Here is a 134873-nt window from a genome sequence, read left to right on the forward strand (position 1 = left end):
TCGCCGCACCTCAAGAAGGACATGGCAGTTCTTGAGAGAGTCCAAAGGAGGGCAACGAAACTGGTAAGAGGGCTGGAAAACTGCCCATATGCTGAGAGGCTGGATAAACTGGGGCTCTTCTCTCTGGAAAAGAGGAGGCTCAGGGGGGATATGATAGAGACCTTCAAAATACTTAGGGGCATAGAGAGGGTGGACAGGGACAGGTTCTTCAGACTAAAAGGGACGACAGGTACGAGGGGGCACTCAGAGAAACTGAAGGGAGATAGGTTCAAATCAAATGCAAGGAAGTTTTTCTTCACCCAAAGGGTCGTGGACAAATGGAATGCGCTCCCGGAGGAAGTGATCCGGCAGAGTACAGTACAGGGATTCAAACAGGGATTGGACAGATTCCTGAGGGAAAAGGGGATCGTTGGGTACTGAGGGAGGTGCTGGGGTGTTGCATAAGTATATACAGCTCACCAGGTCGTGCAGGTGCAAGGCCGGAGGGTTAGGGCATTGATGGGAAGATAGGACTTCGATGAGAAACCTAGGGGGCAAGGGGGCCCCTTCTGGTGATTAAGGCAGGTCATGACCTGTTGGGCCGCCGCGGGGGCGGACTGCTGGGCGGGATGGACCTCTGGTCTGACCCGGCAGAGGCACTGCTTATGTTCTTATGTTATGTTCTTATGTATTCGCCAGGGTGTGCCTGGCTGGGCCTCCGCGTGCGCGGAACGCCGGACTAGATGGACCCCGGGTCTGATCCGGTGCAGGCATTTCTTATGTTCTTAATAGATTGCATCTTACTTAAGGTTTCTGATTCCTACATACATCTGGGGGGGGGGGAGGAAATGGGAGGAGTGAGATTAAGTGATTTTCTAGTATATTTATGTGCGAACATAAGCGCTGTGTTTTTAATGATATTGTATGTATGTATAAATGTATGTATATTGTATGTATGTATGATATTATATGCATTTATAAATGAATAAAGAATTTTTTTTTAAAAAAAGAAACCTGAAGCATACCCTATTTATGCCAGAGTTTTCTTGGACTTTCAGAAGGTGTTCAACAAGATCCTGCATGAACCATAGAATCAAGGGTGAAATACTCACATGGATTAAAAACTGGTTGGCGAATAGGAAACAGAGAGTGGGGGTAAATGGACAATACTCGGACTGAAAAAGTTTCACGAGTGGAGTGCCATAGAGTTCAGTGCTCGGACCTGTGCTCTTCAACATATTTATAAACGACCTGGAAATTGGAACGACGAGCGAGGTGATTAAATTTGCAGACGATACGAAGTTATTCAGATTAGTAAAGACACAGAAGGATTGCGAAGACCTGCAACGTGACATAAACACGCTTGAGAAATGGGCTGCGACATGGCAAATGAGGTTTAATGTGGATAAGTGTAAGGTGATGCATGTCGGGGTAACATGAATCTTATACAGGATGTCCGGTGCAGTACTCAGAGAGACCTCCCAGGAAAGAGACTTGGGAGTACTGGTCAAAAAGTCGATGAAGCCGTCCGCGCAATGTGCAGCAGCGGTGAAAAAGGCGAACAGAATGCTAGGAATGATTAAGAAGGGAATCATGAACAGATCGGAAAAGGTTATCATGCCGCTTTACCAGGCCATGGTACGCCCCCACCTGGAATACTGCATCCAGCACTTGTTGCCATACTTACAGAAGGACACGGTACTATTCGAAAGGGTCCAGAGAAGAGCGACTGGACTGGTTAAGGGACTGGAGGAGCTGCTGTACAGTGAGAGATTAGAGAAACTGGGCCTCTTCTCCCTTGAAAAGAGGAGACTGAGAGGGGACATGATTGAAACGTTCAAGATAATGAAGGGAATAGACTTAGTAGATAAAGACAGCTGGTTCACCCTCTCTAAGGTAGGGAGAGGGCACTCTCTAAAGTTAAAAGGGGATAGATTCCGTACAAACGTAAGGAAGTTCTTCTTCACCTAGAGAGTGGTGGAAAACTGGAACGCTTTTCCGGAGACTGTTATAGGGGAAAACACCATCCAGGGATTCAAGACAAAGTTCCTGCTGAACCAGAAAGTACGTAGGTAAGACTAGACTCAGACTGGGCACTGGTCTTTGACCTACGGGCCACCATAGGAGCAGACTGCTGGGCACGATGGACCACTGGTCTGGCCCAGCAGCGGCAATTCTTATGTTCTTATGTAAATGTGTGCGCCTAAGTTAGGCGCCTACTGGCACCTGTCAAAACATGCCCATAATCTGCCCCCTAACGATGCTTACTTTCCAGTAGGTGCCTTGGAGTAGACGCCTACCTTGAAGAGGTAGGCACCTACCAAGCTAGATGCCTACCATCTAATTAATTGTGTTAATTGCAATTTTCAATTAACGGCACTGATCAAGGCTTTTTAAATAAGGGCTCCTTTTACTGAACAACGGCAGAGGTTTCTACCTCGGGTTGGTGAGGTAAATGCTCCTACGCTCATGGGAATTCTATGAGTGTCAGAGCATTTACCTTGTCGTCCCGCAGTAGAAACCTCTACCGCTGTTTAGTAAAACCCAGTTTAAGTTAGGCATCTAGATCGCCTAGCCGCTTCTAGCTGATCTAACGATGTTTTATGATTGGTATGCTTTGCATTGTGCAACAGTTTAATCATGGTGTTTTGGACAGTTTGGAGTCAAGAAACTCCACTGTAAACAGTATTACAATAGTCCAAAAGGCTAGGTATGACTGCACAGATCCAAGACAAGAACAGTATCCCTATCCAGCAGAGATCCTATGGACCTGAACTGATGAAGAATGAAAAAAAAGAAGCAAGATTTCACTATTGATGAGATCTGGGGTTCAAAAAAATAAATCTACATCATTGTTAGCACCCAGAACGCATAGAGAAGATTTTAGTGATACAGCTGAGCATCAATATGAGGTCTGATTTTATAAACATTTATTAAACAATCTTACAATTTATTCTACTGGGACCCCTTCAAAGTACTCCTGTTCCCTATGTATACACTATTCCCGACGTTGTTTCCACTTCTGGAAACAGTCTTTAAAAGCATCTTCAGGAATCCCCAAAAGTTGCTAAGTTGAATTTTGCTTTATGTCTTCAATGGTGTCGAATCGCTTTCTTTTCAGCATGGATTTAAGTTCAGGAAACAAGACGAAGTCAGCAAGGACCAAGGCAAGAGAGTGAGATGACAGGGAAGAACCGTCATTGTGGTTTTTTGCGCAAAATTCACAAATTTTGACACATTCAAAACACCTTCCACGACTCATGACATGTTCCCCATAAGCCACTTTCAACATTTCGTAAGATTCTGTAGCGGTCATACCCAATTTAAAACAGAACTTCACACTGTAGCTCTGCTCATTGAGGTCACACGTGATGAAAAATAGCCAATCACAAAAACATACTTTCACAAAAACTGCTGTAGTTCGGAGAAAAAAACAGATATCAACAAACGGAAAAAAGGAGGTTACTCGTGAGGTTTCAAGCTACTCAACACTGCCTAGCATGTCTCAAAAGAACTTCCCATTGGCACACAATTCAAACTCTCCAGGAACTTTTTGATCAGACCTCATATATAGGGCAAGTATAGGGACAAAGGCAACATTCAAAAGAATTGAACTGAACAGGAGAGGCTCCTATCTAATTAGGGGCCCTTTTACAAAGCCATGTTAGTGCTTCTTCTGTGGCAAAAGCACCAAAGACCATTCAATTCCTATGGGCTTCAGTGCATTTGCCATGGGAGAAGCACCATTACAGCTCTATAAAAAGGGCCCTAAATCATGCTGAGCACTTCAGCTTCTGAATATCCCCTGTGGCATTTGATACCATAGACCATCATTTACTCATCAAAAGACTATCTTAAGTTGGCATTTCCGACCAAGTATTAAATTGGTTTAAATCATACTTTCAAGATCGGTCAGCTAAAGTCATCTTTAATAATTCATCATCTAACAACTTCACCAATTCCCTTCGGGATTCCGCAAGGCTCAATTTTTTCCACACTTTTATTTAACATTTTTTAATCACCTCTCTTAACCCTCAGTCAGTCTATTGGATTCTCCTCGTTCGCATATGCAGATGACATCCAACTCCTGTATCCTTTAAACTCAGCAGACCCAAATGAGATAACAACTATAAACAACAAATAAGCCAATGGCTTGAGGACAATATGCTGGCCCTGAACACAACAAAATCTTCTGTAATGTTTTTCCCCTGGAAAAATGATCTTAAATTTTCATCACAGATACTCCTAAACAACATCCCTTTCCAAATAGTAACTACAACAAAAATATTGGGAGTAATATTAGATCATGAACTTTTCCCTCTCTTGGAAACCTTCTCTGATCTAACGTTGTAACCCTTCTTCCATAACTCTTTTTGTAATCCGCTTTGAACTGAAAGGTAATGGCGGAATAGAAATCTGTAATGTAATGTAACTTTCTTATCATGACCAAATTAGTTCAGTGGTTAAAAACTGCTTTTATAAGTTACGTCTCGTCGGATCATTATCAAAAGTTTTAAAACCTGATGCTCTTAACATTCTAATACACTCATTAATCATTTCTAGGCTAGATTATTGCAACACTTTATACCATGGCATAACCCAAAAAGAAGTAAGGCTAAAAATAATACAAAATACAGCAATAAAAATTATTACTAATTCAAAAAAAATATGATGTTACACCACTTCTGCAGGCTGCACATTGGTTGCCTATCACACATAGAATAACTTTTAAAATTATACTGTTAACTTTTAAAATTCAACAATCACATGCTCCGACATTTCTGGATCGCCTCTTGATACCATAATCTCCATTTAGGGCACTTAGATTAACACATCAACATTTATTAACTATACCTTCTTTAAAAATAATAGGGACCAGGAGATCTACCATTTTCTCAGTTATAGCACCCCAGCTTTAGAATAATTTACCATTATACTTATGTAATGAACCTTCCTTAAAAAATTCAAGCATTCCTTACAAAGTTTTCTTTTAAGGACACATTTGAAACATAGACAGTATAATTTACCAATCACTAAATCTTTTAGACCTTAATCAATCCTACGAGTAGGTCGCAAAATTATACTTTTTATTTCTTTTCTTTTTCTTATGTGTCCCCACCAAATGTGTTCTTCCCTAAATGTTTTTTTTTTCTTTCTCTAAAAATTGTTCATCCCCCTTGCCTTCTGTACCAGTTATGTATTAGAGCGTATATAACTTGTATTAGAACGTATTTAATTTGTATTCAATGTTTTGTTTTGTCCTCCCCTTTTTAAAAAATGTTATACGCATTGAAATATGATATTGTGTAGATAACAAATCTCAATAAAACTTGAAACTTGATCACTGTAGCACTGTACAGGCAGAGTCAGAGAGGTCCTGGAAGTTATGCAGATACCAGCAATATGTAGATAGGCAAATCAAACCCCCTTAACATTGCACTATTAGTTATGCGGGTACAGAACTGAACACCAGCCGTACCTGCATTACTTCCAGGTTTCGCCACTGATCTGGATATTCAGTGGCTAGTGCCGCGACATGGCCAGGGATCGAATACTGGGCTCTCACTTAGCAGGCAGCACTGCAAGGGGACACCAGGAAATTCTTTTTCATTGAAAGGGTGGTTGATCGCTGGAATAGTCTTCCACTTCAGGTTATTGAGGCCAGCAGCGTGCCTGATTTTAAGGCCAAATGGGATAGACAGGTGGGATCTATTCACAGAGAAAGGTAGGGGAGGGTCATTGGGGTGGGCAGACTAGATGGGCCGTGGCCCTTATCTGCCGTCTATTTCTATGTTTCTAAGCATTTACTAAATAAACAAACTAAAAAACAATCACCACCACTAGCTGAATATTGACTCATAATTCTTTGGGCCCTTTTTATCAAACTGCACTAGAGGATTTTAGAGCAAGTCGGTGCAGTAACTGCCCCGACACTCATAGAATTCCTACGAGCACTGGAGCTAAACAAAAGTTTTAATGGAGAGTGAGCAAAATTTGTGCATCAGCAAAAACAAAGATAGTCCAAGGTTAATAACGAGTAGTGAGAAAAATGATGGACAAGAACTGGTGCCAGAACTGAGGCTTTCCATTAATAGGTGGCTGTCTGGATGTCAAAGCTGAACTGACAAGGACTCAGGAGGTTTGGTGTGCTTGGACAGACTGGATATCGTCTCTTTTCTTGGCTGTTGTGTTATATGTTGCTGTGTTCTCTTTACTTGGTACATGCAGTCTCCGGGTTAAGAACGAGTTACGTTTTTAAAGCTGTTCTTAAGTCAGATTAGTATGTAACTCAGAACTTGTAGATTTTAAGATTCTTGCTACTTACTTCTGCTCCCAGCTGACAGTGTTCCCTCTAAGGCAGTGTTTTTCAACCTTTTTACACCTATGGACCGGCAGAAATAAAAAAATTATTCTGTGGACCGGCATCAGTCCTTGGACCGGTGGTTGAAAAACACTGGGCTAAGTCGTGGGCCAGACCACGCCCATCTCTACCCAATGTCCATCCCAGACCCCGCCCCCATAATAGTACTAATTGCACCTTGCACATCCCTTGCCTCATCTGGAAGCCTTCCCTCTGACGTTGCAACGTCAGAGAGAAGGCTTCCGGTTCAGGTGCAGGATGCCCGTAGGAGCCACTACCCGTGGCTTTGTGCACTGAATCAGTTAGGAAGAGGGAGCTGGCTCGAAAATAACGCCGCATCGATCGCACCGTGGACTGGCGGTTGAAGAACACTGTTTTGGGCCTGATGCACGTGCTGGCCCTGTGGACCGGCAGGAAATTTCTGTGGACCAGCATGCACAACCACACATTGTTATTAATGTGGCCGTGCATCATTCCTGAATCTGCTGCAGCAGCGTAGGAGTCTATGCTACTGGAAATACTGCTCACTGAAATCAAATGAGGTCGCATCATTGTTAAGTACGAGTTGTACTTGAATCTGTACCTCGGGGACTGCCTGTATTGCACATTAGCCTTGTATTCCACAAAGCAGTCCTGTTTGCAGGATTCAGGAAGGCGGTTTCACATGAATCTTAAATAAATATATAATTTCTAGGTGGTCTAGCAATCTGAACATCTGCCTTTCCTAATGGATCTTTAAATCCTTGTTGTTTTGTAACGAGATACCTATAACTGTAGTGCTCTTGTCTCATCACTAGAGGGGACTTATGAGGTTTTATAAACATTCCTGCAAAGCTTCAAGTGCTGCATTTGGCATTTCCTTGAAATAGAAATATATCTTATAGTTCAGCTATCCAAGTGGTTTACAATATAAACTATAGATAGAAAAAGAAAGGAACACCAATAAAATAGGAAAGTAACTGTTCTACAGGGTAGGGTTACCAGATTTACCCAGACGGCTTTTCAAAACCTGGCCCTTTGTCTAGGTTTTGAAATGCTTCTACTTTGGGACGTCAGGAGGGCACCTGCGCATGCACAGATGCAACACGGTGATGACACGTACATGCGAGCAAGCATGTGATATCATTGCATAGCATCCATGTGTGTGCAGATGCCCTCCTGACACAGTCCCGAGGATGAGAATAGGTTGAGGGGGTGGGGCAAGGCTGGGGTGGATTTAACCAGACATACCCTCTTTTTAGAGGACTGTCCAGGCGTCTGGATGGCTTTTCAAAACCTGGCACTTTGTTCGGGTTTCGAAGTGTTGAGATCAGGGCTGCATCTGGAGGCATAGGCAGCGGAACATTTTTTTGTTTGGGGAGGGCCAAAAAGCTCTGCCCCAGACCCGCCCCTGACTCCACCCCCATAATAATAATAATTGCAATGCAATTTATTCTATCCATTTTTCATATACACATAATCTTATTAATACTTAATGGTAACCACAAAATTTTAAAAACACACACAAAGCACACTGTAAGCAGGAGAGGGAACATGTTAATCATCATTTATATTCGGGGGGGTTTTCAAAGATGTCAAGGCAGATGACTTTAAAATATGCAATATCACCTCAGTAACAACTATAGAAAAATAGACAAATATAGCGCAAAATATAGATAGCAGATATAAATTCTCAAAACTGACACATTTTGATCACTAAATTGAAAATAAAATCATTTTTCCTACCTTTGTTTTCTGGTGATTTCATGAGTCTCTTGTTGCACTTCCTTCTGACTGTGCATTCAATATTTCTTTCTTATCCAACATTTCTTTTACAATGCATCCCCATCCCCTTTGGGTACAGGTCTCTCTCTTTTCCCTCTGCTTACCCCAGATCAAGTGTCAGTTCTCCTTTCTATCTACCACCTTTGTTCCAAGTCTTCCTGCTTACAACACCCCCCCCCCCTTGGCCTTTCTCCGCCTCTCTCTCTCCTTCCTTCTTATGTCCCCCCTCACTGCCTTCCAGCCTTTGTCCTACCCCCTCCCCTGAAGCCAGCCTACCTGCCTCCCTCCCGCTTCAAAGCCTGGCCTACCCGCCACCGATTCTTCCTCCCCCCTCAAAATCTGCCATCGCTCACCGCTGCAGCAAATCCAAGAAGGGAAGAGCCAGGCATGTGCAGCAACGCCGGCCCGCAAACCTTCACCCAATGTCAATTCTGACATCATAGGGAGGCTTGTGTGCCGGCAGCAAGCAATTGCTGCATGCACCTGGCCCGTCCCTTCCTGCAGTTATGGTGGTGCGCAGCGGCGGCAGCCAGCCCACATACCCCCTGACCTACAGAATGGGCAATTTTGGCCCCCGACGCCTATGTCTGTGCATGTACAGATGTGATGGTGACATCACACACATGCACTCCAGATTTGCTCTGAAGAGACGAGGTTTGTGTGGGGCTTGGGTGCAGAATGAGGTGGGGCTGGGGGTGTGGAATGGGACGGGGCCACACATCCTCTTTTTCCCCAATCTAAAATCTGGTATCCATACTTCAGGGGTCAATATTCAAAGCAATTTAACTACCCAGAAATGGCTCCTGGCTGGTTAAATTGCTTGTTCAGGGCTAACTGATCATTTTTAGTGGCATTTAACTGGTTAATATCGCTGAAAACTGGTTAGTGCCTAATGCAAAGATGTCTATTTTGGGGGCATTCCAGGGTTGGAGTCAGCACTTAGCTGGGTATTCAGCACTTAACGGGTCAAGGTCACTGCATAAAAGTCAGTCCTATCATTATGCAATGCCCTATAGCCAGTTATATATGCAAAATGCTGAGTGCTGCCAGCTGAATATCAACCTCAATAATACTAATAAGAAAGATGGAGAGTTAGGCATTACTTCTAAGACTCATAAATGAATGACAGTAACATGGTTACAATCCAAACAGTAATCATTAAGGCTTGTCCTAAATCCCCACTGAAAAGCATTGAATTGCTTATGGATTTCCGAGGACAGATTGCAAACATGGTCACTGCTTCATCAAACAGTCAAAAGCTCTTCTCACAATGTAATGAGTTGGCCCACTTAAGTGAAGGAAGGCCGTCGTAAAATGGCAGAGCTCCAAAAAGCTTCTTCAAGCTCAACAGCAACGCTGGGAATGTCCATAGCACGGTTTAAAGTTCTTTACACATTATTTTGCAACCTAAGGCAGAGCAAGCAAAGATGATGACGTTGCAAAATTATGCAAGATTTGAGGGGAGGGATATTTTTCAGGTGTGCTGCCTATGTGAAGAATGCATGTTGTCTTATATGCTACATGAAAAAACTAAAAATGACCCTCCCCCTCTAAGTGCACTGGTGTCTAATTTTAATGCATTCATAAACTATTTAGTTATCTTGGGGTTAATGAATGTATGCTGTTCATATTCTATGAGCATCGCAGCTATTACCAGCGGCAACAAGGGGGCATCCGTGGAAAATCAGGGGCGGGAAACTGCACGGGGATACCAGGAAATTCTTTTTTACTGAAAGGGTGGTTGATCGCTGGAATAGTCTTCCACTTCAGGTTATTGAGGCCAGCCGCGTGCCTGATTTTAAGGCCAAATGGGATAGACATGTGGGATCTATTCAAAGAGATAGGTAGGGGAGAGTCATTGGGGTGGGCAGACTAGATGGGCCGTGGCCCTTATCTGCCTCCATTTCTATGTTTCTATGTTACCATGCTAAAAATCGCACTGCGGTTTGGAAAAAAAAAAAAGGGGGGGGGGAGGGAATAGTTTGTGATTATATATTCCATACTGGGCGGTGTTTTCTATGTGTACAAAAGACATGGTTCTGTTAGCATTGACTGTGCAAGATTAATCTCTACTACTCTGGCTTGTTTAGTTTTACAATGGTTGTATTGATGTTCTACTACTCACTGCAGTACGTAAGATGCTGCCCTTTCTTAGGTACACTCTTGTGTGATGTGTGGAGTTACTAAAAATCATGTTTTTCATATAGATGAGGGGGGTGTCAAAAAATGATGGGTCCTGGCTGTCACATATGTTAGGTACGCCACTGGCTGCAAGGGGAGGCAGGCCTAGTAGCTTATGATACCAACCTTCAATCCCACTTTCCCTTGCAGACTATTAGTTGGCTAAGGAGTATCTGACCAACGGTATCTAAGGTACTGGTCCTGCCTCCTTTGCAGCTTATTGGCTGCCTGAGGAAAATCTGACCAATAGGCTGCAAGGGGAGGTAGAAGCAATAGCCTCAGAGACAGTCTTCCTGTTTTCCCTTGCAGCTCTATATCAGAAAGAGGCTGAAAAGAATATCAGGGGTGCTCTAGCACCCACAGAGCTAGTGCTTATGTTACTATACACCAGGGATCTCAAAGTCCCTCCTTGAGGGCCGCAATCCAGTCAGGTTTCTGGATTTTCCCAATGAATATGCATTGAAAGCAGTGCATGCACATAGATCTCATGCATATTCATTGGGGAAATCCTGAAAACCCGACTGGATTGCGGCCCTCAAGGAGGGACTTTGAGACCCCTGCTATACACCATATAGACACACAACATCTCTAAATCACACACAGAAAGGTACCATATTGCCTATCACATGCCCATTATACCAATACATACTGTATATACCTGCACATGCTAGGAAAATACATAGAGCTCTAGAACTAGGGCAGTGTCCTGCAAACTTTTTGAATCCGCAGCACATTAAACTCAGTGCCGCGGCTGGAGGGCTTGTGGAAGTGCGCGGATGTCGACATGATGCTGTCAAGTGCATGTATGACATCATCACGTTGACATCTGCCCATGTGCGGAGGCCCTCCAGCTACGGCCCTGAGCCTATTTCTTCACCGGTAGGGGTTACTGTTGGAGGAGAGGTGCGGGAAGAGGAGACACGCCGGCACCGGCTGACAGGACGTGCCTCTCAGTCCAAGAGGCACATCCTGTAAGAAGTCAGCCAGCACCTCTCCTCCCCACCAGCATCTCGCAACACACCTGGAATCTGCCGCGGCACACAGTTTGCGATACACTGAACTAGGGTTACTAAGGGCTCCTTTTACTAAGGCGCGCTAGTGGTTTTAGCGCGCGCTTAGCACACGCTACAATATTGCACGCGCTAAATGCTAATGTCTCCATAGTGCTTGCGTTAGTATTTTTCAGTTAGCGCACGCTAATCTTTAGCGCACGCTAAAAACGCTAGCGCACCTTAGTAAAAGGAGCCCTATATGTTCAGGTTTATCCGAACATGCCCTCTTTTTTAGAGGACTGTCCAACGTCTGGGCAATTTTGGAAAACCCAGCAATTTGTCTGGGTTTAGGCGTTTAGGGCCGCATCTGGAGGGCGTCCACACATACGGGCAAGTGTGAATTCATCATGTTGCATCTGAACATGCTTGGAGGCCTTCCAGATGCAGCCCTAAGATCGCTGAAGGAGAGGAGGCAGGGCTGGTTCAGAATGGGGGCAGGGCCACATGTCCTCTTTTCTTTTTTGCGTGAACAACTATAATAACCCTATCTAGAACTGACATGAACCAACCTGTACTGGAGTAGAATCATATAACCAAGTGCAAAAGAAATATATAGCAAAGAAGCAGTAAGAATAATTTAACAAGCGTGGGTTGTCAGAATTTTTATTTCAGAAGTAATAAAAACAGATTCCATAATTTATTCAACACTAATCTATACTTCATAAAGCATCCTTAAACCTCTACCCTCACATCCATCTGAAATCACACATGCCTCAGCAGACACAAAAAGGTGAGGTTATAGAGCAGACCAACAGTGCACTGTAAACTGGGCTCACACAAAGAGCAGCAGATACTGTCTAGACCTCTAGCAAAAGAACTGACAGTAAAAAAAAGGTACCTTCTTTCTCCAAGGGTACAAAGATGACATTAGCAGACAAAGTAAAGGGAACAGACTGGGTATTTTATGTGATTGTTATATTACACGTTGACAGCATGGAACTTAGATGGAAATAAATCCCTTAATCAAAACCAGCATCATGGGATTTTGGCTGTTGCACTGAAGTGTTCCTAAAAGTTAAAAGATGCTTTTGTTCTGGGTGCTCTAGTATACAGTAGTCTTGAAAACTGTGTGTATACTATTACAAATTTGTTTTATCACTGAAAAAGTATTAAAAATAACTTTTTTGATGCAAACATTAAATAATAGAACAGAGCCAAAAAGTTTATGATTTTTGAAAGATTTTTTTTTTTTTGGCATGATCTACTATATGGAGTTTTTTTTCTGGCCCATGATGCTGGTTTTGATTAAGGGGTTGGTTTCTTTTACAATTCCATTGAGGTCTTTTTCTCCATATTATGGAGAGCTCTTACCTGGGTAAAATTTTTACACTCTTATCAGAAGATACAAGGACCTAAGGAGCTGCCCAGGATGTCCTTTATAAGTCAAGAACAAGGAGGTAGATTTAACAATGGAATACCCAGAATCCCTTCAGCATTCTCTTCACCCTCTCCCCATAATATATGGTATTTAAAAAACAACAACAAAAAAATACATCTGTAGGGATGAACTCATGGGGAAGGGAAAAACACGTAGTCAGCCCTCACTATTTTCAACAGCTGCCACATCATCACATCATGAGATGTGGGGCACAGCTTATGCTCATAGTGTGATGCTTTGGCTATGAAAGTAAATTTGTTTCAGATGCCTTGTTGGCCACAAGTAATGCAAAATGTTCCATGCAGGACTCATCAACATTGCAGATCAGATGCCATTTTCCACAAAAATATTCACAGCATTTACAAAATGAGAAATGATATAATGGTCTCCGGTTGGTATCAAATCATTTCATATTTTCCGACAGAGTGGTGGACAAACAGCCTATAGCATAAATATGCAAAGGCCAACACATCATGTGGAGAGGCATAATCAAAGCATACTTCTAAATCCAATTTGGGCATAGGGCGCTAGTTGCACAAAGTCAGCAGCGGCAAAATGTCCATTCTTGAAAAGTACATCTAAAATATATTTTTTTCGAAAATCGTCTCTGTACGTCCAGGAATTTGATCGTCCAGACCGACACTATATCTAACTTTATACCACATTCTCAACCAAAAATTCATCCCCCAAACGCTTAGAACAAAACTTTTTGGATGTGGGAAGGGCCAGCATTGTAATGGACTGGCCACCCAGACATGGCAACAGAGTAGTGGGGCACCTTACAGGGCACTGCAGTGAACTTCACAAAAAGGGTGCCACAAACATCTCACTAGAACTCGCTTAATGGTGAATCCCCCCCCCCCCAAAAAAAAAGCCAAAAACCTCAAAACCCACCATACCCACCTGTCTACAACCCCAATACTCCTTATGGGCACAGGTAGCACCTATATGGCAGTACAAAGAAATTAGTTTCTTACCTACTAATTTTCTTTCTTTTAGTCTCTTCAGACCGGCACAGAAACTGATGGGTAATAGCTCACCATGACCAGTAGGTGGAGACTGAGACAAACTTTTAGCTGTAGTACAAGTGGGCTGTGCAGTCCTAAATACAATCAGTCTGACGAATAGCCAAGCAGAACTAATAAAACCAATCAACAACACTCCCAGGAGAATAGCAACTAGCCTAGAGAAATACTGTTGGATATTGAATACAATAAGAACCTTAAAAAAACATCGCCACAGCTCGCCAGCTGAACCAAATGTCTCTGTTCTCTCTCTCTTTTTTTTCATGTTCATGTATCATCAATCTCCCCAAACTTCCAAACAAAAAAGACACCGCAGGAAAAAACTGCACTCTTTGTGTAAAAATCCAAACAAGAGCACAACAGGGAGGGGGGGGGGGTCTGTGCCGGTCTGGAGAGACTAAAAGAAAGAAAATTAGCAGGTAAGAACCTAATTTCTCCTTCTTTATCATCTCCCCAGACCAGCACAGTACCCATCATGGATGGGACCCTCGAAAGGCCGCCACAAGAATATGCTCTCCAAACACCACATCCCGATACACCTGAACATCCACACAGTAGTGTCGCACAAATAAATGGAGAGAAGACCAAACCACCGCTCTACAGATTTCCACCGGAGGTACAAGAGAAGACTCCACCCAAGAAGCTGCCTGACTCCAAGTGAAATAAGCTTTGAGAAATTCCGAAAGAGGCTTCTTCTGGAGAAAGATACGCAGAAGCGAAAGCTTCCTTGATTCATCACATGATGGTAGCCTTAGGCGCGCCGTCCCCCTTACAAGGACCTGCTAAAAGGCCATTAGATTATCTGATTTACGGAACTCCTGGATCCACTGAACATAAGAGCGAAGGACCCAACAGACATCCAACTTGCGTAAATGTTTCTGCTCCAACGAGCCCTTCCGACTACCCATGAATGGAAGAACCTCGGACTGGATGACATGAAAAGGTGAAACCACCTTCGGCAGAAAGTTAGGAACTGGCCGCAGCACAGCCCACTTCCCTAGAGAACTCCAGGAAGGGAGGCCTACAAGAGAAAGCCTGCAGCTCGGAAACGCGTCTCGCAGAAGAAATGGCCATCAGGAAGACCGCCTTAAAAGAAAGATCCTTCAACATGCAGGAGCCCAGAGACTCAAAAGGAAGGTGCAACAGAACAAAGTACCAGGTTGAGATCCTAGGTGGAACCAAAGGCTAAAGCAATTTAGCCACCCTCAAAAAAAACAAATCATATCCAGAGAAAAAACCAAATGCCCACCATTAAACAAACCGCAAATGGTAGACAAAGCCGCCAGCTGAACCCAGAGGGAAGACTAGGCAAGGTTCCTGTCCAGGCCATCCTGCAAGAACTCCAAGATGTGAGGCAAAGAGGAACACGGCATGCGCGGAACACCACTCCTCAAATATACGCCAAACTCGCATATAAGCCCAAGAGGTGGAAAGTCTACAGAAACCCAAGAAGGTGGGGATCACCTTATCTGAATAAGCTTTCTTATCTAGGCATTCTCTTTTAAGAGCCAAGCCATAAGATAAAAGGCCTGGATCGAACATTGGAATGTGACCCTGCGTTAGAAGGTTGGGCGAGAGGGGCAGTGAAAGAGGATCTGCCATGAGAAGCTGATCCAGATCTGCATACCACGGGCACCTGGACATGTCCAGAGCCACCAGGATCACGTGGCTGAGGTGACATGTGATGTGAATAAGGACTCTGCCCAACAATGGCCACAGGGGAAAAATGTACAGGAGACCGTTCATTAGCCAAGGCTGCATCAAAGCATCCAGCCGCTTGGCCTAAAAATCTCTGCACCGACTAAAGAACTGGGGCGTTTTGGTGTTGACACTCGTGGCTAACTGGTCCATGACCGGCTGGCCCCCAAGCCTCCACAATCAACTTGAAGGCTGCGGAACCAACATATCACTCTCTGGGATCTTGTACATGACAACTGAGAAAGTCTGCCTGAACATTCTCCACTCCTGCAATGTGGGAAGCTGAGATGTCCAGAAGATGAGTCTCTGCCCAGGCCATGAGCAGAGAAGCCTCCTGCACCACCAGACAATTCTTGTTTCCCCTTGATAATTGACGTGGCATTGTCTGAGAAAACCCAAACTGACTTGCCCGACAGCAACATCTGGAATGCTAGCAATGACAACCAGATGGCTCTGGTCTCCAGAACATTGATAGACCAGGACACCTCCTCAAAGGCCAGCTACCCAGAGCTGAGCGACCGAGACACTGAGCTCCCCAACTGAGGAGACTGGTGTCTGTGATAAGCACTGTCCACTGAGGCTGATCCAGACTAACTCCCTGCACCAGAGTGGCAGACTGTTGCCACTAGCGGAGGCTGCGACAAACTAACCCCCTCAAAGGAACAGGAGAGTCCAGATCACGTATCTGTGGTGACCACTGTCAGAGCAAAACTCTCGAGGAGGCACTGGAACCACTGCTTTGAGGTTGATCAACCTTTGTAATGTCTGACTAAACACCTGCTTCTTCCAAGCTGCCTGACAAGGAGAAGAGAGGAAACGATCTGGAAAGGGCTGGGAAAACTCCAGAGCATATCAGTCCTGAATCACCTCCAGGACCCACTGATCCTTTGTGATCTTGGACCACCCCTGGTAAAATTCCCATAACTGGGCACCCAACGGTACTTGGGGAAGAGCCCACAAGGAGTCACTGGCTGGGCGGGAAGCAGAGGGGCCGCTGGAGGAATCACGCCCCCTCTCCCCAGCGTGCCCTACGAAAAGGCTGCATGAACTGAAAGAAACGGCACCTGAAAGAAACAGTGGAAGGAAAGGAAGCTGCCCCCTTGACCAGGGCGGTAACAGCAAAAATCATGCACACGCTGCCAAGCAACACCCCCCTCAATGGTGGGCGAGCTTGGTCCTCAGGAAGGCGGAGCACCTTAGAGTCAAAGTCTGAACCAACTTATCCAGATTCTCAATAAACAAGAAAGAAATCCGAAAGAGAAATTTTATAAGCTTAGCCTTAGACGCTGCATCCACCGACCAACCCATCACACAAATTCTAATATCAATCATGCATTTTAGTTTTAAAATAGCTGTACTGGCAAAAATAATTTAAAATATTTCAGGCAACAGTTTTAACAAGCAAAAATCAACAAGATCCCCTATTGTGTCCTGATGTACTGTATGTCCCTATGAGTTGGTAGTATTTATAGTTTTTGAGAGCTCTTTCTACTTCTGAATGCAAGTAATCAGAGTCCCATGCAGCTGTCATGCTAAGACTAATGGGCAAGCTTATACTCTATTATTGAAGCATTATGCTGTTCATTAAAATTATTCAAGAAACTCCTCATTAACCTTGGATATTAATATACAAATTGAGTAACACAAAGTTCACTACTCATTTACTGGATCAGATCAATTTATATAGTGTAGGGGATTTTATTTATGAGATCTTAGTCAATATGATCCCGTCGGATCCAATGTGGAGTAACTTGTCAATCTTCCACAATAGCAAAATGAAATAAAATAAAAATCTGCATTGCAGTGCCTGTCTGGTATCTTGAGTTTATAGTTATGGGGAAGCAAAAGAGAATGTAGTAATCCTGACCAAACTCCGAAATGGGGAGGAGAGGGGGAAAACATGAGACCTTGGCCTAATGCAGCATTAAGTGGATAAGTGGAGCGGGCAGAAGACATTGGGCAAGGAATAGGGACATGGGTGCAAAGAAGACAGAAGAATGGAAAAGAGAGTGGAGATTCCTAATGTTAAAAACAAAAAAACAGTTCTCTGAAAGAAAAATAAAAAAATCCAGCAGATTACAAAGCAATCATTTTTACTGGATCCTAAACATCTGACTAGTGCCTATTCTAAATATTTTCCCTCTACAATCCTTCAAATAAGATTGCTACATGAAGTAGATGAAAAAAAAAAGCTGCAAGAGCACAAATGAATACGTGCGTGTTGAGCCATTGTACAATTGCTCAAAGTTTGGAAATAAATCTGCACACTTGTATGTTTGAACGTTGACTGGTAAATTGTCAAACCAGGCACAGGTTTTTTGGACAAGGCTTGTGGACAGTAGGCTGCCTTGGTTTTATCACAAACTGTTGTATAAGTTGTTTCTGAAATTGTGACCTTCATAATATTGGTATCATCTGAAGATAAACATTGCCTGGAGATACTGGGGCTCAGGATCGAGCTATAGTTGCACCCTGTACAACTGTCCCAATAGTACCCTACTCCCACTCTCAGAAACTATGGGCTGAGAGCAGTTTTTGCACCCTTACATATCCGCATGCTATGTAGCCGCATAGCTCACATAGTCTTAGGCATGGTGCTGCTGAACTGGTTGTCACTAAGGTGCATTTAGTTATCTCCTGGATGCAGAGCTCTGGTTGACATAATTATAACTGTCCTTTACCTTTTTCCTGAACTGACTATTCCCTAGGCATGGAGTATGTGCAAGACATTCATGGAAGTCTTCTTCTGTTCTTCTTGTACTTACGGCTACTGAACTACAGCAGCTTTAAAGGAAGCAGAGCTGTAGATATCATATGTAAAGTAAATGAGGCAATATCAACACTTCTGTTAATTCATAAGAGAATTCAAAGTCAAGTGATGCTCTTGGATTGCACCTTGGTTCTTTATTGGATCTACTGCAGAAGTGAATGCTGATAATACATTTGCAGTTGATGCCATGACTGTAAATTCTGCATGGGAAGCATGGTACACCTTCCTGCTCACTCTGTCCAGGGTTTTAGAGCTCTTCTTTGGTGGGGCACAAATGATTTTGGTTTTTACTTTTTTCAGATTAGCCTCAAACTACCAATTGATGGTGCACACAGCCCAGTGCTGTTTGTACTCTATTCTTAAGCAAATAGCAAAGAAAACCGATCTAAAAAAAAAAAAAAAGGTGTGGAGTCCAGAGTTCAGTCATGCTTCTCCAGGTGCTATTGTACATTCTCATGACTGGTTTTACCTTTATTTGCCATTATAAATAAATAGAAATGACTATTTTACTATTGGACTCCATGCCTTTTTTGAGACCTCACTTTTTCTTTCCTGCTTGTACTTTATTCTTCAAATCTAAATTATTTTTTTTTTAATTATTGCCTCAGCTGACAGGGTGTTTGCCATATTTGAAGCTGTAGATCTTGAAACATTCAGTGGACTGAAAAGGCAGTTTTTCTTAAGCATATTTATGGATTACATTATGGAATTAAAGTACTATATATTTCTTGTCGTCTCAGGGGAAAATGGCCGAGATCTCGCCAACTTCTGAAAAAGTTTTGGATAGGATATCTCCTCGCTCTAAAGCTGTATCCCTAAACTTTGTCATAACCGCTATCTCATAAGACAGCGGTTCATATGCTTCATAGTATATTTCTCCTGGTTCTCAGGGACCGACATTATTCCTGACCCTCAGAGTTGTAAAGGTCTCTCCAGGTAGGGTCCAAGTTATTTTCATCCATTATGAGGGGATAGGTGAGACTAGAACCTATTAAGATGGTACAAATGATTAAACCATTCTGCTGGCCACCAACTGAAAGGGTTGGGGAACTGATGAGGAGGTAGGCTTAAGAACCACAAAGGTCAAATGTAAAAAATACCAAAAAAAACCTTTGCATAAATTGGAAATGTACAGTAGTATTTCTTTCCTTTGTGTGGTGCCAACATTGTTCTTTCTGAAGGCTTCGCATTTTAGAGGTAGGGTGGAGCCGAAACTGTCAATGTTTGCGCTTCTGAGTGCCTGAAGAGGTAGTCAGGTCTGCTCTTTTGGAAATGCTTCATTTTTGGGTTTACTTGTTTTGAGCTTTATTCATGCTCTGGCCCTTTAACGTCAACCACCGAAAGGGCTGCCAAAGTGAAGTTGTCGCCACAAGATTAGAAGCTCATCTCAGCTTGCTGACATAATTTTCTTCAGCAAACGTCACCAGTTTGGGAGTTGTAGACTATTTCAGAACCTGGTGTTAAGATACTCTTGGCAGCAATCAAAGCTAACTCTGGTCTGTGAAGAGAAACTGAACTTTATCGCCATTTTATTACCTAATCTAACCGTTAGTGGACATAACATTTGAGTATATGGCTCAGTCATAGTAAATTTAAAAGTAAATTTGTTACTGTGTTGATTTTTTTTTTTTTTTGGGTGGGGAGAACTCTAAACAGACATTTGGCAGGTCACACAGATGCTAAAAACTAGAGGGAAAGGAGCTGTCAGTAGCACAGGAGCTGCTGCACATGGTCCACAGGGCTGTGCAACTCTTCTAAGCTTTGGAAGGGGAGCAGAAAGTCTGGATCAAACAATGCCAATCATGTCTTTCAGACATATTGGCTCTAAACCCTGGCTTGTCTTGCTCATGAAGAATACAACACATGTTGATTTGATTTTCAAACCTACTTCCCAGTTGAAGTTTATCTGCAAAACTTTAAAATGTTAAGTGCTAAGTGGTCCACTGGTGCTTGACTTTGCTAGTTTTACAATATTCTATTCCACCTCCCCCAACCCCACGAGTTGCAACAACAGCTAAAAATAAATAGGAAAAACTGTGTAATTATGCACACCTATTTAACAAGCAATGAATCTAAATGTAAAGGCCATGGTTGCAGGTACACTGTGTACTGCTATGGACTCAGTTGGGTTCTTATGCGGTGATGAGTGACAAAAAAACATGACTATTGCCATATTCCTACAAAAGCTGGGAGTCATTTGAAATACTTTCTCTTGCAAAAGCAGCTTCAAGTCTTTTTCTTTTAAGTGCCACATACTGTAATCATGAAATAAATTACATATTAAAAATATTTTTTCCACTCCAAAATTCAATCCACAAACATCTGGTCATGCAGAGAACAGGACACAAGTTCGAATAACCTTACATACGACTGCATAGATGAGCACCCTCTTGTAGGAATAACATTTATTTCTAAATTAAATCTATTTACACAAATAATTCAATGTAGCCCTGCAGATAAATAATTTAACAGCAGAGGGATCACAGATGTAATTACTTATTAATTTAACCCACATTTGCAATCCTAGTTTAATGTCACTTTCAGCAAAATTGGATAGTTTTATATGCACAAATTTTAAAAAAAGTTTTTTCAATTTTATTTTTCAATGTTATACACCTTCAGTAGCATTTAAATGTGGTGCTGCATTGTTTTCATCTGCTCCTGAATTAAGCAGCATTGCACATCGATCAAAAATCTGATGTAACATACAGGCAGAGCTGTTGCTGCTGTACCTCAAAGTCATGGATGAGTTCTTTCATGATACAGGGCAAAAACTATTAATTCCTACCAGAAACAGAAAGAGGAATTCTTTACACTATCACTGTACTTCTCTCTGTTGCCCATTTTCTAAGAATCTGTTGCTACATCACAAATACCTTTTCTACTCATACAAATAAATACCTTGTCTCCTACTCATTTCATTTATAAGAGTGCTGTGTTCTATTATACATCATGGGCACTGGAAGTTCTTGGAAAAACAGGTAGTCTCCCACTTCACTGCCACACACATAGAGCATCAGAACATTATGAAACTATCCATAATACAGGACAATGTTCAATGCTTAGTTTGTGAGACACTCCCCAAACTTTCCTTTACAATTAGGTTTTAGTCTTGGTTGTTTTTTTTCTTTCTCTGGAGAGGTCTTATTTCTTGTTCTCATTTCTCATGCTTATCGCAATCACACCTGTCTTTTTAAACATTCCCTTGCATGGGAACCATGGTACACCTTCCTGCTCACAGCTACCCATGCTATGTTCATATTTGTCTACATGGGATATTAATAATGATCTGCACCTCTATTTTCTTGCATTTGGGAACTGTGGGGCAAATCAAGTACACTTCTCCCTCCATATCTGCGGTTTCTGTATCTGTGGATTCGCTTATTCGCAATTTTTCGGTTGCTGACTCCAACCCCCCAAATTACATCATCATTAAAGTTCTTTTTCCTTTTACTGTACCGATAAAAAAGTTTATCGGTTACCATTCACTCTGAAAATCGCTGCTTCCCTGCTTCCAAGTTTGGACTGAGAAAACCGCTGCTTCCCAGCAACCATAGAGAGAACGGCTTCCTCCCCATATGCATGGAGAAAATCACTGGGAATCGCTGCTTGCCTGCTCCAAGCTATTCACGGTTTCATTAATAAAAATGTCGGCGTTTTCTAAAAACCGCAAATAACACATAAAAAGTTATTTGCGGTTTTTCCATATTCGCGCCTGTGGTCTGCCCGCATCCCCCGCGAATACGGAGGGAGAAGTGTAGTTTTAACATTTGGCCAGGAAAAAAAGGAGGATGATAATTCAAGGGGATCTCAAAGATTGTATTTATTAAATGACAGGCTAACTTCAAAACTTGATATGGAAGTCAGATGCTAAAAATATTCAGCAGTGTGTTTTTACAAGTCAACATTACTCAGCCAGCAATTACATACAGGTGCTGTCCAAGCACTAGTAAAATTGCTGAACTTGATGCACCTCTTTGGGTTTGTTAGCAAAATGTTTGCTTAGTCTAGCAACAATTTAGATTACACTAGCGAAAAAGTTTTCCTCCTTGCTTTCTGCTAGTTCATGTCAGGGGTCTCTCGCTTTTGATCCAAAACAAGCCCAATGGCAAACAAAACTGAGAAACAAGCCATAATTTACACCAGTGTCAGAATTGACTACTTAGTGTGATAGTGGTATGTTCTTGTTTTCAGATTTTAGTGACCATTGCCAATCACTTGTGATTTTTTTTGACAAGGTACCACAATTGTTTGCCAGTGCCTTCTAGAGTGTACAGCTCTGCATAATAGCGCTATAAATGCAAAACAGCATATCTAAAGTTAATTATACTGAAATTTTAAAGTCTCAGTTAGTTTTGTGGTGGTATGTTCTATGAAACATGTCTGCTTACCAATAGCATTCAAATCTTAACCAAGAACATACAGCCACCTTTTTTTTTGTTTAGGAAGCATGAATGCTGTCCTTTAAATAAATTTGGCTCTCAGTACAGGCAGGACAACTCACTTTCTGCTCTCCTTCTGATTTCCCTGTTACTCCTCGCTGAAAGTTTTGAAAATTCCACTCACTAGTGCATGTTTTAGGTCTGTGCACCATCAGGAACCTGTAGAGAGAGCAGCCTAAAACAGTTGGAATAAGAAGCTTAAAAATTACCTTGGAAGAATGCTCCTTAAAAATCATGTGCATCGCCAACGAAAAATGCCTGATTCTTATTTTGAAAAATGACAAGCATTTAAGAAAATAAAATTTGGATAAAGAAACATGCTACTGAATAAAACCAATAGCAGGGAAGTGCAGAGTTTAGCAAATAGGTAGTATTGCTCCTTCCTGCTATTACAAGCTCCTTTGATCTGTCTCTTCTTCAAATATAAATACACAAGAAAACTACACCAAAGCAGCAGGCCTTCAAAAGGCAGTAAGCAATACTAGGCCCACAGTGTGACATACGATCATATCAGGCTGCCCTTCACACACAGTTCAATCACCACCAGCAAATATCTGCACCCCAAAGTTAGGTGTGTCTTCTGCCAAAATACCACCTATTGGAGAAGAAAGAAGCCAATCACAGAATGTAGAAACTTTTGATTTTGTGGAACTCTGAACCCCATAATGGCTTTGTACAAGTCAATGTCTTTGGCATCTCTACCATTTCACCAAAATCCTCTGCTTCCTTTACCTGCAATATTCCACAGTAGAACACATGAGAGATCTAATACACTGGAGTGAATCAAAAGGTACGAAGAAACTGAGTGGGCAGAAATGTCTCCATTCTGCAGTGTACTGGCATGTACCTACTCCATTATGACAAGAGGTCAAACCTTTCAAAACACTCCCAGTATTCCTTCCAGAGGTGGCTGCTGACTTCCAACGTTTCTTCAACTATCCAGAGAGAAAAGAAAGGGATCCAAAAGATGATTATCAGGTGACTATGGATTTTTGCTTATCCTCACCAATGTTCCTCCAAGGATCATATCACATTTTCTCTAAGCTCTCACTGCCTTCCATCCAGAGCCGTTAATAGAAAGTTCCTAAGAAACAAAAACAGGAAATGACTGCAGAAGAATGTTGCGCAATGCCATCCCAAGAAGATCTGGAATTAGGAAGCAAAATTGATTTTAATGAAAATGATTATGGAAATACATTCTGCCAGCAGGTCCGAAGCCTGGCCTTGAAAGTGACGAGAAATGTAGAAAAATGTGCAGCAAGCACCGCTGCCTCATTTTTCTGGCTGGAGTGATAAGGGAGTGGAGTGGAGGATTTGCCTTCAGCCTTTATAATAATCTTCTTGTAGCTGAGGAAAGTAGTATCAGAAGTGTCCATGAATCAGAAGCAGTCTGTTCGGTACCATGTGAGAGAGTCTAGCAAGCAATCATTTATGTTCCTCTTCCAAGAAGCCAGGTGGCTAGCAGCTGTTCCGTAATGTCAATAATTGCACTGTCCAGTGGCTACTCATATCGACCTTTAATCATTGTGTTCAACAAGGGTCCTACCTGTTGGAAGAAAATAAAAATTAGAACAAATGTAACAGTATGAATGAATTGGACAGAATAAGTATACAGATAGCTAGAGGAATTAGAATACGTCATACACTCCTTTCATTTCCAAAAACAAATAGGTTAAGGCAGTAATTTATTCAACCTAAGGGTCACAATTCTGTCATGTATTGCTTCATGCAAGGGACAGGCCACGGCGCTATTCCCATCCTTATAGTTATTTTGTGGGATTCAGAAGGAGCAGCAACATTCTGCTGCATGTGTTTCACAAATTTGAGTTACAGAGTGCCCATCTTCCTGCACTGATCACCAAGAAACGGGAAAGTACCACCACTGTGCAGTTCAAAGTGACTGATAGTCACGTGGAACTAGGATATAGCAGCAGAGGAGGCAGGGGAAGGAAAAGACAGCAAATAAGTATTTGAAAATGGAAGGGAGCAAGAGCAAATGAGTTTTGGATACAAGTAGTAAGACAAGGGGAGGAAAGTATATGGGGAAGAGTGAGGAGAGAATAAACACAGGGCCAGATTCACAAAGCAAACCAATCGTGTGCCGATCGGTTTGCGAACAGATTTCCCTCCTGCACTCTTCACTAACCTCTCCTGCGATCCACTTCGAATCCATGCATGCAAATGAGGGGAAACGAATGCAAGTAGGCAGGGACGCAATTCACCAAACAAATTTGGAACACCGATTGGGCTGGCTGATCAAGAATAGAAGCGACTGCTGGGGACCAGTCGCACACATCTCTGCCGACTCTCCTGCTCCATTGCTGCCCTGCACTCTGGCCCCAAAGGTTTTTTTCCTGCCCTGCTTTCTCCCCCATGTCCTCTCTGCTCCTCCTGGCTCTGCCGCTTTCCCTGCAGTGTGAGCCCCCGGGTTTAAAGTGGGGCTGCACGCTGTAGTGCAGCCCCGCTTTAAACCCGCGGGCTCGCACTGCAGGGAAGGTGGAAGAGAGCAGGGCATGACCAGCTGAGTGTCAGCAAAGGGAAGAGTCTGCCGCCAGCGGGCATAACAGGAGCAGGAGAGTCGGGACCCCCCACAGTAAAAACCAAAATAAAAACGGACACAAACACATGCGCAGACCATCTGCATGGAAAGCAGATGGTCTGCGCATGTGTTAGGATCGCACACTAGCGATCTGTGCGTGCAGAGGGGGGCGTTCCTCCGAGCGCCCCCATCTGCATATTATACTTTGGCTAATTCATCAGATCTGCCCGGATCAGGCAGGTTCATGAATCTAGCCCAGAGAAAGGAAGAGAAGGTGGCAGAGACAGAACATGCTGATATGTAATTAGCACTTTCATTTGTTGATCAGATTGGAAAGGGGGGAGGAGAAGAGGGGAAATCAGAACATGTAACACGTTGACACTGAAGTGATTTATGTATGGAATTGTAGAGTGTCCTGCACATAGGGTCCTGAGTTGTTTGTGATGCTCTGGAGAGACCCTGGACTCCATTGGCAGCTAAGTTTTTTGTTTCATTTTGCTCTTGAATCAATGTTAGTGACTATAGTGCCATTCTATCCATATGATCACTTTTTGAATCAGTTTTTTTGGCGTGCTAATGTTATCTGGTGGTTCTCTAAGGGCTGCTATAATGCCTTTTTTTCATCAAGATTGATATTTCAGATGTGCAAATGGTTATTCATGTGAAATGGAGTTTTTTTGCCATATGAAGTATAACAGGCTTTTTCTCCACTTCTTTTTTGTTTTCCCATTTGTGACTGAGTGAGTGCAGTGTATATGTGTGGATAAGGCCTAGCAGTGTCGCAGTCCGTTTTGTTCCATACAGGGTATTGATAGAGTTTAAAGAGTGGTTGTACGTGCCCTTTCCTTGAGTTGTGTGAATTTACATTACCCATCTTCATGTCTCATATACCAGAAAAAATCAGCACAAAAGAAATAACTTTTAGAAAGAAAATTAGTTCAGACCTATTTTGGACTCGAGCACTAAAGTAGTTACCTTGCTCTCCAAGAGAAGGCCCTGTAGATGGTAGCTTTGGTTAACTGGAGAACAATTTCCGAGAGCACATATTTAACACTTCCTCCTCTTATTACCAAATCTATTACTCATGTTAGAAATTCTCCTTGGTTTACACCATCTCCTAGAGCAGTGTTTTTCAACCGCTGTTCCACGGCACACTAGTGTGCCGCGAGATGTTGCCTGGTGTGCCGCAGGGCCGCCATCAGGGCAGTACTACCAGTCCTGCATTCAGGGGCCCGGAGCTGACAGGGGGCCCGGGCTCCCCCAGGGTCCTAGGCAGTGTTCTAAGGCAGGGGCGCCAGTAGCTCGCCAAGGCAAAGTGAGTCGATCACCCAGGACTCACTTTGTCTTGGCGATCTAATCTATCGAGCCGATAAGTCTTCTTCTCCCCGACGTCAATTTTGCAGTCGGAGAGGAAGTTCGGGCCAGCCAATCGCTGCCTGGCTGGGCGGAACTTCCTCTCCAATTGCAGAATTGACATCAGGGAGAGCATGCGTCGGCGTCAGCTTTGGGGCCTGTTATCCATTGGTGGGTCCTGTTCCCCGATGGCAGCGGCAGTGGCTTGGGGAACGGCAGGGAGAAAGAAAGAAAGGGGGCAGGCAGGGAAACAGAAGGAAAGAAGAGAAACAGAAAACAAGAAAGAAAGGTCAGGGAGAGAGGAAGAAAAAGTTGGGGGAGGGAATGAGGTGTGGAGGAGAGAAAGCATACAGGCTGATAGAAGGGAAGAAAGATTGGATGCACAGTCAGAAGAAGAAAGTGCAACCAGAAATCACCAGACAAGGTAGGAAAAATGATTTTATTTTAAATTTAGCAAAGTGGAGGCAGTATTACCACAGTTTTCAAAGGAATTTGCCCAAATAACTTAATAGTTAACTGGGTAAATTCCCAGAGATGAAAACTTTCCTTCACTTACTATGCACAGTTCTGAATTTATATCTGCTGTCTATATTTTACAATATGGTCACCTTTTACTAAACCGCAATAGTGGTTTTTAGCGCAGGGAGCCTATGAGCGTCAAGAGCAGCGCTGGGCATTCAGCGCAGCTCCCTGAGCTAAAAACTGCTATTGTGGTTTAATAAAAAGGATGGAGGGTATATTTGTCTATTTTTGTATGCTATAAAAACCAAATACAGAGAGAGACTGAGAGCTGTTGACGAAGAGCTTCGTGTGTGTCTTTCTTCGATTCCAGCCAGAATATCAGCTTTGTGTTCAGCCAAACAGGCCCAGGTTTTGCACTGAATAAAGTATTTTATAATTTTTAACTATTCTGTTTACTTAATATTTCATAATAAAGTAATTATAAAATACTTTTTGTGTTTATTTGATTCCTATTCAAGAGAATTACTTTATATATAGTCAATATAGGCACAGAGTTAAATTTTTTAACATTTTCTAATGGTGGTGTGCCTCGTGATTTTTTTCATGAAACAAGTGTGCCTTTGCCCAAAAAAGGTTGAAAAACACTGTCCTAGAGAACTCAAGCAAACATGTGGGAAACTCGAGCATAAATGGAAGAAATCTAATTTAGATTTAGATAAACTTAATTGGAGGCTCGCTATAAGAAAATACAATTTTGAGCCGGGAAAGGCAAGAAAAAACAACTATGGTGGTAAAATTGCCAATTCTAATCACCAAAGTGGTACTCTATTTAGACTCTGATGTACATTAACAAGTCATGACCATAAATCTCTTCAGGTTTTACCACCTTCTGCAGATTCTCTTGCTTCTTTTTTTGAAGATAAAATCGTTACCATTATGAATTCTTTCTCTACAGTGGACTTTGGTCTTTTTTCTCTACAGTGGACTTTGGTCTTTTTTCAAACTTCAAGGGTAGTTTAATGCTGACGCCAGCAGATAGTTTCTGGCACTCATTTGGCTTGGTATCTGAGTCCCAAGTCTCAAAACTATGCATAAAATTGATGAGATGTAAATGCACCCTTGATCCTTTTCCCTCTCATCTTTTTGCTAATATTCCACCTCAAGTAATCAATTGGCTGACTACATTACTAAATTATGCTTTAGAAACAGGGTATTTCTCATATGGCATTGGGTATAATTAGCCTTACCCCTCTCTTGAAAAAAACAGACCTTGACCCAACTGTCACTTCCCACTATAGACCGATTGCAAATATACCTCTTCTAACTAAACTTATGGAATCAATTATTGCCTGCTAACTCTCAAGTTACCTGGAGAAGTTTTCCATCCTTTTACCTTTCCAGCATGGGTTCCGCCCACATTTCAGCACAGAAACCCTTTTGGTCTCTCTCTCCTTTCTAAGATCCAGCAGTTACAAGATTGTAAGAAACATGCTATCTTACTTCAGTTCGATTTGTCTGCAGCTTTTGACGTAATCAGTCATAATATTCTGCATTACCTGCTCTCAGACACTGGCCTTTGGACTGGTCCGATAAATTTCTTCTTTTTTAAAAAAAAATCTTTATTAATTTTAAAACTTTGTCAGTGCCATACAATTCATTTACAACCTTAACTAACAAGTAGTAATCAGTTTAGCTACCACTTGAATATACCCTTATGTATTGCAAATTTTCCAGGATCCTCAGCGGCACCACTTAGAGCTCAAATAAATCTCATTGCTCTAAGCTCTGCTCATGCTTTGTTATATATACCACCTTTACTGCAATATCTAAGTGAATGTGTTATTTTGATTGATTCCGATTTTTTCACGATATCTGAGTTTTTCTATTAATTATTCTATGAATTAACCTGTCAGCTGAAGACCCAAGTCTGTTTCTTCTCTACGCAGGCAGAGCTTTCCCCCCACACTGGGGAGCTCTGGTGCACTGATAGCCACAAAAACCATGAAAAATACCGACAATAATAGACACCTTCCAGCTCGTGTGCAGAAAGAAAAACTGAAGGGGGCAGCAGAGCCCTCTGGAGGAGGAGTTGAAAACCTGGAATGAATTCCATCTGAATGCCTTGTGAGCATGGAGAGAATACCCTACTGTCCAAAATGACACACCTATTGCATTAGAAAAGGATATTAGGTTCTTACCTTGATAATTTTTTTCCAGCAGATAGGGATGGTATGCTGAACCAAGGGTCTTGCTTCAGCTACCACAAGTCTATTGCAGGAGATACCGATCACTGTTTTCAGCACCTCTTCCTCCTCCCTGCTGCTTCCAGTCAGTTAGTTTCAAGCCAGCGATAGCTCTACAGGAGAGAACAGGAGAATACCCCCCCCCCCCCCCCAGCAAGCCTTTGATCTGCTCATATAATAAACACACAGCTCACAAACATGCCATGGAGAGGAAAGAAACTAATGACAATCTTTATTAACAGAATGTCACAAGAAGCTGTAGGACCCAGGAGGAAACTCCTAAGAAACTATATACAATCAATATACAATGTCTTCTAATTTATCACAGCAATTCAGAGAAACAGCCTTCAGGCAGAAGGTCTAGGCAGGTGCACCAAAAATGATGGGCAGGGGTGTTCAGCATACCATCCCTATCTACTGGAAAAGATATTATCAAGGTAAGAACCTAATCTTTTTTTCCAGTGCAATAGGGATCTGTATGCTGAATCAAGGGACATACCTAAACAGTCCCTAAAACCCCGGGTGGGGTGAAAGTGTGAAGGGGTGACCAAGTCGCCACCCGACAAATCTCATCCAGCAGAACTGACCTGGCTTCAGCCCAAGAAGTGGTGACTCTTCTTGGTGAATACACTCAAAGAGTGAAAGGAGGCTGCTTTCTGAATCTTGAAATGGTGGCTTTGGAAGCCGGCCTCCCCTTCTTAGCCTGATTTGTCAAAATAGTCCGAAAAACGTAAAACTTTTGCAACCTCCGGTAACATAAGACAGCCCTACGGACATCCAGCACATACAAGACTTTGTCCTTCTTAGAACCAGAGGGCTGAAAAGCCGGAAGTTGAAATTCCTGGTTGATGTGAAATGCCCAAACCACCTTTGACAAGGAAACGCCTCCGTGATACAATGGTAATGTACCCCCACCCGCACATCATCACTGAGCACCCTGGGAGGGCAATAAATCAAGTGAAAAACGTTCACAAATCAAAAACACATAAATTAACTAAGTGAATAACAAGTGGAACCTGAGTGACCCCTGGATGAACCCTACCAGCCAAAACCCCAGCGCCAAATCAAAACATCAAGAGAAAATAACTTGGTGGATGTGTGTATGACGTTGGTTGCTGTCTGCTTTTTAGCGCGGGTGCGTTGCTCCTCGGCCGCCCCGCCCTCCAGCCGCCCTCACTCTTTTTCGTCGGGTTCATGGGTTCCTGGAGAAGGGTTCTTCCCCGAAACCGGCTCGGTTGAACCTGTTTTCCGGATGTATTTCATTTTGAGTCTCAGAGATGAGTTCCTGCTTCACTTTTCAGTTAAGTTATTTTCTCTTGATGTTTTGATTTGGAGCTGGGGTTTTGGCTGGTAGGGTTCATCCAGGGGTCGCTCAGGTTCCACCTGTTATTCACTTAGTTAATTTATGTGTTTTTGATTTGTGAACGTTTTTCACTTGATTTATTGCACGCCCAGGGTACTCAGTGATGGTGTGCGGGTGGGGGTACATTACCTCTAACTGAGTTATGAAGAATTGGAACCAGTCTCCCCTTACTGCTTGCTCACACTGAGAGCACCCTTAACACTTGATATTATCTTGTCAGCCTTTACGCGGCTTGCGTGTTGTGCACAGGTTTGGTTCCTGAGCGCCTCCTTTGTGAACCCTTTTTGGACTATTTCTGCCTTATTGTTGTGTTGAGTTCAGGTTGTGGCAGCAAGTTTTGGAGTGTTTTGTTTTGTTGTTTATCTTGTCTAGCTCCATGGAGTTGCTCGAGTGGCAGCGCACTCTCTGCTTCTCAGCAGACCAAGTAACGTCTTGCATATCTAAAACCTTCCTGTTTCAGGAGGACCATGATGTGAATGTGCCTGATTTTGTAGCCAATAAGAACATGTGGTGCAATTTACAAAGAGAATTAATTAAGTTGGATTTACACAGCATGTCACTGGTCGAATATATTAAAAATCATTTAATTCCACGTGGTTTGAGGGTGCATAAACCTCCCGGGATGTTTGCCACTAGGGACCCTTTCTTGCATAAGTGGGCTGCCATCCTCAACAAATGTTCTCTGGACCTCATGGTGTTGTTAGTTGATACTATTCAGGAAGTATCCAGCAAGTGTGTGTGATCTCTTTTTCCAGTCAAGCCCATCAAATCGCTGGGATCATCAAAAAGCACTGGCATGTGTTAGACCATCATGCCATGTTCAAGGAAGCCCTGTGCATAGCTTTCTCTCATCCCAGGAATTTAAAGGACCTATTGTCTACCAAAAGTTGGGCCCGTTCTGGGGGCAGTCACGGACCCTGTGGCCATTGTGAAATGTGCAGCCGGTCCCTATTTCATGCTGGCAACACCCACGTACCCAACGTGTCTACCAACTCAGGGCTCACACTCATGTGATTCAGAATGGGTGATCTACATCATCATTTGTCCTTGTGAACTAATCTACGTTGAGCGCACCACCAGAAAGATCAGAACCAGGCTTCAGGAAACAAAAGCCGGATTCATACTGTCACCCTTTCTGCTCCTCTTGTTCCTCATTGTGTGGAACACGAACATAAGTTTGCTGACCTGTCATGGTTTGTTCTTGAGCAAGTGCCTAGGAACTTTAGGGGTGACAGACAAGCCCATTTAAATCTCCGTGAACAGTATTGGATCTTTCACCTACAGTCTGTTTTGCCTAATGGACTTAATGAGCGTGTCGAATGGCACACTATTATTTAGGTTCCGTTTACCTTTACTTTCATTTTTTGTATTCTGTATTTACACCTCTGTTTTCATTATGGAATGACTGGTGGTTTTGTGTGATTGGTGGATGTGTGTATGATGTTGGTTGCTGTCTGCTTTTTAGCGCGGGTGCGTTGCTCCTCGGTCGCCCCGCCCTCCAGCCGCCCTCACTCTTTTTCGTCGGGTTCATGGGTTCCTGGAGAAGGGTTCTTCCCCGAAACCGGCTCGGTTGAACCTGTTTTCCGGACGCATTTCATTTTGAGTCTCAGAGATGAGTTCCTGCTTCACTTTTCAGTTAAGTTATTTTCTCTTGATGTTTTGATTTGGAGCTGGGGTTTTGGCTGGTAGGGTTCATCCAGGGGTCGCTCAGGTTCCACCTGTTATTCACTTAGTTAATTTATGTGTTTTTGATATGTGAACGTTTTTCACTTGATTTATTGCACGCACAGGGTGCTCAGTGATGGTGTGCGGGTGGGGGTACATTACCTCTACCTGAGATATGAAGAATTGGAGCCAGTCTCCCCTTACTGCTTGCTCACACTGAGAGCACCCTTAACACTTGATATTATCAAGTGTTTTTCTTTTATGTCTGTTGGTTGGGAATGAGAAGAGGTCTGTAATATATTTAGGGGCTAGGTATTAAACGGTCTAGCCCCTAAATATATTACAGACCTCTTCTCATTCCCAACCAACAGACATAAAAGAAAAACACACCTGAAATTTGTCTCCCCTCCAGCTAGAGGGTGTAAATATAAGAGATACCATCAACAACTGCTATCGTACCAGGCAGCCACATGGGGCAAAGACTTAGAAAAACTAATTGAACACACAAACAACTATGGCGAATTCAGGAAACACCTAAAAACCTACCTGTTCTTGAAATACCTAGGTAGCGAACCAGAACATCAGCTCCCCTCATAATACCACCACATACCCGACCCTGTAAAGTATAAACCCCAACTCTAATCACTAACCATGAACACACCATTCAATTCATGGAACATTTCTAAATTTTGTGTTAGCAGCATGGCACTTCCTGGTCTTGCAGCACACAAACTGTTGTTAATATTATTAATGTTGGAATTACCAGATGTACAATGCTATACCCGTTAATTCGCTGTATGTACAGTTTCTCTTTATTGTATTTACAGTTTCTCTCTATTGTAAACCACTTCTCTTTATTGTAAACCGCCTAGAAGTCGCAAGATTGTTGGCGGTATATAAGAATAAAGTTATTATTATTATTATTATCTTGTTAGCCTTTATGCGGCTTGCGTGTTGTGCACAGGTTTGGTTCCTGAGCGCCTCCTTTGTGAACCCTTTTTGGACTATTTCTGCCTTATTGTTGTGTTGAGTTCAGGTTGTGACAGCAAGTTTTGGAGTGTTTTGTTTTGTACTTTATCACATCCAGAAGAGTCCTCCACAAGAGCAAATTCAATCTCATGTACAATTTAGAAAATGGCCTGAAAAGTTAAATGTTTTCTTTCAATTCTTAACACAGAATGCAATCTTTAGAGAGAAGAGACATGGATTCACCCCATTTTAAAAGATTAAATAGGTTAGATCTTTTTGCCTTAACATATTTTGCATTACAGGGGTAATTCTCTAAGGAGTTGCATAGATTTAGGCAGCAAGTATGCACGTAAATTCTGGTATTCTAGTCATTTACACAAGTATGTGAACTCTGTATGTGCATAGATGGCAATAATCCTGCTACATGCTATTCTGTAAATATGTATCTATCTTTAATGGTGTGTTCTTTGCGTTACGGAGGATGTTCACATGGGCGGAGCAAGAGCAGTGGGTACACGTGTGCAAAAAAGCATTTTCCCACTCTAGGTACAAGGATTTTACACCAGCTCTACAAATGCTTGTGTGTAAAAATACACACATATAAACCCAATTACACTAGTATTTTAAAAAGAAAAGTAATGTACCTGCTTTTCTTTATAGAATAAGAGCTTTCTTGGTGCCTTTACCCTCCATATGCAGATTGTTTTATGCAAGCATATTTTTGAATAGAAAATTTTACCATAATTTAAATGTTAAAAAAACAAATCACAGATTTAAGTTGAAAAAAAATCTGACATTTAAAAGGAAAAATTTGTTTTTTTAAATTTTATCCAACCTATTCATAGTGAAAATCTAGTACTCATGACAGTTCTATCATGATGACATGCATGTAATTAATTATCTTCCAATACTTTAGTTCTTCCTGTTCTATTAGTGATTCTTCCTAAGCTAAGGCAAATCACTTTTTCCCTGCACCTCAATTTAATTCACAGTAGCTAGCTAATAATGGAAAAAAGGCACTGCATTTAGTTTTCAAATGGAAGATTTATGGTGAAAATCTTGAGATGACTGCACTTTAATTATGAAGCATATCTGAATCAAACAGCATTGTGTTAATAATGTAAATGTGTTGGCATGCAAGAACAGTTGCAGTAATTTCATGCCATTACTGTATTTCATTCAGGGATTCCATGTCATTATTGTACCTCCTGTGGGTTTCCCAAGGCTTCTCCCAACATTTTCTCTATGTTCCGCATTATTGCCACCTTCTGATGAGCCTTTAGAGGATACTCAATTCTTTTTGGTGTTGGTGCACCCTATAAAAACAAAATCAAAATCAGGCTCCTATTCTATATAAGTGACCATTCCTTATAAGGGACAAAAGAAAAAAAACAAACAAACCCCAAACACTCAACTCAAGGAGGATTACAAGCAAAAATTAAGGTCATTAAACCAACTGTATAAAGAGAAACCTGATATGGGTCATCACCAAAGGGAAGAACAGTAAAACAAAATTAGGTCTTGCCTAATAATTTTCTTCCCCTTAGTCCAACCAGTCCAGCCCAGAACCTATGGGTTATTCCTGTTGACCAGTAAATGGAGTCAGAGGAAAAATGTCCCTCATGCTTCGTCCAATAAGGGCACCGATATTTCAATTGATATTTTAACTGCTAAAACAATGGACCATTTTTTTTCCATTTTGCTTGAAACACACACACACACAAGTTAAAACACAGTGAAAAGAGCAATATTAGACGTATGCTAAAGTAGTTTTATAACTGGACATATGCAGGAAGGCCCTCTGCACTTGTGTGATGGGACTAAATGAAAGAAAATTAGTATGTAAAATCTAATTTCTCCTTCCTTATAATCCTCACCAAATCAGTACAGAACCAGTGGAATGTATTAATGCAGTTCCCAAGATGGGTGAGATTCCAAAATCTGTTTGAAGAATTTTGGTCTCAAACGCAGTACAGGTCTCCTTCCATATTTGTGGGTTTGGTATTTGTGACTTTGGTTACTTATGAGTGTTCCAGCAATAATTAAATGTGAATAATTTGTGGCCATAAGTCCTGTAAGTTAAATTTTGTAAAAGGTTAGAGTTCGCTAAAGAAATTTACAAAGCCACTCTGTCTCCAAACAAATCAGCCTCACTCATATGGTTTCATATTGCAGTGATAATTTCATCTCGCGATATTAGCAACTTTGTTCACGTTGTATTAAGTGCAGTATGGCTACAAGGCGTAAGGTTCATAGTGCTATGGAGGGAGAAAGTTATTCACAAATTTATGATATTCGTGAGGGGGCTGCACCCCTAATCCCCATGAATATGGAGGGAGACCTGTATAAAATTGTGCTCCTACCTGGAGTCAACAATGCTTTCTGACAATAGGAAGGAACGTATTACTGATGTGCAGTTGTGAAATAGAAGTATTGTTTGCAATGCCACCCATAATGTCAAAAACATCTACCTCAGTTACCAGGCAATGATAGTTTTAGAAACCTGCAAAGAAAAAAATCTATCTACCCAGCCTTGAAAATTGGTTAGTTACTGCAGTGTACTTCTATAATACACAATGGACATGGAGCAAAAGTAAAGACTTATCTGTAAAGAGACCACCACCACTGAAGAAAAAAAAAGACAAAATTGTTTAATCAACATTCCTATTTCTGTGAACTAGAGAAAGGGATCTGTGCATGTTAAAATTTGTAGCTCAAAATTCTCTAAGAAGAGACAGAAAACAAAAATGTGGAGAGGGGATTTTACCGGCCTGTAATTCCCTACTTCTTCCTTACTTTCACTTTTGTGGAGAGGGACCACATCCGCCCTTCTCCAGTCCTCCAGTACCACTCCTGACTCTAAAGATTCATTGAAAAGGTCAGTCAGCGGAGCTACCAGAACTTCCCTAAGTTCTTTCAGCACCCTTGGATGTACATCATCTGGCCCCATCGCTTTATGTACACTTCTCCCTCCGTATTCGCTGTGATAGGGGATTAACAGAACCGCGAATACAGAAATAACGCGAATAACTTTTTCATATGTATTTTTATTGAACAAATCTTTAAGAGGACCCGCCAGAACCTCCTGGAGCTCCCTCAATATCTTGGGATGGATCCCGTTCAGTCCCATAACTTTGTCCACTTTCAATTTTTCAAGTTGTTCATAAACACTTTCTTCCATGAATGGTGCAGTATCCATTCCATTCTCAGAAGCATTTGTTTAGCACATTTGCTTTTTCCTCATCACTCTCCACATAGCGGTTCGTACCTTCTTTCAGTCTCATTAATTCCATTTTTTTCTCTTCCTCCTTTCACTAATATACCTGAAAACATTTATGTCTCCCTTTCTTATATTTATAGCCATTTGCTCTTCTGCTTTCGCCAGACGTTATCTCTCTCTTGATTTCTTTCAGTTTCATCCGATATTCCTTTCTGTGCTCTTCTGCTTGAGTTTTTTTTAAAATATTTCACTAACGTCAATTCTTTTGCCTTTATTTTTTCCGCCACTAGTTTGGAGAACCATATCGGTATCCTTTTTCTCTTGTTTTAATGCATTTTCTTCACATAAAGGTCAGTAGCTCTATTTATTGCACCTTTCAACTTGGACCACTGTTTTTCCACTTCCCTAATGTCTTCCCATCTAATCAGCTCTTTCTTCAGGTACTTTCCCATGCTACTAAAGTCCACACGTTTGAAATCCAGGACTTTGAGTTTTGTGCGGCCATCCTCCTCTTTGGCTGTTATATCGAACCAAGTCGTATGATGATCACTACTTCCCAGGTGGGCCGCTCACTCGGACACTGGAGACACTTCCATCATTTGTGAGCACCAGATTCAGTATCGCTTTTTCCCTCGTGGGTTCCGTCACCATTTGACTAAGCAGAGCCCCTTGAAATGCATCCATGATCTCTCTACTTCTTTCCGATTCCACAGATGGAACTTTCCAGTCCGCATCCGGCAGGTTGAAAACACCCAGCAACAGCACCTCTCCTTTCTTTCTCAACTTTTGTATATCTATAATCAGATCTTTGTCAATTTGCTGCGATTGAGTCGGAGGTCTGTAAACAACACCCAAGTGGATAGAAGTTCCATCTTCTCTTTTCAAAACAATCCATATCACTTCTTCCTTTCCCCAGGCCCCCTGCATTTCAGTTACTTGGATATCTGTCTTTACATAGAGAGCTACTCCTCCACTTTTTCGACCATCTCTGTCCTTCCTAAAAAGATTATAGCCTGGTATGTTGGCATCCCATCCATGGGAATCAGTGAACCATGTCTCTGTGATAGCAACGATATCCAAGTCTGCCTCTAACATCAGGGCATGCAGATCCTGATTTTTGTTGCTTAGAATGTGAGCGTTTGTTGTCATTGCTTTCCAGCTACTATTCTGCAGCAATCTCATATTTTGTATAGTTTTTAATTTCAGGTTGCATCGCTAGGAAGTGAATATGCTGCCTGTTTGTCATGGGATAAATCAGTTTATGACACTAATTTTGAAAATACATTAAGCAGAGACAAATAGTTCTCACCTTGTACCAGAAATTAACTGTGATGGTTGTTCCTCCATCCATTAGTGACTCAATGTGATGCCACCTATAAGGGAAAAAACACAAAAGAAATGGTACTGTGGTATTCTTTTTAAAAAGAGCAAATAAGGACACTGCCTGATTTCCCAAACCTATTCACGAAGGGATGGAGCTGAAACAAGTATTCTCTTCTACAAAGCCTTTGTGTGTGCAATAAAATTAAATGGCTCTTGTCTTCTCACTTCAAAATTGCTAACTACTGAGCCCTTGTGCTGCCTTTCTTCCATGTCTCTGACACTCTGTATTTCCTAACAATGGACATCACAAAGTCCCTCCTGCTTTGTTAGTACATGTTGATTACTACCTACTTAGATCAGTAACCAATTTTTCTACCCTCTAATACTTCTTTCTTTGTAATTCTTACAACAAAATATATAATGAATTTCAGCAAAGCCTTTGACACAATTCCTTATAGGAGGCTCTTGAATAAATTTGACAGGCTGAAATTAGGACCCAAAGTACTACTACTAATAACCATTTCTATAGTGCTATTAGACATACTCAGCACTTTATATCAAAACACAGAAGAGTCGGGGGGCGTGGCTTGGACGCGAATGAAGACGGTTGGGTGAAAGAATAGCTCCGTACAAACAGGCTTAATTTTTAGGAAAAAACTACAAAAAAAGATTTTACACTTAAATTAAAGTTTGCCTCCTTAATCAAGTTGGGTGCCTCTCTCGATCCTGGTGCGTTTTTGAGTGAGAGTCGGGAGACAGAGGTCCCGTTTTTATTTCTGGGAAGTGAGGAGTGGAGGGCTAAGTACGTCTCAGCAGCTCTTGGATATTATCGGAGGAGACTGATTTGAGACGCCGTAGGGCAGAGGAGGCTTCCTTTCCCCTCTTTGGCACGGTTTGAGTCCTGCGGTGTGAAACGCTCGAAGAGAGGTTCCCCGAGTGGGGTTTGCGGGCGGTTGCTCGATGCGCGATCGCGGCCATCTTGGATCGTAAAAAAATTAATTATTAATGGACAAAGTCTGGGACTGCCGGTGAGCTGCTTAGTGATAAGGATAAAGGTTTTGAAACGCTTAATGCCTGTCATACTAAGGAAATAGGCTGTCTTGGATTAACTGTCCTCTGCTGGAAATAAAGCAAGGTCTGTAGTAAATCTACTGGGCAATCTCTGCTGTTGTATCTGAAAGATCAGATATAGGAGATTGTATGTTTTTCTCAGCGTTTGGTCCATGAGAAAAGGACAAATAAAAGGATTAATGTAACCTGGAAAAAAAAAGTGACATTGAGATAATTGAGAGATGCTGAAATAAAATATTGGATGGAATATTGCTCTCCTTGGTAGAGGCTGCGATTGGGCTTATAAGAGGAGAGCTAGAAAAGAAGGCTACAAATTTTTCAGCACTGAAGCCAGATGTCACAATAAGTTTGGTAAATTAATCCTATAAAAGAATAACCAGCCATATCTAAAAAGGAATTACTACTCTGAGTCTTATTGCCTTCATAGAGACTGAGATAAGGCTTGAAGGAGGAAAAAAAGATTACTGATATTTTTCTCAAAGCAATAGAATCTAAGACAAATAACTTACAGTTGCTTTAAGAATACTGAGAAAAAAAAAAAAAGGGGCGTGGCTTGGACGGATGGTTGGATAAACGAATAGCTCCTTATATGCAAATAAATTAAAAAGATCTACTATCAAATATTTTAATTTTAAAGAAACTAAAATATATATTGAAATATGACTTCAACTAAACAAAATAAAGCTGAATTGGGAGCTGGAACATCGGGAAGTAATAAGAGGTCGAAACCTGAGCCAGGTACACCCTCTAAAATCCCATTACCAACAGAAAAAAATCTAGATGTTATGGAAGAACTAAGACAAATAAAAGAAATTGTCTTAGATAGTAACAAAAAACTACAAAAAGCAATGGAAGATGCTGCAATCCTAACTAAAAGAGTAGACATTACAGAAAATAGAATTTCAACATTAGAAGATATTACAGAACAATTAAATACAGATATGAATCACAGCAAAATCATATGGAAAGAAATAACAGAGATAAAAAAAAATCTTGAAGACAGCCGGAATCGTGAAAGACGGAACAATTTAAGAATAATCGGATTACCTGAAGGAGTGGAAAAGAATGATCCGATTGCATTCCTTGAAAAATTTCTACCTAAAATACTACCACTGAAATTTAAAACGGAACTGGAAATTGAAAGAGCTCATAGGATTCCAACACAAAGAAATAACACTCAAACAGGTCCAAGAATTTTAATTTTCAAACTTTTAAGACATCAACAAGCAGTTGAAATTTGCCAAATAGCCAAGGAAATCAAAAATCTTAAATGCCAAGATTCAAAAATATACATTGTCCCGGACTTTGCAAAAGAAACAGCAACAAGAAGAAAACAATTTTTAGACATGAGACCACAACTAAGATCTCTAGGAGCTAGATTTGGGCTCCTCTACCCGGCGATTATGAAGGTTACCATTGCTAACAAAACGCAAAATTTTACAGATCCAAAAAAACTACAGGAATTTATAAATCAACTGGAGCAACCTATGACAATCTAAAAAAACAATTAATGAGTTCATACTAAAGAATATTGACGGTTAAAGATAGTTCAGAACGGAAAACAATGGAAAAGAACACACAAGGATCGAATTAAAGACTTAAACAACTCGCAACATTCTCCATGGAAAACAAGAAAACTGAAAAATACAAAAATTCTAGAATTCTACTCAGAATAAATAAGATAAACTTACTGGAAGGAACGAAATTGAATTGAAACACATCTCCGAACTCAAATGATGACGAAGAAAGTTTTTTCAACAAACTTAAAATATACTGATTGAATGAGAAATTTTGAAAGCGGAGTCATAATAAGAAAGAGAATCATCCTTCAATCACATAGAATATTATAAAAAAAAAAAAAAAATAAATAAGACGTAGTGATTGGTTTGCTATATTTCCGGTTGAAGGTGGTACTTTGGGTTTAATTTTGCGCTTCAGATACATTAAAATGCGTCTCAAATACAAAATATATGAAAAGAATGTATCTGAGGCGCAAAAATTGCCTGGAAAAAAAAAAAAAAAAAAAAAGAGAGAGAATTTAAAAAATTTTTTTTTTTTTTTTTTTTTTTTTAAATATATATATCTCAAATTTTATGTTCTTTTATTTATTAAGTGGAATTTTAGTACCCACAATTGTTCAACCTGGCAATCCTCTATGAGAGATAAAATGAGGGTTTTTGGCACAGGATTTCACTCTTATCTGTACAGGCCTCAGATACTTTAAAATCATAGATATCTAGAGAGTATACTATTGAGACAGAACTTATAAGAACATTAATGGGAGTGTTAGCTTCTTTTAATTGACACGCTCTTGTGAATTATAACAAAATAATGAGTATAGAGGATGGGAGGATTCCTGTGCTGAAGACTCTTGTTACAGTTCTGAGGAAAGAGGCTAAATTGGAAAGCTTATTAAAACAAAAATAATATTCCACCTGAAAAGAAACGAATTGTAATGAAATGTTCTTAGATATAAATGATTTAATTTAATCATTCTTATGGATTTAAAGACATACAAATACAGAAAATAATCTTTCAATACATAAGAATGAAAAACTTTTTACTTATTCTTATAATTAATAATAAAATAAGAGAAAATATACAGAAATAGGGAAAAAATGGTAGTACTTTAGATAATTATTAATAGCTTGTCGGAGTTATCTAAATCTAACCTCAACCTGCGTATCCAAGTTTTCGTAATTAATAAGGGGGGGAAGGGAGGGATAAGAGGGATGGGAGGGAATAAAAGGGAAATATATAAGGTAATCATGGGAATAAAGGAAAAAAGAGAAATGAAATACTTAAAACATTGGGAAAATATACATAATTTAATACCTGAAAATTTAAAAATAAATGGATATTAAAATTATGTCTTTAAATGTTAACGGTCTAAATCATATGATTAAAAGAAAAAAAGCACTATCATTTTTAAAAAGGCAAGATGCAGATATATGTCTTATACAAGAGACCCACCTCTCACATATAGAATCTAAAAAGCTAGAAGGAGGCTGGGTCAAACAGTGTTTTTTCTCACCAGCTACAGGGAAAAAAGCAGGTGTTGCTATTTTAATTAATAAAAAATGCTCTGCTTCATTTAAACTAAAAGCTTCGGATATTCATGGAAGATGGATAATGGTGGAAATGAATATGGGAAATACTACCATGACGTTAATCAACATATACGCCCCTAATTCGAACCAAAATGAATTCTTTAAAACTCTTCAACAACTGATCATACCACTGGCTACTTCAAATCTTATAGTAGCAGGGGACTTCAACGCTGTAATGGATCCTTTATTAGATAAAAACCCAAGTAGAGTTATGAAATCTATGGGACTAGATAATTTGATTCAATCTTGTGATTTAATAGATATATGGAGAATACTTCGTTTTGATGGTCGGGAATTTTCTTTCTGTTCTCATGTTCACAATTCTTTTTCAAGAATAGATTATATCTTTACTTCAAAACATCTTGCACATCAAGTGACACAAGCAGCCATTGATCCAATTATTCTATCTGACCATGGTGGAGTGTGGATCAAAATTAAAACTACATATCAAAATAATAACAGACCAATTTGGAAAATAGATAGTACAATGTTGGTTGACAAAAATTTTTGTGAAAATCTTCTAACAAAAATGAAAGAATTTTTTCAAATAAATGATAATGATGATATTAACAGAGAAACTTTATGGGATGCCTTTAAGGCAACAATTAGAGGACAAATAATTTCTTATTCGGCTTTTCTAAAAAAACAAATTAAAAAACAATTTTTAATCTTAGAAAAAGAGATAAAAAATTTAGAATCAAAACTTATAGAAAAATGGGAATATTCTATTCAACAAGAATTATTAAAATTAAAAGGTAAATATAATGAGATCTCATCTAAGATGATTAGGAAAGATTTATTTTCTCAACAAACATTGTACTATGGTAATTCAAACAAATCAGGAAGAATATTGGCAAACTATCTTAAAGCGAAAAAAAGAAAAACAAAATTAATAGCAATAAAAGATGAAAATGGAAATACATATACACAAATTGAACCTATATTAAAACAATTCTTAAAATTCTATAAATCTCTTTATTCTTCCGAAAATTATCCAAATAAAGAAAAAGATGGTTTTGAATTTTTAAAAATGTTAGAGGGTCCAAAAATTCCTGAACATATAAAACGAAGTTTGGAAGAACCAATATCACTAAAAGAATTAGGAACAGCTTTGGAGTCCCTTAGAGTTGGATCCGCTCCAGGTGGTGATGGATATACAGTGGAATTTTATAAAACATTTCAAAACTTTTTATTACCCTATTTATTAAATCTCTATCAATATCAACTCAATAAAGGTTGTATTAAAGGCACTATAGCAGAATCTTTGACTATTGTTTTGCCAAAGTCCAATAAAGATCCCACTTTGGTATCAAACTATAGACCAATATCTTTAATAAATGTAGATGGAAAATTATTAGCAAAAATACTTGCGTTAAGATTAGCTAAAGCTCTCCCCCATATAATAGGTATGCATCAAACAGGATTCGTTGCTCAAAGACATTCATCTCACAATACCAGATTAACATTCCATATGTTATATTTAACAAAGAAAATGAATGAACCTACTTTTGCAATTTCATTAGATGCAGAAAAGGCCTTTGATAGAGTAGAATGGCCTTTTATGTATCAAGCAATGGAATGGTTTGGTATAGGTCCTGGATTTATACAAATGATACAAACAATGTATAGCTCCCCTTCTGCTAGACTATATATTAATAATACGTTTTCAGAAAAATTTAATCTACAGAGAGGAGTTAGACAAGGATGTCCCTTATCCCCTTTGCTGTTTGATATTGTTTTAGAACCCTTAATATTAGCTATCCAACAAGCTAAGGAGATACAGGGTATACCTCATTCAGATAAAGAATATAAGATATCTGCTTACGCAGATGATTTATTACTATATCTGAAGAATCCAGAATCCACCATTCCACATCTACTTGAATTGATTGAGAAATTTGGAAATTTTTCAGGATATAAAATTAATTGGAATAAATCAGAAATTCTTCCACTAAATATACATTGTACAAAAGGTTTATTTGATACATTCCCTTTTGTTTGGAAGGAAGAATATATTAAATACCTTGGAATTTTAATAACAAAAACAGTAGACGAAACAATGAAAATTAATGAAAAATGCTTATTACAAAAAGTAACAGAAATGTGTGAGCAATGGAATCCTTTGCACTTATCTTGGTGGGGAAGAGTACAAACGGTAAAAATGATGATTTTACCGGTAGTATGTTACCAAATGGGGATGATACCAGCTTTCTTTCAAGATTCGTTTTATACAAAAATTAATAGGACTTTGACAAAATTTATATGGCTTAATAAAAAACCAAGAATTGCTCTAGCGTCATTACAAAGACCAATTAAGGAGGGAGGGGTAAATTTTCCCAATTTTTATAGGTATCATCAAGCCTATATCTTACGTCATGGTATGTATTGGATCCTCCCAGAACCCACAGATAATACTCCAGATTGGTTTTGGCTAGAATGGAGACTTATGTTTCCATTACGTCTTAATCATGTAATTAGTATCAAGATGCCAAGGTTATACAAAGATCATAAAATATTTATGGATACCTGGAAAACTCTAAAATACATAAGTAATCTTACTCAAATTCCAATTAGTAAATCAACCAACCAAACTATATGGCTAAACCCCAAGATCAAAATTGGCGGTTTTAAAGTCATCTGGAAACATTGGATGATAGCAGGCATTCGCACTTTGGATGATGTAATTAATAATGATAAATTGCTGGAGTTTTCACAATTGCAACAAAAATTTGGTCTCAATAAAACACAATATTTTAAATGGTTGCAATTGAAGCAATCTATTCAGAAAGGGTTCCCTGAATGGAAAGATCTTGCTAAATATCACAGTTTGGAATTCTTATGTTTCCAGATGGACTCAATAGGTCACAAAGCCGCACAGTGGTATAAATTAATATCCGGATATATAAATAAAAAACCAAAAAATGGTCTTAGAGACATTTGGAGCATTGAGATAAAACACCAAATTAGTGCATCTCAATGGCCACGACTTTGGTCTTGGAGGCTAAAATGTACGGTGTCAGCATCTATGAGACAAACTTGGTTTTTTCTTCTTCATAGAGCTTTTTGGACCCCTACTCGTTTACAAAAAATAGATAGTTCAAGATCTAATAGATGCTGGCACTGTCATATTGAAATTGGGACATTAGATCATCTTTTATTCTTTTGTCCATTTATCCTATCATTCTGGAAATCAATTTGGCCCCAAATTAACAGATTGTTAGAAAATCCAGTAGCCTTGACATATGATACTATATTATTTGGAACAACTATGAGAGCAAAAAGTCAAATTTCATCCAGTAATAACAAACTTTTATTTATTTTAACTGGAATTGCAATACAACAAATTACATTCAATTGGAAACAACATGATAGATTGAATTATATGTTCTGGTGGAATTCGGTATGCCACATATATAAAATGGAACACGCTATTGCAACACACAAAGGATACATGAATAAATTTAAAAAAATATGGGGACCATTAACCGATTTTTGTAAAGAAGGATAATTTTTCCCATAAATAAAACTGGAAATATTTGAAGACCGTTAACATGATTTCTCTAATGAACTTTTCCCATGATAAGATAATTGTAAAGAGGGAAATGGGGTGGGTTTTTCAATTTTGATTATTACATACTAAATTAATATTCAAAGAATGTACAATAAAATTGATTAATGTATTATTGATTGGGAAGGAGGGTGGGACAGGGGATTATTATATTAATGTTAAATTTGATATTAATATATGAGTTATTCAAGTGTGTATTTAAGTTTCTATTGAGTTTATTTGTAACACTTGTTGTAACATAAAAAATGAATAAAGATTTTTAAACAAAACACAGAAGAGTCCCTGTTCAAAAGAGCTTAAAATCTTATCAAGACAGACAAACTGGACAAGAAGCTACATCACTACACAGTGCTGAAGTGGAAGAATTACAAAGGGAATGAGAATACTGGTGCTAGAAGGTAGGTTGGAGTTTGGAATTGAAAGCATCTTCAAACAAGTAGGCTTTGAGTCTGGATTTGAATACTGCCAAAGACAGAGCTTGATATACCGAGTTAGTTTGTTCCAGGCATATGGTACAGCAAAGTAGAAGGGTCGGAGTCTGGAGTTGGCCATAGAGGAGAAGGATATAAATAAAGAGAGACTTATCCGATGAGTGGCGTGCCCGTGGGGGGGAGGAGGGAGGGAGAGATAAGAGAGGAGAGATACTGAGAAGCTGCAGAGCAAATACACTTGTAGGTCAGTAAGAAGAGTTTGAACTATATGTGGAAACAGATAGGGAGTCAATGAAATGATCTGAGGAGAGGGATAATGTGGACATCGCAACATTGGTGGAATATGAGGCATGAGCAGAGTTCTAACAGATTGAAGAAGAGAGAGATTGTCTAGTGGAAGACCAATGAGAATCAGGTTGCACTAGTCTAGGTGAGAGGTGATGAGGGTATGGATGAGGCTCTTGGAAGTGCGCTCAGAAAGGAAGGGTCAGATTTTTAGTGATATTGTAGAGAAAGAAATGACAAGTTTTGGCAATCTGTTGGATATGCAAAGAAAAGGAGAGAGATGATGAGACAAAGAGGATGAGGTTGTTGCTCACAGAAATAGAACAAGGGAAAAGAGGAGAGATGGGTTTAGGTTGAAAGATAAGGAGCTCAGTCATGGACATGTTTAATTTTAGAAAGTGGCAAGTCATCCAGGTAGCAATGTCAAACAAACACCTCTCGCCTAGACTGAATATCTGTTGAGATTACAGCTGAAGAGAGATAGATCTGTAAGTTGTCAGCATAGAGGTAATACTGAAAGCCATGGAAGCACCAAGGGAACACGTGCAGATGGAAAAAAAGAAGTGGTCACAGGACAGAACCCTGAGATACACTGACTGACGGTGGGATGGCGGTGGAGGAGGATTCACCACAGCATACAGCATACACTAAAAGTGCAATGGGAAAGACAGGAAGAAAACCATATGAAAACAGAGCCTTGAAATCCAAGCGAGGACAATGTATTAATAAGGAGGTAGTGATTTACCATGTCAAAGCTGTGGATAGATCAAAAAGGATGAGGATGAAGTAGAGGCTTTTAGATTTGGCCAGGAGCAGGTCATTGGAGACTTACTTAAGGGCAGTTTCTGTAGCTTGAGATGAAAAAGTCAAGACAACAGCAATGAACAGCATGTTCAAGTAACTTGGATAAGAAGGGAAGAAGGAAGACAGAACAATAGTTGGAAGGTCAGGTAGGGTCCCAGTGAGTTTTTTGAGGAGTGGGTAACAATTGCATGTTTGAAGGCATTGGGCACAGTTGCGGTGGAGAGTGATAGGTTAAGGATATAGCAAATAGAGGGATGACAACAAGACAGATAGTGGTAAGTAAAGAGAAGGGGATCAGAAGAATAGGTGATGAGTTTCCTCCTCAGTAATTTCAGGAAAGGACGATAAGGTGGTAAGGGATGATTTGGGGGGGGGGGGGGGAGAGCGGGTTGGGGAAGGTAGCTCGGTTGAGAATTCAAGGTGGCACAAGAGCGCTCCTCCAATGCCCATCCATTGCATTTAAGGCATGAAACAGGGATTTTAGGTTCTAAGGACTCCATCACTGTCATTTGAAGAAATTTGAGCACTTAGAAAAAAAAAAGAAGTTGGGAAATCCAAGATGGCACCACTGGAGCATTTTGCCGCCAAAACAGAGCTCTAAAACACTTCAAGGACACTCAAAAATGGTGAATTTAGTATTTTAGGGGTGGGGGACCAAAGATCTAACAGGGGAAACCAATAAAACTAGGGATTTCAGAAACCCCTCCACCCACACTTTCCCCAAAGGCTGTGACAGCCTGTACTCACAGGCCATGTGCTCAGAAAAGGTGCTGCAGCTTGCTTCAGCTCCCTTAAGGTGTAGCTGGGACTGGAAAGGATCGCTGCCTCAACTTGCTTGTCAGATTCTGCACTGAAATCTTAGGGCTGAAAGTCGGACCTCAGTTGGACCACTCGACAATCCCCAATGACCATACCATACTGACTGGAAAAGCGTCACGAGTGGAGGGCCGCAAGGTTCGGTGCTTGGACCCGTGCTCTTCAACATATTTATAAACGACCTGGAAATTGATACGATGAACAAGGTGATTAAATTTGCAGACAAAACGAAGTTATTCCGAGTAGTGAAGACGCAGAAGGATTGCAAAGACCTGTAACGTGACAAACATGCTCGAGAAATGGGCCGCAACATGGCAAATGAGGTTTAACGTGGATAAGTATAAGGTGATGCATGTCGATAACAAAAATCTTATACACGAATACAGGTTGTCCGGTGCAGTACTCAGAGAAATCCCCCAGGAAAGAGACTTGGGAATACTGGTCGACAAATCAATGAAGCCGTCCGCGCAATGTGCGGTGGCGGCAAAAAGGATGAACAGAATGCTAGGAATGATTAAGAAGGGGATCACGAACAGATCGGAGAAGATTATCTTGCCACTGTATGCCCCCACCTGGAATACTGCGTCCAGCACTGATTGCTGTACTTGAGGAAGGACACAGTACTACTTGAAAGGGTCCAGAGAAGAGCAACTAAAATGGTTAAGGGGCTGGAGTTGTCGTACAGTGAGAGATTAGAAAAACTGTGCCTCTTCTCCCTTGAAAAGAGGAGACTGAGAGGGGACATGATCCAAATATTCAAGATAATGAAGGGAATAGACTTGGTAGATAAAGAGAGGTTGTTCACCCTCTCCAAGGTAAGGAGAATGAGAGGGCACTCTCTAAAGTTAAAAGGAGATAGATTCCGTACAAATGTAAGGAAGTTCTTCTTCACCCAGAGAGTGGTGGAAAACTGGAAAGCTCTTTCGGAGGCTGTTATAGGGGAAAACACCCTCCATGGATTCAGGACAAAGTTAGACAAGTTCCTGCTGAACCAGAAAGGCTAGACTCAGTGCACTGGTCTTTGACTTAAGGACCGCCGGGGGAGCGGACTGCTGGGCACGATGGACCACTGGTCTGACCCAGCAGTGGCAATTTTTATGTTCTTATGTACTGTGTTTCATAGTGTGAAACACACCTGCATCGGGGGTACTGTGACCTGTGCTGCAGTCTGAAGTAGCTGGTTCTAGGAGAAGAAATCATGGCCTCAGACCGACTGTTTCTCCAACGCTGAATCTTCGGAATGTCAGTCTGACTGGAGTCTGAGTCTTGAACCCCTATGGTTCTGTGCACACGAATGTGGGGAGGCATCCTACGGAGCTCTGCGAACCCCCTATGGATGCCTGACAACCTGCGCTCAAGTCCCTAGCCAAGCCAGTAGGCGAGAAATGCTACACAGGTAACAGACTCTGAGCTCCAAAAAAGCAGAGCTGCACCCTCAGCGAGGGGAGCTCTAAGCATTGAGAGTTGACAAAAAACTGCAACCCCCCCAAAAAAAAAATAAAAAAAGGTACAGAAAAGACCAAAAACAAATAAATATACAAAGCAGATCAGAAAGACTCGAGCTCACATTCAGAAGGAAAAACTGAAGGAGGCAGCAGAGTCTTCTAATGAAGGAGGAGGGATTCAAAAGCTGGAGTGGATTCCTTCTGCATGGCTCAAGAACATGGGGGTATTACTTGTCTGTCCAGAATAATACACCTATTGCACTAGAAGAGGATGTTAGGGCTAGGAGCCTAGATACATAATAGTCAGAGGAGTTTTTTGCATGAATGTTGAAATCACCAAGGATGAGGGAGGGAGATGAATGTTTAAGAAAGAGAGAAAGCCAGGAGTTGAAATCAGTGTAGAATGAGAGAGGGACTTATCAGGGGATCAGTAAATTACGGCTACGCAATGGGACAGAGATGCAAAAAGACGAATAGTGTGGATTTCAGAGGAAGAGAAGCGGTGAGACTGAGGTGGAAGAAGTGGTTGAAATCTACAAGAGGTGAGTAGCCCACCACCTCCCTTACCAGCAGAGCGAGGTGCATGGGAGAACAGATAGATTCCATGACACAGGGCGGCAGCCAAAGTAGAGTCATCCGTGCAGATCCAGGTCTCATTCAGTGCGAGCACATGGAAAGATTGGGAGATGAAGAGGTTGTGAATGTAAGCAAGCTTATTAGAGACAGAGCGGGCATTCCACAGGGCACATGAGAAGGGCAGAGAAGAGGGGAGAAGAAGCGACAAAAATAAGATTGGTAGCATTGTGGTGTGATCCAGATGAATAGGGTGGGAGTTGGTTGGGGTTGATATCTCCAGCAGAAAGCAAAAGAAGGAACAAAAAAATAAAACAACAGGTGAAAGAGGGGGAAGCAACAACCTATTAGCGACGCAAACAGCGAAACTTGACCACCCCATCTCCAACATGCTGACAACAATGACCGACTTCAAATCATTTTGAAAATAAATCAAAACCCTGCAATTCAAAAAATTTATCTAGATATCAAAACACATCCCCTTGTCCATCCCCTCTCTTGTAAATTTCCCTTCAAAGTCTCTACCACTCTTGTAATTTTCCCTTCAAAGACTAAATCATGTAAAAAGCACCCTAAATTGTAATTTTCCTAGAAATGTCCAGTTATCTTCTTTTGTAATCCACCTAGAACTGCAAGGTACTGGGATAATAGAAGTCACTAATGTAATGTGAATCCGAAAGCCCCAGAACTCGAACATTTTGGAATCCGAACTTTTTTTTTCAGTAAATTTTGTCTCGGAATCCAAATGCTGCTTTGGAATCTGAACCCGCGTTGCTCAGCCCAAAGCTTCCCCTCTAACGCAGCTTCCTGTTTCCGCCTGGGAGGAATGCTTTGGGCTGTGCAATGGTTGCAGTTCCTGTATGCTCGGATCTTGCTGCCTCTGCCACATGGGACCGATCTTGCTGCCTCAGACAGGTGGGCCCGATCTTGCTGCTTTTTTCAGGGGGAGTCGATCTTGCTGTGTCAGACAGGTGGGCCCGATTTTGCAGCATCAGACAGGGGGATCTGATCTTGCTATTTCAGCCACGGGGGACCCGATCTTGCTGCCTCTGCCAGGGGGACCCGATCTTGCAGCCTCTGCCAGGGGGACCCGATCTTGCAGCCTCTGCCAAGGGGACCCGGTCTTGCAGCCTCTGCCAAGGGGACCCGGTCTTGCTGCCTCTGCCAGGGAGACCCGGTCTTGCTGCTTCTGCCAGGGGAACCCGGTCTTGCTGCCTCTGCCAGGGGAACCCGGTCTTGCTGCCTCTGCCAAGGGTACCCGGTCTTGCTGTTTCTGCCACTAAGCCAATCTTGCTGCCTCTGCCAGGGGGACCTGGTCTTGCTGCCTCTGCCAGGGGGACCCGGTATTGCAGCTTCTGCTAGGGGGACCTGGTCTTGCTGCCTCTGCCAGGGGGACCCGGTATTGCAGCCTCTGCCAGGGGGACTCAATCTTGCTGCCTCTGCCAAGAGGACCGAATCTTGCTGCCTCTGCCAAGAGAACTTGGTCTTGCTGTTTCTGCCACTGAGCCAATCTTGCTGCCTCTGCCAAGGGGACCTGGTCTTGCTGTTTCTGCCACTGAGCCAATCTTGCTGCCTCTGCCAGGGGAACCTGATTTTGCTGTTTCTGCCACGTGGGTCCAATCTTGTTCCTGCACAGTCCTCAGGCCACCTATATTAGCCATGTGTCCAGTGGAAAATAAAAGCAAGAGGAAAGCTGTTAGAGCTACAGTTGAAGAAAGAGCTTATTGCTAAGCATGAAAGCGGTACGCATGTGGTTGATCTTGCTGCTATGTTTGGGATGCCTAAATCGACTGTGTGTACAATTTTGAAAAATAAAGAAGCTATCAAAGCAGCTAATGTGGCCAAAAGGGTTACTACACTGACCTCTAGGAGATCAAAAAGCATGGAAGAGATGGAAAAACTGCTCTCGATTTGGATTAATGAAAGACAACTTGCTGGTGATGTGATTTCAGAGACAATCATTTGTGAGAAAGCCAAAGTTCTTCATGAAGTTCTAGTGAAAGGCCTGCCTGATACTACTGATGAAAAGGAGGAGTTTAAAGCCAGTAGAGGGTGGTTCGAGAACTTTAAGAAAAGGACTGGGATCTATAGCGTTGTTATGCATGGGAAGGCAGTCGGTTCTAATTTTGAAGCAGCTGAAGAGTTTGTAAAGGAGTTTAAGGAGTTTGTGATCAGTGAGGGCTATGTTTCGAACCAAGTGTTCAATTATGACGAAACTGGCCTCATTTGGAAAAAGATGCCCAGGTGAACATACATCTCAAAGGAAGAAAAGTCTGTACCCGGCCATAGCCAATAAAAGACCGCCTTACTCTTTTGGTGTGGTGTAATGCTAGTGGGGACTGCAAGATTAAACCTCTCCTTGTATACCATCAGAAAACCCACGGGTCTTTAAGAATAATAACATCATTAAGAGCAAACTTAATGTTATGTGGAGATCGAATGTGAAAGCATGGGTTACCAGGCAGTTCTTCACCGAGTGGATACACGAGGAGTTTGCTCCTCATGTAAAGGCTTATCTGCAGGACAAAAACCTCCCGATCAAGGCTCTCCTTGTCCTCGACAATGCTCCTGCACATCCACCAGGGCTGGAGGATAATTTGGTGGGCGAATATAGCTTCATCAAGATCAAATTTTTGCCCTCCAATACCACTCCTCTTATACAGCCAATGGATCAGCAGGTGATCTCAAACTTCAAAAATTGTACACCAAGGCTATGTTCCAGAGATGTTTTGAAGTTACAAATGAAACGGAACGGACTGCGAGAGTTCTGGAAGGATTATGACAATATCCTCCATTGCCTAAGAATCATTGAGAAAGCATGGAGGGAAGTGTCTTTGAGAACATTGGTCTCTGCCTGGAAAAACCTCTGGCCAGAATGTGTTGCTGAAAGGAACATTGAAGGCTTTGAAGAACCACCTGTTGTTCCTGACATCGTATCTCGGGCAAGTCCATGGGTTTGGAAGTCAGCGAAGAGGATGTCAACAAGTTAGTGGATGATCACAAGACAGTGCTGACAAGAGCTTCAGCACCTCAACCAGCAGCATCAGAAAGAAGTAGCCCAAGAAATTTCTTCAGGGGAGGAAGAGGGAGATGCAGGTACCATACCCACAGCTGCCGCCTGGCAAGGAGAAGCGAGAAAGTGATCTGGCTAGGCAAGAGAACTCCAGAGCATAACCATCCCAAATCACCTCCAGGACTCACTGATCAGTTGTGATCTTGGCCCACCCCTAGTAAAACTTCCATAACCGGGTGCCCACCAACATCAAGGAAGGCACCAGCATGGAGTCATTGGGTGGGGCGGGTGAACTGGTGGAGTGATCATGCCTCCCCCCAAGAGGACTGCATGCGCTGAAGAAAACAGCCCCAGGGAGACCCGGAGGCAGGAAAGGAAGCTGCTTCTCGACCAGTGTGGTATCTGCGGAAATCATGCAAACACCCCAGAGCCACCATACCCTGCACAGGCGGGCAGCCACAGTATTCAGGAAGACGGGGAACCTTATAATCGGTTAAGGTCTGAACCAACTTGTCCAAATCTTCACCAAACAAGAAAGACCCCCTAAAGGGAAATTTTGTCAGCTTAGCCTTAGATGCTGCATCCGCTGATCAAGCCCAGAGCCACAGGATAAGATGATCGGCCATCCCAAGAGCCATGGACTTGACCGTCGCCCACAACAGAGCATACATGGCTACGTCCTGTTTCACCAAAGACCAGTCAGCAGACTCTCGGTCAAGGACACACACGGCCCACCGAAACCCAAGCCCAAGCCACCAAACCGCCACACATCGCTGCCTGGACCGCTAGGACAGTGACATCAAAATTCTGCTTAAGAAGAGACTCTAACCTAAGCTCTGAGTCCCCAGCAACATATGCCGTTTTGTGATGGCCGAAACCACTGCGTCCACCACTGGCAACTTCAAGGTATCCCTATCCGCCAGGATGGGATATAGGCGAGCCATAGAGCACACAAAACAAAAGGGCAACTCTAGCACCTTCCACTACGCAAACACAACATCCTAATGCATAGGAAAAGAGCGGGAGGCTGAGCAGATCCCCCACACGTGGGGGCTCCTTCACATCCTCCTTGAAGCGCAACACCAAGGAAACCTAAAGAATAAGCTCCTTGAGCTCTTCCTGCTGAAAGATACGAACCACCGATGCATCCTCGCCAGCTGACGAACTGAAAAACCTCCACCAGCCTCATCTGTCCCCCCCCAAGAGGATACTGGAGGTCCACCAGGGGGTCAAGGTCCTCTTCAAGCGAAAGCTGCTCCCCGTACAAAAAATCATTGTCCCAAGAGACCCTCAGCTGCTTGGACGAAAGGGGAGGAGACGGGGACGAAACCAGCGCTGAGGAGGGCCGAGCCAGAGTGGACGCAGAGGGAAACCCCCCTCCCCGAGACTCCCGGGATGGAAGCAGGACCAGCTGCCAAGGCTAAAACAAAATCAGGGAAAAAAACCCTGGCGGCCCAATGGGACTCACTGCCAAAGCAGAGGACCCAGCGGACTGCCTCTGTCTCTCCAATAAAGGGGGTTGATCATCTAAGGCTGCAGACAAAATGGAGGCGCTTCCCACCAAAATCAGAGCAAAGCCCGCTGAGAAAAATGCCCCTAAGGCTATTGCGGCTGAGAGGCCTGAACCGCCCCAGCCGCTAAAGCAGGCAAGCCGGCAGCAGCAGTAAGGGAGTCCCTAGCAGCTTTGGTGGTAAGAGAAACCCTATTTCCCTGACCGTCGGCAGCTGAGGAAAGCCCAGGCTTCCCCACTGTCGGCATGTGAAGCACTCGTGAAGGGGATTACTGGATGCTGGCACCTGAAGCCAATGAGGATTCCCCTTTGGGGCGGCTGGCACACTGCAAGCACAGGCCGGCCGCATCAACCTCATGTCTGGAGCACTTTTTCCCTTTAAAAGTGCTCATTGCACAATACGCGACCTAAGGAAAGAGTGCCGTTTAACAATAAAAATCAATTGCAGTCAGGGTGCTCAGGGAGTTGAGTGATGTCTTGGCGGAGCCTCTGTCAGCGCTCTTCAACCTCTCCCTTAGTTCAGGAAGCGTCCCGTTGAGACTGGAAGAAGGCTAACGTCATTCCACTCCACAAGAAAGGCTCCAAGACAGAAGCGGCAAACTACAGACCAGTGAGTCTCACATCAATAGTGAGCAAACTAATGGAAACTTATCAAACACCAATTAGATACGATCCTGAATGAAGAGAACCTATGGGATCCCCGTCAACATGGATTTACTAAGGGGAGATCCTGCCAATCCAACCTGATCAGCTTCTTTGACTGGGTGACGGGGAAGCTAGATGTTGGAGAGTCCCTGGACATCGTATACCTGGACTTTAGCAAAGCATTCAATAGCGTACCTCATCGCAGGTTGCTAAGCAAGATGAGTTCCATAGGATTGGGCGACACATTGACGAAGTGGATTGGGAACTGGCTTAGAGGTAGGGTTCAAAGGGTAATGGTGAACGGCACCCCCTCTGAAATGACGGAGGTGATCAGCGGAGTGCCCCAGGGCTCTGTCTTGGGCCCGATACTATTCAATATCTTTATAAGGGACTTGGCAGAAGGGCTCCGAGGTACATAAGAACATAAGAAGTTGCCCCCGCTGAGTCAGACCAGAGGTCCATCTTGCTCAGCGGTCCGCTCCCGCGGCGGCCCATCAGGCCTGGTGCCTGAACAGTGATCCCTGATTAATTTTATAACTTACCTCTAATCCCATCCCTATAATCTACCTCTACTCTTATCTGTACCCCTCAATCCCTTTATCTTCCAAGTACCTATCCAAAGCTTCTTTGAACCCCTGTAGCGTGCTCCTGTTTATCACATCCTCCGGTAGCGCGTTCCATGTATCCACCACCCTCTGTGTGAAAAAGAACTTCCTAGCGTTTGTTCTAAACTTCTCCCCTTTCAATTTCTCTGAGTGCCCCCTTGTACTTGTTGATCCCCTTAATTTGAAAAATCTGTCCCTGTCTATTTTTTCTATGCCCTTCATGATCTTGAAGGTTTCTATCATGTCTCCTCTAAGTCTCCGCTTTTCCAGGGAGAAAAGCCCTAGCATTTTCAGTCTGTCAGTATATGAGAGGTCCTCCATACTCTTTATTAGCTTAGTTGCTCTTCTTTGAACTCTCTCAAGTACCTCCATGTCCTTCTTGAGGTACGGCGACCAGAATTGAACACAGTACTCCAGGTGCGGGCGCACCATAGCACGATACAGTGGCAGGATGACATTATTTGCCGATGACGCCAAACTAAGCAATATAGTGGGCAAAAGCACAATGGATAAAAATTCAATGCCCGACAATATGATGCATGATCTACTCTTACTAGAGAACTGGTCTAAGACATGGCAGTTCAGCTTCAATGCCAAAAAATGTAAAGTTATGCACCTGGGTACCAAAAATCCATGCAGAACTTATACCCTTAATGGCGAGATCCTAACAATAACGGTAGCAGAACGAGACTTAGGGGTGATCATCAGTGAGGACATGAAGGCTGCCAATCAAGTGGAGCAAACTTCTTCCAAGGCAAGACAAATCATAGGTTGCATACGCAGGGGTTTCGTCAGCCGTAAGCCTGAAGTCATTATGCCTTTGTATAGATCCATGGTGAGACCCCACCTGGAATACTGTGTGCAATTCTGGAGGCCGCATTACCGTAAGGATGTGCTGAGGCTGGAATCGGTCCAGAGAATGGCCACCCGGATGGTCTCAGGACTGAAGGATCTCCCGTACAAAGAACGGTTAGATAAATTACAGCTATACTCGCTCGAGGAGCATAGAGAGAGGGGAGACATGATCGAGACGTTCAAGTATCTCACGGGCTGCATCGATGCAGAGGAGGATATCTTCTTTTTCAAGGGTCCCACGGCAACAAGAGGACATCCGTGGAAAATCAGAGGCGGGAAACTGCGCGGTGACACCAGGAAATTCTTTTTCACCGAAAGGGTGGTTGATCGCTGGAATGGTCTTCCACTTCAGGTGATTGAGGTCAGCAGCGTGCCTGATTTTAAGACCAAATGGGATCGACACATGGGATCTATTCGCAGGGTAAAGGCAGGGGAGGGTCATTAGGGTTGGCAGACTGGATGGGCCATGGCCCTTTTCTGCCGTCGATTTCTATGTTTCTAAGGCTTCCCTTCAGTCCAGCACTGCCTCAGGATTTTTTTCTTTTTTCTGTTAGAGCAGACTCCACTGACTCTCTAAGCCATAAGCCTTGCCGGTATCAGTGGCAAGGCTTACAGATGAGGCACCTCTACAAAATCGGGGAGGTGGAGGAAATGGGGGGGGGAGACTCAACTCGTGACCCGTCGAGTGTGACACCCCCGAGGTCGATCGGGTCCCCCCAAACTCAGTCTGACCCCAGATGGGGACAAGAAGGCCACTAAACAACTTCCAACAGACCTACACTAAGAACATAAGAACATAAGCAGTGCCTCTGCCGGGTCAGACCAGAGGTCCATCCCGCCCAGCAGTCCGCCCCCGCGGCGGCCCAATCACCAGAAGGGGCCCCCTTGCCCCCTAACCCAGGAAGACTGGCAATAGCTTACCACATCTGCTTGGAGACTGAGAACAGACTGAATATATTAGGGGAAAGCACAGCTACTTGTACTACAGCCAAAAGGTTTTGTCTCAGTCTCCACCTTCTGCGCTATTACCCACCAGTGAACTGGGCCAGTCTGAAGAGTTGCTAAAGAATTTAATTTTTTATGCAGTAGTTATCCTAACTAGAGGTCTGCATGGGAATGGGGATCACGGAAATCCCACGGGTCCCATGGGAATCCGGTGGGGATCCCCCTAGGTCAACGGGACTACCATGTGGACCCCTCCCAGGCCCACGGGACTCCCCTCCAAGGCTGACGGGACTCCCACGGGGATGGACTCGGAGTTCCTATCACGAGGCCTACCTAATTTCCGGTCCGAGTCCGGCGCCGAGCTGAGCTCCCAATGAATCAGCAGCAACAGTCTCTGTCACGTAGGCATGGAGCTCCATGCCTACGTGACAGAGTCTGTGTGCCTACATGTTGAGCTCCATGCCTACGTGACAAAGACTGTTGATGATTTGTGGGGAGGTGTCAGGTGCAGGCTAGAGCAGGTGGACAGAGTCATCCTCCTCCCCCCGAAACAAACCTGAAATGCGCTAACTTTGCCGGGCCCGGTTTTGCTGCTCAAGCCGTGATCTGTGGCTCAGAGCTGAGCGGGGATCGTTGGACGCCAAGGGCTGCTGAGCCGAAGTTCAAAAACCCAGCGTGGAGCTGCAACCCGGGATCTTGACAGCAGCAAGCAAGGATGAAAACTGCTCTGCTGCTACCAGAATGATCCAGCTTTCTGAAGCCTCGTGAGCTTGGATGGTCTGCTCTGACTACCAAAACTTGCCATTTCTTTCCCTCACTCTGGCTCTCTTAATCCACTTCTTATTTCCTAGTCTGTCACTAATTCTATCATCTTTCTCTCCCATCATTCAGCATTTTCCCCTCTCTCTCTGCTCCCCTTATATTCAGCATTTGTCCTTTCTCTCTCTTTTCTCTCCAGCAACTTCCCTCTCCTCCATTTCCATCCAGCATCTGCCCCCTCTCTCTCTTTCCATCCAGCATATGCCCCTCCCCCTCTTTCCATCTAGCATCTTCCCCTCTCTCTCCTGCTTCTGCCCAGCATCTGGTCTCCTCTCTTCCTCCTTTCTGCCCCCTCTGTCACCCCATCCATCATCCACCCTTCTCTCTCCCCCTTCCATCCAGCATCTGCCCATCCTTCTCTCCCCCCTTTCAGCCCAGCATCTGCTTCATTTCTCTTTCTCTCCCTTCTATTCGGTGTCTGCCCCATCTTTCTCTTTTCTCCCTTCTATCCACATCCTCCCCCTCTCCTCCCTTCCATTCAATGTCTTCTTCCCCTCGCCTTTTCTTTGCATCCATCAGCTGTCTTTTTCTCTCTCCCCAGGCATTCCAGCTTGTCTGTTATCTTTCTCCTTTCATCCAGTGTGTCTGATCCCTCCCCCTTTATATTTACAGTCTGTCTCCTCTCACCTCCTACATCCAGTATCTACCCCTTCCCACCTGATACCTCAGCCGTCACCAGAATTATGCGAAGCCTTTCATAAGAACATAAGAAGTTGCCCCCGCTGAGTCAGACCAGAGGTCCATCTTGCTCAGCGGTCCGCTCCCGTAGCGGCCCATCAGGCCTAGTGCCTGAACAGTGATCCCTGATTAATTTTATAATTTTACCTCTAATACAATCCCTATAATCTACCTCTACTCTTATCTTATCTTTCCTCCGACGTCAGCTCTGACTTCAGAGGAAGACTTCTGGGTCGGATACATATGGCGTGCTGCAGGCTGCCTCCAACCCCTGCTGTTATCTGGACTTGAATGAAGGGGTGGGAGGGAGTGCATTTTTGGACACAGAAGGCATGAACTTGGAAGAGAGGATGGATGAAGGGTGGGACAGAGATTCTGAAGTGGGGGAGGAAATGCATTTTTGAACACAGAAAGCATGAACTGGGGAGAGAGGAAGGGAGGGAAAGAGATGCTGAGGTGGGGGAGGGAACAGAAAGGGAGAATTGGGCGTGGGTGTGTCAGTGAGCAGGAAAGATAGATGGTTGTGTACACACGGGGAATGGAACTAAAAGGAGAATTTTTGGTCATAGGAAGGGAGGGAGGTACATATAATAGGGAAGAGAAAGATGAGTGAGAAATGTGGTGGAAAGGGAACAGTGGGACAGATTGAAAGGGATGCAAGAGGGAGGAATGTTGGACATAAGTGGTGAAGGGAATGGAGGGAGAGTTGTGGCATGGTGCTGGAGAGGGGTGATAGAACAGAAGGAGAAATGTTGAGCATGGGACTGGTGGGCAGGCACGAAAGATGAGAAAGGGATAAATGCTGGACCATGGTAGGAGGAACCAATGGACAGCAACAGAAGAATTTACAGAAGATGTGAAGCGGAAAAAAGAAACTGGGACCAACTTGATGGAAAAATAAGTTTCCAGACAACAAAGGTAAAAAACGGAATTTATTGACTAAAATATGTTAGCTTTGGGAAATGTATATAGCAGATGTCTTTGTATTGTGTTCAAAAGAAAAGGAAATGCATTTCTGGTTTTATTTCTACAGTGTTGAAGTACTTGCTGACCCTTGCTGTGGCTGGTGGGGATTCCCAAGCATCGCCAGCAGAAGTCCTCCTCTAGAGACAGCCAGAACTTCCCTCCACCAAGCACAGCAGTCGCTGGCAACATCCATGAGCCACTGAGGTGCCAGCATCTGTAACTCAGGAATGCTACTGCTGCCTGCCAAGCTTGGCAAAAGGGACCCCCCGGCCAACTGCAGAGGAAGTCCTCAGCTGAAAGCTTGGGGGTCCTCATAGCTGAGTATTTCTATTTACATTAGAGGCTCTGGTAGAAACCCGTTTACAAAGTATGTATTCTTCCCAATTAATATTTCCAAATTAATAAAGTGTCTTTGCTTATTTGTAAATGGGTCTCTACCAGAGCCTTTAATTCAGTAGCATAATTAAATGAATTAACTGTTTCTGAAGTTTATAGGGACGGGCGAGGACGGAGGGATTCCTCGTGCTGATGGGAAAGAACGGAGGGATTCCTCGTGGGGACGGATGGATTCCTCACAGGGACGAGTGGGGACGGATGGGATTTTGGCGGAGACGGGTGGGATTTCTGTCCCTGCGCAACTCTCTAATTTCCTAACTTGAGCAACAAAGCAAGCAACTTTAACATTTGGATCTTCTTATTTTAAAAACTTGCATTTTCAGTTCTGACAAATTAAACTGAAAAAAAAAAAGAACGACTGCAGATGATAGTTGACAAGCAAACATGCATTTCATCATTCGAGCCACGTTTTGAGTTAATTTGCACTCAAAAACAAGCTCATCCATCGTATTGATTAACAATTATATTCTATCTACTTTAATTTTACTATTGTTACAATTACCCATACATTGCTTAAAGAACTTTAAATAAATAACTCAAATTTAAATTTTTGTTTTTCAATTTTATAATTTCAATTACAATGTGCCATGAAAAACATTTGCTCCGTTTAGTGTGCTAGAGCTTAAACCATTTGAGGCACTGTTTTACACTCTATGACATCATCAAAATGAATTGTACTCCTTCCTGTCTTCCTCAGACATCACATACAATTATTCTCCAGACCCTAATTATCTTCTAAACGTTTAACAGAGCTACTTATTGTGCAATAAATAGACCTGTAAAAACCAAAACATCCACAATGTCTTTAAAAACTGTAATTTCCCCTGGTCTGTTTCTGTTTAAAATGTATTTTATTTGGCACATTGTTTTGGCATTTTTGTACACCGCCTAGAAGGCTTGATTGGGCAGTATAAGAAATTTTAACTAAACTTGAAACTTGAACCAGTCAAGCAGCTTTTCATCCCCATTCAGCAATTATACTCTAAGCAGCAGTGGTGAGGCACCATCTTTAAATGCTTAGAATATTCACAGAATATTTAAGTTCTATCATCACCCCAATATCTACAGCCAAACATGGTCCTAAATAGACAAAATATAGCAACTCTTAGAATTAGCTTAGCTAGCTGCCCCCTGGAAAACATGCCCATTCATGCTGTCAGAGATTCAGTAGCTCCACTATGCTTCGGTCTTGAGCTGTCATGTTACCTAAGAAATACTTAACTTATTGGTACTCTCCTTCAGTTGACATACATTTTAACCTTGTGCTCAGCTACCAATTTCAGCCCTGTAGTTCAGTGACAAAGAGATGGCTAAATAAAGGAATCAGAGTTGAGACAGAAAAGAATGATCTTACCAGTACATAGGAATATACAGCACATCACCAGGTCCCACCACCACTTCATAGCCGACCACATTCCTGAAGTTTGGGAACTTCTCGTAGTCAGGATTCTCAAAGTCCACCTGGCAGAGGAGGAGGAGGAGGCAGGAGAACCTTAAAGGTACATAGCATAAGAAATCCCAGGTTGCTACAGAATGGGGCTTCTAAATTGTGGCTTTGGACAGGTGACATCTGCAGAGCAACATAACAGGATAAAACGTGTGTGTTAAATTACGGCAATACTAGTGTACAGGTGAAAGAGGGAACATGGAGGAAAACCAGATGCTGGACCTCTCTGTTAGTGTGCACAGATCTGCCTTAGAGTGAATGACAGTGGTGTGCCAAAGTTCCCAAGGTGTCGGCCACTCACCTGGCTCTGCCTGTCACACGGATGGTGTACAGGATAAGGGTAAAGACACTCAAACTGATCGGGCGGAAACAGGATACAGCGCTTGTAACCCTTAATCTGAGCAAAGAAGTTCTGCTGCTCATCATAGTGTGCTGGCGTCACATTCCCTGTAAATCAATGCAACAACAGTAATTGGTGATCTGTATGGCAACTTCCAATTATAGCTGGATAAACAGGCATGGGGTGGGGGGGGGGGGAAAAGCAATTTCTCAGGTAACATAAAGTGAGCAGCAGAGCTTTATTGAATTTGGGGCAAAGGTCCTATGAGGCATGACTACTTCTTCCCTTTCCCTGCTCTGCTGTATGGAAGGATACTTCCCAGCTGTAACACTCCTTATGAGTAGTAGGATACTGTCTTTTGTCAAACCCATGTGCCTAGCAATGGTCATAAATATTTTGTAAATAGCTTTTAAACTGTGACATCATAGAGGGGCACAGGAGAATAAAGATTTACAGTGGTACCTCGGTTTACGAGTGCACTGGTTTGCGAGTGCTTTGCAAGACGAGCAAAACATTCGCAAATTTGGTGCCTCGTAAACCGAGCTTGCCTCGCTGTATGAGCGCCCCCCCCCCCCCCGAGAACCGGCACCCCCCCCCCCCCCGCCGCCATTGGGCACCCCCCCCGCCGCCACCTGAGATCCCCCAACCTACCTGAACCCTCTTCTTACTTCCAGTGTAGCCTCCGCATCGGCACCAGCATGTTCTGTGCCTGAAAATCTGCTTCCTGTGCCGGGCTTTGAGCATGCGTGCATGCTCAAGGCCCGGCACAGGAAGCAGATTTTCGGGCACAGGACATGCTGATGCCGGCGATACCGATGCGGAGGCTACACTGGAAGTAAGAAGAGGGTTCGGGTGGGTTGGGGGATCTCAGGTGGCGGCGGGGGGTGCCCGATGGCGGCAGGGGGGAGTGCTGGATCGCGGGGGGGAGGGTACCCATTCGCGGGAGGGGGCCCTTCAGGGGGAGCTATGCCGGTTCTCTTGGGGGGGGAGGGGAGCAGCGCTGCTGGCCTCGGGGGGGGGGAAGGTTTGGGGTGGGAACATATCAAAGCAAGTTTCCCTTACTTCCTATGGGGAAACTTGCTTTGATATACGAGCATTTTGGATTACGAGCATGCTCCTGGAACGGATTATGCTCGTAATCCAAGGTACCACTGTATATGCAAAAAGGTAAAAATCAGTTGATGTGTGCTCATTAAGATGTGTTTCTATGGGGGGGCGTGGCTTGGACGCGCATCCCGATGGTCGGGTAAACGAATAGCTCCATGATCAAAAGCTATAATTTTTGAAATTACTAAAAAAAAAAAATCAAAATTCAAAAGAAAAATATCTAAATATTGAAAGACAATGACGTCTAGCAAACAGAACAAAAGCGATTTAGGAGCAGGAGGATCCGGTACAGGAAGTAATAAACGATCAAAACCGGAGCCAAGCATCACTCCTTCAAAAGCTCCACTGCCATCAGATGACAACCTCGATGTAATGGAAGAATTAAGACAAATTAAAGAAATTGTTCTGGACAGCAACAAAAAACTACAAAAAGCTATTGAAGATGCAGCAGCATTAACTAAAAGAGTGGAAGTGACGGAAAACAGAATAAACTTAATAGAGGATAACCTTGAACAACTTAATCTGAACGCAAGACAAAACAAAATCATATGGAAAGAGGTAGAAGAAATTAAAAAAGACCTTGAAGACAGCCGGAACCGTGAAAGAAGAAATAATTTAAGAATAATAGGAATACCGGAAGGGGTAGAAAAAAATAATCCTATTACTTTTTTGGAACACTTTCTACCTAAAGTGCTACCATTAAAATTTAAAACACCACTGGAAATCGAAAGGGCACACCGGATACCAACACAAAGGAAAACTTCACAAACTGGACCAAGGACATTAATATTCAAACTACTGAGACATCAACAAGCGCTGGAAATCTGTCAATTAGCTAAAGAAAATAAAAATCTCAAATGTCAAGATTCAAAAATACATATTGTCCCTGACTTTGCGAGGGAAACTGCATTAAAAAGGAAAAAAATTTTAGATATGAGACCACAACTGAAATCTTTAGGAGCTAGATATGGGCTCCTTTATCCAGCAATAATGAAGATCACTATTGCAAATAAAACTCAGAATTTTACAGATCCAGCAAAACTACAAGAATTTCTGGATCAATATGAACAACCCATGACATCCTAAACATCTTAATGGAAAACCTAATGAGAAAAATGAGTATGTATAGATCTGTTAATACTTTACTAAAATATTCACCATATAAGAATTGATTTTATTAATAATATGACTTACAGTTAAAATTTAGAACTTTGAAGTGGATTCAAAAAACAACGGACTGAAACTACATGTGCTGCAGCACACACATGGAACTATACAAAACCAACATTCTATGAAGGAAATAAAAGAAATAAAACAAACTTTATAAAAGTACATAAACTTATACTTTTTAAAGGAAAGTTTTATAAACATTTTGAAGAAAATGTACTTACAGAAGAAAACGTGGATTAAATGGAGATCCGAATGAAAAATTTACAGAGAAGTAAATATGGTAACTAAATATGGGAGTGGTTATATACAAACAGGAAATGTGGTTGATGGACAGGAAAAATCTCCAATCACGCTGCTGGGGAGTTACAAAATACAAAACAAAAAGAGATTGGTTGACAGAGAGAATATCCTGTAAAAGGAAGTGCTTCCGTTTTGATTCTAAAATGTTGCTAAGTTTGTTATGAAAGAGAGGAGATTCAGTCTGGAATAACACAGAATAAATCCAAAAAGACTGTGCTGTATGTAAGGTGTAACTGATTTTCTCCTTCTCAAATACTGAACTAGCTTCAAAGTTATTCAGCGCTTTTATTTCTCTGGCACTTTGACTGACGGGCTGTCCTCAATACATCTTCATTACTTGCTCTCTTGAGGGAATGATGAATGTCTTGGACTATTTAGCAGAAACAATGAGAGAGGAATACTGAATCCTACAAGGTTGAACTGAATAGGCAACACAAAAACGTTTTTGGAGACAGAAATTGGGGGAAAGAAAAGAATCTAGGAGTCTTACAACTGGGAATTTTACCTAAATCTCTTCCTCACAACACAAATTGGAGTAAAGGTTGAAAAATAGACTGATTGCAACAAACATACCTATATAAAGACATTTTAAGACACACAGACTCCACTTCATGATCCACATAGTACTATTAAAATAATATTATTAGATATCAGTATAATGAATGTAAAGTTGATTCTTGATAAATTTATGCAAGATTGTAAATCTCATTGATAAATCTTATATAGATTTATCAAAAGATAAGATAATATTTTCTTATATGGATTTAAATACATTAACTTTTTATATAAAATTTATATAAGAAAATTATTTATTTGCTAGATATATAGGAAATATATTAGATAAAGGGAGATAAATTATTAGTAGTAAATAAAGAATATTTTAATTTAGCTTGGGGGAGTTATTTTAACCTAACCTCATCTTGCGTACCCAAGTAATCGTATTTAATAAGAGGGGGAGGGGAGGGAGGGAAATAGGGATACGGGAGGGAATGGGAAAGAAAGATATATAGGAGATATAGAAATAATAAAAGGAAATTATAATTTATTAAATATATTGGGAAAATATATTAATAAAAAACATTATATATCATTATATAGAAAATATATTATAAAAATTATAATTATAAATGTCTCTTAAAATAATATCTTTGAATGTTAATGGTCTAAATCATGTTATAAAAAGGAAAAAAGCATTACTGTTCTTAAAAAGGCAAAATGCAGATTTATGTTGCTTACAAGAGACCCACCTTTCAAACATTGAATCTAATAAGTTGACAGGTGGTTGGATAAAGCATTGTTTTTATTCACCAGCCATAGGGAAAAAAGCAGGTGTTGCTATTCTAGTGAATAAAAAATGCTCAGCTTTATTTAAATTAAAAGAATCAGATGTTCATGGCAGATGGGTAAAAGTGGAAATATGCATGGGAAATACAACCATGACGTTGTTTAATATATATGCCCCTAATTCAAAACAAAATGAATTTTTTAAGACTCTTCAACAACTGATCTTACCACTGGCTACTTCAAATCTAATAGTAGCTGGGGATTTTAATGCTGTTATGGATCCTTTATTAGACAAAAACCCAAGTAGATATATGAAATCGACGGGACTAGATAATTTGGTACAAACTTGTAATTTGACAGATATTTGGCGAATACTTCATTTTAATGGACGGGAATTTTCTTTCTGTTCTCATGTTCATAATTCTTTTTCAAGAATAGATTATATATTTATATCAAAACACCTAGCACATCAAGTAACACAAGCTGCCATTGATCCAATCATATTATCTGATCATGGTGGAGTGTGGATTGAAATTAAAATCACAGATCAAAATACAAATAGACCAATATGGAAATTTGATAATACATTGCTTGCTGACCCAATATTCTGTGAGAATTTTCAAACAAAAATGAAAGATTATTTTCAAATAAATGATAAAGATGAAATCTCTAGGGAAATATTATGGGATGCTTTTAAGGTATCAATAAGAGGACAAATTATTTCTTATTCGGCTTATCTTAATAAACAAAATAGAAAACAATTTTCTAATTTGGAAACAGAAATAAAAATTTTAGAATCAAAATTAATAGAAAAATGGGAATATTCTATACAACAAGAATTATTAAAACTTAAAGTAAAATACAATGAATTCTCATCAAAGATAATAAGAAAAGATTTATTCTCCCAGCAGGCATTGTATTATGGAAACTCAAATAAATCGGGAAGAATATTGGCAAATTATCTCAAAGCGAAAAAAAAGAAATCAAAAATAATTGCTATAAAAGATGAAAAAGGTGACACATTAACACAAATTGAACCTATCTTAAAACAATTTCTAAAATTTTATAAATCTCTTTATACTTCCGAGACTTATTTAAATAAAGAAAAAGATGGTTTAGAATTTCTGAAAATGTTAGAGGGTCCAAAAGTTCCTGAACATATAAAACGAAGTTTGGAAGAGCCAATATCATTAAAAGAATTAGAAACAGCTTTGAAATCCCTTAGAGTTGGATCCGCTCCAGGTGGTGATGGATATACAGTGGAATTTTATAAAACATTTCAAAATTTATTATTACCCTATTTATTAAATCTTTTTCAATATCAACTTAATAAAGGATGTATAAATGGCACTATAGCAGAATCTTTAATTATTGTTTTACCAAAGCCAAATAAAGATTCCACATTGGTTTCAAACTATAGGCCAATATCTTTAATAAATGTAGATGGAAAAATATTAGCAAAAATACTTGCATTAAGATTGGCTAATGCTCTTCCCCATATTATAGGTATGCCTCAAACAGGATTCGTTGCTCAAAGACATTCATCTCATAATACCAGATTAGCATTCCATATGTTATACTTAACAAAGAAAATGAATGAGCCTACTTTTGCTGTTTCTTTAGATGCAGAAAAGGCTTTTGATAGAATAGAATGGACATTTATGTATCAGGCTATGGAATGGTTTGGTATAAGTCCTGGATTCATACAAATGATACAAACATTATATAGCTCCCCCTCTGCTAGATTATATATAAATAATACATTTTCAGAAAAATTTAATCTACAGAGAGGAGTTAGACAAGGATGTCCCTTGTCTCCTTTACTGTTTGATATAGTTTTAGAACCCTTAATATTAGCAATCCAACAAGTAAAGGAAATACAAGGTATACCTCATTCAGATAGAGAATACAAAATATCAGCTTATGCTGATGATTTATTATTATATTTGAGGAATCCAGAATCCACCATTCCACAATTGCTTGAACTAATTGATAAATTCGGAAAGTTTTCAGGGTATAAGATAAATTGGAATAAATCAGAAATACTTCCATTAAATGTACACTGTACAAAAGGTTTATTTAATACATTCTCTTTTGTTTGGAAGGAGGATACTATTAAATATCTTGGAATTTGGATTTCAAAAGATTTAGAAGACACAATGAAAATTAATGAAAAATGTTTATTACAAAAAGTGACAGAGATGTGTGAACAATGGAATCCTTTACATTTATCTTGGTGGGGAAGAGTACAAACAGTTAAAATGATGATCTTACCTGTAGTTTGTTACCAAATGGGAATGATACCAGTTTTCTTTCAAGAATCTTTTTATACAAAGTTAAATAAGGTATTGACAAAATTTATTTGGCTTGGGAAAAATCCCAGAATTGCTTTAGTGACATTACAAAGACCAATTGCGGAGGGAGGGGTAAATTTTCCCAACTTCTATAGGTATCATCAAGCCTATATTTTACGTCAAGGTATGTATTGGATCCTCCCAGAGCCCACTGATAATATTCCAGATTGGTTCTGGCTTGAATGGAGACTCATGTTTCCTTTACGTCTCAGTCATGTAGTTAGTATCAAAATGCCAAGGCTATACAAAGAACATAAAATATTCATGGATACATGGAAAACTTTAAGATATATAAGTAATCTAACTCCTATTCCAATTAGTAAATCAACAACTCAAACGATTTGGTTAAACCCCAAGATCAAAATAGGCGGTTTCAAAATAATCTGGAAAAACTGGATGACAGCAGGTATTCGTATTTTAGATGATATAATAAAAAATGGAAAGTTGCTGGAGTTTCCACAATTGCAACATAAATTTGATCTTAAAAAAACACAATATTTTAAATGGTTGCAATTGAAGCAATCCATTCAGGTAGGGTTCCCTGAATGGAAAAATCTTACTAATTATCACAGTTTGGAATTCCTGTGTTTCCAGATTAATTCAACAGGTCATGAAGCTGCACAGTGGTATAAATTAATATCCGGTTATATAAATAAAAAACCAAAAAATGGTCTTAGAGACATTTGGAGCATTGAGATAAAGCACCAAATTAGTGCATCTCAATGGCCACGACTTTGGTCTTGGAGGCTAAAATGTACGGTATCAGCATCTATGAGACAAACTTGGTTTTTTCTTTTACATAGAGCTTTCTGGACCCCTGTTCGATTACAAAAAATAGATAGCTCTAGGTCAAATAGATGCTGGCATTGTCATGTTGAAATTGGGACATTAGATCATCTTTTATTCTATTGTCCATTCATCTTAACATTCTGGAAATCAATCTGGCCCCAAATAAATAGGATGTTAGAAAATCCGATAGCCTTGACATATGATACCATATTATTTGGAACAACTATGAGAGCAAGAAGTCAAATATCATCAAGTAATAACAAACTTCTTTTTATTTTAACTGGAATAGCAATACAACAAATCACATTCAATTGGAAAAAACATGACAGATTAAATTATACATTCTGGTGGAATTCTGTATGTCATATATACAAAATGGAGCTCACTATAGCAACACAAAAAGGACATATAGATAAATTTCAAAAAATATGGAGACCATTAACTGAATATTGTAAAGAATGATTAATTTTCCCATGAATAGAATTTGATTAGAAGAAAAAGGGATCATATCTCTAAATATTATATAATATATTAATACTTGATTTATAATATGAAATATGGAAAGAATAGCATTTAAAAATTTTATTCATGTATTACTGAATAGAAGGGAGGGGGGAGGGGATGGGATATTATTATATTAACTAAGAATTATATAAATTTAGTTTTCTGAAATATTAGTATGAATTTATATTGTTGATGTAACATATGAAAATGAATAAAGATTTCTCATTCAGTATTGATAGGGAGGGAGGGAGGGGAAATTATTATATTCAATAATAATTATATTAATTTAAATATCTTACATAATATTATAACTTTATAAAATATTGATTTTCTAAAGAAATTTTAAATTTGATATTAATCTGTAAGTTAATCAAGTGTGATTATTCAAGTTTATAATGAATTTATTTAAAACACTTGTTGTAACATAAGAAAATGAATAAAGATTTATAAAACAAAAAGATGTGTTTCTATGGCGGCTCCTGTTCCCATTACATTTAGAACATTTAATTAGTATAACAATGCCTAGAAGATACAAAGATAACAGAATTTTATTAGATACTTGGAAAACATTAAGATATATCAGTAATCTATCACCAGAACCAATAGCTAAATCACTAAATCAATCTATTTGAGTAAACTCCAGGATCAAGATTGGCGGATTTAAGATCGTCTGGAAACAATGGATAATTGCAGGTATACGGACATTGAATGATGTCATTTCAGAAGGATCAATGCTTAGTTTTTCACAATTGCAAAATAAATTTGGTTTAAATAAAACACAATATTTTAAATGGATGCAATTGAAGCAGGCCATTCAGGCAGGGTTCCCTGATTGGAAAGATCTTAATACTCAATATAGTCTGCAGGTTTTATGTTTCCAGGCGGATTTTTTGGGTCACCAAGCCGCAAAATGGTATAAATTGTTATATGGATTTTTAAATAAAAAAAAGAAAACTGGACTTAGGGATATTTGGAGTATTGAGATTGGACAGACAATTTCTGCTTCTCAATGGCCACGATTTTGGTCCTGGAGATTAAGGTCTACAAGGTCAGCATCTATGAATCAAACATGGATGTTCTTGTTACATAGAGTGTTATGGACCCCTACGCGCCTGCAAAAGATAGATAGTACTAGATCCAATAGATGCTGGCATTGTAGAATAGAAGTAGGGACGGTAGATCATTTAATTTTTTTCTGTCCCTGTGTAAATGCCTTTTGGCATTTAATTTGGCCCCAAATTAATAAGTTATTAGAAAATCATGTAGGACTCTCATATGACACCATACTATTTGGCACTGCAATGAGAACTCAGAGTCCAATCTCAGCAAATAATAATAAGCTGCTATTAATATTGACAGGAGTCGCCATGCAACAAATAACTCAAAATTGGAAGGACTATACCAAATTAAATTATACATTCTGGTGGAACTCTGTCTGTCATATATACAAAATGGAAAAAGTAATAGCGTTACAACAAGGGAATCTTCATAATTTTAAGAAAATATGGCAACCATTGACTAATTATTCTACTGATCAGATTTCTTAGCACATTGGTAGTAGATATATAGGATTGGGGAGGGATTTGTATAATTTTTGGAAATAAGAATTGAAAAAAGGGGAGGGATTTATTATTTATGATATGATGTATTGATTGTAATTATAAATGTTATGTAATAATTAATTATATTATATGTGAATTAATTGCTGTAAGAATGGAAAATTAATAAATAAAAAAAAAAAGATGTGTTTCTATGCTGGTGCTAAAGCTAAAACCCCACATGCAGGGTGCTGGTGGAATACACCACGTCAAGGCAGGGAGGGGGAACAGATGCAGAAGAGACAAGCAAAAGCCAGCAAGAGAACATAGTATCAAAGGAGCTGAAAATTGTTAGCAAAATGCAAAGAAAAACATGAGGAGAGGGGGTAAAGACAGTGAGGGGGATAGATAAGGACGAGAAGGGATAAAGATCTGAACTGGAAAAGTATTAAAGACAAAGAAAACCAAAGATAAACACAAAAATGTTGCAAAAACATTTGAAAGGGAAAAAGATTTAAAAATGGAGAGGAAATAAAAACAAAATAAATAAATATATGTGGCTGTAGAAAAAAGTCTAGTGGGTGGTAGGGGGATTGAGTTACCAAATGTTGTAGAGATAGGAGGTCAAAAATGACTAAAATGTTAATACTATAAAGAACTCCTAGATAACCAAAAATTAGTTTTTAAATACGTATTATAAAGAGATTCTATACTTTGTCACATACACTCAGAAAAGTGTGATTCAGCTAGAAGCCAAAGCTCCTATAGCCAAACCCACCGCACAATCACTGTGTATGGAGATATTAAATAAAGTGCTAATGTGCTGATTCTGTGATAAAAATAGTCTAGCAATGGCAAAAAGGAAAAGAAAAACTCTTCCACTTATCTTTTGAAAGTTCTTAACAAGTCCCGACATGGACTATGTTTCGCAGTTCTGTAGTTCTGTTTCAAGGAACCCGATAGATAGATGGATAGATAGTCTGTGCATGCTTACAGAGCTGCTTTTTTTTTAAAAAAAAATTTTAATAGTTCACGGGTTAAAACCACGGGCTTGCACTGCAGGGGAAGGGCAGGAGAATTGGGGCGGGAAGAGGAGATTCAGGACGCAGGGCAGTGAGTCGGGGCAGAGAGCAGGGCGGTGAGAGGAGAGTCGGGGCACAAGCAGGGTGGCTAGTCGGGGTGGCAAGAAGAGATTCGGGGCAGAGAGCAGAAGTTTTTCTGAGCAGGGTGGCAGAGAGTAGAGAATCGGGTCAGCGCAGAGAGCAGGAGTTTTTATACTGAGCAGGGTGGCAGAGAGCGGAGAATCAGTCGGGGCAAAGAGCACTGAGCAGGGTGGCAGAGAATCGGGGCAGGGCGGCAGAGAGCAGGAGAGGGTAGTCAGAAAGGACGTGAGCGATTGGTCCCCAGCAGTTATTTTTTTGTTGATCGGCCAGCCCAGTCGGTGTTCCAGATTTTGTTTAGTAAATCACTGCCTGCCTACTTTACATGCCATTCCCCCTTATTTTCATGCATGGATTGGAATCGGATCGGAGGTTGATCGGCCACAGGTTAGTGAATCGGGTCGCGGTCGCAAACCGATTGGTACACGATCAGAAAGCTTAGTGAATCTAGCCCTTAATGTGTTAATAAAGATGTGCTAACAAGGTGATGGTTCTACATCACATCATTTCCATGAAATATGCCCTAATGCAGCGGTATTCAACCCAGTCCTCAGGGGCCACCTTGCCAATTGGTTTTCAGGATATCCACAATGAATATGGATGACAGAGACTTTGAAAGCCCGACTGGCCAGGTGGTCCCTGAGGACTGGGTTGAATACCATTGTCCTAATGCACAGATTAACAAGTATATTACCACAGAACATACCATAAGTAATGAATGTGCAAAACAGCATATCAGAAGAGGTGGTACAGACAGAATAGAAATAAATAATGGTAGTATCATCTGAATTCAAGAAAACACAGGACAAGAACAGATGATCTCACGGAGAGCTGAGCAGTTGTTGTGGCTAAACAGGCTGGATGGACTCTATATGATGTTTTAATTTGATTATTTTTGCCATAATATTTGATAGACTACAAGTGACATAGTGCCTGTTGCAAGTTCCAATTTGTTTCCTTCCAGTTTTAAAGTATGAGAGAGAGAATTAGATGCAAACCTCTACCCAAGACTTTCCTCTGTTCCCCTCACCTTCCATGCCAATAAGCAGCAGGTTAGAAGTTAGCTGCCCCCAGCCATGCTTCACTTGCTGCTTATTGATCCAATTCCAGTTGAAGCCCAAGAAATCTACGACGATTTTCCTCCCAACAGAGTCATTCAGTGTCTGCTGCAGATACAACCTGTATTCCAAATACAGAAAGAAAGCATTAAGAAGGTAGACGTGCAAATGTCAGTAAAAGATGTCAGTAAAAGATGACACAGAACATACAGACATATGAAAAAATTAGGACACCCCATGAAATATTCAGTTCTTTCTTAAGATATGTTCACATATCGATGTCAAATCTTTTTTTTTATTTATCTCTCGAAAAGAGTAATGTAATTGCAGGTAAACAACAAAAAGTTTCCTTGATTTACTCATGAAACAAAAGATATCCACAAAAATGTGTATTCTGAGGAATAAATTAGGACACCCCCACATATCTTCCTACTTAAAGTGGCTCAGGTGTATCATATCAGGTGCACATGATTAGAACATCGTTACTCAGCATTTTCAGACATTTAGTTTGGTGTGCTCATGACTGCTGCGGTGAGAATGAACACCATGGTGAGATCAAGAGAGCTGTCTGAGGCCTTCAAAAAGAAGATTGTAGCAGCTTATAAGTCTGATAAGGGATTTAAAAAAGACCTCAAAAGAATTTAACATTAGCCATTCCACGGTCTGGAAAATAGTGTCCAAGTGGAGGACTTTCCAAACAACTGCCAACATGCCCAGGTCTGGCCATCCAAGCAAGTTGACCTCCAGAGTAGACCGCAAGATGCTAAAAGAAGTCTCCAAAAACCCTAAAATGTCATCACGGGACCTACAACAGGCTCTTGCTACTGTTGATGTGCAAGTGCATGCGTCTACAATCAGAAAGAGGCTGCACAAATTTAACTTGCATGGGAGGTGTGCAAGGAGAAACATCAAGACCAGACTGAAGTTTGCCAAAGAAAATGTAGATAAACACCAGGACTTCTGGAATAGTGTTCTATGGACAAATGAGTCTAAAATTGAATTATTTGGACACCAGAAAAGAGGACATGTTTGGCGTACACCAAATACAGCATTCTAGGAAAATAACCTCAGACAAACTGTGAAGCATGGAGGTGGCGGTGTTATGGTTTGGGGACCTGGCCAGCTCACCATCATTGAATCCACCATAAATTTTACCATGTTTCAGAGGCCATCTGTAAGAAAATTAAAGCTGAAGTGGAACTGGACCTTGCAACACGACAATGACCCAAAACATACCAGTAAATCCACCACTAAGAAATGGAGAGTCCTGGAATGGCTGAGTCAAAAGCCTGATCTTAATCCCATTGAGATTGTGATTTGAAATGGGCTGTACATGCAAGAAACCCCTCAAACATCTCACAGCTGAAAGAATTCTACATTGAGGAGTGGAACAAACTTTCCTCAGACTGATGTCAGAGACTGGTAGATGGCTACAAGAAGCGTCTCACTGCAGTTATTTCAGCCAAAGGGTGTATGGTGCCCTAATTTAGTCCTCAGTTAGAATACACATTTTTGAGGATATCTTTGTTTCATGAGTAAATCAAGGAAAAGTTTTGTTGCTTACCTGCAAATGCATCACTTTTTTTCCAAGAGATTAAAAAAAGGATTTGACATCGATATGTGAACATTTCTTAAGAAAGAACTGAATATTTCATGGTGTGTCCTAATTTTTTCACATGACTGTAAATAAAGAATATACAATAAATTGAGTAATTTAATGTATTTCAGAACAGTGCTGGCTCTGTTGGAGAGCATCAGAATCCTGTATGTTATTAATTTAGTATGAGCTATTCTGGCAGTCTTTATTCATTTGTTGTCTGTAGGTAATGCCTTTTCTACAACCTGTCAATCCGAGTAGAAAACAGTATTCTTATCAAAATTAATGCTTTTGCATGCATTTTTACACACCTAAAAAAAAAATGTGCAGGAGCACTTAGAACAAACATTGTTGCCGAAAACCTGCACTGCTCCATTTTTATGAAACCTACCATATATACTCGAATATAAACTGAGAATTTTAAAATGGGAATTTCTGTTTATATTTGGGTTCACCTTAAATCCTGGTGGTCCAGTGGTGTGGTGAGCCAAACTGGGACAGGAGCGATCCCTCCCTCTACCAAGGTGAGGTGTCAGATCTTGTCCTGGCAGTCAGCTGGCTATAGAATCACCACATGCCCCTTACTTCCCTCCCTCTCTGCCTGCTGTAGAATCAATGCACGTCCCCTAACTCCTTCCCCTCCTGCTGTAGAATCACCAGGTGCCCCCTCCCACTCTCCCTTGGAGAAGCAGCTTATAGAACATTGTATACCCCAGAGAGCAACTGTTACAATATAAGATACAAGATACATCTCAGAAAGTTATACAAGGGCTGTTCAAAAAGTATCAGACCTTTATTCATAATCTTTTATTAATCTCCTTCAAAGTAGTCCCCTTGGGCTGCCACACACTTCTTCCAACGGTTCTGCCACTGTCGGAAGCAGCACTGGAGCGCCTCTTTTGAGATTGCTCGCAATTGGTCTGTCACATTCTGCATGATGTCTTCTCTTAACTGAAATCTTGTCCTTTTCAGGGGCATTTTCAGCTTGGGAAAAAGCCAGAAGTCACCCAGAGTCATGTTGAGAGTAGGGAGCCTGAGGAATCACAAGTGTGTTGTGTTTGGCCAGGAAACTCCATATCAAAATTAGCAAAGCCGCCGCAGCTTCTCTGCGTTTACGCTGCCGGGCAGAAGCCAGAGCAATCAATCTGCCCCTGAGGGTAGCCTTTAACCCCTCCCAAACCGCTTCCATCGATGCCCCACACTCCGCATTCACTTCCAAATATTCCTGTAGCCACCCCTCTATCTGCGCCCCCACCTCCGGGTCATCTAGAAGACTGTCACTGAAACGCCAGAATTTCTGTCCCGAAACACCCCCCTCCCCCAAGAACCGTAGCCAGAGAGGAGCATGATCCGACCACGTAAGTGATTCAATCCCCGTCGACTCCACCCGACGAAGCAATCCCCGCTCCACAAAAACATAATCAATTCTGGAGTAAGAGGAATGCATCCCCGAAAAATAGGTATAGTCTCTAACCGATGGATGCAACCACCGCCAGCAATCTACCACATTAAGGGTAGTCAGCGCCTCCTGCAACAGTTTACGATCCTTTCTCCCATAATGATCTGCCCTCCCCGAATTATCCAAATGAGAGGTCACAGTAAGATTAAAATCCCCACCCAAAACCAGGGCGCCCCCCCCCCTTAAACTGGAGAATTTGAGGCACCAACTCACGAAAGAAAGCCCCCTGACTCTCATTGGGGGCATAGATATTAACCAGGGAGTACAGAACCCCCTCAATCAGAGCCTCCAACATTATATACCTTCCCTGAGGGTCTCGCACCACCCTATGCACTTCACAACGAATCCCCTTACGAATAATAATCCCCACCCCTCCCCGCTTAGAAGTACCTACCCGGGAGGCCCAAAAGGCCTGGGGGAATCTAGAATCATGGACCAGTGATTCATGGGACTGAAGTAGATGAGTTTCCTGGACAAAACAGATATCTGCCCACAGGCGAAGCAGCTCTCTATAAAAAGCCCGTCTCTTATTGGGGGAATTGAGACCCCGGATATTATAAGAGACCAACCTAAACCCCTCCATAATCCAAATAAATCAGAAAAAATGCAGATCCAACCCCACCATATTCGTCCCCATATCCCCCTCTCCCCCCCTCCAACCCTCCCCTCCACCCCTTCTCCCCCAAAGTGAGAGTCCACAGATCTCCCACCAACATACAAGGAAGTGAACCATCCCCTTAGCCCCTTACTCAAATCCCCACAACCAAATGCCAACTATCGAATCTGCACCCTCACCAATCCCCACAAGCAAACACACCAACCCAACACCCCCTCCCCGAACAACAATCCCCACTCCCCCCCACCACCCTTCATTTTATCCCCACATAGCACAGTCGTAACCCCCCTACCCCCCCACACCCCACTCACTAGAACCAGTCCAAAGGCATCCCCCACAAGGCTCCCACCCAAACCTCAGAGCCCAGGAACACAGCCTCAAGGGGTGAGTCCAGAAACACCCCACACAGGTGCGAGGGGAAAAAAACCAGTAACAAAACAAACACAGTCTGTCAGCCCTCAAGGGGGGCCATGCGAGGAAGAGGCGGTAGTTCGAAGAGGTGGCCCTCCCCCTTGGCCTCCGCGCCCGCTCCGGGATCCACTCTCCACTCTCTGCCATCGGGAGGCGGCAGGATTCCCCACACGGTTGGACACCGCTCCCACTGCAGGAACCGCCTCCTCCGGGATCTCAATACCCGCTTGTTGCAGCAAGCCACGGGCCTCTCGAACAGTGGTAACTTTAGTATGGACTCCATTGATGGAAATGACTACCCCAAAAGGATAAGTCCAGCGATAGCGCAAATTGCTGCGCTGCAGAGCTTTAGTCACTTCTCTGAATGCCCGGCGTTTCTGGAGCGTGCCTGCAGCCAGGTTCTGATAGAACTCCAACCGATGGCCTTCCCAGGTAACCGTGCCCAACTCCCGGGCTCTACAGAAGATCTGCTCCTTAACTCACAGAGACCCAGTGTTGTAATATTACAACATCACATTTAAGGCTACAAAATAAACCCTCCCCCATTTTTTTTCTTTTTAAAACTTCATGTACATTACTAATAGAACCTATTGTTCAGTTCTGCAACACCATTGGATGGTTGAATGTGTAAATAGGTCTGTTTATCTGGCCATGAAGTCATACAACCCTGTTGCCTGCTTTGGAGTATATCATCTTGTTGTTTTGGACGGGATACATCAGGACTAAAGTAAGTAAAAAGCTTGAAATATTTTTTTATGTGATCATTAATATGTGTAGATCATGCAGATTTTATGACATCATTGAATATACTGATTTTAAGAGATTTAGAGCTGGTTATTTCTATGTTGTAATTTTACAACAGTGGGTCAAAGTGATAGCAAGGTTTTGTCTGCACTCCCCTGAGACCCAGTGTTGTAATATTACAACATCACATTTAAGGCTACAAAATAAACCCTCCCCCATTTTTTTTCTTTTTAAAACTTCATGTACATTACTAATAGAACCTATTGTTCAGTTCTGCAACACCATTGGATGGTTGAATGTGTAAATAGGTCTGTTTATCTGGCCATGAAGTCATACAACCCTGTTGCCTGCTTTGGAGTAATGATGTCCATTCCCTCTGCACACCACTGGAGTACTTTCAGAAGTTTGTGACAGAAGATATGATCAACGCTCTGGCAGATAACACAAATCAGTACAGTTTTCAGAAGAAAGGATCATCTATAAACACAAACACAAAGGAAATAGAGCAGATGATTGGCATGTATCTGAAGATGGGTCTTGTCCAAATGCCTGGAGTCCGTATGTACTGGGAAGCAGACACAAGATACAGTCCTGTCGCTGATGTAATGTCACGAAACAGATTCCAGTCTCTGTTGACATCATTACATTTTGTGAACAATCTAACCGTGTCTGAGATGGAACAAAAAAGTGACAAACTCTGGAAACTCAGACCATGGCTTGATGCTTTCAGAGAGAAATGCCTAAAAGTGGTCCCTGAAGAACATAACTCTGTTGATGAAATGATGATCCCTTTCAGGGGGAAATTCAGCAGCATCAAACAGTACATGCGTGGCAAGCCAAACCCATGGGGGTTCAAGCTGTGGGCAAGGACTGGAATCTCTGGTATACTTTGTGATTTTGATGTGTACCAAGGCAGTGTGAATGGAATACGGGCAAGATCTGAACTTGGACTATCAGGGGATGTTGTGATGAAACTTGCTTCCACACTTCCACATAGTCACAACTACAAGATCTATGCAGACAACTTTTTCACCAGCATCCCATTGATAGTTAGGCTGCTGGATTGTGGAATTCATTACACAGGAACAGCCAGACAAGTGCGCCTTCCAAACTGTAATCTTGAGGATGAGAAAAGCTTGAAGAAAAAGGGAAGAGGAAGCTTTGATGTCAGAGTGGAGTCAAATCACAACATTTGTGCTGTGAAATGGTTTGACAACAGACAGGTTACACTTGTGTCTTCCTTTGCTGGCCCACAACCAGTGGAGAAGATTCAACGCTGGGACAAAACTGCCAAAAGATTTGTTGAAGTTGAGAGGCCTTATATCGTGGCTGCCTATAACAAATTCATGGGCGGAGTGGATTTGTTAGACTCATTTGCAGCAAAATACAAGTTTCCACTGAAGTCCTACCGCTGGTACCTTTACATCTTCTGGCACACCATTAACCTAGCTGTGATCAATGCTTGGCTCCTGTACAAAAGGGACTGCAAAGCTTTGGATATCCCAAAGAAACAGATGCTAAACAGGAGAATGTTTCAGGCCCAGTTGGCATCTTCTCTTATCCTGATCGGAACGGCTGGGTCAGTGTCAAAGCGAGGGCGACCATCTGCAAGCCCAGTTTCATCAAGAGGGGGCACCTTGACTTCCCAAAAGAGGCAGTTTACAGATGATGGAGGTTCTTCAGCTGCCATGACAGCCAAAAAGTCAAATGCACACCCTCCAAAGGAAGTTTGCAAGGACATGATTGGACATTTTCCCATCAAAGCCGATAGAGGACGGTGCCGACACTGTGCAAAAGGCTATACCAACACACTTTGCAGGAAGTGCAATGTTCGCCTGTGCTTTTCAGAGCAAAATAACTGTTTTTGGAACTACCATAACTGAATAAATGAACAAATAAAACATGCACATATAGGGCTCGATTCACAAAACCGTGCTATGAAGATAGCACAAGTGCTATTTCATAGCGTGGCCGTTTTTACCCGTATTTGCGCTAACATGAAATTTTTTGTGCAAAAACACGAAATTTCTTGATTACCGCTGATAGAAGTCAATGGGCGCTTCACAGGGAAAAATTTGCGTTTTTATATGATACTCATTTTTTGTATTAAATTGATAATAAAAATTACTTTTTTCTTTATTATACTATTGTTGTTGTGTATATACATAAACTTAGGTGGGTCTTTATAAGCTGTAAAGTACAAATAAACTTTTAATTATTCCTTACATGTGTTCAGAGAGAGAGTGACACTATTGAAATTCTGCTACCTTACAGGCCCAGCGTTGCAATTTTACAACATCCTCCCCAAAAGTTACTAAAATGTCAAAATAAAAAAAAAACACACTGATTTAGGGATCACAAGCCTCCTATAACAACATGTGAACGTTCGAAAACATTTTTTTACGTTTTTTTCTATATTTGGGTCTCTGGGGGTTAAGCACGAAGCTCTGGAGGCATAGCTCAATATCTTTGGGTTGATCTGTGGTCCGGGGTCCCAGAGCTCGATGCGCACGCTCAAGACCTGGCTCCAGAGTGTCGTCCTGTAGAAGCCAGCGAATCAGCTTGATAGTGGTAGCGCGAACATCTTTGTACTCTGGCAAATCAGGTAAGCCCCGCACCCTCAAGTTATTACGCCGGGTGCGGTTCTCCAGGTCTTCGACCTTATCCATGAGGAGCTGGTAGTCAGCAGAAGCAGTCTCCAAAGATCTTTGCACTCCAGTCACATTTTCCTCACAGCTATCCAGCCGCATCTCCACCACTTCTACCCTCGTGCCCACCTCCACCAGGTCAGTGCGCAGCTCCTGCACTGCCTCCCAGACTTGTACTGCCACAGCGGATATCTCGGACTTCACCTCCGAAATCCAGCGCTGCATGTCCGCTTTCTTGAGCGGTTCCAGCGAGGCACACTCCTGCATGGGCTCTGTCACCATATCGGCGATTGCGCCGCTCAATCTCGCCGCCTCCCCGCTACTGGTCTCCGGGCCCATGCCGCCACGTGCAGCCCGGCCCAGCGCCTGCTCCATCGTGCGCTGGCCGGGTTTATCGCTGGGCAACTTTTTGCGCATTGCCATGGGGTCCGCTATCCCTTCACACACCTCACCACCGCTAGGGAAGAGAAGAATCGTGCCTTTTACACAGCGTAAAGATAGTTAGAACGCCGGGCCCGAACGGAGCTTTCAGCTCAAGCTCCCATCCGCGGTGATGACGTCACTTCCTCCCTCATGTTATGTACCTTCTTGCTTTTAAAGTTAATGCTGAGTGTGGGTCATGCAAGAAGTCATAGTTTGAAAGTAATATTGTCCCATTGGTTTTATTAATTAAAATTATAATTTAAACAGTAGCAAATATAATCATGCTTTTATGGCAATGTACTTCAATGGTGGCACCTGTAGACCTCTGGAATAGCCTCTATTGTCTTTTGTTTTTCTGCTACTCTGTTTCTCTACCTAGGCTCAAGACAAAAAGGAGAAAATGGACAAGGGAGGAGCCACATGCTTGAATGACAAAGCATTTCTCAATAGAAAAAAAAGAGAATGCATTTGGAAATGGAATGGGACAATTCATCGCAACTGTTTAAAAGCTGTTTTTGGCTGTGCCTTCAGTGAGGAATACATTGCTTCTTTGACTTTGTCATTGTTTCAAAATCTTTTTATCTAAAAAAACATTTCTCACACTTTGGACCTTTCATTCATTCTCTTATTCAGAAAAGCTTGCTCACTGCTACAGTTCCACCTCAATGGAAGACTGCCATCATCACTCCTATTCTTAAGAATCATAAAAACAGCATTAACGAACTTTCCAATTACCGGCCTACAGCCAACATACTATTTTTAGCAAAATTAACAGAAAAATTGATTTTCAACCAGTTATCTGACTTCATAGAAAACACCAATGCATTACACCCCAACCAAACAGGATTTAGAAAATTTCACAACACAGAATACTCCTTAATAGGCCTAACATCCAATATTCAATACTACCTAGATCACCATAAATCAGTCATTCTTTTTTCTTTGGATATTTCCGCAGCTTTCGACACTATAGATCACAACCTGCTCCTTACTCGGCTAGAAGAATTAGGAATAAGCGAGAATGTTCTTTCATGGTTCAACTCGTACTTACTCAACCGCACCACCTCAGTCAGGTTTAACAACGAAGAATCCACATCTTATTCATCCTCATTTGGAATCCCTCAAGGATCTATTCTGTTCCCTCTATTGTTCAATATTTTTCTCTCACCTCTACTAGGTATCTGCCAATCTATCGGTTTTATACCGTTTTCGTATGCAGACGACATTCAACTCATTCACCCGTTGGACCCAGAAAATAATACCGATATCACATCTATCAACCACAAATTGGAAAAAATCCAAAACTGGCTTAACACAAATAAACTAGCATTAAACATCAATAAAACAAAAACAATGTTATTCACTTGGAAAAAAGATATAATCTTGTCAAAACCTTTTATTCTTAACAATATTTCACTCAACTTGGTCTCTTCCGTTAAAATACTAGGCGTAACTATAGATGATAAATTAACCTACCATGAACACATCTCTCTTACTGTTAAAAGCTGTTTCTTTAAACTACGACAGATACGCTCAATCGCCAAATTTCTCAGTTCAACATCGATAAAGATACTCATTCACTCCCTAGTAATTTCAAAAATAGACTACTGCAATGCTCTTTTACTTAACATCACCCAGAAAGAAAAAAGGAGACTGCAGGTAATACAAAATACGGCCATTAAACTAATATATAACGCCAAAAAGTTCGACCACGTTTCTCCTCTTTTAAAAGACGCACATTGGCTACCAGTCAGCCACAGGATTACCTTTAAAATCTTATTACTTATTTTTAAAACACTAGCATCCAACGAACCACTTTTTATTTCTCGATTTCTAATTCCTTATAATTCTCAACGTTCTCTTCGATCATCCGGCCAAAACATGCTGTCAGTACCCTCTTTGAAAATTATAGGTACACGTAGATCTGACATGTTTACGGTCATGGGACCACAATGGTGGAACGCCCTCCCTCAATACATTCGATCTGAGAAAAACATTGTATCCTTTAAAAAACTTTTAAAATCTTACTTATTTATAGATGCTTTTAATAACTAAAACTTTTACAAGCTTCTAAGATGCTTTGAACTGTGCTTTGGATTTTAGCCCCTTACCTCTTGTTCCCTACCTTTTTTTTCTACCAAATTTAAGATTGTAAACTTTAACCCTTCCCTACCCCTTCATGTCTGTATTTTATGTAACTTTATTGTCAATCGATAGTTTCGCTGTATCACTTTCTATATGGATTTTGTACATCGCCTAGCAATTTTAATAGGCGATTCATCAAATGAATAAATAAACTTGAAACTTTATCCCTGACTTGGAAATTGAGAGGGCACACAGGGTCCCTTCGGGCCCCCCAACTCCAGCTAAACCACCAAGACCCATAGTAATGAAACTACTAAGATATCCACAAACTATTCAAATCTTGCAAGCTGCCAAATCGTCGCCCGGTCTCACTGTAGATGGTAACCGAATATTATTTGTTCCTGATGTCTCTAAAACCACAGCACAAAAAAGGAAGGCCTTCCTAGCCATGCGACCTCAGCTCAAGAATATAGGAGCGCAATATGGATTATTTTATCCAGCCAGAATGCGGGTAACATACCACAACACCACAAAAAATTTTGACGAACCAATTGCCCTGCAACAATTTTTGGACGATACTGTGGGAGCTATGACCTGAATTAGTAAGCCTAACAACTCCTCTCCCTCATCTCTCCTGGGAGCTGTATCTATCTTAATATTACAACTATTAAGGGCTCCAAGGAGGAAGAAGCTGAGATCCTCTTGACAACATGGGATCCCAACTCTGGTTCTTTGTTTGTTTTCTAGCTTGTCCACATTTTAAGCATGAATCCTTATTTTTTCTTTCTTTACCCTTCATTTTTTCATCATTGTTTAATGCTTTGGAAGCTGACTGTCACCTTCGCTTTGTCTTCTGCTTCTGTGCTCCTTTCTCAATCATCATGCTGATTTTGTATCTATATTTCCATGGTTAACATCCACCTGCTAACTCTGAATGTCAAGGGAATTAACAGCCCCATTAAGAGGAAAAAAATTTTGCACTATCTTAAACACTTCAATGCCGATATATGTCTACTCCAAGAGACTCACCTTAGCCTGGAGGAAGCCCAGAAACTATCTGGAGGTTGGGTACAGCATTGCTTTGCGGCGCCTGCCCTGCACAAGAAGAACGGGGTAGTAACTTTGATGAAAAAATCACTAAATTTTCAGCTTTCTTCAAATCATTTCGACCCGAATGGTCGATGGTCCTTGGTGGAGGGCTCGATTTCTGGAAAACCTCTGAAGCTCCTTAATATATACGCTCCTAATGCGGATGATCCTGCTTTCTTTCAACATTTCCGGACTGTCTGCACTTCTTCTCTAACATCAGATACAATAATTGCGGGGGATTTCAATTTCCCATTAGATCCCTTTATTGATAGGTCCTCCTCCTGCCGTCCAGCCAAACTTAGAGTCAGAACAGAGGTCACCACTTTAATGGACATATATGGCTGGTCAGACATCTGGAGGATTTTTCATCCTACAGACAAAGACTTCACCTTCTATTCGGCGCCTCACCATTCATTCTCCAGGATTGATTATATTCTGTGCTCAAAGGACATTGTCAATTTAGTCACTTCTTCTAAAATCCACGATATTACCATCTCAGATCATGCAGCGGTTTCATGTACCCTTAACTGGACATCCATAACCAAATCTAGACATTGGAAATTAAACAACTTCCTTCTTCAAGACGAAGCCTTCTTATCTCACATTAACAAGGAATCTCGCATCTTCTTTGACACTAATATTTCATCAGATATGGACTTTACAATGGTCTGGGAATCTTACAAAGCATGGCTTCGAGGGGAGATTATCAGCTACTCAGCATATCAACTCAAGAAGAGGAAAGCTACATTACATCAATTGGAACTGGACATTCACTCCCATGAGACTCGTTTATATGCTAGTCATGATCCTTCTCTTTATAATCAACTACAACGACTCAAATTTCAATATAATGAAATCTTCAGTTCCATGGCATCAGCTACAATTTTTCGTTGATCAGCTACTTATTATGCTTCCTCCAATAAGGCGGGTCATCTATTAGCTACCTTCCTCAAAGGTCGCCGCTCCAAACACAGAATCACCCACATCAAATCTAACATTGGTCAACTGCATACTTCCACTAAAGATATCCTGGAGGAATTTCGATCCTTCTATGCGGACCTCTACACCTCTGAAACTACATCGACAGAGGAAGATATCAACAACTTTCTTCTCTCTCTAAGATTACCATCACTCACAGAACTTCAGCAAAAGGCTCTATCACAACCAGTTTCTCCTGCAGAAATTGCCCGAGCCATCACTTCACTCCCACCTGCTAAATCCCCTGGACCAGATGGCATCACATCGGAATTCTACAAATCATTTTCCCTTTTATTGATACCTCATCTTCTTTCATATTATCAAAGTCTCCTGGCAAACTCGTCTAATCAACACCGCTTCCTTGAAGCAAACATTGTGGTTTTACCAAAGCCAAATAGAGATCCTCAACTTGTGAAAAATTATCGCCCTATTTCATTATTAAACTTAGATTACAAAATCTATGCAAAAATTTTGGTTTTCCGTATGGAACTTGTTATGTCTAAACTTATACACAGAGATCAAGTAGGTTTCCTTAAGGGCCGATACGGTGCTGATAACACCAGGCTCCTATGTCATATATTACATTCCACCCTGTCATCCACTAGTTCCTCAGCTCTGGTCTCCCTAGATGCGGAGAAGGCGTTTGACAGGGTGGAATGGTCTTATCTATTCGCTGTTCTTTCCAAATTTGGTTTCCCGAAACCTTTTATACATATGGTCTCTTTATTATATGACTCTCCCACAGCTAGACTCATAGTGAATGATGACATATCGCCTCCATTTACTCTTCATAGAGGCACTCGACAGGGATGCCCCATTTCACCGTTATTATTTAATTTGGCCCTCGAACCCCTGCTTACTGCTATTAGAAATTCTTTAGAAATTAAGGGTATAACAATTGCAAATATTGAATTTAAAATATCGGCTTATGCAGATGATGTTTTGTTGTATATGTCTGATCCAGAAACTTCCTTGCTCTCCCTAATTTGTCTAATCACTTACTTTTCTACACTTTCGGGATACAAAATCAATTGGGATAAAACCGAAATCATGCCTTTAACTGATACGTGTACTCCCTTTCATATACCATCGCAACCAATCACTTGGGTTTCTTCGGGTATTAAGTACCTGGGATTAACATTTGACAGGGATCTCAGATCCTCCACACAATTAATCACATCTAAACTCATTACTCAGATCAAAACTACCCTTTCTGCATTGTCTCCTCTTCATTTGTCTTGGTGGGGGAGGTTGGATACTATTAAAATGATGGTGGTCCCAAAAATCACATATGCCTTTAATATGTTTCCTCTTTTATTCCCTCCTATCTTCTACAAACAAGCAGAATCTGCCCTATCACACTTCTTCTGGGATGGTAAACCTCATAGAATCTCTATCCAAAAATTGAAAACCCCTCCCCACTCAGGAGGTGTAAATTTCCCCGACCTCCTCTACTATCATAAAGCATTTCTCCTCCGTCAGGGAGCTGAATGGATCTCTTCCTCTTCTCCTATAGACGCACCCAATTGGTTACGACTAGAATCTTCTCTGGTATCTCCCTTTCCTCTAACTAGATTAATGGGTACAACAAATCCTCCTTATTTAGCTAAAAACCCTATTCTGTGGGCGACTTACAAAATTCTTACTGAACTTGATCAAAGGCTTGAAATTCCGTGGAACAAATCTGCTTCCTGCCCCCTTTGGTTCAATAACTTATTTGGATTGACAAACAATCTATCTCATGGCCCTTTTGGTATAATCATGTTATTTGGGACATAGGATCCATTTGCCACCCAAATGGGACTTTCCTCACCTTCTGTGAACTAATGGACTCCTTTGCGATCACCCAATCGAACTTCTATAGATGGTTACAATTAAAATCTTCAGTTAAAAAAGCAGGTCTCACATCAACAGTGTTTTCCTCCACCCCTACCCTAGCCTCACTTGCCAAACAGTATTTAGCCCTAGGCCACACTGCCTCCCACTTTTATAAACTCTTTAAGTCCCTATCACCCTCTCCACTATCCTCCCTGCAATCCTCTTGGGAAAACGACTTGGACATTTCTTTTTTTTTTTTTTTTTTAAATCTTTATTCCTTTTTATTTCTTTCAACAAGTGTACAGTATTATTACAATTAATTTACATAACACACTTGGCATTCTTAAACAATATTATTATACATGTTTTTATTCCCTCCCCCACCTCCCACCCTTTTCCATATCAATAAAATATTCCTTACAAATTTATATATAATTATATATCCCTTTTTGATAATACAATTAATCTGACATGAAATCTGTCCCTCCCCCCATCTTTCTTCCTCAAACACTTTAAACATTTTATTATACCCAGTAATGCACAACAATAAATATCCCATCCTATTACATATATCTCCTTATTTTTCATAACAACATATTTCCAATATTTTTCCCTCCCTATCCCTCCCATCCCATCCCATTTCTATATATTATCTCCTAAGGAAAAAGAATAAACTTTACTCGTTATAATATTCAATTAATGGCCTCCACACCTCTTGAAATCTTTTAAAATACCCCCTCTGTACTGCAAGAAATCTTTCCATCTTATACATATGGCATACTGAGTTCCACCAAAAATTACAATTCAATCTAGAACAGTCTTTCCAATTAGTTGTTATCTGTTGAATTCCCACTCCCGTAAGAATCAACAATAATTTATTGTTTGCTGTAGATATTTGGCATTTGACCCTCATACACATTCCAAAAATCACTGTGTCATAGGATAAAGCCACATGACTCTCCATCAACATATTAACTTGATCCCATATTGATATCCAAAATGCCTGAATACATGGACAATAAAATAAAAGATGGTCTAGCGTTCCAACTTCAATTTTACAATGCCAGCATCTATTAGACTTAGAGCAATCTAATTTTTGTAATCTAGTAGGGGTCCAGAATGCTCTATGCAACAAAAAGAACCATGTTTGCCTAATAGATGCCGACATCGTACCTTTAATTCTCCAAGACCAAATACGTGGCCATTGAGATGCATTAATCTGATGCTTAATCTCAATGCTCCAAATATCTCTTAATCCATTTTTAGGCTTCTTATTCAAATAATTAGATATAATTTTATACCACTTTGCGGCCTGGTGTCCCAGAAAATCTGCCTGGAAACATAAGAATTCTAAGCTGTAATGATCATTTAAAGATTTCCATTCAGGGAACCCCACCTGAATAGCCTGCTTCAATTGCAACCACTTATAACTTTGTTTTTTATTCAGACCATATTTATGTTGCAATTGTGAAAAATCAAGCAGCTTACCATTATCAATTACTTCCGTTAATGATCTTATACCTGCTTTAATCCAATCCTTCCAGACAACCTTAAACCCGCCTATTTGTATCTTGGAGTTTACCCAAATAGTCTGTTGTTTCGATTTTAAAATAGAATCGGTAGTTAATTTGTCTACAAATCTTAATGTTTTCCAAGTATCCATTAATACTCTATTGTCTTTACGTATTCTAGGCACTTTTATACCAAGCAGTCCTGTAAAATCTTAATATGTGATCTTTCCTGGAAGAATTTCTCTCTCTTAGTCTCCTTCCTCCCTTATTGAGGACTATGTTTAAAAAAGTATGGTTTACTTCTTTTTTCTGTTAATATATTGATCCAATATTGAAAATGGATTTATATTGTATTACTTTTTTTTTTTTTAATAATATGACTATTAACATTGGATGTATTAATATCATATATTGCCTGTTAAGCACAATTGTTGTTTATTTGAAAAATTTAAATAAAGAATTAAAAAAAAAAAAAAAGAGTGGCATAGACTGATACGGGTAAGGGTAAATTAGATGCACATCTCCCTTGAGAAGCATACAGTGATATGGGGACTAAAACTATGCCAGGGTACACCTGGCGGGGCCTCCGCGTGTGCGGATCACAGGACTTGATGGACCCAGGGTCTGTTCCGGAGATGGCAATTCTTATATTCTTGTGTTCTCACCAATGCAGGCTTCTCCATACTGTTCTTCTATGAATTTCATGAGGTTTCACACCCTCTGACCACAAAAATCTGATGACTGCTTGCTAGAGAATGACATAGGGGAAAAATTTGTTCACGCCCCCGCAAGCTCAGTCCCCAACCCCGCGAACTTGGCCCCTGTGAGCTCGGTCGCACCCCACCCCGTAAACCATCTAATCCCATCTGCAGAAGCCTCGAATACTTATTTTATATTGAACTTATTTTATTAAAGTATAGAAACATAGAAACACGACGGCAGATAAAGGCCAAATGGCCTATCTAGTCTGCCTATCCACAGTAACCATTATCTCTTTCTCTCTCTGAGAGATCCAACACGCGCCTATCCCAGGCGCTCTTGAATTCAAACACAGTCTCTGTTTTCACCACCTCTTCTGGGAGACTGTTCCACACATCTACCAACCTTTCCGTAAAAAAGTATTTCCTCAGATTACTCCGGAGCCTATCACTTCTTAACTTCATCCTATGCCTTCTCATTGCAGTTTCTTTCCAAATGAAAGAGATTCGACTCATGCAAATTTATATTATGTAGGTATTTAAATGACCATCCTATCGCTCCTCTCCCGCCTTTGCTCCAAAGTAAACAGATTGAGATCTTTAAGTCTGTCCCCATATGCCTTATCACGAAGACCACACACCATTTTAGTAGCCTTCCTCTGGAACGACTCCATCCTTTTTATATCTTTCTAAAGGTGTGGCCTCCAGAATTATACACAATATTCTAAATGAGGTCTCACCAGAGTCTCATAAAGAGGCATTAATACCTCCTTTTTCCTACTGGCCATACCTCTCCCTAAGGAAACTAGCATCCTTCTAGCTTTCGCGGTCACCTTTTCAACCTGTTTGGCCACCTTAAGATTATCACATACAATCACACCCAAGTCCCGCTCTTCCATCGTGCACATAAGTTCTTCACCCCCAGTGGTCTCAAACTTGCGGCCCACTAGGTACTATTTTGAGGCCCTCCGTATGTTTATCATAATCACAAAAGTAAAACAAAACAGTTTCTTGATCATATGTCTCTTTAGCTATAAATTACAATATTATTATTAAGACTTAGCCAAAAGGAAAGATTTATAAACTATAAAGAGTGTTACCTCATGCAAAATTGTCATTTCTTTAATAAGACATTAACTATTTTTTCTGAGGCCCTCCAAGTACCTACAAATCCAAAATGTGGCCCTGCAAAGGGTTTGAGTTTGAGATCACTGCCCTGAACTATACCATTCCCTCAGGTTTTTGCAGCCCAAATGCATGACCTTGCATTTCTTAGCATTAAAATTTAGCTGCCAAATTTTAGACCATTCTTCAAGCTTTGCCAGGCCTTTCTTCATGTTATTCACACCATCTGGTGTGTCTATTCTATTGCAGATTTTTGTATTATCTGCAAAGAAGCAAATCTTACTCTCAGCAATAACATTTATACAAATGTTAAAAAGAACAGGCCCAAGAACAGAATCTTGAGGCACACCATTGGTAACATCCCTTTCCTCAGATCAATCTCCACTGATCACTACCTTTTGTCGTCTTCCACTCAACCAATTCCTGACGCAGCCCGTCACATTGGGACCCATCCCAAGGGAAAGCACAGTTACTTACCGTAACAGGTGTTATCCAGGGACAGCAGGCATATATTCTCACATGTGGGTGACGTCATCTACGGAGCCCCGATGCGGAAGCATTTTCAAGCAAACTTGATTGAAGATTTAAGTTTGCTCTGCTGCTCCACGCATGCGTGCCTTCCTGCTCCACTAGGGGGCGCATCCCCTCGTGGTCTCCAGTTCACTTAACTAGCAAAGAAGCCAACCTCGGGGAGGTGGGCGGGTTGTGAGAATATATGCCTGCTGTCCCTGGATAACACCTGTTACGGTAAGTAACTGTGCTTTATCCCAGGACAAGCAGGCATGATATTCTCACATGTGGGTGACCTCCAAGCTAACTGAAAAGGGGTGGAGGGAAGTTGGCAATTTAAGCAAATAGATTTCGCAATACCGATTGGCCGAACCGGCCATCGCTTCTGGACAGTGAGTCCAGACAGTAGTGGGAGGTGAAAGTATGAACCGAAGACCACGTGGCAGCCTTGCAGATTTCCTCAATAGGTGTGGACCTGAGGAACGCTACGGAGGCTGCCATCGCTCGGACCTTGTGTCCCGTTACTCGACCATGCAGCGCGAGACCAGCCTGAGCGTAGCAAAAGGTGATGCAATCGGCCAACCAGTTGGACAAGGTGCGCTTGGAAACTGGGTGGCCTAACCGGTTTGGGTCGAAGGACAAAAACAATTGTGGGACTTTCCGGTGTGGTTGAGTGCGTTGGAGGTAAAAGGCCAACGCTCTCTTGCAGTCAAGAGTGTGAAGCGCCACCTCTCCGGGGTGAGAGTGGGGCTTAGGAAAAAACACGGGCAAGACGATGGACTGATTGAGGTGAAAATCAGACACTACTTTAGGCAAGAACTTTGGATGTGTGCGGTGTACCACCTTGTCATGGTGGAAAACAGTGAAGGGTGGGTCCGCTACCAGAGCCTGTAGCTCACTAACTCGCCGGGCGGAAGTGAGTGCGAGCAGGAAAATCACCTTCCACGTGAGGAATTTAGGATGGCATTTGTCTAGGGGCTCAAATGGAGGTTTCATTAGTTGAGCCAGAACCACGTTAAGGTCCCAAACCTCCGGAGGGGGTTTGAGAGGAGGGTGGACATTCAGAAGACCCTTCATGAAGCGAGAGACTAAGAGGTGGAGCGAGAGGGCTTTTCCTTCCAGGAGCTGATGAAAGGCCGCAATCGCACTGAGATGTACTCGAATGGAGTTGGTCTTTAGGCCAGAGTGAGATAATTGAAGTAGATAGTCAAGGACCAGAGGGACGGGGACCGACACCGGGTCCTGGCTGTGAGAGGAGCACCAGGCTGAGAATCTGGTCCACTTTTGAGAATAGCAGGTTCTCGTCGAGGTCTTTCTAGAGGCCTCCAATATCTCCTTGACTGATTGAGACACGGGGAGAGAAGTCAGGGGGAAAGAAACCAAGCATTCAGATGAAGAGATTGAAGATTGGGATGTAACAGCGAACCCTGACTCTGTGATAGTAGAGAGGGAAACCGAGGCAGAGGCAGTGGATCTCTGACACTGAGTTGAAGTAGAAGGGAAAACCAAGGCTGGTGTGGCCAGCGAGGAGCAATCAGGATCAGGGTGGCTTTCACCGTTTTCAGGTGGACCAGCGTCCGCAGGATCAGAGGAAACGGCGGAAACGCGTACAGAAACCTTCCCTCCCAGTCGAGGAGGAAGGCGTCGGCCTCGAGTCGGACCGGGGAGTGTATCCGGGAGCAGAAGAGGGGCAGTTTGTGATTGTGGGGGGATGCGAACAGATCTATTTGAGGCGTCCCCCACTGTTCGAACACCTGTCGTAGGTTCTGAGAGTGCAGCGACCACTCGTGTGGCTGGAGGAGGCGGCTGAGTCTGTCCGCCAGACAGTTTTGTTCTCCTTGTATGTACACCGCTCGAAGGAAGGTGTTGTTGGAGATTGCCCATTTCCAGAGGCGTATGGCTTCCCGACAGAGGGACCAAGACCCTGTCCCCCCTTGTTTGTTTAAGTAGTACATTGCTACCTGGTTGTCGGTTCGGATGAGGACCACCCGGTCGTGAAGCAGATGTTGAAAAGCTACAGCTGCGAGATAGATGGCCCGGAGTTCTAGCACGTTGATGTGACAGCGGCGGTCTTCTGCCGACCACATCCCCTGAGTGCGGAGGCCGTCCAGGTGGGCTCCCCAAGCGTACTCCGATGAGTCCGTGGTGAGTACCTTGCTGTGAGGAGGGGCGAGGAAAAGCAAACCTTTGGAAAGATTTGAAGAGTCGGCCCACCAGCGGAGCGATCGTTGCAAGGAAGGAGTCACTGTCACGGGACGATCGATCAGGTCCCGGTCTTGACACCATTGAGAGGCCAGGGTCCATTGAGGGATTCTCAGATGGAGACGGGCGAAGGGTGTGACATGGACGGTGGAGGCCATGTGGCCCAGGAGAGTCATCATCTGTCGAGCTGATACCGAGGTCAGCAGTGAGATTCTTCGGCTCAGACTTACTAACGCCTCTAGACGCGGAGGGGGGAGGAAGGAACGGAGGCGAACCGTGTCCAGCGTTGCCCCGATGAATTGTAGGGACTGTGAGGGGCGTAGTTGGGATTTTGGGAAGTTTATCTCGAACCCCAGACTCTGTAGGTAGATAATAGTCTGTTGGGTCGCTGAGATAACCCCTTCCCTGGACGGGGCTTTGATCAGCCAGTCGTCCAGGTAGGGGAATACCTGAAGACCTTGGGAGCGTAAGGTAGCTGCGACCACCACGAGGCACTTGGTGAAGACCCGAGGTGATGATGCTAGGCCGAAGGGGAGGACTTGGTATTGCAGGTGTAGGTCTCCCACCTGAAAACGCAAGAACTTGTGGTGAGCGGGGTGCACTGGAACATGTGTGTACGCCTCCTTCAGATCGAGGGAGCAGAGCCAGTCGCCCTCGTCGATCAGGGGGTAGAGGGTCGGTAGGGAAAGTATCCGAAATTTTTCCCGTACCAGAAATTTGTTGAGGCGTCTCAAGTCTAGTATTGGGCGAAGGTCTCCCGTTTTTTTTGGTACCAGGAAGTAACGGGAGTAGAAGCCCTTCCCCCATTGGCCGGGGGGAACCTCCTCCACTGCTCTCAGGTGAAGCAGATCTCGAGTTTCGGAGAGGAGTAGGGGTAGCTGTGTCCGGTTGGGAGGGCAATTCCTTGGGGGGTTGTCTGGAGGAATGGCCCGAAAGTTGAGAGAGTATCCTGATGAGATCACGCCAAGGACCCATGCGTCCGACGTGACTTGTTCCCAGCGAGGGTAAAAGGCTTTGAGGCGACCTCCGATGGGAAGGAGGTCTGGGACTATGGCGGAGGGGGCCCGCCCCCTTCCACGTATCCCGTCAAAAGGACGGAGATGGTTTGGTAGTCGCAGGCGGTTGGGACTTGGGCAGAGCCCGATGGTGGGCTTGCGGACGCCTGGGCGGAGGCCGCGAGAAGGCAGGAGTGGATTTTTGTGGGTAGCGGCGCGGAGGGGCCCTGAACGGCCTGGACGCGGGCGGTTTAGGCTTTTGACGCACGAGGGAGGCAAACGAACGTTCGTGTTCGGAGAGGCGTTTTGTAGCCGCCTCGATAGTGTCATCGAACAGTTCTTTACCCTTGCAGGGGAGGTTAGCCAACCGGTCCTGTAAGTTGGGGTCCATGTCGACCAGGTGCAGCCAAGCTAGACGGCGCATGGCGATAGCAAAGGCTGCCTCTCTGGAGGAGAGTTCGAAGCCATCGTAGGCCGCGTGGAATAGATGGAGGCGTAGGTTGGAGAGGGACTCTGAAAGCAGGCTAAACGCTCCTTGGCGGGAGGCCGGTAAGTCAGTCTCAAAGGCTCTCAGTAGTCCAATGAGGTGTTTGAGGTAGGATGTGAAGGTGAAAGTGTAGCTTTGCACCCTAGAGGCCATCATCGCATTTTGATATAGTCTCCTGCCGAACTTGTCTAGGGTTCGGCCTTCTCGGCCTGGGGGGACCGCCACTGAGACCCTGGAGGGGTGAGCCTTTTTCAAGGAGGATTCTACTAACAGCGACTGGTGGGAGAGTTGCGGTTGTTCAAATCCCGGGAAGGGTACCCCGATCCACGCTCCGAGACCGGGGAAGCACTGTGAAAGTGTTCCGGGGTCGTGGATGTCCGACGTCTCGAGGATCCCCTCGGAGACGATGCCGGCGTTCGGGGTACCGATCGATGTCGAATCGGTGACCTCGAACCGGACTCCCTCGGTGAAAGCCTGAAACCTCGGATCGGAGCCCCGGTCCGAGGGGGAGTTTGGAGGATGCGCGGGTTGGAGAGTGATAGCTCCGTCACCCTCAGCGGTCCTGTACGAGGTGTAGGTGAACGGCCTCGTAGAGTGGGAGAACCCCGGGCCTTCTTGGAGGTACGGCGGTTCAAGGTTTCCGTCGGTTTAGCACGACGTTTTGCCCCGCGGCGGTCTGTGGAGGGAGAGCGCCTCGGGTGTCTCGGCGAGGAGTCCGAGGAGGATGGGATGCGGCGAAGCTTGCGCGTTTTTCCCCGAGGTGGCTCGACGCGAGGCTCAGGCTGGTCTGGCACATGCGGGGTCGAGGTCGGTTGTAGATGGGCCATTGCAGCGGACAGCTCCGATGAGATCATCGCTCGGAGTAGGTCCTGGAAAACGGGCACGGACAGCATCGAGGGCATGTCCACTGCCTCGGTGCGCTCCACCAGGGGCGACCTCGTATCAGAGTATTCCCGTGTGGTGGAGGCACGGCCCGAAGGCTTGGAGGGCTTCGCCGGGGCTGTAAGCATGGGACTTCCGCCATGCGTCGCCGGTGTCCCTGAGGCTGGCTTCTTCGCTTTTACGGGACCTGAAGAGGGGACTTACCCGGAGCCGAGGCTTTTTGTTGTCCCAAGGACTTCGGATTCGAGTCTCGAGGCGATGCTGAGGTATTCGGGGCCGAGGTCAAGGCCGGGGCCGACCTCGAGGCCGAGGTAGAGGGTTGGTCGGCGGCAAAGAGATCCGCCATGCGGGCTTTTCTTCGGGCGGAGGGCCCGGTTCTGGAAAGTAGCACACTGGGGGCAGGAATCGGTTGGATGAGCGGCCCCCAGGCAGAGGATGCACCGGCGATGCGGGTCTGTGATTGAAAGAAGCCGCTCGCACCGGGTGCACTTTTTAAAGCCGGTCAAAGGCCGGGACATAGAATCGAAACTGGCCGCGGCTCGAGTAGCCACGCGGCCACGGGGACCCGGAAGCCTCCGGGTCGGTCAAAAACGAAGCAGGAACAAGTTGAAACAAAAATAATTTGCGCACAGCGACTTAATCGAGAAAAAATAAGAAAAAATCGCGGTGCTAGAAGGCAGTTGGGGCAGAGCCTGAAAAAACACGACTTCTAGGCTCAGCGGAAAATTTTGAACTGGAGACCACGAGGGGATGCGCCCCCTAGTGGAGCAGGAAGGCACGCATGCGTGGAGCAGCAGAGCAAACTTAAATCTTCAATCAAGTTTGCTTGAAAATGCTTCCGCATCGGGGCTCCGTAGATGACGTCACCCACATGTGAGAATATCATGCCTGCTTGTCTTGGGATAACTCAGTTTATTTATTATACGACTGTCTGGAACAATGTCAGAGGCTTTGCTAAAATCTAAATACACCACATCTAGCGCACATCCTCTATCCAATTCTCTGGTCACCCAGTCAAAGAAATTGATCAGATATGTCTGACAAGGCCTAACTCTAGTGAATCCATGTTGCCTCCAGTCCTGTAATCCACAGGATTCCAGAAACGAGACCATTCTCTGTTTTAAAAGTGTTTCCATTAATTTGCTTACCACAGAAGTCAGATTTACTGGCCTGTAAAATTCCCTACTTCTTCCTTATTTCCACTTTTGTATCCACCCTTCTCAAGTCCTCCGGTACCGCTCCCGACTCTAGAGACTCATTCACATAGTGGCACGGGACAAGGCAGAAAGTGAAAAGCTTGCACTTGCCTTCTGCGCTGCTCTGCCGCTGCCGCTCAGGAGTCAGCCAGAGACAGTGATGGACTGCTGGAGGAATTAAGGTAAAGGAGGGTGGGGGGCTGCCTGCCTGCCTTGGGGTGGGGAACCCTGCCTGCCTGCTTGCCTCAGGGTGGGGGGCCCTGCCTACCTGTCACTAGGCCATAGGCCTGCCTGCCTACCTGCCCTGGCCTACCTTGTGCCCTGTCCCTGCCTGCCTTGTGCCCTGTCCCAGCCTACTACTAGACCACCAGAGGGGAGACAGGGTACAGAGCCTCGCAGAGAGGGGAGACAGGGTGCAGAGCCTGGCAAGGAGTGTGGGGTTGGGTGCAGAGCCTGGAAGGGTGAATTTGGTTCAGAATGTTTTTTTTCTTCTTTTCCTCCTCTAAATCTAGGGTGCATCTTAAGGTCAGGTGCGTCTTATGGAGTGAAAAATACGGTATTTTTAATATAAACGAGCAAAAGCATGGTTATTTCCACTATAATAGACATTACTAGTTTAACTATTTAAGGGCTATTATTTGGCTGATAGTCAGCACACAACAGTCAGTTTTTATAGGCCCAAATATTCAGTGCTGGCACCTCTATCCAGGAAAAAGCACTGAATATCTAGATTTAGGTGGCACCTGGAAGTTATCGGGTTACATATGGGACTGTATTATGTCATCCAACATGTCCAGTTAGCTGATTATCTGTGGTGCCCTGATAACTTCCAGGTCTGCCCCAACATTAATTGGATAGTGTTATGATAGTCATTGTTAATATTCAGCAGCTCTATCCAGTTAAGTACCACTGAATAGTAGCAGCTGGACTGGCCAGAATGATGTAACCTTGCCGGAGCCTCTTTGGCCAAAACATTTTGAATATCAGGCTCTATATTTTTATTGTGGAATCCATTGTTTATTAAAATTAAAAAGCATATGTATTAAGGGCCATCCTGTTACAAACAGGATGAATAGGAGGGGTGGGTGTGAAATTATCTTGAATTTAAAATGCTTGTATATATATTTTAAGATTACTATGTTGATTATTTCATTATGAAATTTTGATTAAGGCATTTTATCAAATGTAGTCAAATATTATTACATAAAGATAATTATGTGTTTATGTTTTTAGGCAGTTGAAGCTCCAATTCTGACTTCTGAATGGCTGCCACCAGTTCTCACAGGACTCGCAAGAACTGGCGGCAGCCATTCAGGGAGTGGGGCTGGGCGGGAGCTCGAAAAGCTCACTCCTGCATGCCGGGTGCACCCCTGGCCACGAGATCTGAGGTAGCCAAACCCCCCAAACAACGCTGGACCACCAGGGATTTGAGAAAAGATGACAAAAAGGTACGCGAGGGGGGGGGGGTAAAAATATTGTTAGAATCAGCCAGGATGGGAAAGATCCCTCCTGTCCCGGCCTACCAGGTCATACGGCAGGCTGGCAGAGGCCTGCAACAAGTCTAGGAGGGGGTCGTGTGGTCACCCAAATATAGGACAAGACCCCCATTTTTGGTCCATTTTTTTGACCCAAAAACGTTCTATATTTGAGTATGTATGTATATATATATATATATATATATATATATATATATATATATATATACACATACATACAGTATGTGTACATGTCATTTAAGCTCTGTTTCCAGTAACCTCACCTCTCTTCACTTCTCCTTTGTTCTATGTCTCTAAGCTTTTCAACAAATTCTCCAAACTTCATCTCCTCCCTCCTGGATTTGGGCTTAAAGTTCTTGAAGTTCCCCATTTTCTTCTCATCGTAGTACAGGAACTTATGGCTGTTAGCACTGTAGACAGAGAAATCTCCATTGCCAATATTTTCTTGAAGGTAGTCTAGGTCCCACTTCAGGGCTGGATATATCAGGTTTGTGTCAGTAAGCACCACAGGTTCCTGTTTTAAAAGGCAAAATGCAAAAGGGTTAAAAGACGGTTCAGGTATTCAGTCATTGCTGTTGCTGCCAAATGACATAAAAAAACATTAGCAAGCTCTTCCACTGCAAACCATTTCTTAACCAAAAACTATTCTCCTAAAATCTGTTTTGCTCCTGAAGTTTTTAGTGTGGTTCCACCTAATAAATTCTGCTCGATCTTGTATCTCGGTATGTACACAGAGGACACCCCCATTCCCTCAGTATGAATAGCAACATGTACCACGGTTCTTTGACAGAATTTTGTCATATTTTCCTTCAAGCTCTCACACATTTCACAACATTGCCAATTTTGACATTCAACAGGGAACTACGTTTCGGTGCCCATTTGATTTTTAGGCCCTCTGCTCAGACTTGCTAACCAGGATGCTACTCGGTGCTGGCTGTTAACAGTCATTTTCAGCAACATGGCTTGCCACTAGAAGCTGGACTAAAACTATCAGTTCATTTTACTTTTACTACATACAAGAAAGCCATCAAAATGGAAATGGGACACTCACGTATGTACTTGCAGACACCTCTCTCTCTCTCTCTCTCTTCCTCTATTACTGTATTTACAGTTTTCATTGCTATCGTATCCCTTACAAGTGTTCACACGCAGATGCCTAATCCTACTACATCTTACTTTTTTGGCCTCTGCCAAGCCTCCCAATCTTCCTCTATGTTAGTACTCATCTGACTTAAAAAAAAAAGAAATCTTGGTATGACGATGATTTTATCCTTCTCTTTCCACTCATCTCTCATTTTTGTTCTACTCTTCAGTGTTTACCAAATTTCCTGATGCCTTTCATCTCTAGCATGGATTACTTTAACAGCTTTCTTAAAAGTTTCAAACACTGCACTTTGCCTGACTCATCAAACTTCATTGCTTACTTACCATACTTACACTATTGCTTCCATGCAGCTCTGTCACTCCCACCCTATCCTCCATTCTACTAGTTCCTGCTAGATAATATGCAATATTAACAATGAACATGAAGTAGTGAGGCCATAAATAAGTCAAGAACATAAGATTTGCCGATGTTGGGTCAGACCAGTGGTCCATCATGTCCAGCAGACCGCTCACGCGGCAGCCCTTATGTTAAAGACCAGTGCCCTATTTGAGTCTAAGAGCCTTACTTGAGTATGGTCTGTTCCGGTAGGAACTTATCCAACCTTGTCTTGAATCCCTGAAGGGTGCTTTCCCCTATAACAGCCTCCTGAAGAGGGTTTCAGATTTCTACCACTCTCTGGGTGAAGAAGAACTTCCTTACAAACGTTTGTATGGAATCTTTTCCCTACTACAGTACCTCTTTTCCCTTGCTTTCTTTATTCCCTACTTCATATTTTCTTCTATCTCTCACAGAAAGCATGTTATTTCTTAGATTTGGGCCTTCTGGTTTCTCAGTCCTGCTCTTCAAGGTTCTCCTGAATACCCAAGATTTTCTTGTTTTCTTGGGGAAAGTTGAAAATGTATTTTATTTATTTATTTACACATTTATATCTCGCATATCCAAAATCTATGTGGGTTACATCATCATACTCATAAATTAAAATACAATCACTTGATAACACAACATAAACACACAACATAATTGTTTTAGCTAAAGCATTCATCATACAACTCATAAAATAAAACCATATGTAAACTAAATCACTCCCAAATCCTAGAAAGCATTTCTAAAAAGATGAGTCTTCAAACTCTTACAAAAGAATAAAAAATCCGGGATCAAATGAATCGCATCCGGGAGAGAATTCCATAGCTGGGGTCCAAGAACAGAAAAAATGCGTTAATGACTTGAAGATTATAGATTGGACTGAAGAAACCACTAATAATTGTTTAGACTGAGAACACAGCGAGCATGCAGATACATATGTCTCCAATATTGAGTTGCAGAATTCAAGTTATGAAGAGTCACAACCTAACTGGGTTTCAGAACACCCATAATGAGATAGAGATTTGCAAATCTCATTTTTTAAGAGAAGGATTTGAGACCTATTCTCTATAGTGTTATGAGATTTATACTTTCACATGACACTTTACGTTACACATAACCAGTTCAGGGGCTTGGTAAGTACTGTGAACAGGTCCAACTGAACATTCAATTAGCATACAATTAAACTTTCATCATTGCACAATTCATTCTATTGACATGTTACATAGCATTAACTTATTATATATATATATATATCTGGATACCCCTTTTAATGCCTCTGGCCTTATGCTGCAAGGCACCAGAGTTTGGACACCATATAAAAATTTATTCTAACATGTGACCTTTCCAGAGCAAGGATTGTGGGCAATACGGATTGAAAGTGTCCAAGAAAAAAAAGTGTCTAGCTCTGTTACTGTGATCAAGCCCCCCCTCCCACAAACACAGCACCACCACCACTAACACACTCAGCTTCTTGCAAAATACTAGTTGTATTCTCCAATATAATGAGCAATGTTTTAATTTATCATGGTAGCCTCTCCTACCTTCACTATACTACTTATAATATATCCAGAAATGTATGGCATGGTCTACTCTGCTTCCTCTTCTCCTCCTCCCAATATACACCCCCTAACATGGAGCAGGACAAATAGTAGTGTGCATTTATATGGCATGATTCATCCAAAAGGGTTCCAATATATTAAACACACACACAGCCATTTCTAGAGCAGGTTTAGCCAGCAATTTTAGAGTCTAATTCAGGGGTGCCCACACTTTTTTGGCTTGCGAGCTACTTTTAAAATGACCAAGTCAAAATGATCTACCAACAGTAAAATTTTTAAAAAACACAAAGCACACTGTACGCTGAGAAAATGTTAATTATCATTTGTATTCAGGGTTTTTTTTTCAGAGGTCAAGGCAGATGACACTAAAATATGCAATGGCACCTCAGTAACAACTATGCAAAAATAGACAAATATACCCCCCTCCCCTTTTACTAAACCGCAATAGTGGTTTTTGGCACAGGGAACTGCGCTGAATGCCCCTCACAGCTCCTGATGTACAAGGGCTCCCTGCGCTAAAAACCACTATCGCGGTTTAGCAAAAGGGGGTCATAGTGCAAAATATAGACAGCAGATACAAATTCTCAAAACAGACACATTTTGATCACTAAATTGAAAATAAAATCATTTTCCTACCTTTTTGTCTGGTGATTTCATGAGTCTCTGGTTGCACTTCCTTCTTCTGTAAATCCAATATTTATTTATTTCTGCCACCTCCCCTTTTCTTTGTCTCTCTTTCTTTCTCTCTCCCCCTGCCTGCCTGTCTTTTTTTCCCCTGCCACCCTCTTTATTTCTATCTTTTTCTCTCTCCCCCTGCCTGTCTTTCTTTCTCTCTCCCCCTACCTGCCTCTTTCTTTCTCTCTCTCCCTGCCTGCCTTTCTTTCTCCCCCTGTCCCCCTTTTTATTTCTATCTTTCTTTCTCTCTCTCCCCCTGCCTGCCTGTCTCTTTTTCTCTCTCCCCCTGCCTGCCTGTCTTTCTTTTTCTCTCCCCCTGCCTCATCTTTATTTCTATCTTTCTTTCTCTCTCCCCCTGACTGCCTGTCTTTCTTTCTCTCTCCCCCTGCCTGCCTGTCTTTTTCTCTCCCTGCCCCCTTTTTATTTATATCTTTCTTTCTCTATCCCCCTGCACCTCCCAAGCCATCATGCCAATTTCCACTTCCCTGATGCTTTTTCTCTCCCTGCACCCCCCCCTGCATCCACCACCCCGATTTCTTCCTGCTTCCCCGAACCAGGCCTGGCACATACAAGGGCCGGGCCCACAAGCCTTCACCTCCAACGTCAATTCAGACATCGGAGAGGAAGTTCCAGGCCAGCCAGGCAGCGACTAGCTGACCAAGAACTTCCTCTCCGACGTCAGAATTGACATCAAAGGTGAAGTCTTGTGTCTGATGTTTTGCATGAATATTCTAGCGCTAATTGGCTGCAATACTGTATTATAGTATGATCTCATTAAAATTAAAAGATGAATCATTTACTTATAAGAAGGCAGCAGTATGACAAAAATGCCTAAAGAAAAGTTAGGTCATCAGGCCTGCCCCTCCTCCCCCCAAAAATCCCCAAGTTCCTCTTGTTCTCCAGAGAGAAGTATAAAACAGACAGCATACTGACATAGCCATGTGGTTTAGTAGCAGCCTCGTGGTTCAGCTATGTACTGAGAACCACTAATGCCAGAAATTCAAATCCTAATGCTTCTTGTGAACTTGGCAAGCCACATAACCTTCCACACTGCCTTGGGTACAAACAAATTGTAAGCCCTCTGGGGATAAGGAATATCTACTAGACCATTACTCAAAAAAGGTGTGAGCTAAATGCAAAAGAAATAAATAGCTCAAAGATCTTTTCATAAAACAATCATCTAGGGTAGAGGTAGGCAATTCCAGTCCTCGAGAGCCGGCCTGGTCAGGTTTTCAGGATATCCACAATGAATATGTACGAGATGGATTTGCATGCACTGCCTCCTTGAGATGCAAATCTATCTCATGCATATTTATTGTGGATATTCTGAAAACCTGACCTGGTTCCGGCTCTCGAGGACCTGAATTGCCTAACCCTGATCTAGGGCAATGGTTCTTAAACCTGTCCTGGGGGAACCATCAGCCATCCGGGTTTTCAATGTTTCCCCAATGAATATGTATGAGGCAGATTTGCATGCCTGTCACCTCTATTATATGTAAATCTGCCCCATACATAATCATTAGGGATATCTTTAAAACCTGACTAGCTGGGGGGGTCCACGGACAGGTTTAAGAACCACTATCTAGGGGTCCTTTTACCAAATAGAAATAAACAATGGCTTAGTGCACCCTTACAAGGATAATTCCATAACACAAGGTTCTTTTTAACCTTTGGGATAAAATGGTTTAAATTCCTACTTTTGGTATTAATAGCCATGCACTAATTTTGCCATTAAGACAGATTAGTGTAAGAGTCCTTATGGTCCGCAAAGGAAGTGGTGGGACCGTTGGATGACCATGGAATGAAGGGAGCGCTAAAGGAGGACAAAGCAATCGCTGACAAACTGAACACATTTTTTGCATCTGTATTTATCGAAGAAGATGTACACAACATACCGGAACTCATCAGGCTATATGCTGGAAACGAAGACGGAAAGCTGACAGGATTGACGGTCAGTCTAGAGGAGGTGTGTAGGCAGATTGATAGGCTTAAGAGCGATAAATACCCAGGACCGGATGGCATCCATCCGAGGGTCATCAAGGAACTGAAAGGGACCATAGCTGAACTGCTTCAGCTAATAGCCAATCTGTCGATCAAATCGAGAAAGACAGAAGACTGGAAGGCGGCGAATGTTACACCGATCTTCAAGAAAGGTTCGAGGGGAGATCCAGGGAACTACAGTGAGTCTGACCCCGGTACCGGGAAAGATGGTAGAGTCACTGATAAAGGACAGCATCATTGATCACCTTGATGGACACGGGCTGATGAGGACCAGTCAGCACGGTTTTAGCAAAGGCAGATCGTGTTTGACAAACTTGCTGCACTTCTTTGAGGGAGTAAACAGACAGATAGACAAGGGTGATCCGGTCGACATTGTATATCTGGATTTTCAGAAGGCATTCAACAAGGTTCCGCATGAACGACTACTTCGGAAAACTGCAAGCCATGGAATTGAGGGTGAAATACTCACGTGGATTAAAAACTGGCTGGAGCATAGGAAACAGAGAGTGGGGGTAAATGGACAATACTCGGACTGGAAGAGCGTCACCAGTGGGGTGCCACAGGGCTCGGTGCTTGGACCCGTGCTCTTTAACATCTTTATAAATGATCTGGACATAGGTACGACGAGCGAGGTGATTAAATTTGTGGATGATACGAAGTTATTCAGAGTAGTAAAGACGCAGGGGGATTGCAACGTGACATAATCAACCTCGAGGAATGGGCATCAACATGGCAGATGAGATTCAACGTGGATAAGTGTAAAGTGATGCATGTCGGTAACAAAAATCTCATGCACGAATACAGGATGTCCGGGGCGGTACTTGAAGAGACCTCCCAGGAAAGGGACTTGGGAGTTCTGATTGACAAGTCGATGAAGCCGTCCACACAATGTGCGGCGGCAGCAAAAGGGGCAAACAGAATGCTAGGAATGATAAAGAAGGGGATCATGAACAGATCAGAGAAGGTTATCATGCCGCTGTACCGGGCCATGTACGCCCTCACCCAGAGTACTGCGTCCAGCACTGGTCTCTACACATGAAGAAGGACATGGTACTACCCAAAAGGGTCCAGAGAAGAGCGACTAAGATGGTTAAGGGGCTGGAGAAGCTACCGTACAGCGAAAGATTAGAGAAACTGGGCCTCTTCTCCCTCAAACAGAGGAGATTGAGAGGGGCCATGATCGAAACATTCAAGGTACTGAAGGCGATAGACTTAGTAGATAAAGACAGGTTGTTCACCCTCTCCAAGGTAGGGATAACAAGAGGGTACTCTCTAAAGTTGAAAGGGGATAGATTCCGTATAAACGTAAGGAAGTTCTTCTTAACCCAGAGAGTGGTAGAAGTTTCAAGTTTATTAGTTTTTTATATACCGCCTAACAAGGTTATCTAAGCAGTTTTACAATCAGGTACTCAAGCATTTTCCCTGGAACGCTCTTTCAGAGGCTGTTATAGGGGAAAACACCCTCCAAGGATTCAAGACAAAGTTAGACAAGTTTCTGCTGAACAGGAACGTGCGCTGGTGGGGCTAGTCTCAGTTAGGGTGCTGGTCTTGGAACAGAGGGCAGCCGCGTGAGCGGATTGCTGGTCTGACTCAGCAGTGGCAATTCTTATGTTTAGATAGGCGTTTAATCAAATAATCAAATATAAACTTGAAACTTGAAACTTCTTATGTTCTTAAAGGCTCACACGTTACATACATGCTAATTGGTTAGCAAAGTGTCTCAAACTTTTTTAGCTCTGGCATAATGGAACAAATCTGCAGTATATTATAACTGAAATTATAAAATTGCAAAACCAACAAAAAAATTAAATTTGAGAATTAATTAAAGTTCTTTGAGCTATGTACAGGCAATTATAACAGCGGTGAAACTAAAGTAGATAGAATTGCTAATCAATGCGATGGATGTGCTTGTTTTTGAGTGCAAATTAACTCAAAACGTGGCTCGATAGTCGACAAGCAAACATCCATCATTTGCAGTCGTTCTCTTTGGGCTCCTTTTACTAAGGTGCGCTAGCAGTTTTAGAGCACGCTACAATGCCGTGTGCTAGACGCTAACGCCTCCATAGAGCTTGCGTTAGTATTTCTCGTTTAGCGCGTGGTTTGCACACGCACTAAAAACGCTAGCGTACCTTAGTAAAAGGAGCCCTTTTTTCCAATTTAATTTATGTCAGAGCTGAAAATCCAAGTTTGCAAAGCCTTGTTTGCTTTGTTGCTCAAGTTAGGGTAACTAATACAAAAAAAATAAAACTAAAATTACTTGCCGTTAGTTTTCAAGGACCAATCACATCAAAGAATGATGCTTGTCTGGGCGGTTGTATCCTTACGCACACAGACTCTCATAACATTGACAGACTTTTGCGTACATGACGTACATGCCATCTATTCCAGTGTATACTTATGAAGGGACTTTTTTTTTTTTTAAATTAAGCAAAATTCTAGAATCTTTTGTGGCACACCCAGAATCTCTTTGGAGCATACCACTGTGCTGTGGCACACAGCTTGAGAAACACTGAGTTAGCAAGTATAGCATAGAATACACCCACTCTCTGCTCCCAGACATGCTCCCTGCGCTAAAAAAAATTATTTTTTAATGCACACATGGTTAAATTGCCACAGGATGCCTCTACATACCCTGCAGTATGTCATTTTTTGTTGCTGTAAGCCCAAGTTAATGATTACCGCAGCTTTGTGAAAGGGCTCCAATGATAACAGGAGAGGTGGGGCACATTTAAAAAAGCATATACAGTGTTCTCCCCAGGGCCTTTTAGCCGGGTGCTCCACCTGCCGGCTTCCCTTCTCTCTCCCCCCCCGGACGTAAGTTCCAGTTTCGGAGGGAAGAGAAGGGAAGCCGGCACGCACACCTTAGAGCCCCGAAGCATGAGTTTGCATCTCCAAGCCAGTGAGAGGTGCCGCTGCTGAACATAAAAAAATCCCCCCAAAAAAACCACCTCTCACTGGCTTGGAGATGCAAACTCATGCTTCGGGGCTCTAAGGTGTGCGTGCCGGCTTCCCTTCTCTTCCCTCCGAAACTGGAACTTACGTCCGGGGGGGGAGAGAGAAGGGAAGCTGGCACGCACACCTTAAGAGCCCCAAAGCATGCGTTCGCTATGGGCTAAGGCAGGAGACTGGTCAAGGACGGATGGAAGCTTACAACTTGCTTCGGGCCTTCCTCGCTGCCGGGTCCTGCCTACTTTCTGTTTCTGCGAAGGCAGGGCCCGGCAACGAAGAAGGCCCGAAGCAAGTTGTAAGCTTCCCTCTGTCGCTGACCTATGCGATGGAGGGAAGCTTACGATTTGCCTAGCGACTTTGCCGACGGATGTGTGAGCTGGGAGGGAAGAGGCGGCTCGGCAGGACTGTTGCTGTCGATGCTCATCTCGCCGCCCTTGTTCTCGTTGCGCGGCTGGTGGCGGAAACAGTGTAGAGCTAGAGCTGGCCGCCGTGGACCAGGAGTGGGTGTTGCTGGCTCAGTGGCGGCAGTTGCATGTGCTTTTCACACGCTACAGCGACAACAGCTCGCTGACAGTGCAAGGCTTTCAGCAGCTCCTGCACAGCATCGGTTTGAGGCAAGTCAAGTGACTACCGGGGGAAGAGGAGGAGGAAGATGCCCGGCACCAGGGCAGGCACCACGGCGACCATGGCTCTGACTGCCCGGCTCCTGTTGCCCACTGCAGCTTGGTTCTGACAGCACCCACAAGCCCCGAACCGCTAAACAGACACAACTATCCCAAGGCCATTACAGCAGGAGGTGAGATGCCGAGTGCCAATTGATTCATTATTTGCATGTGACTTTCTGGTATTTAGGATTAACTCTTTCCATTCAACCCTTGACTTTAAAACCCACAAGTCTGGAAGTCTAAGCACATTCATTTGTTTGTTTACAGGTATTTGGGGACATAAAACATAGTGAAAGCTACTTCCGACCGGTAATAGGACAAAAGTGCGCAAGACTTTGGCGCGCCCACCTAAAAAGTTACTTTTAAAGAGCTTACGGGGGGGTGTTATTTAATAGAACTTCACGGTCCTGTGGTATATAAACTGTTATTATTATTATTATTTAAAGTTGGACTTATAAATGTTTTCTTTATTATTATTATTTTTGTATTAATAGGATTTTTATAATTTTGACATTGGGGAGGAGTATTTTAATGGTTGTACAGTAGGGTTGTGTGTACATGAAAAATGAATGGAAGAAATTGCATTACAATTACCGTATTTTCACGTAGATAACGCGCACCCGTGTAAAACGCGCACACGGGTATAGCGCGGGGAAAACACAAATTTATGTACAGAAATTTTTATATACCGCGCACACCCGTATACCGCGCATGCTGCCCGACTCTCCTTTCGCCCGCCCCGACTCTCCTCTGGCCACCCCGACTCTCCTTTCGCCCGCCCCGACTCTCCTCTCCCCCTTGAAGTCCTGTCCCCACCATGAAAGCTTGATCCCCCCCCGACGTCCGATTCACCCCCCGCAGGACCGCTTGCACCCCCACCCCGAAGGACAACTCCCACGCACTCCCACCCGCACCCCCACCCTGAAGGACCGCTCGCACCCCCACAGCCTCCCGACCCCCCCCCCCATCATGTAGAAGCTCCTACCGGTGTCCTGCTGCTTTCTCTTGGCGGTCCCGGCCCTTCCGTGAGCCCTGCGCTGCTTCCTCTTCCAGCGGTTCGCCCTTTCTCTAACGTCAATCCCTCTTGCCCCGCCGACTCCCCGACACGATCGGGGCAAGAGGGAGCTCAAACCCTCCTGGCCACGGCGACCCCCTACCCCCACCCCGCACTACATTACGGGCAGGAGGGATCCCAGGCCCGCCTGCCCTCGACGCAAACCCCCCTCCCCCCAACGACCGCCCCCCCAAGAACCTCCAACCGCCCCCCCCAGCCGACCCGCGACCCCCCTGGCCGACCCCCACGACACCCCCACCCCCCTTCTCCGTACCTTTGTGTAGTTGGCCGGACAGACGGGAGCCAAACCCGCCTGTCCGGCAGGCAGCCAACGACGGATGAGGCCGGATTGGCCCATCCGTCCTAAAGCTCCGCCTACTGGTGGGGCCTAAGGCGCCTGGGCCAATCAGAATAGGCCTGGGAGCCTTAGGTCCCTCCTGGGGGCAGGGCCTGAGACACAAGGGCCCAACCCGACCATGTGCCCAAGGCCCCGCCCCCAGGAGGGACCTAAGGCTCCCGGACCTTTTCTGATTGGCCCAGGTGCCTTAGGTCCCACCAGTAGGCGGAGCTTTGGGGCGGATGGGCCAATCCGGCCTCATTCTGTCGTTGGCTGCCTGCCGGACTGGCGGGTTTGGCTCCCGTCTGTCCGGCCAACTACACAAAGGTACGGGGAAGGGGGGTGGGGGTGTCGTGGGGGTCGGCCAGGGGGGTCGCGGGTCGGCTGGGGGGGTGGTCGGAGGTTCTTAGGGGGGGCGGTCGTTGGGGGGAGGGGGGTTTGTGTCGAGGGCAGGAGGGCTTGGGATCCCTCCTGCCCGTAATGTAGTGCGGGGTGGGGGTAGGGGGTCGCCGTGGCCAGGAGGGTTTGGGCTCCCTCCTGGCCCGATATTGTCGGGGAGTTGGGGAGTCGGCGGGGCAAGAGGGCTTGGGCTCCCTTTTGCCCCGATCGTGTCGGGGGGGGCAAGAGGGCTTGAGCTCCCTCTTGCCCCGATCGTGTCGGGGGTGCCGCTGTTGGCAGGGGCAAGAGGGCTTGAGCTCCCTCTTGCCCCGATCGTGTCGGGGGTGCCGCGGTTGACTGGGGCAAGAGAGCTTGAGCTCCCTCTTGCCCCGATCGTGTTGGGGAGTCGGCGGGGCAAGAGGGCTTGACGTTAGAGAAAGGTGAACCGCCGGAAGAGGAAGCAGCAGGCACAGGGCTCACAGAAGGGCTGGGACCACCAAGAGGAAGCAGCAGGACACTGGTAGGAGCTTCTACATGATGGGGGGGGTCGGGAGGCTGTGGGGGTGTGAGCGGTCCTTCAGGGTGGGGGTGCGGGTGGGAGTGCGTGCGAGCGGTCCTTCGGGGTGGGGGTGTGGGTGCGTGCAAGCGGTCCTTCGAGGTGGGGGTGCGAGCAGTCCTGCGGAGGGGGGTGAATTGGACGTCGGGGGGGAACTACATAAAAAAAATTTTATATAGCGCGCTCACGCGTATACCGCGCAAGGTTATGCACTGTTTGTAAAAACACGTATAACGCGCGCGTTATATGCGTGAAAATACGGTAGTACTATTATAAAAGGAGTGGGGTCAGGGACGAAGCTTGGACTGAGGTACTCAGTTGGTATTTGTTAGACTTAGGGGGGGTACTTGGCTTGAAGAAGTTGAGAAACATTGGTCTCTAGGTGACTAGTATGGAGTTCACTCAGTAAGGGTCCCTTTTATAAAGCCACAGTATCAATTCTCCCATGGCAAATGCACCAAAGTCCATTCAATTTCTATGGGCTTCAGTGCATTTGCTGTAGCAGAATTGCTATCGCAGCTTTGTATAAGGAGCCCTAAGGCAGGAACTACTGTCTCTGTGCTGTGTCTTAAAACACAGATTGCCGGGGATGCAAAGCATTAACTGATTCAACATGAGTTTGAAGTTGGTTGAACACCACTCTCAAGTACGGTAGTTTTGAAAGAAATGGAAGGTTTGATACTAGCCAGTAGTTATTCGGAATAAGAGGATCTGCATTACTTTTTATCAAGGGTGGCTTACGGTAAAGGCTACTGGAACACTGCCTAAGTGTCAAACCTTAAAAAAGAAAGTCATATTGAGCACTGGAAAATAATTAATAACAATTAACTAATAAAAATAGTGCACATTTAGTGATCTTTTTACTAAGGCGTGCTAGCTGTTTTAGCGCACACTAAACGCTAATGCATCCATAAACTATATAGTAACATAGTAGATGACGGCAGATAAAGACCCGAATGGTCCATCCAGTCTGCCCAACCTGATTCAATTTAAATTTTTTAATTTTTTCTTCTTAGCTATTTCTGGGCAAGAATCCAAAGCTTTACCTGTACTGTGCTTGGGTTCCAACTGCCGAAATCTCTGTTAAGACTTACTCCAGCCCATCTACACCCTCCCAGCCATTGAAGCCCTCCCCAGCCCATCCTCCACCAAACGGCCATATACAGACACAGACCGTGCAAGTCTGCCCAGTACCGGCCTTAGTTCAATATTTAATCTTATTTTCTGATTCTAGATCCTTTGTGTTCATCCCACGCTTCTTTGAACTCAGTCACAGTTTTACTCTCCACCACCTCTCTTGGGAGCGCATTCCAGGCATCCACCACCCTCTCCTAACATTACCTTTGAATCTACCACCCCTCAACCTCAAATTATGTCCTCTGGTTTTACCATTTTCCTTTCTCTGAAAAAGATTTTGTTCTACGTTAATACCCTTCAAATATTTGAACATCTGAATCATATCTCCCCTGTCTCTTCTTTCCTCTAGGGCAGGGGTGCCCACATTTTATGGGCTTGCGAGCTACTTTTATAATGACTAAGTCAAAATGATCTACCAACAATAAAATTTTAAAAAAAACACAAAGCACACTGAAAGGCAGAGAAAATGTTAATTATTCATATTCCGGGTTTTTTCAAAGAGGTCACGGCAGATGACTCTAAGCAATGTCACCTCAGTAACAAAATACAAAAATAGACAAATACATCCCCTCCCTTTTTAATAAACCACAATAGTAGGTTTTAGCACAGGGAGTTCCGCTGAATGCCTCGTGCTGCTCTCAATGCTCATAGGCTCCCTGCGCTAAAAAACGCTATTGCGGTTTAGTAAAAGGGAGCCATAGTGCAAAATATAGACAGCAGATATAAATTCTCAAAACAGACACATTTTGATCACTAAATTGAAAATAAAATCATTTTTCCTACCTTTGCTGTTTGGTGATTTCATGAGTCTCTGGTTGCACTTTCTTCTGACTGTGCATCCAATCTTTTTTCCTTTCTTTCAGCCTCCTGTATGTTTCCTCTCCTCCAGACCTCATTCTCTCCCCTAACTTTTTATTTCTGTCTCCCTGTTCCCCCTTCTTTCTTTCTCCCTGTCTGCCCCCTTTCTTTCTTTCTCCATGCCGTCCCCCAAGTCACTCGGTTTGCTGCCACCATCGGGGAATAGCCCCCAAGCCACCGCCATCCAAAGCTTTCCCTGCAGAAGCGTCGCACTGACCAGCATTCCGATCCCTGATGTCAATTCTGACATAGGAGAGGAAGTTCCGGGCCAAGAAGGCATTTCTCCTCATTCCATCCAGCCTGAGCCCCATCTCTCCTTGATCCAGCATTTCCCTTCTGTGTCTGTCAGAATTACCATTCCACCTATTTTCCAGCATCACCCTTCTTTGTGTCCATCTCACCTATATCCCTATCTCACCACTTTTTCAGAATCTTCATTTGTCTCTGTCCTTGTCTTTACCCCATGTTCACCATTTGCCCTTTCAATGTCTTTATCCCCCCCCCCCCACTTTTTCAGCATTACTTCTATGTCTCTATTTCACCTCCTCTTCATGTCCCCTCTGTATCTCTATCCTTATTCAGTAGGTCCTGCTTACTCTTTGTGTCACTATCTCCATTTTCAGCTTTCCCCCCTTTTCCTTTGTTACTGCACCCTGTAGCCAGAATCTTTCCACCCTCCCTCCACTCCGGCCCAGCATGAAATATTTCCTTTTGTTTCCCTCCCCTCTCTCTTTCTCTCTCTCTTCTGCTCCCTCACCCACGAGTCCTGCATCTGGCCCTCTCCCTTCTACCTGCACCTGGCAAAACCCCCCTGCTCCGCGGCTCTCTTAAGCAACTCGTCAGCAGCGGTGATCAAGACAAGCTGCCGACATCGAGGCCTTCCCTCTACGAGTCCCGCCTTTGTGGAAAAAGGAAGTTGAAACAAGCGGGACTCGCAGAGGGTAGGCCCCGACGTCAGAAGCTTGTGTCGATCGCTGCTGCTGAGTTGCCGAAGAGAGCCGCGGAGCAGGGGGTGTGGCAGGAAGCAGGTAGAAGGGAGAGGGCTGCTGGAAGAGGTAGAAGTTCCGGAGTATGACACCGACCCGGGCCAGGATGATTTCTTTTTCAGGCTGTTGCTGCTGTTGCTGCTGCTGCCGCCGCCATACCACCACGCCCCCCCCCCCCCAAAATGACAAAAACAGCCTAATGCCCGGCGTCGGCGTCTTTGACGTCGGGGAGAGGAAGATTGATAGGCCCGGTAGATCGGGACGGCAACACGAGTCTATCACAGAGCCCGGGATGGGCTCTGCGATCGACTCACGTTGCCTTCCTGAGCTACTGGTCGATCGCGATCAACGCGTTGGGCACCCCTGCTCTAGGGTATACATATTCAGGGCTTCCAGTCTCTCCTCATATGTCTTCTGGCGCAAGCCTCCTATCATTTTCATCGTCCTCCTCTGGACCGCCTCAAGTCTTCTTACGTTCTTTGCCAGATATGGCCTCCAAAATTGAACACAATACTCCAAGTGGGGCCTTACCAATGACCTGTATAGGGACATCAACACCTTCTTCCTTCTACTGACTTTTTATACAGCCCAGCATCCTTCTGGCAGCCGCCATTGCCTTGTCACACTGTTTTTTCACCTTTAGATCTTCGGACACTATAACCCCAAGGTCCCTCTCCCCGTCCGTGCATATCAGCTTCTCTCCTCCCAGCATATACGGTTCCTCCCAGCATATACGGTTCCTATAATGGACACGTTAGCGTTTGTTAAAATGGCTAGCAAGCCATAGTAAAAGGACCTTTTCATTTTCCCCACCACCAAATATCCCCATCCCGCCCCACCCGGCTACTTTTTCATGCCACCCGGCTGGAAAAAACTTCTGGGGGAGAACACTGATATAGCTTCTTAGAAAATAACATGCAATGCTTGTAGCAAAAAAGCAATTTAGCAGGGAGAAAAACGCAACAAATACAGTAATTTTAATTTGATATTTGCAATTACCGTATATACTCGAATATAAATTGAGATTTTTGAGGCCCAAAAATGGGGTGTCTCAGTTTATATTCAGGTCATTAGATCTGTGCCTGCCCTCTGTCCCCACCTGGACCTGTTGCAGGTCTCCTGTTGGCCTGCCCAGTGGTGAGCCAGGACAGAAGTGATTCTTCATACAACTTCTCCGGATGAGTCTAAACCAACCCGCCTCCCTGACCTCTACAGACTTTACCTTTAAAGCCCTTGTGGTCTAGCGGTGAAGCAGGGCAGAAGCAATCTTCCTACCCTCCTTCCCCATGAGAACCACAATCAAAATTGCCTGCCACGAGTTCCTACTGCATTCTCATGAGACAGTAATGGGAACTCGTGGCAGGCATTTTTGATTGCTGCTCTCATGGAGCAGGAAGACAGGAAGATCGCTCCTGAGCCGCTTCACCACTAGACTACCAGGGCTTTAAAGGTAAGGTCTTTAGGGGTCAGGTAGGCGGGGTGAATTAGAGTCGGATGAGAGAAGTCGTGTGAAGGATTGCTCCTGACCCAGCTCACTGATGGACCACCAGGGCATCAAGCAAGCAAGTAGTGGGCATTGGGGACTGGGAAGAAAGGAAAAGGGGAGGGAAGGAGGGCTGGATGCAAGGTGGGGGCACTTTAATATAACCCCCCTTCCCCTCCACAGTTTATATTCAAGTCAACCTTTTTTTCTTCGTTTTTGGGGAACAAAGGTTATCTCGGTTTATATTTGAGTGTATACGGTACCAATGTACTTAGAGTTACCAGTGGTCTCTTCCACAATTACTATTGTATGATGTGTTCCAGGTCCTGTGGCAAAACAGCCTGGTTCTATTTGCTTCCTGTTTCTGGAGCACTAGGAAGTGTTTACTCTTGTATTTCTTTCTTTTTTTCAAGGGTAATGATGACTAAGGACTAAGCCAACCTGACTTCTAAGAGCCTCTGTTGACTTATGCCAAAGAATATATTAATCTAAAAATAAAAGGTAAATAAAGCTGCACTGTGCTATAGAGCAACTTTAATGATTTGACTGGGCAGGATTAAAAGGAAAAAAGCTATCAAATATTATTTAACATATTCTGTTTTTCCCACAAGCAACCAAAGAATTAAGATGGCATTAAAAAATTGGGCTGACTTCACACTGATGCCCCCAGCCTGGTTACAAAGTAAAAAGCAGTAGTAAAACTGACAGCTGGAGTAAAGAATGTGAGAGGAGACAACAAGGGTGCTGGGTTTTCCATAAGAAACCTATGCACACATCTACCCAAAGTACATAAGTTACTTTTGAGCAGATTGGAAGAACCAATGTGGTTGCTGATTACTATATTAGCACATGTCCTAGAAACAACTCCACAACAGGGTTACAAGTCATCCTCTTCTTTTGCACACGTTCAAGCATCAATTTATCCCAAGAGGGACCACACTATTTTTCGTTTGGTGGGTTAGGGTTTTTTTTTTGTTGTTGTTGTTGGGGAAGGGAGAACTATTCCTACTATTTATCATTTCTATGGTGCTGAAACATGTACACAGCGCTGTACATTTAACATTCAACAGACAGTCCCCGCTAAAAAGAGCTTACAATCTAATTTGAACAGACAAGACATCCCAGGGTTGGGTATATTCTGGTAGAAGGAATGATACAATGGGTATAGGAGAAGAAGAAAGAAAGAGAGAAAAGACGGCTACCAGGGCCACAGTATCACCTGGGATATAACTGAATGTCAATAAGACAGCTTCTTCCCTCGGTTATACTTGTTTATTCAAGAGATTTGAGCAATATGCTTCTGAGAAACATCGTCCATCCCAACTAAGACTTATTAGTAACATATGGCAACCCATTGACGTATATCTTCAAACCCTGTAATTGCTCTTTATTTTGACAATGGGACATTTCTGTTCATTGTTCATACGTGTAAACCTTTGTGAACCACAATTGTTATCCATTGTATTTGTTAAAAACTAATAAACAAATTGAACAAAAAAAAAAGACAGTTTCAGGGTATCTAGCTATAACTGAGCTCACTATTTAGTTTCTGTCCTACCCCCAGCGTTCATAATATCAGCGTCCTGAGTAGAAGTCATTTTTTAAAATAACTCTCGTGACCCCCTTACCACATTCTTCAGCGTGTGGCAAGGCTTAAATCTACAAAAAAAAAGACAAGATGCATCACAGTGATACATCAAAATTAAATTTAACTACGAAAAAGGACAATACGGCTGTATAAAGCTCAACTGCTTCGGCTCCAATTCTAACAGCCCATTCTAAAGGAAATACAAGAAACCCTCCGGCCAGGGTACAACAGAGGCCTGCACCGCCAGATCCGACCCCTACAAACTCTTCTCCATCCTATTTGGACATGGAATAACCCCCTCCCCTCTCTCCCCCAGGGATCCTAACACGGCTCCCCCAATCTCCCTGGCCTGGGATTCGGAGCCTGCGGCATTTCCCGGTCCGCCGGAGAAGGTTTTGCGGAAGAGTCGGGAACCTTGTCCCTGCTGGCCGCGCGGGTCTCACCTCGTTGAGGATCAGGGCCTCGGCCCGCGGGTCTCCCTGCTGCAGGCGCTGGATGGGGCGGGTGGGGAACGGGTAACGGCGGAGCTGGCTCTCGCTCCAGCCGGGGCTGCCAGGCTCTGCTTCCGAGCTCGCCTCGGCCATCGCCGAGCCGCTGAACCGGAGTCGCGGGGGGGGGGGGAGGGCGCAGAAAAACCAACCCACAGTCCCCCCCAGGAACGACGCCGACCGCCACCTCACTGACAACACAGCCGCCCGCACCGCCGCAGCGGCAGCACTGGCGCCTAGTTCAGCCCACCCGACACCATAGTCTCCCTCCAAGACGCGCAGACACTGACTGGCCGCAGAGCGCTACAGCGGCATCTGGAGACCAGGAGGGGAAAGGACAGGCAGAGGTCACGGTGGCGCCAAAGAGGCGCCGCATACATAGTAAAACACAAACTCCATTTTTCTGTGAGCCACTGTGTGAATTTAAGTTGTGATTTAGGTAAAGGAATTTCAGAGCAGAATAGTAATTAAGGGACCTTTTCCACTAAAGATTAGCGTGACAATGCTAAAAGCCAAGGAGTCATTTTATACCTATGGGGGCTTCATAGTAGAGAATGACACGGGGAGAATTTTTCCCCGTTCCCGCGGGGACTCATTTTCCCGTCCCGTCCCCATTCCTGCAAGCTCCGTTCTCATTTGCATAAGCCTCAAACACTTTAATATCATGAGTGTTTTTAGGCTTCTGCAGTTAAGGCAGAGCTTACACGAATGGGGTAGGGACAGAAACAAAACTCGCGGGGACGGGATGGAGAAATTGAGTTCCTGCGGGGACAGGGATAAATTTGACCCCCATGTCATGCTCTACTTCATAGAATGAAGGATGTTCCTTAAATGGACTTTGGATGCAAGCAGTGTCTTACTTGTGGTTCACCACATATTAGCATCTCCACATAGTCACTATTATAGGACCCTCAGGGACCCCTGAAAAAGACTCTGTCGAAACGCGGACCGTGTTGGGTCCTGTGTCCCTAGTAGACTAGGTCCTTTAAGGTTTTCATGTGAATTATTTTACTTTTGTGTGGATGATTTATTGGATTTTCTTCTCTGTGGATACTTTGGGGTCAATCCTCTTTGGTTTTCGCTTGATGCTCTACTTCATAACATTTATCACGAGCTAAGCTTTAGGAAAAGGGATCATAAGAAAAAGTAACTAGTTACTGTACTTAAGTTTTTTACAAATCACTTTTCCTTGTAAAGAAGCATTTGAAACATTTTGTTATTTTGATAGAAGTAGTAATTTCATCAATTCTTACTACTTTTATTTAGTTGCATGGGTAGGGTTACCAGATAAGGACATGAATGGTGGTCTGGGTGGCTGTTCAAAACCTGGCACTTTGTCTGGGTTTTGAAAAGCTTCCTGTAAAAATTGGGTCAGATGGGGCATAAGCACATATGTGCACACATGTGTAATATCACCGCGTTCTGTCTGCGCATGTACGCAAGCCATCTGGGGGCGGAATGGGGCATGATGCAGTTGAACGAGGCGGTACTGGGTGGGCCTGTGGGCATGGCCATAGGTCCGGATTTTCCTTTGGGAAAATCTGATAACCCTATGCATGGGATGCTTACACTTAAAAATAAAATGGAAGTGAGATATATCCCCACTCACCCTTTTACAAAACCGCAAAAGGAGTTTTTAGTGCAGGACAGTGCTGTTCTGTTCCTGATACTCATATGAGCGTCGGGAGCAGCACAGAGCATTCAGCTCGCCAGCCTGCGCTAAAATACGCTATCACTGTTTTGTAAAAGGGGGGGGGGGGTTAGTAACATAGTAAATGATGGCTGATAAAGACTTGAATGGTCCATAGTCTGTCCATTAGTTATTCTCATAAAAAAAATAAATGATTAAATTGTCTCTTTGATGTATCTAGGCCATAGACCAGTGTCTCGCAAACTATTTCCAACCGTGGCCCACTAAACAAGTGGCTGCAGCTCAAGGGCACCCAGAAGTGTGCAGATGATGTCACACACATACTTGACATCATCACATCGACGTCTGCACATGTTCGAAGGCTCTGTGACGGGGCTTTGAGCCAGCAGGGGGTGTGTCAACAGGAGAGTTGAGGCGAGGAGTAGAGGTGCTGGCAGTGGTGTACCAAGGGCAGGGCGGACCACCTGGTTGCAAGCCATGAGGGGGGTGTTTCTGGCCATGGAGTCATGGTTCAGGAATTTCCCCTTTTCATGGCCCAGCCCCAAGGCTCTGGGTGGTCCCCATGGACCAGCATGTTCTCACCCTTCTCTCCTGTCTAGTCTGATGTCGCATTTACCTTCCATCAAGCTGAAAAATCTATTGGCCTCAACAGTGATTCAGCGGCGTTGCCCGCGGCTCCCCCGCCTACTTTCCATGTCTGCCTGGTCTTTCCCAATGATGCAACTTCCTATTTCCGCCCAGGTGGATCACGGCAGACGGAAAGCAGGAAGGGGAGCTGTGGGCAATGTCGCTGAATCACTGCTGAGGCCGGCAGTTTTTTCAGCTTGATGGAAGGTAAAGGTGACATTGGACCGACCAGGAGAGAAGGGTGAGAACATGGGCCTGAACTAACTGGGGATTTTTTAAAGTACAAAGCGGGGCAGGGGGGTATTAATTAAAAAGTGCAAGATTGGGCATGGAGATATGGAGGAGAGCTTGGGGGGGGGGGCATTAGAGAAATGCTGAACTAAGGGGATGGAGAGGGAAAAAAGAAATATGCCAGTCCTCTGAGGCAGGGAAGGGATGGGGAGGACAGAAATGCCAGACCATGGTAGGGAGGAGAAGGAAAGAAGAGGAGATACCAAACCACAAAAAGTGAGAAAAGGAAAGAGAAATAGATGGATAACAAAGGTAGGAAAAATGATTTTATTTTCAACTTAATGATTGAAATATATTGGTTTTGAGAATTTACAACTGCTATCCATGCATTTGTTTCTATTTCTCTGGTGTTGTACTACATGTTTGTTTATGTATATTAAGACTTAATTTGTGTTCCTGTATTTGCTTAGGGTTGATCTGTGTTCTGCATGTGTGATCAAGGCCAGATGTTCTGGTAGGCATGAATAACGAGAAATGTAATTGATGTCATGGGCCAAAATAGGAATATATTTGTCGTCTCTCCTTCACCCCTTTTAGACTCAAAATGGCCCTCATTTTATGGAAGCGGGGAGGAGAGAGGGGGGCAGAGGTAGGCTTTTTTTATCGCCAGTCACAGCAGTATTAGCGCCGACGCTCATAGTAATTCTATGAGCTTGAAAGCTGTTATGCTGTGGCCAGTGCTAAAAACAGCACTACAATTTTGTAAAAAGGGGGGAGGGGTGGTTTGTGATTACATATTCATACTGGGCGAAGGTGTTTTCTGTGTGTACGAAAGATATGGTTCTGTTAGCATTGACTATGCAGGATCAATCTGTACTAGTCTGGCATGTTTAGTTTTACAATGGGTATATTGATGTTCTACTGCTCACTGTTGCCTTTTCCTAGGTACACTCTTGTTGTACGATATGTGGATTATTACTAAAAATCATGTTTTTCATATAGATGAGGGGGGTGTCAAAAAATGATGGACCCCGGCTGTCACATATGCTAGGCAAGCTACTGGGTGCCGGTACCAGCTGACTGTTTACAGGATGTGCCTCTCTCTGCGAGAGGCACATCCTGTAGGCAGTCAGCCGGCACCAGCAACTCTCCTCGCCAGTGTCTCACGGCACACTTCGAAACTCGCTGCAGCACACAGTTTGCAATTCACTGCCATAGACTGTAAAGTCCACCTGGTATTGTCCTATGTTCCAACTGCTGAAGTTGCCATCCAAGCTCACTCCAGCCTATCCAACCATCCCGTTGTTTGCAGGATACCTACCATAAAGTCTGGCCAGTAACATCCTCATGTTCCAAGATAGTGGAGTTCCCACTGATGTCCTCCCCATCTGATCCTATACCAAATCACCATATATGGGACACAGACTGTATAAGTCTATCCAATACCGGCCTTAGTTCTTTAATTTATATTATTTGTTTTCTAATTAGAGTTCCTCTGTGTTTATCCCACGTTTTTTAAAATTCCATCAGCGTTTTCCTCTCCACCACCTCCCTCGGGAGGGCATGCCAGGCATCTACCACCCTTTCTCTGAAAAATAATTTGCTAACATTACCCCTAAGTCTTCCTCCCTCCATCTTCAAGTTATGTCCTCTAGTTTTACCATTTTCCCTTCTCTGGAAAAGATTTGGTTCTATATTAATACCTTTCAAGTATTTAAACATCTGTATCATATCTCCTCTGTCCCTCCTCTCCTCCAGAGTATACATGTTTAGGTCTTCCACTTTCTTCTGGTACTTCTTTTGGTTCAAATCCCTTATCATTAAATGATGATTCCTCAGTAAACCAAGGGTTCCTTTCACTAAGCTGTGCTAAAAAGTGGTTAGCTTTATCCCTAGCATTGGGCTTTCCTGAACGCTGATGCCACTTTTAGCACAGCTGTAAAATGGCCCCATTTTCCACTGTCTCTATTAATGGCCATGTCCTAATTTCCCCATTATTGCATAGACATTAGTACATGAGCCCTTGTATTTTCTAAGCCATAAGGGCTCCTGGGCTAACCACATGCTAATCAGTTAGCGCCCAACGCTGTGGATACACTAACCAATCAGTGCTGGACATGCCGATTCTCTGCCCCCAAACACACCCCTAGGTCCAGTGCTAAAAACTATAAAGTATTTTTTAGTACTTGGGAAGCATACACAGATGCCAAAACTACCACGGGTCACCTGAATACACCCCATGGTAGTGATTTTTAACCTGTGGCAAGTCACTGCTTGCAATGGATCAATAGCATGGAATGCTGCTACTCCTTGGGTTTTGGCCAGGTACTAGGGACCTAGACTGGCCACCGTGAAAACGAGCTACTGGGCTTGATGGACCATTGGTCTGACCCAGTGAGGTTATTCTTATTTTCTTAGCTTATTATAAGGACATGAATCAGCAAAAACGGGAACAGGACTTTGCTAATGCACACCTTGTCACACAATCAGTGGATCATCTCATCTTAAATTTAGCTGTTAAGGGAATTCTGCCTATGAGAACAGTGGAGTTGCCTTTGTTTGTTGAATTGGTTATTGGGTTCCAGTCAAATAGAACAATGATGAGTTTGGACCAGTAGTGTAGCCAGGCCTGTTATTTTGGGAAGGCCCACAATTATGTTGGGTGAGCCTTCCAACCTACCTGCTCCATGCCACATAATTTATCCTGCATCTTGCCCTCTCTCCTTCTGCCCCTGGATCTGGCATTTGCCACCACCTCCCCTGTCAACAGCCTAGTAACTGCTCCCCTAGTGTACCTCAGTTCTGCAGTGGTGGTGGCAGAGGCAATGTGCATTCACTACTTATGCTGACCCTGCAGGCTTCCTTCTGTTGCATCCTGTCAGAGAGAAAACAGGAAGTGACATCAGCAAGGGTGGTGCACAGCTGAGGGAAGTTTGTGGGGTCAGTACAGGAAACAAATACACATCACTGCTCCTACCTGCAAAGGTGATGAAATTCGAGAAGGAGAATGTTTAGAGAGAGGGGGGAGTTGCCAGGCTGTGGACTGGTGAGTGGGGGCAAATGGTGGATTTGAGTCCATAAAGGGTGAGCCTGGACCCACCCAGGCCCACCCATAGCTATGCCGACAGGTCTACAGCAGTCGGGTTTTAGGATCGTAAAACCCGATGCAAAATAGCCAAGCAAATGTTAGTGAATCAATCGCTTGGCTATTTTGCATGGGGTTTTACAAATTTGCATGGCCGGATCAGAAAATGGGCTATCGAGGGGGGAAGCACACGGTGGGCCATTTTGTGAATCAGGTCGGTTTAGCAACGATCGCTGACTTTAATGAATCGGGGCCTTAGTTCTGTTCCAGCCTCTGATGACTAAAGTTTAGAGAGAGCCATTGTCTTGGAGTTTCAGGTCCCAAACCTCTGATTACTATACAATGGAACCTTGGTTTAGGAGCATATTTCGTTCCAGAAGCATGCTCGTAAACCAAATTACTCATATAACAAAGCAAGTTTCCCCATAGGAAGTAAGAGAAACTCGCTTGATTGGTTCCACCTCCTCCTCCCCCCCCCCCCCCCTGTGGCCATCAGCGCTGCTCCACCCCACCCCACCACATTCCAAAAGACCCCCCCACCCCCGAGGCCACTGGTGTGCTTCCACATCCCCCCACGAGCTGGGATCGTCATCCCCCCGCTCGCAAACGCCACCCCCCCTCACGAATGCCTGCCCGCCCAAACTGAAGCCTTATCCCCATCTGGCACCAGCACACAGTACCAACCCACAGGAGGTGCCGGTACCGGTGCCCGAAGACCGTGCTGCTTGCCGGACTGGGCCTTGAGTATCTGCGCATGCTCAAGGCCTTCTAACCATGAAAATATTCACAACAATGAGAAAACTGAGACAAATTTGGCATTGCTTCACCAAAGAAAACTTTTAGATCTTGGTTCAATCACTAGTTCTATCCCAATTAGATTATTGCAATGTCCTTTATGTAGGATGGAAAGAAATTACAGTATATGGGAAAAACTACAAATCATTCAAAATGTAGCAGTCAGACTTATTTTCTCAGCAACAAAATATGACGAAGTGCCTTGAGCTACACTGGCTCCCCTTCGAAGCAAGGTATATTTTAAAACTATGTAATAATAATAATAACTTTATTTTTCTATACCACCAACACCCAAAAGCAGCACAGCACAGACAGCTGCACCTCTGAAGATTGCCAGAGTTCCAGGAGAAGAGGAGATGTTGCTATAGAAACTCTCAGAGTAGCCAGCTGCATAGGCAGCAGAACGTTTTTTTGTTTGGAGGGCCCCAAAAGCTCCGCCCTAGACCCGATCCCAGAATGCTCCACCCCACATCCACCCCCTATAATAATAGTACTAATTGTAAATGCCATTTCTTCCATTCATTTTTCATACACACAATATAATCTTATTAACAACATATAATGCTAACCACAAAATTTACACATAAGAACATAAGAATTGCCATCTCTGGATCAGACCCTGGGTATATCAAGTCCAGTGATCCGCACACGCGGAGGCCCCGCCAGGTGTACCCTGGCATAGTTTTAGTCCCCATATCACTGTATGCTTCTCAAGGGAGCTGTGCATCTAATTTACCCTTACCCATATCACTCTATGCCACTCTTAAGGAGATGTGCATCTAGTTTACCCTTAAATCCTAGAACGGTGGATTCTGCAATTACTTCCTCTGGGAAAGCATTTCAGGTGTCCACCACTTGCTGCGTGAAACAGAACTTCCTGATATTCGTCCTGGACCTGTCCCCCCTCAGCTTCAGTCTATGTCCTCTTGTCCGTGTCACATCAGACATTGTAAATAACTGCTTTCCCTGCTCCATTTTGTCAAATCCTTTCAGTATTTTGAAAGACTCGATCAGATCCCCTCGCAGTCTCCTCTTCTCAAGGGAGAACAACCCCAGTCTCTTAAATCGTTCCTCATAGTCCAGGTTCTTCATACCTTTCACTGGCTTCGTTGCTCATCTCTGTATCCTCTCTAGCAGTTTTATATCCTTCTTTAGGTATGGAGACCAATGCTGGACGCAGTATTCCAGGTGCGGTCTGACCATGGCTCTATAGAGGGGTATTATAACTTTCTCTGATCTACTCGTAATTCCCTTCTTTATCATGCCTAGCAATCTATTTGTTTTCTTCGCCGCCGCCGCACATTGCGCCGACGGTTTCAGCGTCCTATCTATCAGTACACCCAGGTCCTTTTCCTGTTCGGTTTTTCCCAGAGTTACACCTGACATACTATACTTGTGATCTTTATTTTTTCTGCCTAAATGCATCACTTTGCATTTTCCACATTAAAATTCATCTGCCATTTATCTGCCCACTTCTCCAATTGATTCAAGTCGCTCTGGAGTTCCTCGCTGTCCTTCTGCGATCTGATTGCCCGGCATAGCTTTGTGTCGTCTGCAAACTTGATGATTTCACTGGATGTTCCTTCTTCCAGATCATTTATGAAAATATTAAATAAGATGGGTCCAAGTACCAAGCCCTAGGGTACACCGCTAGTCACTTTTTCCCATTCTGAAAACTTCCCATTTATGCCCACTCTCTGTTTTCTGTTCTCTAGCCATTTGCCTATCCATCTTAGTATATCTCCCTCTATTCCATGGCATTGTAATTTCCTGAGAAGTCTTACATGTGGAACCTTGTCGAACGCTTTCTGAAAGTCCAAGTATACAATATCCATCGGTTCTCCACTATCAATTTGTCTGTTCATTGTCTCAAAAAATTGAAGTAGGTTCATTAAACATGATTTCCCTTTCCTGAACTCATGTTGACTGACTCTCATCAGGTCGTGTGTGTCTAGGTGCCAGACTATGCTATCTTTGATCAGCGCCTCAACCATCTTTCCAGGGACAGACGTGAGACTCACAGGTCTGTAGTTGTCTGGCACTCCTCTCGATCCTTTTTTAAATATCGGCGTGACATTCGCTATCTTCCAGTCGTCCAGTATCTGTCCTGTTTTGATTGACAGATTGGCAAGTATTTGCAATAGTTCTCCGATTTCAAATTTCAGTTCTTTTAGGACTCTCGGATGAATTCTGTCCGGTCCAGGAGATTTATCACTTTTGAGTTTGTCGATCTAGTGGTAAATCTGGTCCAAGTCCACTTCTGCTGTGGTGAGGCTGTCCTGTACGACTCCCTTGAACACTTTCACTGTGTCAGGTATTGTTGCGGTGTCTTCCTTTGTGAAGACAGATGTAAAGAAGGAATTCAGTCTGTCTGCAATTTGTTTGTCATCCTTGACGCACACACAAAGCATGTTTTTTCCTCTCCCCACCCCTGTATAGCATTTCTTCCTCTCTCTTACACCCCTACGTGCAATGTCGCCCTCCCTCTCGCTGTCCACCATCTCTCTTTCTCTCATTCCCTCTCTTGCTGCAAAGGGAGTGGGGAAAGAGAGAGAGGGATCCAGGGTACATCTCTCTAACTCCTTCTACTGCCACATCCAACATTTCTCCCTCTCCTATCCCCCGGATTGTGTACAGCATTTTTCGCCCTGGCCTACCAGCCCATGCCCAACATTTCTTCTATATCCCTCTCCAGCACCATGCCACATCTGTTCCTCCATTCCCTCCACCACCATGTCTAACATTCCTCCCTCTTGTATCCCTTTCCATCTGTCCCACTGTTCCCTCCCCACCACCACATCCAACATTTCTCCCTCTCATCTCTCTCCTCTCTCTCCATGTCCATCAATTCTCCTTTCTTCTTTTCCCCGTGTACATCACCTCTTTCCGTCTCACTCACACCCATTCTCAACAAGTCTCTTTCTATTCCCTCCCCCATCTCAGCATCTCTTTCTCTCCCTACCTCCATCCTTCCATTCTATATCACAAGTGTCCATTCTATATTCTGTGTCCCAACGCTCTCCCTCTCTCCCTTCTGTGTCCTAAGTTCATGCCCCCTTCCAATGGTGTGTACCTGTGTTCTGCCCAGCTCTAAGACATCCAAGTAGACCTCCTCTTCCTTCATTCCAGCTGTACTTTTTTCTTCACAAAGCCACAGGCAGCAGCAGCAGAGTATGGCCAGAAGTGCTGGTGTGCTGGCTGTGTGGCCTGCTACCAAAAGGTGCATGGCCACACAGCTTAGAGCAGTGGTTCTTAACCTTGTTGGAGGTACTGAACCCCACCAGTTTCATATGTGTGTTCACCGAACCCTTCTTTATTGGAAAAATAAAATATGATTTTTACAAATTCAAAACATAGGTATACAGTGAGGGAAAAAATATCAATTTTGAAAACAAAAAAGTTCGAATAATAATAACATAATAATGAAATTTACTGCAAATCAGTGTGACTTCTGCTGTTGCCTCTCAGAGACCAGTTCAGAAATGCGCGGCTTTACCTTGGCAAGTGCCACTCATGTCATTTTCGCAACAAAGTCTGTTCCTTTTCTTTGTTTTTATGTCCAGCATCCTCAAAGGATTGCTCGCAAAGATATGTTGTAACAAACGGTATGAAAATTTCCCGAGCTTTCTTAGCAATAACAGGGTACGTTACCAATTGTTGACACCAAAACGTTGAGAGCGTTGTTGTTCTGAAGAGTTGCTGTTGAACCTGGCTCTGCTGAATTTCAATGATTTCATCGAGATATTCATCATTGACATCTGTTGTCTCAACACTAAACGTGAACAGCTGTCTCACCCCTGCTGGATATGACTCTCTTGTAGGGAAGTCTAAGTGCGTGGCAATAGTTTGCTTCAGTTCCGCGGGTACAGAAATGTCTCAGATTCCAGATACATCTTCGATCTTACTTACATAGTTGTCTAGCAGGGGAAAGTTTGTGAAGTTATCGTTTTCTGTTTGTCGTTTCCATAATGGTAGGTTTTTTTGAAAAGCTTTCAGGTTTTCTTCCGCTTCGATGATGTTGACTCCACCACCCTGCATCTGCTTATTGAGATGATTGAGAGCTGCAAAGATATCAGCCATGTACGCTAAAATGAGAATGAACTCAGAATTTTTGAAGCAATCTGCATGACAATGTTGCTGCTCTTGCAAAAACAGAGCTAATTCCACACGCATGGCAAAAACACGATTCAGCACCTGTCCCCGGGATAACCACCGAACGTTAGAATGGTACAGAAGTACCTCGAATTCAGATCCCATTTCTTTACACAGCTCCTTGAAGATGCAGTGCTTCAGAGCATTATTTCGCACATAGTTCACGCATTCCACAACAATTTTTAAAACTTCTGCCAGTTTTGGAGGCAAGGTTTTTGTTGCCAACGCATGCCTGTGCAGAATGCAATGCGTAAGAATGATGTGTGGTGCATCGGCATTCACTAGTGCACCAAAACCGGACTTTCTTCCGAGCATGGCTGGAGCTCTGTCCGAACAAACTGCAGAAACCATATCCCACGAAAGAATGTTGTCTTTGAAGAAGTCATCCACAAGTTTCTTCACATCAGTTCACATCTTCCTTTATCACGTCGTCTTTCACATAGCGCACGAATACTGCAAGCTGGCTTGGATTGGAAACATCTGTGGTCTCGTCGAGTTGAAGGCTGAATTTTTCCGGGCTTGAAATCAGATCTGTAACTACTTGAGCCAAGATGTCTTTGCTCATGTCCTCTATTCTGTTGCTGATGATGTCATTTGAAAGAGGAATTCCCAGCATGATATTCACCAACTGCAACACAGCTGGTTTTATGAGTGTTTCACCAATGGTGTGTGGTTTGCCCTGCTTTGCGATCAGGTAAGCAACTTCGTACGATGTTGTGAGGATCGGTTTGTTGATGGGTACAAAGCCGAGAACAGGCAGAGTAGCCTTTTCATCAAATCTTGCTCTCTTCACCTTGAATTCAGCGAGTGTTGTGTTCTTGTATTTTCCATCTCCATGCAGCTTAAGGAAGTGTTCCCTTAATTTTGCCGGAGCTAGACTAGAATTACTCAACTTGGCATTGTAAATCATGCAATTAGGACGCTGACTCCCATCACGTTCCGTTATACATGTGAATCCATATTGTACATATTTGTCCGACCACTTTCATATTTTGCTCGACATAGTTAGTAAGAGATTAAAATATTAAGATAGGTATCACACGACGTACCATCACAACAGTTACAATTCGACTACTGTGCACATCAAATCCCCTGCAGCACAGATAGGCCAAGCGATGTTGCGTGATCACCTGCAGCCAGTTATGGACAAGCGGGGCGTATCATCACGAATCATAAGCGCTTCAGTCACGTTCAATCATCTATCAGTTAAATCACAAATTTTGATCAGAAATTGATTGATGTATACAAGGCGTTAGTTACAGATTGATAGATCAAGAAACCGAGTACACGATCAGTCTTGATCAAAATCACTGAATAACTGATAGATGATTGAATGTGACCGAAGCGCTATATGAGTCAGAGGTGTGTTTTGACCTCCGCCGAACCTGCGAGACTGACTCACCGAACCCCTGGGGTTCGGTCGAACCCAGGTTAAGAACCACTGGCTTAGAGGGAACATTGCTTTATTCATTTTTATTTTTTATCTAATCCACTTTCTATCTCCTTCTCTCATCCCCTAGCTTTCACATTTCTCATCTTTTTATTCCCTTTTATCTGCTTCCCATTACCACATTTCTACCCTGTATACTCATTATTCTGCTCACTCATCTCCTTGACAACTCTCCCACATGGATCCACTATTTCTAGCATCTCCCCTGCTTATGATTTATTCCACCCTCATTTCCTTCCTGTCTTTCTTTCTCTCTCCCTCCCACAATGTAATGTAATGTAATGTAATTTATTTCTTATATACCGCTACATCCGTTAGGTTCTAAGCGGTTTACAGAAAATATACATTAAGATTAGAAAGTGCAACATCTCTCCTTTCTGCTCTTCCACTCCCTCCTCCCTCTCTCCTACCACTCCCCAGTCCATATCTCTTCTGCCTTTCCCTGTCCATCTTTCCCTCCCTCTTCTGCCCCTTCCCCTAAATCCCTTTCCCCATATTGTCCTCTCCACAAATCCATCTCTCCCTCTCCCTATTTTGCCCCTCCCACTCCACATCCGTCTCTCTCTTTCTCCTCTATTTTAGCTCTCCCTCTCTCCCTTTTCCCTCCTTCTACTGTCTCTCCCTGAGCCCCTCAGCCTTCCCCATGCCCATCTCCCCCTCTCTTGCTCCATCTCTGTTCCTCTTCTACCACCTTCTGCCATCCCCCAGTCCATCTCTCTCTGTTCCTCACAAATCTGACATCTTTCCTTCCCTTACCCCATTACTGACTCTCACATATCTCCCTCCTTCCCTCATTTGAGTCCAGCATCTCTCCCTTCCCCCATTCCCTTCCCCAAAACCTATATCGCTCCCTCTCTAACTTCTACCCCTCCCCCAAATCTGTCTCGGGAGGGGTCTTATTTCTAGGCAGCACTCCAGTGGAAGCAGCGTCTTGCTGCTGGCCAGGGTACCTGCTGGTCGGCTCTCTCTGCTGCATACCTTCCCCATCTATTCCCCCCCACGTCTACCCTGAATTTCTTGTAACAGTTGCCGGGTGGCGGCACCAATTCACAGCTTTGCTTTGCTGTCTGGGCAGGCCAGCAGTGGAGAGAAGACTCCAGAGCCAGAGGCAGAGCAACTGTTCCACCATTTAGCAACTGTTATAAGAAATTCAGGGTAGACGCGCAGGGTGGAGGAGTAGATGGGGAAGAGACATGGCAGAGAGAGCTGACCAGAAGGTATGCTAGCTGGCAACAAGATGCCACTCCCTTGAGAGTGCCGAGGCCACCACCACTGTTGGTGTTTCTTTGCCTACATGATCCCTGTCAGCCCTATTACTACCAGCAATTTTTGGGGAGGTAATGGCCCCTTTGGCCTGCTGGAATTGGTCTCTGAACTCTGAAAAGTTCTTAGCTCAACCAAGAAGAGAATGATGTGGAGCCAAGTTATTCCACACTTTTCTTGACACTTTCATGTGTGACTGAGGTCAAATGTTCTGGTGGAGATTGAAGTTGAAAAGCATTGGTTGGGGTTGTGCCCCGAATAGGAAGATATTTGTTAGCTCTCCTTCAGTCCTTTTGGACCTACAATGGCTCCAGCTTAAAAATTAGTTAAGACCAGCTTTATACCTGGGGGGTTAAATGACTTGCACAGGGTCAGAAGGAGCTGCATTAAGAATTAAAATCAGTTCCCCAGGTTCTAAACTAAAACTAAACTAAACCTTAGGTTTGTATACCGCGCCATCTCCACAAGCGTAGAGCTCGGCAGGGTTAAGTTGAAAAGGAGCTACAATGAAGGGTTATAGGAAAGGAGCTAGGAAGATAAAGAGGGACAGGGTACCAAAGAGCGGGAGGTGTTAGATTTTTGAAAAGAGCCAAGTTTTCAGGTGTTTGCGGAAGGATTGGAGGGAGCTTGAAATTCTGAGCGGGGATGTGAGGTTGTTCCAGAGTTCTGTGGTTCTAAAGGGGAGGGATGTTCCTAGTTTTCCTACGCGGGATATACCTTTTGTAGAGGGGAATGATAGTTTCAGTTTTTGGGAGGATCTAGTGTAATTAGGGTTAGAGGAGTTCCAGAAGAGTGGGATAACGGGAGGGAGGATGCCATGTAGGATCTTGAAAGCTAAACAGGCACATTTAAAGAGGACTCTGGAGTGAACTGGGAGCCAGTGAAGTTTGGACAGGAGTGGGGAGACGTGGTCAAACTTGCCTTTAGCGAAAATAAGCTTGGCCGCGGCGTTCTGGATTAGCTGAAGTCTATGGAGTTTTTTTTTAGTTAGGCTTAAATAGATGGAGTTGCAATAATCCAGTCTAGAGAGGATGGTGGATTGAACAAGGACAACGAAGTGAGAATGATGAAAGTACGATCTCACTTTCCTCAGCATATGAAGACTGAAGAAGCATTTTTTTACCAAGAAGTTGAGGTGGTCATTGAAGGAGATAGAGGAGTCTATGATGATGCCAAGGACTTTGCTTGAAAACTCAAGCTGAAGAGTGGAGCCAGAAGATAATGGGATGGAGGTGGGTAAATGATCTAATATTGGGCCGAGCCAAAGTAGTTTTGTTTTGGACTCGTTCAATTTCATTTGTACAGAATGTGCCCAGGATTGAAGGTTCATTATACATGCGGATATGTTCTCAGTGAGGTTAGTGAGGTTTGAGTCGGTCTCAAGGAGGATGAGGATATCATCAGCATAGGTGTAGAGAGTTTTCAGGGGGGATAGATGAAGGAGTTTCAAAGAGGACATGTAAATATTGAAAAGGATAGGAGAGAGGGGTGAGCCTTGCGGGACTCCACATATCGGCTTCCAGGGAGGGGATGAGGTACCGTTTATATTAACGGTGTAGGAGCGTAAGCGTAGGAATTTCGAGAACCAGTCTAGGACTGTGGAACTTATGCCTATTTCAGAGAGTTGGAAGATTAGGATATCATGATGGACGACGTCGAAAGCTGTGGAGAGGTCGAATTGTAGAAGTACAGCGAATTTGTTGCGAGAATGAAGTTGTTGTACCTTAGAGATTAGTGAGGCTAATAGGGATTCGGTGCTGAAGTTGGGTCTGAAGCCGAATTGGTGGGGTAGGAGAATAGAGAATCTTTCTAGGTAGGATGAGAGTTGAGTGGATATGATGGCTTCTAACATCTTGGTTAGGAGAGGGATATTTGCTATTGGACAGTAATTGGAGGGAATAGAGGGGTCAAGGTCGGTCTTTTTCAGTAGAGGGGTTAGTGCAATATGTCCCATTTCAGAGGAGAAAAGGCCCGATGTTAGAGCAGCATTTATAAGTTTGGTGAGGGAAGTGATGGCCTGTGTAGAGATATTCTCGAATAGGTAGGAGGGGAAAGGATCCAAGGTACATTTGCAAGTTTTTAGTTTGAGGCAGAGTTTGGAGACTTGCAATTCGGAAACAAGCTCAAAAACGGTCCAGGATCTGTCGGCTGGAATGGGAATGGAGACAGGTAGGGAAGGGTTGAGGTCAGTAGAGATTAGGGAGTTGTAGGAGACTGTAGGCGGGAAGGAGCATCTTAGGGTGGTAACCTTTTCATTGAAGAATTTTGCAAGGTCATCTGCTGATAGAGACGAGGGGAGCAAGGATGTAGTTAAGGAGCACCAAATGTTAAACAACGTACTGATCTGGTTGTTGGATCTGGAGATTTTATCTCCGAAGAAATTTTTCCTGGCTTTTTTTAGTAATGAATTGTAAAGTTTAATATTGACTCTCCAGGTCTGTCTATCTGAGGGGGATTTAGATTTTTTCCATTTGCGCTCCAAAGTGCGACATTTCTGTTTCAGCTCTCTATGGAGCGGTAGATACCAAGGGGCCTTTCGGGGGTAGGAGATGATTTTTGTGGATATTGGAGCGAGGGAGTGATAGATGGATTCGGAGAGGGAGATCCAATTGCACCAGCAGGATTCAGAGTCTGTAGGCTTAGGATTGGAGGAGAGTTGGTTGAGAAATTTGGACCAGAAAAGATTACGGTACTCAAAATTTTCTTGCGGAAGGTTATTGAATGGGAGGAATGGGATGGGGGTTCAAGGTGTGACATGAAAATGGGGAGGCAAGTAGCCCCTAAGAAGTGGTCAGACCAAGGGACTTGTTCCCAACGGGTGTCATCGGTTGAAGTTTTGAAGGCAGTAAGGTCGAGGAAAGTGGTGAAGTCTAGTGTATGTCCTTTTTCATGGATTGGAGAAGAGGTAGGTGAGGGGAAACCAAGAGAGGTAAGGAAGTTGTTAAATTCGATCGTGTCCTTGCTGTTGGTGTCATCAAGGTGGAGATTAATATCACCAACAATCAGTAGTCTTTGAAATTTAAGAAAGGCGTTTGTTATAGCCTCAAAGACGAGATTGGAGGAGTTGTTCCAAGGGGTGGGTGGGCGGTATAGTAATAAGATGCCCAATGGGTGAGTGCGGAGTTCATCATTGACAGAGACAAGCATATATTCTAGAGAGGCGTGAGTGCCCTTCTCGAGGAGCTGGACATCAAAGAAAGATTTGTAGAGCAGTGCCAGTCCGCCTCCTTTTCGGTTGGATCTGGGGGAGAAGAGGCCTTGATAACCATGGGGGAGGAGTTCATTTTTTGTAAAAAGATCATCTTTGGCGATCCATGATTCCGTGATGCACAGGAATCCAGGGTCGAACTCATCTAGAAGGTCCTTCAAGATTTGGGTCTTATTGCATGCTGATCTGGTATTGCAATAAAGAGTCGGGACTGGGGTGAGAGAGTCAGAGACAGCATTGGGAAGATTGGCTGGGGGCAGGGGCTTTAGTGAGTTTAGGTTGATTTTTCGGAGATTTTTCTTGAAAGGGGGAATTCTGGTGCGTATCAGCGTGGGGATTCTGAGGCCAGGGCAAATATTATTGGTGTTTGGTGGGTCGAGTAGGTTGGGGGAGTGGGATATCAGACAGAGGGAAGAATAGAGAGGTGAGCAGAATAGGAGGAGAAGGAACCAGAAGAAAGGATTCATGGCAGGGTTAGGGCCGGATGATTGGTGTGTGAAAGTCTGCAGCAGGGGGGGATTAGTGTTAGCTAAGGAAGGGGCAGGGGACTTAATTAGGCTGGCTGAGTGCATAGTCAAGAGTAGGGAAGAAAGGCGAAACCTTTGGCAGTAATACAGTTTGGCACTGAACAAAAGCATAGACAGGAATAAACTTAGGCAACTAAAACAAGAGCATGGACAATAATAAAAAATATGGAGCTAAAACAAGAGTATAGACAGTAATAAAATTTGGCCCCCAGTGGATCTCGATAAGCCAAGGAGGGGGAGGGCGGTGAGTTAGTCAGAAAGGAGCCCCGTTGGTTTGAGTGTCAGACTGCAGCTCTCAACTGTCGGCTCTCCCCTGCTGGAACGGGGGAGGGGTGTAGATGATGCTAGATGCCCTGCTGGAAAGGGCTCCCGATCTGGCCACTAGTGAAACTGGCAATTGGTACCGAGCACCGTCAGCACTGCTCCTTTTGTAGTTCTCTCCCCTGCTGGAACGGGGAGGGGTGTAGATGATGCTAGGTGCCCTGCTGGAAAGGGCTCCCGATCTGGCCACTAGTGAAACTGGCAGTTGGTACCGAGCACCGTCAGCACTGCTCCTCATGTAGTTCTCTCTCCTCATGTAGTTCTCAGCTCACTGCATTAACCATTAGGCTACTCCTCTACATCAGAAAGTCATGGGCTTTCTAAGACTACAACCATGGAATGGAAGAGATGAACAGTGGTTCCCCAGGATTTATAACCAATGCTGAAGAACACAAATCAACATACAGTATTCAAATGCTCTCACAAGTTTAAAATTAAACTAAGATTTTATTTTATTATTGTTCATGACCAGCTTAAGCTACTGTGCTAGGAATTAATGCCATTACTCAATGATCCATGCTAGGTAGAATTCAAGAAATATGATCTTTAATAGTTTTGTCAACAGAAGTTATGTCGATCAGTGTGGGTATATTACAAGTCTATTGTCAACATGAATAACTCATGAAAATTTGGAGCCCGAGTTCATATAAGTCCAGAGGTGCTAAGCATTTTTCTAGTAGACCCAAAGCTGGATAAAAAAAACTTTCTAGTATATCTGAGCCATAATGAAATAAACTATGGAATCTGTGACTGCGAGTATTGACCTTTCTTTTAAATATAATATATCGTTTTGATTGAAAAATGGAAAATCTAAAATATATTCATGCAATGTTTCAATAATTCATGCATTACAGGCACTGCCAGTCTGCCAAGGAAAATGAAGACTAAATTGTTCCCTTGTATTAACTTTAATAATATTGATACTAATGCAAAAAAAGACCATCTACATAACAAAGTGAGCTGTAGACCTGGTCTTATTTGGTATTGATCTCTTAATTTCTAAAACACATTCTTGTGTTTGAAAAATTATAGCATTCA

The 134873-nt window shown here is 43.1% G+C and overlaps 1 protein-coding gene across 2 annotated transcripts; it reads right to left on the reverse strand.

Annotated features, from left to right (window-relative positions):
* Positions 1–19827: 19827 nt before the first annotated feature.
* HIF1AN (hypoxia inducible factor 1 subunit alpha inhibitor) lies at positions 19828–116823 on the reverse strand. 2 transcript variants are annotated; one of them, XM_033940652.1, is made up of 8 exons: positions 116481–116823; positions 98607–98857; positions 73346–73494; positions 62071–62216; positions 61677–61783; positions 37774–37837; positions 34450–34560; positions 19828–24196 (listed from the first exon to the last, which is right to left on the reverse strand). In XM_033940652.1, the coding sequence occupies exons 1-8, from the start codon at positions 116619–116621 to the stop codon at positions 24152–24154; spliced, it is 1014 nt and encodes a 337-aa protein (XP_033796543.1). In that variant the 5' UTR covers positions 116622–116823; the 3' UTR covers positions 19828–24151. The 2 variants fall into 2 exon arrangements, with proteins under 2 accessions (XP_033796543.1, XP_033796544.1); XM_033940653.1 differs by lacking the exon at positions 116481–116823 and adding an exon at positions 102007–102064.
* Between the last annotated feature and the right edge of the window lie 18050 nt (positions 116824–134873).

Source organism: Geotrypetes seraphini, chromosome 4 (assembly GCF_902459505.1).
Source record: "Geotrypetes seraphini chromosome 4, aGeoSer1.1, whole genome shotgun sequence".
In the NCBI taxonomy this organism is placed as follows: Eukaryota; Metazoa; Chordata; class Amphibia; order Gymnophiona; family Dermophiidae; genus Geotrypetes; species Geotrypetes seraphini.

Bases quoted from the DNA above. Each gene is read 5' to 3' on its own strand.
- HIF1AN (XM_033940652.1), bottom strand. From the start codon at position 116,621: ATGGCCGAGGCGAGCTCGGAAGCAGAGCCTGGCAGCCCCGGCTGGAGC. The intron at 62,217-73,345 runs GTGAGGGGAACA...ATTGATTTACAG, and splicing joins GCTGCTTATTGGCATGGAAG to GGAATGTGACGCCAGCACAC. The intron at 34,561-37,773 runs GTGAGAACTATT...TTGTTTTTATAG, and splicing joins CAGTTAATTTCTGGTACAAG to GGTGCACCAACACCAAAAAG.